Source organism: Ascaphus truei, chromosome 13 (assembly GCF_040206685.1).
Source record: "Ascaphus truei isolate aAscTru1 chromosome 13, aAscTru1.hap1, whole genome shotgun sequence".
Classification (NCBI taxonomy): Eukaryota; Metazoa; Chordata; class Amphibia; order Anura; family Ascaphidae; genus Ascaphus; species Ascaphus truei.
The window spans coordinates 10,146,055-10,289,675 of NC_134495.1; the positions used below are offsets into that span (position 1 = coordinate 10,146,055).

Here is a 143,621-nt window from a genome sequence, read left to right on the forward strand (position 1 = left end):
TATGTATTTGGCTTTTCTACCGAACATCCCGTTTGGTCCACGCGCCAGAGGGCGGCCATCTTTTCCACAGGGACAGGACATGTCTGTGTCGGTCACTGCAGGATCTTATGCTTCGGTCACTATTTCTGCGTCACAGTTTCTCCGTATGTCACTGCGGACCCTCGCACACCTTTTGTTGCTGTGTCCCCTGCAGACACGCAGGCCCTCGCACACCTATGTCACTGTCCCCCCTGCAGACACGCAGGCCCTCGCACACCTATGTCACTGTCCCCCCTGCAGACACGCAGGCCCTCGCACACCTATGTCACTGTCCCCCCTGCAGACACGCAGGCCCTCGCACACCTATGTCACTGTCCCCCCTGCAGACACGCAGGCCCTCGCACACCTGTCACTGTCCCCCCTGCAGACTCGCAGGCCCTCGCACACCTATGTCACTGTCCCCCCTGCAGACACGCAGGCCCTCGCACACCTATGTCACTGTCTCCCCTGCAGACACTCGGGACCTCGCTCACCCGGTGACGGTGTGACCTCTGTTCGGGTGCAGGAAATCTCCAGCAGTTTGGGCAGCATGAACGAACAGAAGATCCACTTTACAGGTGATGCCAATACCTGAACACACCAGGCACTGAATGCCACCCGGCACCAAGTCATGCTGTGGTGGCTGAGTGATCAGAGGGGAAACCTTGATGCCATCTTGTTCTCTCCCTGCAGGGTCTACCGACCGACAGGAGCCCTGTGAGGAGAGCTTGGCCTGCTCCCCGGAGCCCAGTGAGTGGAATTGTGTGTGTGTGTGTGTGTGGGGTGTGTGTGTGGTGGGTCCGCAGTGTGATGTGACCGTGTGCATGAGTGACACGTTTATACCGGGACTGCAGGACCTGCCCCCGTGTCCCACCAGGCTGCACTCTTTAACCCCCGCAGCGCTGGAGGGAAGCAGTGCACGCTTTCTCTGGCCGCTCCAGCACTGAAGGAGTTAAGCTATATTGCTACACTCGAGTTTAGGAAGCGGGTACACCGGGGCGTGGGGAGAAAGTATCACGTTTATTTAAACATAACATTTTGTTCTTCATTGAGAGAGGCTCCCGAGTGAGACGAAACTCTGATCCATAGCACTTAGATTGTAAGCTCTCCGGGGCAGGGATTTCCTTTCCCATAGTCTGACTTTGCTGCTCTTATTGTATTACAACTCCCTGTACTGTCTGTGTAAAGCGCTGAGTCCCTGTACTGTCTGTGTAAGGCGCTGAGTCCCTGTACTGTCTGTGTAAGGCGCTGAGTCCCTGTACTGTCTGTGTAAGGCGCTGAGTCCCTGTACTGTCTGTGTAAGGCGCCGAGTCCCTGTACTGTCTGTGTAAGGCGCTGAGTCCCTGTACTGTCTGTGTAAGGCGCTGAGTCCCTGTACTGTCTGTGTAAGGCGCTGAGTCCCTGTACTGTCTGTGTAAGGCGCTGAGTCCCTGTACTGTCTGTGTAAGGCGCCGAGTCCCTGTACTGTCTGTGTAAGGCGCTGAGTCCCTGTACTGTCTGTGTAAGGCGCTGAGTCCCTGTACTGTCTGTGTAAGGCGCTGAGTCCCTGTACTGTCTGTGTAAAGCGCTGAGTCCCTGTACTGTCTGTGTAAAGCGCTGAGTCCCTGTACTGTCTGTGTAAGGCGCTGAGTCCCTGTACTGTCTGTGTAAGGCGCTGAGTCCCTGTACTGTCTGTGTAAGGCGCTGAGTCCCTGTACTGTCTGTGTAAGGCGCTGAGTCCCTGTACTGTCTGTGTAAGGCGCTGAGTCCCTGTACTGTCTGTGTAAAGCGCTGAGTCCCTGTACTGTCTGTGTAAGGCGCTGAGTCCCTGTACTGTCTGTGTAAGGCGCTGAGTCCCTGTACTGTCTGTGTAAGGCGCTGAGTCCCTGTACTGTCTGTGTAAGGCGCTGAGTCCCCTGTACTGTCTGTGTAAGGCGCTGAGTCCCTGTACTGTCTGTGTAAGGCGCTGAGTCCCTGTACTGTCTGTGTAAGGCGCGGAGTCCCTGTACTGTCTGTGTAAAGCGCTGAGTCCCTGTACTGTCTGTGTAAAGCGCTGAGTCCCTGTACTGTCTGTGTAAAGCGCTGAGTCCCCTATCCATGCTCTATAAGTAAAGGCAGACACGCAATGATTTACTTCTCCCAGACCTGGTGTGCCAGCCACTTATTATATATAGTTCCTATTACCCCGATATAGTTCCTATTACCCCGATATAGTTCCTATTACCCCGATATAGTTCCGTGTATCTATATCCATCCACCACACACACTCACCCTCAGGAATCAAATTATCAGCACCGGACAAAATAATAAATATATATCAAGGTGTTTGTTGACTCAGAAAATACACGGCTACCCGACGTTTCGTTCCCCGGAGGAACTTTCTTCAGGGAACGCATGAAACGTCGAGTAACCGTGTGCTTTGAGTGAATAAACATCTATTATTATTTTTTATATATATATTTTTTTACTTTGATTTCTGATGTTTTCATTTTTGCTATAGTACATTTGTTACTGAATATCTAGCTCTCTGTCTCTCTGTCTCTCTGTCTCTCTGTCTCTCTGTCTCTCTGTCTCTCTGTCTCTCTGTCTCTCTGTCTCTCTGTCTCTCTGTCTCTCTGTCTCTCTGTCTCTCTGTCTCTCTGTCTCTCTGTCTCTCTGTCTCTCTGTTTAAATCACATTTTAGTTGTAGATAAAATGTAATAAGAGAATCGCCGCAGTGTGTGAGACTGTGACCCCTTATGCAGGAATGTTTTCTCTGGGCGACACTCTGACCTTTCTTTGTGGGGGGTATATTTGGGGTTTGAGTTGGTGACACCGCCTCCCCAGCTCTGTGTAACACACATACAGCCTCTTGCTGTGTGTATACACAGTATCACTTTAGAACAGGGGGGGCCAACGCCAGCCCTCAAGGGCCACCAACAAGGCCAGGTATTGGCCGAAGACTGAGCCACCTGTGCTGAAGCAGGGGTATCCTGAAAACCTGACCTGTTGGTGGCCCTTGAGGACTGGGAGACATTGTATTAATGGAAGTTTCTCCCAGTTCCCATGTTTCTTCCCTGCTGTGTGGCCCCTTCTCTCCTCTCGGCCTCCCCTCTCCGCCCTCTCTGCTTACCTCCCCCCTCCGTCCAGCGCACCTTCTTCAATGAGCAGAATATTTCATGTGGGTAATGCCGGGTTATTCTGTGATTGCATGTGACCTTCCAATCTATGCTGTTGATCAGAAGTAGTCAAACTCCCAGTGCATGATGGGACTGGAGGCTTCCTGAGCATGGCAATGTTAACCTGCTCTCTCTCTCTCTCTCTCTCTCTCTCTCTCTCCTTCTCTCCTCACCCCTTGTTTCTCTCTCCCCCCCCCCCCCCTCTCTCTCTCTCTCTCCCTACACGCACCTCCCCTCGCTCTCTGGCACGGATCTCTCCTCTCCCCCTCCTCCCCCCCTCTCTCCGCGCGGTCTCGGGGCAGTTTTGATGCTGTCTGCTCCCCCCGTAGTGCCTGGCTTCTGCTGCACGGTGGGGGTGGACTGGAAGTCGCTCACCACCCCGGCCTGCCTGCCCCTCACCACAGACTACTTCCCAGACAGGCAGAGCCTGCAGAATGATTACACGGAGGGTTGCTACGACCTGCTGCCCGAGGCTGAGCTGGACAGGTGGGAGAGGAGAGGGGCATCTGTGAGGGGGGAAAGATTCTCTGCCTGCAGGATGGGAGGGGGGCGCGCGCAGTGCCTCTGGAGGGGCACTGTGTGGGGGTTCAGGGTCCCAAATGTGAGAGTAAGTGGCATTTCACAGCTTCAGCCAAATAGCATGTGCTGGTTTCTTGCGGTGTCATTTTGGGGTGGGGTCTGCCAGGGCGCAGTCTCGTGGTGGGGAGCGTATGAAGGTGGGGGGGGGGGGGGGGGCCTCGTTGTGTGAGGGAAGAGTGTTGTGAGCAAGATCTCAACATTTGAGGTTGTGCTCCTGTCCGTGGGCGGAGTCTTACGCTCTGGCCCCTCCCCCACAGGCGCGACGAGGAAGCCGGGCAGATGACGGCTCAGCAGGTGTTTGAGGAGTTTATCTGTCAGCGCCTCATGCAGGGGTATCAGATCATAGTGCACCCCAAACCCAAATCTGCCGCCCCGCCCCCACTCAGCAGCAGCCCCCTCTACAGGCGAGGTAAGGACACTCCTGTAGATGGAGGTCAGTTTACCCGTCACCCCTGTATCTCTGGTTTGGGGGTGCCTCCTGGTACCCCAGGACTCCGTTTCCCATCCCTTACCCTTTTGGTTCTGTCACTCTCAGGGTTGGTATCACGGAACCGGCCCGAGGAGGAGAACCAGTACTGGCTGAGCATGGGCCGGACCTTCCACAAGGTGACCTGCAAGGACAAGATCATCACCGTTACCAGATACCTACCCAAGTAAGGGCGCCGCCTCGAGGATGCCGACCAGGGGGGGGGCGCTAGTACACTGATCAGGGGAGGGGTAGGCTGGCACCACAAAACACCTGTGGTAGAAGGGACACCGGTCCCGCTGGGGCATCTCGGGCTATAGATAGATCATGGTGTGTGTGATTAAGGTTTTCTTCCTCTTCCACCCCCAAATCTCTCTCCCATCTCTCCCCCCCCCCTCTTTTCTCTCCCGTCCGTCCCCTATCTCTCTCCCGTCCCCCTCTCTCACCCCCTTAATTCTGTCTCCCCCCCCCCCTAATTTCTCTCCAAGGTACCCATATGAATCGGCTCAGATCAGCTACATGTACAGCCTGTGCCCCTCACACTCGGCGTGCGACTTTGTGCCCAGCTGGGTGGAGTTCTCCCACGAGCGGTTGGAGGATTACAAGTGGAACTACCTGGATCAGTACATCTGTTCTGCGGGCTCTGAGGACTTCAGGTGAGGGACGCGCGCGCGCACAGTGACACACCATGCGACTGACACACCGTGCGACTGACAAAGCGTGTAACCTGCAACGGCACACGCAGAGCATCACACGTAGCAAATTCACGACATCCCGGGGGCTGACCTCCCACCAAGTCTGACCTGCTGTGACCTCTGACCCCGCAGCCTGATCGAGTCCCTGAAGTTCTGGCGCACGCGCTTCCTCCTGCTCCCTTCCTGCGTTGGGCCCACCAAGCGCATCATGGAGGGGGAGCAGCGCTGTGATCTGTACGGGGACCGCCCCCGGTCCGAGCAGGAAGAGGGGCAGCTGTTGGACGGCTTCATCCGATTCGTGGAGGGGCTGAACCGCATTCGTCGGCGTCACCGATCTGACCGCATGATCCGGGTACCTGCGGCCATCTTTTAAGTGCCTTGTTGCCCTGACGTGATCCCGCATTGTATTGTAACGCTGATCTTTCCGCCCCCCTAGAAAGGAGCAGCTATGAAGGGTTTGCAGCTGCCCGCCCACCCACCAGAGCCCCCTGGGCCTCCAATCGGGAAGAAAGGGACCTCGGCGCTGTCTGCGCTGCTGGAGATGGAAGCCAATCAGAAGTAAGACTCCCCCCTCCCCATCTCTGATCTCACTACCCGAACTGTGGTGTACAGAATGGGGGGGTCTCTGTGAGTGACCAGTACCATCGCCCTGTGTTTTCAGGAGCTTGGGGGAGCAGCAAGCGCTGATGCATGCTGGGAAAGGTTCCTCTCAGGCCACAGACTCTGCGGTCACCCCCACGTATGTGGACAGCCCCCGTAAGGTAGGAGGGGAGCTTGCCTAGCACCTCCGGGGCTTCGCATAGGGATGGGGGAGGAGGGAGGGGTCCTCTCTGCCCCAGCTTGGTGATTTTCTGGTCAAACTTATTTCCTGGCACTGTGTGTATCCTGTGGCCCCTCCTGCCTGTCTGCCTGTGTCTCTGTGTGGCTGTCTCTCCGCTCGCCGGTGTCTCCGTGTGGCTGTCTGCCTGTCTCTCCGTGTGCCTGCCTGTCTCTCCGTGTGCCTGCCTGTCTCTCCGTGTGCCTGCCTCTCCGTGTGCCTGCCTGTCTCTCCGTGTGCCTGCCTGTCTCTCCGTGTGCCTGTCTGCCTGTCTCTCTCTCCGTGTGCCTGTCTGCCTGTCTCTCTCTCCGTGTGCCTGTCTGCCTGTCTCTCTCTCCGTGTGGCTGTCTGCCTGTCTCTCTCTCCGTGTGGCTGTCTGCCTGTCTCTCTCTCCGTGTGGCTGTCTGCCTGTCTCTCTCTCCGTGTGGCTGTCTGCCTGTCTCTCTCTCCGTGTGGCTGTCTGCCTGTCTCTCTCTCCGTGTGGCTGTCTGCCTGTCTCTCTCTCCGTGTGGCTGTCTGCCTGTCTCTCTCTCCGTGTGGCTGTCTGCCTGTCTCTCTCTCCGTGTGGCTGTCTGCCTGTCTCTCTCTCCGTGTGGCTGTCTGCCTGTCTCTCTCTCCGTGTGGCTGTCTGCCTGTCTCTCCGCTCGCCTGTGTCTCCGTGTGGCTGTCTGCCTGCCTCTGTGTGCCTGTCTCTCCGTGCGCCTGCCTGTGTCTCTGTGGCTGTCTGCCTGTCTCTCCGTGCGCCTGTGTCTCTGTGTGGCTGTCTGCCTGTCTCTCCGTGCGCCTGTGTCTCTGTGGCTGTCTGCCTGTCTCTCCGTGCGCCTGTGTGGCTGTCTGCCTGTCTCTCCGTGCGCCTGTGTCTCCGTGTGGCTGCCTGCCTGTGTCTCCGTGTGGCTGCCTGCCTCCGTGCGTGTGGCTGTCTGCCTGTCTCTGTGCGCCTGTCTCTCCGTGCGCCTGCCTGTATCTCCGTGTGGCTGCCTGTCTCTCCGTGTGGCTGCCTGTCTCTCCGTGTGCCTGCCTGCCTGTCTCTCCGTGTGCCTGCCTGTCTCTCCGCTCGCCTGCCTGTCTCTCCGTGTGCCTGCCTGTCTCTCTGTGTGCCTGCCTGTCTCTCCGCTCGCCTGTGTCTCCGTGTGGCTGTCTGCCTGCCTCTGTGCGCCTGTCTCTCCGCTCGCCTGTGTCTCCGTGTGGCTGTCTGCCTGTCTCTCCGCTCGCCTGTGTCTCTGTGTGGCTGTCTGCCTGTCTCTGCGCTCGCCTGTGTCTCCGTGTGGCTGCCTGCCTCCGTGCGTGTGGCTGTCTGCCTGTCTCTGTGCGCCTGTCTCTCCGTGCGCCTGCCTGTGTCTCCGTGTGGCTGTCTGCCTGTCTCTGTGCGCCTGTCTCTCCGTGCGCCTGCCTGTGTCTCTGTGTGGCTGTCTGCCTGTCTCTCCGTGCGCCTGCCTGTCTCTCCGTGTGGCTGTCTGCCTGTCTCTGTGCGCCTGTCTCTCCGTGCGCTTGCCTGTGTCTCCGTGTGGCTGTCTGCCTGTCTCTGTGCGCCTGTCTCTCCGTGCGCCTGCCTGTGTCTCTGTGTGGCTGTCTGCCTGTCTCTCCGTGCGCCTGCCTGTCTCTCCGTGTGGCTGTCTGCCTGTCTCTCCGCACACCTGCCTGTCTCTCCGTGTGGCTGTCTGCCTGTCTCTGTGCGCCTGTCTCTCTGTGCGCCTGCCTGTGTCTCCGTGTGGCTGTCTGCCTGTCTCTGTGCGCCTGTCTCTCCGTGCGCCTGCCTGTGTCTCCGTGTGGCTGTCTGCCTGTCTCTCTGTGCGCCTGTCTCTCTGTGCGCCTGTCTCTCTGTGCGCCTGTCTCTCTGTGCGCCTGTCTCTCTGTGCGCCTGTCTCTCTGTGCGCCTGTCTCTCTGTGCGCCTGTCTCTCTGTGCGCCTGTCTCTCTGTGCGCCTGTCTCTCTGTGCGCCTGTCTCTCTGTGCGCCTGTCTCTCTGTGCGCCTGTCTCTCTGTGCGCCTGTCTCTCTGTGCGCCTGTCTCTCTGTGCGCCTGTCTCTCTGTGCGCCTGTCTCTCTGTGCGCCTGTCTCTCTGTGCGCCTGTCTCTCTGTGCGCCTGTCTCTCTGTGCGCCTGTCTCTCTGTGCGCCTGTCTCTCTGTGCGCCTGTCTGCCTGTCTCTCTGTGCGCCTGTCTGCCTGTCTCTCTGTGCGCCTGTCTGCCTGTCTCTCTGTGCGCCTGTCTGCCTGTCTCTCTGTGCGCCTGTCTGCCTGTCTCTCTGTGCGCCTGTCTGCCTGTCTCTCTGTGCGCCTGTCTGCCTGTCTCTCTGTGCGCCTGTCTGCCTGTCTCTCTGTGCGCCTGTCTGCCTGTCTCTCTGTGCGCCTGTCTGCCTGTCTCTGTGCGCCTGTCTGCCTGTCTCTGTGCGCCTGTCTGCCTGTCTCTGTGCGCCTGTCTGCCTGTCTCTGTGCGGCTGTCTGCCTGTCTCTGTGCGGCTGTCTGCCTGTCTCTGTGCGCCTGTCTGCCTGTCTCTGTGCGCCTGTCTGCCTGTCTCTGTGCGCCTGTCTGCCTGTCTCTGTGCGCCTGTCTGCCTGTCTCTGTGCGCCTGTCTGCCTGTCTCTGTGCGCCTGTCTGCCTGTCTCTGTGCGCCTGTCTGCCTGTCTCTGTGCGCCTGTCTGCCTGTCTCTGTGCGCCTGTCTGCCTGTCTCTGTGCGCCTGTCTGCCTGTCTCTGTGCGCCTGTCTGCCTGTCTCTGTGCGCCTGTCTGCCTGTCTCTGTGCGCCTGTCTGCCTGTCTCTGTGCGCCTGTCTGCCTGTCTCTGTGCGCCTGTCTGCCTGTCTCTGTGCGCCTGTCTGCCTGTCTCTGTGCGCCTGTCTGCCTGTCTCTGTGCGCCTGTCTCTCTGCGCGCCTGCCTGTGTCTCCGTGTGGCTTTCTGCCTGTCTCTGTGCGCCTGTCTCTCCGTGCGCCTGCCTGTGTCTCCGTGTGGCTGTCTGCCTGTCTCTCTGTGCGCCTGTCTGTGTCTCTCTTCATGCTCCTGTCTGCACTATCGCTTCCCTCTCAGGACGGGGCCTTCTTTATGGAATTTGTCCGAAGCCCCCGCACCGCTCCCTCCTTCACCCCGCAGGTCAGTGTGTGTGTGTGGCTGTGGCTGTGTGTGTGTGTGTAAGCTCTGTGTGTGTAAACTGTGTGTGTAAACTGTGTGTGTAAACTGTGTGTGTGTGTGTGTGTAAACTGTGTGTGTGTAAGCTGTGTGTGTGTGTGTAAGCTGTGTGTGTGTAAGCTGTGTGTGTGTGTAAGCTGTGTGTGTGTAAGCTGTGTGTGTGTGTGTGTGTGTGTGTGTGTAAACTGTGTGTGTGTGTGTGTAAACTGTGTGTGTGTGTGTGTAAACTGTGTGTGTGTGTGTGTGTAAACTGTGTGTGTGTGTGTGTGTGTGTGTGTAAACTGTGTGTAAGCTGTGTGGGTGTGTGTGTGTGTGTGTGTGTGTGTGTGTGCTTCATGTCCCAATGTGTCCTGATCACGGCTCTTTTCCCCCTTGCCGCAGATCTCTATTGATCAGGGAGTTCCCCCTCTCGCCGATGGGAGCAGCGCTCTGCCCAACAATGCCCCACCTGAGAGACCCCTGAGCCAGGTGGGAGGTACAGCGGAGCAGGGGCCACCCGCCACGGAGCCCAGGTACCAGAAGGGCGAGTGGGGAGAGACGGGCTAATGCTCTTGGTGAGCAGAGGGAGTGGTATGGGGGCACTTTTCTAACGCTCTCACCCCTTAGTGTCCCGCAGGTATTGGGGGGTCCGAGCACACTCACCTCCTCCGCCAGCATGAGCGAGATTCTGGAAGCCATGAAACACCCAACGTATGTGACATGGAGAGTGGGGGGAGTGTGCTGTGTCAGTGTAATGCTGTCTGTGTGCGTCACTTTATGTATCCACATGTCTGTGTGCCTGCCTCATGTTGTGCTGTGTGTGTGTCACAATTGGCTTTCTGTGCATCACTGTGTATCACTGTGTCATGTTGTGCTGTGTCTGTATCACTGTCATGTTCTGTGTGTGCTGTGTGTCTGTGTGCAGGACATTTATCCCGCGCGTGTGTGTGTTGTGCTGTCTATCAGTGTCATGATCTGTGTGGTGTCATTTTGTGCTGTATCAATGTATCACTGTGTGTGTCTGTGCTGGACGGTATCCCGTTGTTGTGCTGAATGTGGGGTGTTGTGCTGTCTGTAGATCAGTGTGTGTGTCTGTGTGCAGGACCGGTATCCCGCTGCTGTGTGTGTGTGTGTGTGTGTGTGTGTGTGTGTGTGTGTGTGTGTGTGTGTGTGTGTGGGGTGTTGTGCTGTCTGTGGATCACTGTGTGTGTGTGTGCTGGACCGGTATCCTGTTGTTGTGCTGTCTGTGTGTGGGGGGGGTGTTGTGCTGTCTTTGGATCACTGTGTGTGTGTCTGTGTGCTGGACCATTATCCTGTTGTTGTGCTGTGTGTGTGTGTGGGGTGTTGTGCTGTCTTTGGATCACTATGTGTCTATGTGCAGGACCGGTATCCCGCTGTGTGTGTGTGTGTTGTTGTGCTGTCTGTATCACTGTGTGTGTGTTGTCTGTGTATCACTGTGTGTCTGTGTGCAGGACCGTTATCCCGCTGCTGTGTGTGTGTGTGTGGTGTTGTGCTGTCTGTATCACTGTGTGTGTGTTGTGTGTGTATATCACGGTGTGTCTGTGTGCAGGACTGGTATCCCGCTGCTGTGTGTGTGTGTGTGTGTGTGTGTGTGGTGTGCTGTCTGTATCACTGTGTGTGTGTGTTGTCTGTGTGCAGGACTGGTATCCCGCTGCTGTCGGAGCAGAAAGGCCTTCCTGCGTGCTGCTTTATCAGTGCTGAGGTTGTGCACTGGTTGTTGAATAACACAGACTGGGTGCAGAGTCAGACCATAGCCATGGACATAATGCAGGTGAGAGGCGGAGCACTTCTCTCTCATTCCCTCACATGTTTCTCTCTCCCTTTCTCTCCTATCTCAGTCTCTTGGCTCACCCAGTCTGCCCGGATTACTGATCAAAAGCCACAAACCTCCATTTATGTATATCTTAACTTTAGGAAAGCGATTCCCTCTCCTTTCTCCTCTTCTTCCTTTCTTCTCCTTCTCTCCCCCTCCCTTTTTTCTCTCCTCTCTCGTCTCTCGCCTCTCTCCTCTCTCTTGTCTCTCGTGTGTCTCTCTCTCTCCTCTCTCGTGTCTCGCTCTCTCCTCTCTCTCCTCTCTCTCTCCTCTCTCCTCTCTCGTGTCTCTCTCTCTCCTCTCTTGTGTCTCTCTCTCCTCTCTCGTGTCTCGTGTCTCTCTCTGTCTCTGTCACTCTCTCTCTCTCTCTCTCTCTCTCTCTCGTGTCTCTTCTCTCTCTCCTCTCTCTCTCCTTCCTCTCTCTCCTTCCTCTCTCTCCTTCCTCTCTCTCCTTCCTCTCTCTCTCTCTCCTTCCTCTCTCTCTCTCTCTCCTTCCTCTCTCTCTCTCTCTCCTTCCTCTCTCTCTCGCTTTCCTCTCTCTCTCGCCTTCCTCTCTCTCTCGCCTTCCCCTCTCTCTCTCCTGCCTCTCTCTCTCTCCTGCCTCTCTCTCTCTCCTGCCTCTCTCTCTCTCCTGCCTCTCTCTCTCTCCTGCCTCTCTCTCTCGCCTTCCTCTCTCTCTCGCCTTCCTCTCTCTCTCGCCTTCCTCTCTCTCTCGCCTTCCTCTCTCTCTCGCCTTCCTCTCTCTCTCGCCTTCCTCTCTCTCTCGCCTTCCTCTCTCTCTCGCCTTCCCCTCTCTCTCGCCTTCCCCTCTCTCTCGCCTTCCCCTCTCTCTCGCCTTCCCCTCTCTCTCGCCTTCCCCTCTCTCTCGCCTTCCCCCCTCTCTCTCCTGCCTCTCTCTCCTCTCTCCCCTCTCGTGTCGTGCCTCTCGCTCTCGCCTCTCTCTCCTCTCTCCCCTCTCGTGTCGTGCCTCTCGCTCTCGCCTCTCTCTCCTCTCTCTCCTCTCTCCCCTCTCGTGTCGTGCCTCTCTCTCTCCCCTCTCTCCCCTCTCGTGTCGTGCCTCTCTCTCTCGCCTCTCTCTCCTCTCTCCCCTCTCGTGTCGTGCCTCTCTCTCCTCTCTCGTGCCGCTCTCTCCCCTCTCGTGTCGTGCCTCTCTCCTCTCTCGTGCCTCTCTCCTCTCTTGTGTCGCGCCTCTCTCTCCTCTCTCCTCTCTCGTGCCTCTCTCTCTCTGTCTGTCTCTGTGTCTCTTCTCTATAACGTGTGCACCCTCTCTGTGCACCACAGAAGTTGCTGGATGACCAGTACATCTCGCACGCATCAGGAGAGACTCTCAGAACATTCATCTACGGCTTCTACTTGTACCGGATCGTTCCTGAGAAGGAGTCGGAGCGAGGTGAGGGGGGGACGTGCCTGGAGACGGGGGCTGCGTGGGGGGGGGGGAAGCAGACTTGAAGTGTTGTCCACATTAACTCCTTGCCTCCCACTTGCCCCGGCAGCGACGAGCCTGGCCCAGCCCGGCCTGGCCTGGCACTCCTCCTCCATGGAGGATTTCACGGCCTTCCAGCGGAAGTGGTTTGAGGTGGCCCTGGTGGAGGAAGAGCTCCTGCATTCGGAGATCCCTCCGTTCCTCCTGCCCTGGCTGCCCAGCCGACCCGCCTCTTACGCAAGTAGGCACAGCTCGTTCAGCCGCAGCTTCGGAGGAAGGAGCCAGGCCGCCGCGCTGCTAGGTAGCTGCCCGCAGGGGGCAGGGGAGCTGACGGGGGGTGACAGTCCCAAGAGAATGATCTCCCATGGACCAGCCGTGGCCTGACTATCACGTGGCATGGACCAAAACTCTGTGTCACGGTGCTGACAAATTACCCCAATTCCACCCCAGACACAACACTCACTGGGAAAGAAGCAGGGTTACATGGTTACATGGTTACATGGTTACATGGTTACATAGTACATGAGGTTGAAAAAAGACTTCCGTCCATCAAATTCAACCTATAAACCTAGTGTGTGTGTGTGTGTGTGTGTGTGTGTGTGTGTGTGTGTGTGTGTGTGTGTGTGTGTGTGTGTGTGTGTGTGTGTGTGTGTGTGTGTGTGTGTGTGTGTGTGTGTGTGTGTGTGTGTGTGTGTGTGTGTGTGTGTGTGTGTGTGTGTGTGTGTGTGTGTGTGTGTGTGTGTGTGTGTGTGTGTGTGTCGTTCCATTGTAAATGCAGCAACTATGATATAACGCTTATTAATGAATAAACACTTCTATACAGCGCTGGCGAGCAGTCACTGAAATCCCACAAACCCCTCACTGGGTCAGGAGGAGACGGTGTGATTCTGAGTTCAAGGAACAAACGGCCTCCGCTGGGACCTCTCTCCCGGGAGGGGGAGGGGTGCCGGCGCGAGTCTCCGAAACCTCCGCTGGGACCTCTCTCCCGGGAGGGGGAGGGGTGCCGGCGCGAGTCTCCGAAACCTCCGCTGGGACCTCTCTCCCGGGAGGGGTGCCGGCGCGAGTCTCCCAAACCTCCGCTGGGACCTCTCTCCCGGGAGGGGGCCGGGGGGCGGCGCGAGTCTCCCAAACCTCCGCTGGGACCTCTCTCCCGGGAGGGGGGGCGGCGCGAGTCTCCCAAACCTCCGCTGGGACCTCTCTCCCGGGAGGGGGGGCGCCGCGAGTCTCCCAAACCTCCGCTGGGACCTCTCTCCCGGGAGGGGGGCCGCGCGAGTCTCCCAAACCTCCGCTGGGACCTCTCTCCCAGGAGGGGGGCGGCGCGAGTCTCCCAAACCTCCGCTGGGACCTCTCTCCCGGGAGGGGGCCGGGGGGCGGCGCGAGTCTCCCAAACCTCCGCTGGGACCTCTCTCCCGGGAGGGGGGCCGCGCGAGTCTCCCAAACCTCCGCTGGGACCTCTCTCCCGGGAGGGGGGCCGCGCGAGTCTCCCAAACCTCCGCTGGGACCTCTCTCCCAGGAGGGGGCGGGGGGCCGCCGCGAGTCTCCGAAACCTCCGCTGGGACCTCTCTCCCGGGAGGGGGAGGGGTGCCAGCGCGAGTCTCCGAAACCTCCGCTGGGACCTCTCTCCCGGGAGGGGGCGGGGGTCGGCGCGAGTCTCCCAAACCTCCGCTGGGACCTCTCTCCCGGGAGGGGGGCCGCCGCGAGTCTCCCAAACCTCCGCTGGGACCTCTCTCCCGGGAGGGGGGCGGGGGCCGCGCGGGATTTCTAGTCTAAATGATCCGCTTATATGTTTAATGGGATCACTGGTTTCACGCTTGCTCTGACACGGCATTTAATTTGTGTTTATATACCAAGTCTCATACATGTGCATGCACTCCTTACATACATGTGCATGCACTCCTTACATACATGTGCATGCACTCCTTACATACATGTGCATGCACTCCTTACATACATGTGCATGCACTCCTTACATACATGTGCATGCACTCCTTACATACATGTGCATGCACTCCTTACATACATGTGCATGCACTCCTTACATACATGTGCATGCACTCCTTACATACATGTGTGTACGTGTGATCCAATAAAAGGCCTAAATTAGAGATTTTTTTAACGCTTAACTTGCCAGAGATTGCAAGAAGACACATTTATATACAGTGCTCTGCAGGGTGCTTGTGCGCCTCTGATACTGAAGGGGTTAACGGAATCTTACATTCTGAACCTGTCACATGATGAGACAGCAGGCGTTACAGGGGTGAATGCTTTCACTGCTGTATCTCCAGCCTAGTTTTACCAAGTCTTAATAGCGTTTTTTTTCTGTTACATTGAGGCACTGAGACCCTCAGGAGTTGGGTTACCACCGGGTCACACCCAAGAGAGTCGTGTTACTCTGCCTTGTTAACCATCTCAATCTGCTGACCGCAAGCATTCAGGCTGAAGTCTGACATCACTGCGTCCATGTGACATCATTGGTTCTCCTCTTGGCTCTGATTGGCTGTAATCCCTCTTTAACAGCTCCTCCCCTGCCCTGCTGACTGTCCTGCATGCGATGCCCCCCCTCCAGAGCCCCGGAACAAGCTCTGTTACATCCCGCCCCCCCTCCCCCCTCCAATCTCCCAGCATCTCCCCCGGGTGTCTCTTGGTCATATTGCATGGATATCTCTCTTTGATTTGGGTCACTGGGCTGTCTCATTGATTTCATCCCCTGGGTGTCTCTCCCCTGTGATGTCTCTGTGTTTAACCTCATTGACAGCATGCTGAGATCTTATGTGGGCTTCTCTCTCGCGCTCTCTTTCTCTCTCCCCCCCCCCCCCCCTCTCTCTTTCGTGTTTGGAGCTGTCTCTCTGGAGCCTTTTTACCACTCTATCATTTTCTCTGACTTCAGACCTGTCTCTTCCTCTCTTTGAGCTCTCTATTCGAGCAGTGCGCTCTCTACCTGTGATCGTTCTCTCTCTGCGCTGTCTCCTCTCCGCCTGCCTGAGCTGTCCCGTGTTCTCTCCTCTCCCTGCAGCTGCTAAGGTCCCGGAGCAGAGGACGGTCACCCTGGATGTGGACATTAATAACCGCACTGACCGGCTGGAGTGGTGCAGCTGCTACTATCACGGGAACTTCTCTCTGACGGCCGCCTTCGAGGTCAAACTGCACTGGATGGCAGTGACCGCGGCTGTGCTGTTTGAGATGGTTTGGAAGCTCCCCGTCTGCCTCCTTTACATCCTCTCTTCTTTGTGTGCTCTCTCCTTTTTTTTTACCTGTAAGAGTCGCTCTCCCCCTCTGTGTGTATCTCATTCCCGCTCTCCCCCTCTGTGTGTGTGTGTCTCATTCCCGCTCTCCCCCTCTGTGTGTGTGTGTGTGTGTGTGTGTGTGTGTGTGTGTGTGTCTCATTCCCGCTCTCCCCCTCTGTGTGTGTCTCATTCCCACTCTCCCCCTCTGTGTGTGTCTCATTCCCACTCTCTCCCTCTGTGTGTCTCATTCCCACTCTCCCCCTCTGTGTGTCTCATTCCCACTCTCCCCCTCTGTGTGTCTCATTCCCGCTCTCCCCGTGTGTCTCATTCCCGCTCTCCCCCTTAGTGTCTCATTCCCGCTCTCCCCCTCAGTGTCTCATTCCCGCTCTCCCCCTCAGTGTCTCATTCCCGCTCTCCCCCTTAGTGTCTCATTCCCGCTCTCCCCCTCTGTGTCTCATTCCCGCTCTCCCCCTCTGTGTCTCATTCCCGCTCTCCCCCTCTGTGTCTCATTCCCGCTCTCCCCTTCTGTGTGTGTCTCATTCCCGCTCTCCCCTTCTGTGTGTCTCATTCCCGCTCTCCCCCTCTGTGTGTCTCATTCCCGCTCTCCCCTTCTGTGTGTGTCTCATTCCCGCTCTCCCCCTCTGTGTCTCATTCCCGCTCTCCCCCTCTGTGTCTCATTCCCGCTCTCCCCTTCTGTGTGTGTCTCATTCCCGCTCTCCCCTTCTGTGTGTCTCATTCCCGCTCTCCCCTTCTGTGTGTCTCATTCCCGCTCTCCCCTTCTGTGTGTGTCTCATTCCCGCTCTCCCCCTCAGTGTCTCATTCCCGCTCTCCCCCTCAGTGTCTCATTCCCGCTCTCCCCTTCTGTGTGTCTCATTCCCGCTCTCCCCTTCTGTGTGTCTCATTCCCGCTCTCCCCTTCTGTGTGTGTCTCATTCCCGCTCTCCCCTTCTGTGTGTCTCATTCCCGCTCTCCCCCTCAGTGTCTCATTCCCGCTCTCCCCCTCAGTGTCTCATTCCCGCTCTCCCCCTCAGTGTCTCATTCCCGCTCTCCCCTTCTGTGTCTCAATCCCGCTCTCCCCCTCTGTGTGTGTGTGTCTCATTCCCGCTCTCCCCCTCTGTGTGTCTCATTCCCGCTCTCCCCCTCTGTGTGTGTGTGTGTCTCATTCCCGCTCTCCCCCTCTGTGTCCCATTCCCGCTCTCCCCTTCTGTGTCTCATTCCCGCTCTCCCCCTCTGTGTGTGTCTCATTCCCGCTCTCCCCCTCTGTGTGTGTGTGTGTCTCATTCCCGCTCTCCCCCTCTGTGTGTCCCATTCCCGCTCTCCCCTTCTGTGTCTCATTCCCGCTCTCCCCCTCTGTGTGTGTCTCATTCCCGCTCTCCCCCTCTGTGTGTGTGTGTGTCTCATTCCCGCTCTCCCCCTCTGTGTGTGTCTCATTCCCGCTCTCCCCCTCTGTGTGTGTGTCTCATTCCCGCTCTCCCCCTCTGTGTGTGTGTGTGTGTGTGTGTGTGTGTGTGTGTGTGTGTGTGTGTGTGTGTCTCATTCCCGCTCTCCCCCTCTGTGTGTGTCTCATTCCCGCTCTCCCCCTCTGTGTGTGTCTCATTCCCGCTCTCCCCCTCTGTGTGTGTGTGTGTGTCTCATTCCCGCTCTCCCCTGCAGGTCCAGGGTTGGCACAGGAAAGCGACCTCTTGCGGGTTCCTGCTGGTGCCTGTTCTCGAGGGCCCCTTCGCCCTGCCCAGTTACCTGTACGGAGACCCCCTGCGTGCTCAGCTCTTTATCCCGCTCAACGTCAGCTGCCTGCTAAAGGCTGAGAGTGACCATCTCTTCGAGGGTATGAGGGGCACCTCTCTGTTAGCAGCGGGCAGTGCCAAGGGACAGGGCTGTCTGTTGGGTTGTCGGTGCCAAGACAAGCTTATAGGGCACGAAGGGGTGGTTCCAGGCTAAAGGTCCATACAAGTGTAATGTTTCCCCCTTGGGTTAGAGAGGAGGGGCAGATATTCTGTGGCATTTATTTTACTCCTCAGACCTTCTTGTGTTTCAGGATTTGAACCGGAGACTTATTGGGATCGCATGCACCTATTACAGGAAGTGATCGCGTACAGGTAGCAATGTCCCCCAGACACACCCCTCCCCCCCGACACACCCCTCCCCCCAGACACACCCCTCCCCACAGACACACCCCTCCCCCAAATGTTTGTCACGGGAGACGCGCTTAATAACACATTTATATTTCGTGGATCCTGATTGAGCAGAACAGGTTGAGCAAAATAAACTGAGATTTATTCCCTTGATAGGCAAACACACGACAACTGCAGAATAAACTTAATAATTACACTCACGGGTAGAGAAACAGAGGATAATGTCCAGAAAGGTGCCCAGCACCAGAAGATTGTTCTTTAAAAACTAGTCCATTTGCAAATTGCCAAATAAATAGCCAGTCCAATCCTTCTGTGAATGTGCAAAGTCCTTTCTGGTTCTCTGGGATTTGCTGGAATCCCCAGGGCTAACGAAATCCTGAAGCAGGGCAAGTTTCCTTGTTGCGATGTTTTTAACCCCTTGCGTTCTGGAATCGTAGCCGCTGTACTCGGGTCTTATCCGCTTGAAGAAATCAGGTAACAGCAACAGCAACAACACAGGAATAACACAGGAATGAGGGGTACAGGCCTTTTTAAGGACAAGGGCCTGTGAAGTGTTACATTAGCCTCATCCCATTGGCAAGGAATTATCTTCCTCCTATCAGAACCTGCCAGGTCACATGGGCAAGTCCTACAGCCAGCTCAGGTATCTCTGAGCATGCTCAGTAAGCAGCTTGGTAGCACTGCTAAGTAAAAAGGGGCCACTCATTTCTGGGGACGCAATGTCTGGAGTTTGGTCCCGAGGTGTGAAATATCCAGGAGGAGTAACAGGATCTGTTACTCAGAAACATCCTGATTTAAGTGACACTTTACGAATCTGGGATTTTTCATCCCAACAGGGGGCTCCTGTATGCATAACATTTGTTCCTTACTGCCTTACAAAGGCAGGCAGACAAAAAAAAATAGCATCCTGCCTGTACATTTTAAAACAGCAACAGAAAGGCACTTCACTGCAGGTAGAGATTAGCCTGCAAAATGGGGACAGCCATGCATATAGAATTAACCCCTTCATCCCCAACGCGAAATAGGGGTAACCAGCTGAGCCCACTGCCTTTATTAATGTGCTGATTACCCCTATTTTCACCACAGTTTAGTAATACAGTCTCCAACAACTCCTCCAACTTCTGGGGACGTCCCTCCATGTCCTCTGACTCCCTTTGCTGAGACCCCTCCTGATCCCCCCCCTCTCCCCCTGCAGGTTTGGATTTGTTCAGGATAAATATTCCGCATCTGCTTTCAACTTCCCATCTGAGAATAAGCCGCAGTATATACATGTGACAGGTGAGCAGAGTGATATACAGTAATATACAGTAAGCTACGTCGCACCACTCTCTCCCTCTTCTCCTGCACCACCTCCTCCTCCCACCAATTGTTTCTCTCCCCTCCCTCACACCTCCTCCCTCCCTTCTCTCTCCTAGGCACTGTGTTTTTACAGCTTCCCTACTCCAAGCGCAAATACGCCTCAGGGCAGCAGAGACGCCGCCGCAATTCCACCAGCTCGTCCAATCAGAACCTGTTTGGGGATGAGCGGATCGGTTATAACTGGGCCTACAACACCATGCTGACCAAGACCTGGCGCTCCAGCGGCACCGGAGATGAGCGCTTTGCTGACCGTCTGCTCAAGGACTTTACCGACTTCTGTGACAACCGTGACAACCGGCTCAGCGCCTTCTGGACCGGCTGCCATGACAAGATGAACATGAGCGCCCCCTGAGTGTGCCGTCCTACCTTTCGTGTGACCCAGAATGTGCCCCCCCCGTACCCTCTCTGTGGAGCGTCCGGAGTGTGCCTGGTGGTTGGACACTTGCTGCTGAGCGGACCGTGACTTGTGCCTGCTGACCTCCTCACCTCGCTGTACACAGGACTCTGCAGGATCACGGCTCCCTGGGCTCGTGCTTACACTCTGCACTGGGCCTAAGGGGGTCTGATCCTGATACCTCACCCTGTGCCCCTGTTGGAAGGGGGGAGGGGGGGAGATGCAGAAAGCCAAGACGGCCATCAATATATGAACAGTGAGGATGTGGGCAGTTTGTCCCTGTTATGAGCGGTCAGATTTGGGGGGGCTGTTATAGTGGACATGCTGGGCCTGATCTTGGAGCTGTACTCGCTTTGAGATGGCTGGGGAAATATATATACAGAGGGATCAGTGCAGATCCCAAGCTCATTACCTTCATTACAAAGTCTTGACCGCTGCCTCCAATTAACCCGTTGTGCTGATTGAATGTCACTGGTCTGAGGAAGGGCACATACAGCCTCACAACCTGTAACATCAGCCAATAAAGACATCATTTGTAACATTTGTGTCCTAATTAAGTACAAGTGGGTGCTCTCCCGAAGAGCTTGCAATCTGTAACACCAGAAATATGCCTGTGAACGCTGTCTACCTCTAGTATAATTAGCCCCATCCCTCCTGCACTCTGCCCTCCTACCCACTCTCCCTTCCCCTTCCAAATCCTCCTCTTCCCCCCCCCCCCCTCACTCCAACACCCTGCTCTCCTGCCTCCTGCACCCCCTTCTCCTGTACATTGCTTCTCCCCACCCAGCACCTTGCTCTTCTACCCCTTCCTATTCCTTGTTCTCCCCTTCTACTCCCTCCTGCACCTTGCTTCTCCCTCTCCTGCAACCTCTCATCCTGCACCCTGTTCTCCTAAGAGTGGAGAGATAGAGACCCTAATTGCCGCACCGTTTATGTAAGTAGGCCTGAATGCTAGGAGGTAGTTGGCATGAGGCTGGCATTGGTATCAGCCGAAGTGTGTATATAGCACTGCGACCATTTATGTCCTGCTCCGAACCTGGGTATAAATACGGTAAAATACAGACGAGTCTAATATTGCTAGAGAAATCGATCATTCCAGATCGGGTGAAATGGTGTATGAAAATAATGAAGATATCAATTTTTATTCATTCAAGATTTTAAAAAAATCACTATAGAACTACAAACACTTAAGTGTGAAAGTTAATATACAAAATGAGTGTTCCTGTAATATAGTGAGTGAAAACACCCGCTCCCTAAATATGGCAGTCAACATTTGTAATCAATCACACTGGGTGGTATAAAAAAAAAGTCCATTAACCACTCAAATTTACTAATTAGTCCAGTGTTTTTCAACAGGGGTTCCCCGGGTACCCCTGAAAGGGTTCCCTGCAATTTTCAGGCCATTTGAAAATGGTACCAAATACACAAGAATTTACAATAATCTGTGCTATTAGAGTGGGTTGGGGTTCCTTACAATGCATCTGATCTCAGACGCGCTATTAGAAAGGGTCGGGGTTCCTTACAATGCATCTGATCTCAGGCGCGCTATTAGAGGGGGTTGGGGTTCTGCAGAATTTCCCATTATAAAGAAATACAAGTAACACATAATGGGAATAAGTGCTTCAGACAAAAGTAACATATAGGAAAAGGAGTCCCTGCTCCGAGGAGCTTACAATCTAATTGGTAGGTAGGAAGAACGTACAGAGACAGTAGGAGGGCGTTCTGGTAAGTGCGTCTGCAAGTGACCAAAGTTTATGTATCATGTACTGCTGCGGCACAGTTTATTCGAGCATTTGCCCGTTCTGTGCCGCAGCAGTAGCCTGGCGCGCGCCCGAGTGTGACGGGCGCACGCCGAAGCAGCGGAAGAGCGCCCTCCGATCGGGGCGCTCTCCCTACCGCTGCCGGGTCCGCCGGGTCCCCCGGAACCCCCTGCCGCTGTCCCGCGATCGCGGGACACCAGGGCTCCCTCGGGGAGCCCCTGGACACGCGTGCAGGGGGCGCACGCTCCCGATGACGCGTGACCGCGCGAGGGGCGGCCACTAGCAAGCCGGGAGATTTCCCGGCTTGCGGTACCGACCACACTTCAATAAAGTGTGTCGGTAGTGTATAGTATCAGCCACTGAGCTACTCATGCTTTATTAAGCAGGTGGGTCTGAAAGGTGGATAGAGAGGGTGCTAGTCGGGTACCGAGGGGAAGGCCGTTCCAGAGGTCTGGGGCAGTCAGTGAGAAAGGTTTAAGGCGGGAGATGGCTTTAGATACAAAGGGGGTAGAGAGAAGACATCCTTGAGCAGAACGCAAGAGTCGTGATGGTGCATAACGAGAAATTAGGGCTGAGATATAAGGAGGGGCAGAAGAGTGCAAAGCTTTAAAGTGAGGAGGAGAATTTAGTGAGATGCGGGATTTGATAGGGAGCCAGAGCACGGAAAGAGCGGGTAGGGTGTCCGATTAAAATTCCTCTAATAATACCTGTAGTAACATAGGAGGGAACGGGAGTAGGGGTGCGATACCTTTTATTGGACCAATAAGTAGTAGATATGTTACAAGCTTTCCCACCTCTCAGTATCCTTCATCGGGTATGTCAGAAACACAGAATGTTATATACAGTGTGGTACTCTGTACCTGGATATCTGGGTATTAATATTATATACAGTGTGTACGTACACTGTACCTGTGTACCTGGATATCTGGGTATTAATATTACATACAGTGTGGTACACGGTACCTGGATATCTGGGTATTAATATTATATACAGTGTGGTACACTGCACCTGGATATCTGGGTATTAATATTACATACTGTGTGTACGTACACAGCACCTGGATATCTGGGTATTAATATTACATACAGTGTGGTACACTGTACCTGGATATCTGGGTATTAATATTACATATAGTGTGGTACACTGCACCTGGATATCTGGGTATTAATATTATATACAGTGTGGTACACTGCACCTGGATATCTGGGTATTAATATATACAGTGTGGTACATTGTACCTGGATATCTGGGTATTAATATTACATATAGTGTGGTACACTGCACCTGGATATCTGGGTATTAATATTATATACAGTGTGGTACATTGTACCTGGATATCTGGGTATTAATATTACATACAGTGTGGTACACTGCACCTGGGTATCTGGGTATTAATATTACATACAGTGTGGTACCTGGATATCTGGGTATTAATATTACATACAGTGTGGTACACTGCACCTGGATATCTGGGTATTAATATTACATACAGTGTGGTACACTGCACCTGGACATCTGGGTATTAATATTACATACAGTGTGGTACCTGGATATCTGGGTATTAATATTATATACAGTGTGGTACACGGCACCTGGATATCTGGGTATTAATATTACATACAGTGTGGTACCTGGGTATCTGGGTATTAATATTACATACAGTGTGGTACCTGGATATCTGGGTATTAATATTATATACAGTGTGGTACACGGCACCTGGATATCTGGGTATTAATATTACATACAGTGTGGTACACTGTACCTGGGTATCTGGGTATTAATATTACATACTGTGTGTACGTACACTGCACCTGGATATCTGGGTATTAATATTACATACAGTGTGGTACACGGTACCTGGATATCTGGGTATTAATATTACATACAGTGTGGTACACTGCACCTGGATATCTGGGTATTAATATTACATACAGTGTGTACGTACACGGCACCTGGATATCTGGGTATTAATATTACATACAGTGTGGTACACGGTACATGGATATCTGGGTATTAATATTACATACAGTGTGGTACACTGCACCTGGATATCTGGGTATTAATATTATATACAGGGTGTACGTACACGGCACCTGGATATCTGGGTATTAATATTATATACAGTGTGGTACACTGCACCTGGATATCTGGGTATTAATATTATATACAGTGTGGTACACTGCACCTGGATATCTGGATATTAATATTACATACAGTGTGTACGTACACGGTACCTGGATATCTGGGTATTAATATTATATACAGTGTGGTACACTGCACCTGGATATCTGGGTATTAATATTATATACAGTGTGGTACACTGCACCTGGATATCTGGATATTAATATTACATACAGTGTGTAGGTACACGGTACCTGGATATCTGGGTACAATGGACGTTGAGAGGAAGTTGCAAAGCTTGTAATCGGTAGTGGATTTCTTATTAGGCCTCGGGCGGCACAAAAGTCCCCCCAAATATACTTTTGCCGTGCTATCGGGCCTGATGGGAAGTCATTTTATCTGTTGCGGCTGGATCCTTACCTGCCGCCCCCTCCTCCTTCTGAACTGCTGCCTCAAATGACGGCCGCGGATGTCACGGCGACGTCAAATGATGTCATGACGTCCGCGGCGTCATTTGACGCTGCAGTTCAGGAGGAGGGGGACAGCAGGTAAGGTGGCGGCCGCAACGGCTCTGCTTAGCGGGGGCGGATGCTTGTAATATGTCATCTACTTGTTGGGCCAATAAAAGGTATCATACCAACTCCATCTCCCTCTCTTGTTAATACATGGAAGGATCAACACGGCTCCCCACCCGTCTTTGCACTAATAATGCTGGTGGCTATCATTACTAAAGCTTCATTTGCAGCAGGTAAGGGACTTTGGGGGGGTTCTCAGAGAGCTGCCAGTGGCACTACGCAAAGTAGCAGCCTGTCTGCTAGACTAGCCGAGGGAGGGGAAGAGAGAAGCCCTGACGTGGTCAGCCAAGAGTTCCGACGCGCGTTTCTAGTGACGTCACACTTTCTCAAGGAACATTGTGTATGTACAGCACCCCCTCCCGCAACATAGTGGAGGTGCAGCTGTGGTTTCTCCACACTACCTCTGCTGCTTAGTGACTGTGTGTTGATACACGCTACTCCTCTCCTGTACTAATCAATGGTTCCCAGTGTAAGAGGAGCAGCAGAGGATTCACCAGCATGCGATCTGCAGCTACGCAGAGTGGGGAGAGGCTTCTACCCCCGGCTGCAATGTTCCTTCTGCCTGTGATAGATTATATATGTAACGGATTTTCTGGCCTAGCCTGACCCACCCAATCTCACATTGGCCCCTGTGGTCTAACCAGTCCCCATTACAGTGTAGTGTCTGGTGGTGCACCTGTTGGCAACAGGACTCCTGAGTCTCCCGCATGATGTTGTGTGGGGATTGCCAACCCAGACAGGCAGCTGAGGTAGTGTGCATGAGTCCTACCTATATCCAGTGCAGCGCCTCCACCTCATCAGGATCCCAGCGTCCGCTTGTGGATGGTCCTGGTGAGGAACTCCTCTGTGGTGCACTCCTCTGTGTAATCACTCCACACTTACACACGAGGGTATGATTTAACAAGATCATCTTTATTGACTTGCGGCGGGCCAGCTGCCCCTCACAGCGGTTGTACTCAGCCGCCCATGTTCACCGCACTTCCCTTTGAAAGGTGTCTTTTCCCAAATTGGTGGATTCCCTATCTCCCCTTAGAGAGATATTCCCTGTGCCAGGTCCCTGGTCACAGTCTCATGAGCTGCATTCTCCCAAGTCTGTACTCAGAATTGCTCCTTCTACAACCAACCAACTGAACTCTTCTCATAACCTCTGAACCTCTCTACAACTACTAACTTTTGAGCAGTGCTGTGCCTTATGTATCCTCTGGGGGCTGGCACAACTCTGACATCACTAATCATGGATTCAGAGCATGTGACCACTCCCATCCATACATAGGGCACCTCACCAGGGTGTGAGGGCAAACCTCCATAATTACTGCTGGCATGCCCATAACTTACCAGGCCTTACTGTCAGCAGGAGAGATGACTGTAATCCATTTTACAGCTTGGTTACATTCACCCCCTGTGAATCCCACCGTCCCCGGCTGGGACCTAAATTTGAAGTACCTTTCTTCAGGAAGCACTGTAAAATGAATGACATACATAATTAGTCACAACATTGACAGATACATCCTAACGTAGATGTATAACAACCAAGATTACTCCCTGATGGAGTATCCATTAGTGGTACTACCATACCCTCTTAAGGTGGCCTACGCACAGCATGGTCCACTGGGTTTAGAGCAGCAATGCTGTAACACTCTGGGTGACATACTGGACACCCACAAACAGCCCATAACTCTGGCCTGGATGCTAGCTGACTTAGAGGATCATGCCCATACACTTCCTTAAGGCACTCCCTGGAAATGTAAGACCTCTTTTCTTGATTACACCACTTCTCATCAAACACTTCAGGATCCTAATCCTCTAGAGAGCAATCAGTATTCCAATCTTCTATGGAACTATCAGAATCCCAATTTTCTTCCCCCTCATCAGTACTATATCCCCTATCCTCATCAGTGGAACCCATCTCAAACTCAATTTCTCCCTCCCTTGGATGGTGGAAATAAAGTAACAGCTTTTGGCGATCCCTGGCAATTCTTGCCGACACTGGAGGTACATAGGGTGTTCCCCGGGCAATAGGCACAACACGAGCAACTTTACCCAAATCCCCAGACATCCCACTGGTATGAGTGTGCATACCATAACGATTGACTTCCCCGTTAGCCACAGGCTTGATTACAGTAGGGGTCACCCCAGGAGACTTCACATAGGTTAACACTTCCCTCCCTGATCCCTCATCGGAGGTAAAGCAATCACCCCAGTCCAGGTTCTCCCCAGTCCGTTCATCAGCGCTGCCCCGTGACTCCCCAGACAACCCTTGGCTCGATCGGGACCCCGAGGGAGACGTGACAGGGGCCGGGGCTTTAACTATGGCCGGGGGTTGGGCATAGGGAAATACTGCCGGCATACGCGGGGCTACGACCCGCAACTGTTCGCTACCTTGCCCGGTACCATCGGACTGGCACTCCGGTTCACTCCTGTCCTTGTTCCATCCGGTTCCGCTGTGCCCACCGGAAATTATGTCATGGATCTCGCGGGACTCGCCGCCATCTTGCGTTGGGCTCCCAACCGGAACCTCTTCCTCCAGAACGACATCCGCCGCCGGAAGTGATGGTTCTGCTCTCCGCTCCGCTCGGGCCTGGGCTAGGCCTTCCTCCGCCGTTGCCACCACCGGCGCCTGTGTAGGGTAAGGATGTGTCTCACCACTCCGTCGGCTCGGGATGGTTCCTCCTCCGCTGTTCCGCTGCCAGTCACCACGGCTACGGAACTCCGCCTCTCAGGTTGTTTCTGCACCGGCGACACGAGACTCCGCTCCGCCGCGACACAGGTAAGTGCCGGTTCTTTTCCAGCACCGCTGTAGTGGTCCGCCGGTAGGCGCATCACCACCGTCGTTAGGGTCACTTATTCCTCTTTCGAGGAGCCGAACTCCGACTCGGGGAGTGGCACTCCCGCAGGGGACCGACGGTGAGGTTCCGGGTTCTCACCGCGGTCGCAGGCCCCTTTCTCCCTAGGTTCCGTTGCAATCATTAGCAGCGATCCCCATTCTCCGGGATCAACTGGTTCGGTGCAGGCCGCACGCGGGGCTTCAGCCGTCAGCATGGCTGTGTCCGCTCCCGCCTCCTCGGTCTGCCCTGGTACGAAGGGCTGCATGGCCCCTAGGTAGTGGATGCCACATTGGGGACACCTTGCCGTGGTGCTAGCTTCTCCGCCGGGTAACCTGCACTGCGTGCACAGGCACCGCAATGTCTCTTTGTCCCCAGCCTTGACTACCAGGAAGCCTCCTGGCAATGAATAGGGATATACCCCAATGTCCATCTCGCTCTTTGTAGTGCTGGTTACGGGAGACACTTTGCACAGTGGTCTCTCCTGTTCACCAGCTCCTCGCAACTGTGGAACAGGAAGCTCACATCCAGCTCCCCCCTCAGACAACTCGGGTCTTGCCTGGCAGAGATAGAGACCCCTCCCCCTGGTGAATATTTGGGGAGGGTCCCACAGATTCACGTTATGGCCCATAATTGGCTCTGAGCCTGTCACAGTCCTGGAGGGCACGGCCACAGCTTTCGCGCCACTACCCCCCACAGGGTGGGGTTCTCTCTTTGGTGCCAATCCTGGCCAACTGTCTGCAACTTTTGCATTTGCAGCATTTTCTGCACTCGGCCCACGCGGTCTCCCAGGGAAGCGGGAACTGCCATTTTGGATCGCTCTGCAATCCATATTAGCAGCAGTTGTAACTTGAGTAGTAATCACCGCCTGGCAATCAGATACTTCCTCAGCATTCTCACACGTAATCGCAATGTCCTCACAGCTATCCTCCAGGGTTGCACCCCGGGAATTTAGGCAGGACAAGAAAGACGCGGCTACAGCTTTAGCACCACTCCACAGCAGGCTCGTGAAAGTCATTTCCGTAGCATGCTCTTCGCCCGCACACACGCCATGTGCGCTCTCTCCATTACCCTCCGTCCACCATCTTGGACCTTCCGCACCGTGCGGATCCTCCATTCTTGCGGTCGCCATTCTTTCACTGTACTTAGAATTATTGTACATGGAGCTCCTCTCTGCGGGGCAGCTACCACACCGGTACAATAAAGATTACCTTGATGCACCACCTTGTGTACCTAATGTAGGCTGGACTCGTGTTGCACTAACTCAGGCTAGGCTCACACGCTCAGTGTCTGCTGTATCTTCTTCCTCCCAGTCTGTGCTCCCTTCGGTAAGTGGTCTGGAATGGGCTAGAGTACTCTGGCTCTTCCATGCAGTACTGGGGCGTCTACCTACTGTTGGCTAGCCTAGCGCAGACCCTCTCCAGAATTCTTGACCACGTTAACAGGCTATCCCTTTAGGCATCCTACAAACTAGCACTGCCTCAAGGTGACTAGGATAGCTATAGCCCGGCTCCAAACCCCCAACTCCTTTCAGGCCCCTAGGTCGTCCCTGCGAACTGACAAACTCCATCAGCCCCCTAACTACCCCTAGGTCCGTCCCAACACAGCACAAAGTGGCAGCAGACACTCTCCGTTTCCTAGTGTGCCTAGCAAAAGCCTGTCCTGTTGACAGGTCTCTCAGCAGCGCCTCCAAATGTAACGGATTTTCTGGCCTAGCCTGACCCACCCAATCTCACATTGGCCCCTGTGGTCTAACCAGTCCCCATTACAGTGTAGTGTCTGGTGGTGCACCTGTTGGCAACAGGACTCCTGAGTCTCCCGCATGATGTTGTGTGGGGATTGCCAACCCAGACAGGCAGCTGAGGTAGTGTGCATGAGTCCTACCTATATCCAGTGCAGCGCCTCCACCTCATCAGGATCCCAGCGTCCGCTTGTGGATGGTCCTGGTGAGGAACTCCTCTGTGGTGCACTCCTCTGTGTAATCACTCCACACTTACACACGAGTTTATGATTTAACAAGATCACCTTTATTGACTTGCGGCGGGCCAGCTGCCCCTCACAGCGGTTGTACTCAGCCGCCCATGTTCACCGCACTTCCCTTTGAAAGGTGTCTTTTCCCAAATTGGTGGATTCCCTATCTCCCCTTAGAGAGATATTCCCTGTGCCAGGTCCCTGGTCACAGTCTCATGAGCTGCATTCTCCCAAGTCTGTACTCAGAATTGCTCCTTCTACAACCAACCAACTGAACTCTTCTCATAACCTCTGAACCACTCTACAACTACTAACTTTTGAGCAGTGCTGTGCCTTATGTATCCTCTGGGGGCTGGCACAACTCTGACATCACTAACCATGGATTCAGAGCATGTGACCACTCCAATCCATACATAGGGCACCTCACCAGGGTGTGAGGGCAAACCTCCATAATTACTGCTGGCATGCCCATAACTTACCAGGCCTTACTGTCTGCAGGAGAGATGACTGTAATCCATTTAACAGCATGGCTACATTTATATATATATATATACGAACGAGCAGGGAGCACAGTGGTAGGGGGCTGCGCCGACCGATGGGGCAACCTGGTCACCGGAGTCCCGCGGCGGAGGAAGGGACCGGCGCCGCCATCTTGTGCAGGGTTGCGCATGCACAACTATGACCCACACATGTGCAGTACCAGGGAAGGAGCGGCATCCATTACAGCTAGGCGCTGCAAGTAGCATGAGCATCTTGGGAGACAGGGACATGTGATGTCCCACAGCCAATAGGGCTGCAGCAATCCCCTGCGTCCACATATAATTTTTGTGCAGTTGCAACCACGCCAGTTGGAGCTGGGACAGGGCAAGGCGTGTGTGTGCAGGTGTCTGTGGCACCTGCACTAGGCCAGACACCTCCTTAGGCCCCGACACCCCTTTCAGCTTGTGGTTGCTACGGAGACAGGCCCATGAGATAGGGACGCTGCCCCTGTAGCCCAAGTGATAGCGATTTCGCCAGGACGGGACTTAGGTGATCTGGGACCAGATCACCCATCTACCATCAGAGACATTGCATATGGTGGTACAATGCACGCGGGACCCACCCCACGTAGAGGCGGAGGCTTCGCGGATAACGTCACCGGATCTGTGGATCCCATCTTGCGGCATCGGCGCACCCAGGTGTGGAATCACCCGGCAGGTACCTTACCTGATCAAGTGGGGACATCTGGGTGTTCGGGTGCCCGAGGGCCCCTCAGTACCTTGGGGACTGTGTTTCCAGGTGAGGGAAAGAGTGTTGGAGGATACGGTCATGCGTGATCAGGTGGTGGTATTATATATATATATATATATATATATATATATATATATATATATATATATATATATATATATATACTAGCTGATATACCCGGCGTTGCCCGCGATGTAATGTTCTGCCTCCCCCATCCTCCCTCTCAACTCCCTTCCCCCCCTCTTCACAGCTGTTCAGGCTTCCCCCCCTTCTCTCCTGACTCCCTCTCTCCGCCACCCTCTCTCTCCTGACTCCCTCTCCCCCCTCTCTCCTGACTAACTCCCCCCCCCTCTCTCCTGACTGAATACCACCCCCCGCCTGTCCACTGTGCGCCGCCATCTTACCGGGGGCATCTGCAGGAGGAAGGGGGTCCTTCCGGAGGCTGCCTGCCCACTGCCTGTCCCCCCGCCGGGGAGGGAAGTGAGCGTTGGTGGCTGGGGCAGGAGGGCCGCGCCGCGCTTCCCCTCCGTCCGGGAGCCGGTGGGGGGAGGGAGAGGGAGAGAGGGAGAGAGAGTTGGGTGACGTCATAGAGCCGGGTGACGTCATAGAGCCACCAATCTGATTGGCCAGAGGCTGAGGACCAATCAGATTCACCGCAGCTAGTACCAACCTTTCGATTTTATATATTAAGATATGTCTCTGTGTAGTAAAACTGTTATATTTACCTAACGTGTGTTTTATTGCACGGGGTTCCTGTACGGGGTTATCTTACATAGTAGGATCCCCTACAGATGGAGGCGCTACCGATTGTCAAATCAGGTACACCGCAGGCTCCCAGCAGCGGAGGCTCCGGCCTCCTGTGGGCCGCAGGTAAAGCACCACACACACTGTAGCCACCACATCTCCCAGGGGATGGGGGAAAGTGCGCTACCTAGATATATAGATATAATATATACACATTAGGATGTGCTGCCCGCCCTGCCCTATTCTCTGTGCATTGCAGCTCTTCCTGCACCGCCTCCCCTCCCTCCTCTCTGCTGTGCACTGCAGCACTCACACTGCGCATGCGCCAGACCGCGTCTAGAAATAGCTCATGACGTCACCTAGAAATAGCTGCAAAGGCTCCGCCCCCCGGACCCCGCCCCCCTCAGTGCGCACGCGCGTCCCGGCTGCAGCGGCGCGAGGAGCAGAAACCAGCGAGCTGCACCGCGCGCTGTCCCTGCACCCCGCGCGCCCCGTGCTGCCCCTGTCCCGCGCGCACCGTGCTGCCCCTGTCCCGCGCGCACCGTCCCTGTGCCGCCCCTGTCCCGCGCGCACCGTGTGCTGTCCCTGCCCCGCCCGGTGAGAACATGTCGGACCGGGAGCAGCTGCTGCAGAGAGCCCGCCTGGCGGAACAGGCGGAGAGATACGAAGACATGGCGGCGGCTATGAGAGCGGTGAGTATATATACAGGGGGGGACAAGCACAGTGCTGAGTATATATACAGGGGGGGACAAGCACAGCGCTGAGTATATATACAGGGGGGGACACGCACAGCGCTGAGTATATATACAGGGGGGACACGCACAGCGCTGAGTATATATACAGGTGGGGACAAGCACAGCGCTGAGTATATATACAGGGGGGACAAGCACAGCGCTGAGTATATATAGGGGGGGACAAGCACAGCGCTGAGTATATATACGGGGGGGGACAAGCACAGCGCTGAGTGTATATATACAGGGGGGGACAAGCACAGCGCTGAGTATATATGCAGGGGGACAAGCACAGCGCTGAGTATATATACCGGGGGGGGGACAAGCACAGCGCTGAGTATATATACAGGGTTGGGGACAAGCACAGCGCTGAGTATATATACAAGGGGTGACACGCGCGCACACAGCGCTGAGTATATATACAGGGGGTGACACGCGCGCACACAGCGCTGAGTATATATACAGGGTTGGGGACAAGCACAGCGCTGAGTATATATACAGGGGGTGACGCGCGCACACAGCGCTGAGTATATATATACAGGGGGGGACAAGCACAGCGCTGAGTATATATACAGGGTTGGAGACAAGCACAGCGCTGAGTGTATATATACAGGGGGTGACACGCGCGCACACAGCGCAGAGTATATATACAGGGGAGGACAAGCACAGCGCTGAGTATATATACAGGGGGAGGGGACAAGCACAGCACTGAGTATATATACAGGGGGGGACAAGCACAGCGCTGAGTATATATATACAGGGGGGGGACAAGCACAGCGCTGAGTATATATACCAGGGGGTGACGCGCACACAGTGCTGAGTATATATACCACGGGGTGACGCGCACACAGTGCTGAGTATATATACCACGGGGTGACGCGCGCACACAGCGCTGAGTATATATACCAGGGGGTGACGCGCACACAGTGCTGAGTATATATACCACGGGGTGACGCGCACACAGTGCTGAGTATATATACCACGGGGTGACGCGCGCACACAGCGCTGAGTATATATACCAGGGGGTGACGCGCACACAGCGCTGAGTATATATACCGGGGGGACACACACGCACACAGCGCTGAGTATATATACCAGGGCGTGACACGCACACAGCGCTGAGTATATATATCAGGGGGTGACGTGCACACAGAGCTGAGTATATATACCAGGGGGGGACTCTCACACAGCGCTGAGTATATATACCGGGGGGGGGGGGGGACACGCACACAGAACTGAGTATATATACCAGGGGGGGACTCTCACAGCGCTGAGTATATATACCGGGGGGGAAGCGCACACAGCGCTGAGTATATATACCAGGGGGTGACGCGCACACAGCGCTGAGTGTATATACCGGGGGGGGACGCGCACACAGCGCTGAGTATATATACCAGGGGGGTGACGCGCACACAGCGCTGAGTGTATATACCAGGGGGGGACGCGCACACAGCGCTGAGTATATATACCAGGGGGGGACGCGCACACAGCGCTGAGTATATATACCAGGGGGTGACACGCACACAGCACTGAGTATATATACCAGGGGGTGACGCGCACACAGCGCTGAGTATATATATCGGGGGACACACACACAGCGCTGAGTATATATACCAGGGGGTGACGCGCACACAGCGCTGAGTATATATACCGGGGGGAAGCGCACACAGCGCTGAGTATATATACCAGGGGGGTGACGCGCACACAGTCCTGAGTGTATATAACAGGGGGGGACGCGCACACAGCGCTGAGTATATATACACCAGGGGGTGACACGCACACAGCGCTGAGTATATATACCAGGGCGTGACGCGCACACAGCGCTGAGTATATATACCGGGCGGAAGCGCACACAGCGCTGAGTATATATACCGGGGGGAAGCGCAGACAGCGCTGAGTATATATACCAGGGGGGGACGCGCACACAGCGCTGAGTATATATACCAGGGGGGGACGCGCGCACACAGCGCTGAGTATATATACCAGGGGACACACACACAGCTCTGAGTATATATACATGGGGGGGGACGCGCACACAGCGCTGAGTATATATACATGGGGGGACGCGCACACAGCGCTGAGTATATATACCGGGGGGGACGCGCACACAGTGCTGAGTATATATACCGGGGGAATGCGCACACAGCGCTGAGTATATATACCGGGGGTGACGCGCACACAGCTCTGAGTATATATACCGGGGGGGGGGGGGAAGCGCACACAGCGCTGAGTATATATACCGGTGGGTGACGCGCACACAGCGCTGAGTATATATACCGGTGGGTGACGCGCACACAGCGCTGAGTATATATATCAGGGGGTGACGTGCACACAGAGCTGAGTATATATACCAGGGGGGGACTCTCACACAGCGCTGAGTATATATACCGGGGGGGGACGGGGACACGCACACAGCGCTGAGTATATATACCAGGGGGGGACTCTCACACAGCGCTGAGTATATATACCGGGGGGGAAGCGCACACAGCGCTGAGTATATATACCAGGGGGTGACGCGCACACAGCGCTGAGTGTATATACCGGGGGGTGACGCGCACACAGCGCTGAGTATATATACCAGGGGGGTGACGCGCACACAGCGCTGAGTGTATATACCAGGGGGGGACGCGCACACAGCGCTGAGTATATATACCAGGGGGTGACACGCACACAGCGCTGAGTATATATACCAGGGGGTGACGCGCACACAGCGCTGAGTATATATATCGGGGGGGACACACACAGCGCTGAGTATATATACCAGGGGGTGACGCGCACACAGCGCTGAGTGTATATACCAGGGGGTGACGCGCACACAGCGCTGAGTATATATACCGGGGGGGACACACACAGCGCTGAGTATATATACCAGGGGGTGACGCGCACACAGAGCTGAGTATATATACCGGGCGGAAGCGCACACAGCGCTGAGTATATATACCGGGGGGAAGCGCAGACAGCGCTGAGTATATATACCAGGGGGGGACGCACACACAGCGCTGAGTATATATACCAGGGGGGGACGCGCGCACACAGCGCTGAGTATATATACCAGGGGACACACACACAGCTCTGAGTATATATACATGGGGGGGACGCGCACACAGCGCTGAGTATATATACATGGGGGGACGCGCACACAGCGCTGAGTATATATACCGGGGGGGACGCGCACACAGTGCTGAGTATATATACCGGGGGGATGCGCACACAGCGCTGAGTATATATACCGGGGGTGACGCGCACACAGCTCTGAGTATATATACCGGGGGGGGGGGGGGAAGCGCACACAGCGCTGAGTATATATACCGGTGGGTGACGCGCGCACACAGCGCTGAGTGTATATATACCGGTGGGTGACGCGCACACAGCGCTGAGTATATATACCAGGGGGTGATGCGCACACAGCGCTGAGTATATATACCAGGGGGTGACGCGCACACAGCGCTGAGTATATATACCGGGGGGTGACGCGCACACAGCGCTGAGTATATATACCAGGGGTTGACGCGCACACAGCGCTGAGTATATATACCAGGGGGTGATGCGCACACAGCGCGGAGTATATATACATGGGGGGGACTGAAACATGCACACAGCTTTGAGTATATATACCGGGGGGGGGGGGAAGAGACACATGGCACACAGCGCCACGTATATACCATGTGGGGGGCACGTACATAGTGCCGCGTATATGCCCGAGGGGATGACACGCGGCGTAGCGAATATACTGGAGGGGGGCGACACGCACACAGTGCTGAGTATAAGCCGAGGGGGGGGGGGGTGCTAGAGACACGCATACAGCGCTGTGTATATACTGGGGGGGGGGGAGGGCACACACACACACACATCACTGCATATATACGGGGGGCGATGTGTGCGCGGCGCTGCGCCTATACCGGGGGGTGGCACGGCGCTGCGTTTATACCTTAGGGCGATGACACACACAGCGCCCTGCGTAGCCTGATGGCGGGGGATGACGCACACAGCGGCCTGCGTAGCCTAATGGCGGGGGATGGCGCACACAGCGGCCTGCGTAGCCTGATGGCGGGGGGATGACGCACACAGCGGCCTGCGTAGCCTGATGGCGGGGGATGGCGCACACAGCGGCCTGCGTAGCCTGATGGAGGGGGATGACGCACACAGCGGCCTGCGTAGCCTGATGGCGGGGGATGGCGCACACAGCGGCCTGCGTAGCCTGATGGCGGGGGATGGCGCACACAGCGGCCTGCGTAGCCTGATGGCGGGGGGATGGCGCACACAGCGGCCTGCGTAGCCTGATGGCGGCGGATGGTGCACACAGCGGCCTGCGTAGCCTGATGGCGGGGGATGACGCACACAGCGGCCTGCGTAGCCTGATGGCGGGGGATGACGCACACAGCGGCCTGCGTAGCCTGATGGCGGGGGATGATGCATACAGCGGCCTGCGTAGCCTGATGGCGGGGGATGATGCATACAGCGGCCTGCGTAGCCTGATGGCGGGGGATGATGCACACAGCGGCCTGCGTAGCCTGATGGCGGGGGATGACGCACACAGCGGCCTGCGTAGCCTGATGGCGGGGGATGACGCACACAGCGGCCTGCGTAGCCTGATGGCGGGGGATGATGCATACAGCGGCCTGCGTAGCCTGATGGCGGGGGGATGACGCACACAGCGGCCTGCGTAGCCTGATGGCGGGGGGATGACGCACACAGCGGCCTGCGTAGCCTGATGGCGGGGGATGGCGCACACAGCGGCCTGCGTAGCCTGATGGCGGGGGATGACGCACACAGCGGCCTGCGTAGCCTGATGGCGGGGGATGATGCACACAGCGGCCTGCGTAGCCTGATGGCGGGGGGATGACGCTCATAGCGGCCTGCGTAGCCTGATGGCGGGGGGATGACGCACACAGCGGCCTGCGTAGCCTGATGGCGGGGGATGACGCACACAGCGGCCTGCGTAGCCTGATGGCGGGGGATGACGCACACAGCGGCCTGCGTAGCCTGATGGCGGGGGATGGCGCACACAGCGGCCTGCGTAGCCTGATGGCGGGGGATGACGCACACAGCGGCCTGCGTAGCCTGATGGCGGGGGATGGCGCACACAGCGGCCTGCGTAGCCTGATGGCGGGGGATGATGCACACAGCGGCCTGCGTAGCCTGATGGCGGGGGATGACGCACACAGCGGCCTGCGTAGCCTGATGGCGGGGGATGACGCACACAGCGGCCTGCGTAGCCTGATGGCGGGGGATGACGCTCATAGCGGCCTGCGTAGCCTGATGGCGGGGGGATGACGCACACAGCGGCCTGCGTAGCCTGATGGCGGGGGATGACGCACACAGCGGCCTGCGTAGCCTGATGGCGGGGGATGGCGCACACAGCGGCCTGCGTAGCCTGATGGCGGGGGATGATGCACACAGCGGCCTGCGTAGCCTGATGGCGGGGGATGACGCACACAGCGGCCTGCGTAGCCTGATGGCGGGGGATGACGCACACAGCGGCCTGCGTAGCCTGATGGCGGGGGATGACGCTCATAGCGGCCTGCGTAGCCTGATGGCGGGGGGATGACGCACACAGCGGCCTGCGTAGCCTGATGGCGGGGGATGACGCACACAGCGGCCTGCGTAGCCTGATGGCGGGGGGATGACGCACACAGCGGCCTGCGTAGCCTGATGGCGGGGGATGATGCACACAGCGGCCTGCGTAGCCTGATGGCGGGGGATGACGCACACAGCGGCCTGCGTAGCCTGATGGCGGGGGATGACGCACACAGCGGCCTGCGTAGCCTGATGGCGGGGGATGACGCACACAGCGGCCTGCGTAGCCTGATGGCGGCGGATGGTGCACACAGCGGCCTGCGTAGCCTGATGGCGGCGGATGGTGCACACAGCGGCCTGCGTAGCCTGATGGCGGGGGATGACGCACACAGCGGCCTGCGTAGCCTGATGGCGGGGGATGACGCACACAGCGGCCTGCGTAGCCTGATGGCGGGGGGATGACGCACACAGCGGCCTGCGTAGCCTGATGGCGGGGGGATGATGCACACACAGCGGCCTGCGTAGCCTGATGGCGGGGGATGACGCACACAGCGGCCTGCGTAGCCTGATGGCGGGGGATGGCGCACACAGCGGCCTGCGTAGCCTGATGGCGGGGGATGGCGCACACAGCGGCCTGTGTAGCCTGATGGCGGGGGATGATGCATTCAGCGGCCTGCGTAGCCTGATGGCGGGGGATGGCGCACACAGCGGCCTGCGTAGCCTGATGGCGGGGGATGATGCATTCAGCGGCCTGCGTAGCCTGATGGCGGGGGATGACGCACACAGCGGCCTGCGTAGCCTGATGGCGGGGGATGACGCACACAGCGGCCTGCGTAGCCTGATGGCGGGGGATGGCGCACACAGCGGCCTGCGTAGCCTGATGGCGGGGGGATGACGCACACAGCGGCCTGCGTAGCCTGATGGCGGGGGATGATGCACACACAGCGGCCTGCGCAGCCTGATGGCGGGGGATGATGCACACAGCGGCCTGCGTAGCCTGATGGCGGGGGATGACGCACACAGCGGCCTGCGTAGCCTGATGGCGGGGGATGGCGCACACAGCGGCCTGCGTAGCCTGATGGCGGGGGATGATGCATTCAGCGGCCTGCGTAGCCTGATGGCGGGGGATGATGCACACAGCGGCCTGCGTAGCCTGATGGCGGGGGATGATGCACACAGCGGCCTGCGTAGCCTGATGGCGGGGGATGACGCACACAGCGGCCTGCGTAGCCTGATGGCGGGGGATGATGCACACAGCGGCCTGCGTAGCCTGATGGCGGGGGATGACGCACACAGCGGCCTGCGTAGCCTGATGGCGGGGGATGATGCACACAGCGGCCTGCGTAGCCTGATGGCGGGGGATGACGCACACAGCGGCCTGCGTAGCCTGATGGCGGGGGATGACGCACACAGCGGCCTGCGTAGCCTGATGGCGGGGGATGACGCACACAGCGGCCTGCGTAGCCTGATGGCGGGGGATGAAGCACACAGCGGCCTGTGTAGCCTGATGGCGGGGGATGGCGCACACAGCGGCCTGTGTAGCCTGATGGCGGGGGGATGACGCTCATAGCGGCCTGCGTAGCCTGATGGCGGGGGATGACGCACACAGCGGCCTGCGTAGCCTGATGGCGGGGGATGACGCACACAGCGGCCTGCGTAGCCTGATGGCGGGGGATGGCGCACACAGCGGCCTGCGTAGCCTGATGGCGGGGGATGGCGCACACAGCGGCCTGCGTAGCCTGATGGCGGGGGATGGCGCACACAGCGGCCTGCGTAGCCTGATGGCGGGGGATGGCGCACACAGCGGCCTGCGTAGCCTGATGGCGGGGGATGACGCACACAGCGGCCTGCGTAGCCTGATGGCGGGGGATGGCGCACACAGCGGCCTGCGTAGCCTGATGGCGGGGGATGGCGCACACAGCGGCCTGCGTAGCCTGATGGCGGGGGATGGCGCACACAGCGGCCTGCGTAGCCTGATGGCGGGGGATGACGCACACAGCGGCCTGCGTAGCCTGATGGCGGGGGATGACGCACACAGCGGCCTGCGTAGCCTGATGGCGGGGGATGATGCACACAGCGGCCTGCGTAGCCTGATGGCGGGGGATGACGCACATAGCGGCCTGCGTAGCCTGATGGCGGGGGATGACGCACACAGCGGCCTGCGTAGCCTGATGGCGGGGGATGATGCACACAGCGGCCTGCGTAGCCTGATGGCGGGGGATGACGCACACAGCGGCCTGCGTAGCCTGATGGCGGGGGATGACGCACACAGCGGCCTGCGTAGCCTGATGGCGGGGGATGACGCACACAGCGGCCTGCGTAGCCTGATGGCGGGGGATGACGCACACAGCGGCCTGCGTAGCCTGATGGCGGGGGATGACGCACATAGCGGCCTGCGTAGCCTGATGGCGGGGGATGACGCACACAGCGGCCTGCGTAGCCTGATGGCGGGGGGATGATGCATTCAGCGGCCTGCGTAGCCTGAAGGCGGGGGATGACGCACACAGCGGCCTGTGTAGCCTGATGGCGGGGGATGACGCACACAGCGGCCTGCGTAGCCTGATGGCGGGGGATGACGCACACAGCGGCCTGCGTAGCCTGATGGCGGGGGGATGATGCATTCAGCGGCCTGCGTAGCCTGATGGCGGGGGGATGACGCACACAGCGGCTTGCGTAGCCTGAAGGCGGGGGATGACGCACACAGCGGCCTGTGTAGCCTGATGGCGGGGGATGACGCACACAGCGGCCTGCGTAGCCTGATGGCGGGGGATGACGCACACAGCGGCCTGCGTAGCCTGATGGCGGGGGATGACGCACACAGCGGCCTGCGTAGCCTGATGGCGGGGGATGACACACACAGCGGCCTGCGTAGCCTGATGGCGGGGGATGACGCACACAGCGGCCTGCGTAGCCTGATGGCGGGGGATGACGCACACAGCGGCCTGCGTAGCCTGATGGCGGGGGATGACGCACACAGCGGCCTGCGTAGCCTGATGGCGGGGGATGACGCACACAGCGGCCTGCGTAGCCTGATGGCGGGGGATGACGCACACAGCGGCCTGCGTAGCCTGATGGCGGGGGATGACGCACACAGCGGCCTGCGTAGCCTGATGGCGGGGGATGACGCACACAGCGGCCTGCGTAGCCTGATGGCGGGGGATGACGCACACAGCGGCCTGCGTAGCCTGATGGCGGGGGATGACGCACACAGCGGCCTGCGTAGCCTGATGGCGGGGGATGACGCACACAGCGGCCTGCGTAGCCTGATGGCGGGGGATGACGCTCATAGCGGCCTGCGTAGCCTGATGGCGGGGGATGACGCACACAGCGGCCTGCGTAGCCTGATGGCGGGGGATGATGCACACAGCGGCCTGCGTAGCCTGATGGCGGGGGATGATGCACACAGCGGCCTGCGTAGCCTGATGGCGGGGGATGACGCACACAGCGGCCTGCGTAGCCTGATGGCGGGGGATGATGCACACAGCGGCCTGCGTAGCCTGATGGCGGGGGATGACGCACACAGCGGCCTGCGTAGCCTGATGGCGGGGGATGGCGCACACAGCGGCCTGCGTAGCCTGATGGCGGGGGATGATGCACACAGCGGCCTGCGTAGCCTGATGGCGGGGGATGACGCACACAGCGGCCTGCGTAGCCTGATGGCGGGGGATGGCGCACACAGCGGCCTGCGTAGCCTGATGGCGGGGGATGACGCACACAGCGGCCTGTGTAGCCTGATGGCGGGGGATGACGCACACAGCGGCCTGCGTAGCCTGATGGCGGGGGATGACGCACACAGCGGCCTGTGTAGCCTGATGGCGGGGGATGACGCACACAGCGGCCTGCGTAGCCTGATGGCGGGGGATGATGCATTCAGCGGCCTGCGTAGCCTGAAGGCGGGGGATGACGCACACAGCGGCCTGTGTAGCCTGATGGCGGGGGATGACGCACACAGCGGCCTGCGTAGCCTGATGGCGGGGGATGACGCACACAGCGGCCTGCGTAGCCTGATGGCGGGGGATGGCGCACACAGCGGCCTGCGTAGCCTGATGGCGGGGGATGACGCACACAGCGGCCTGCGTAGCCTGATGGCGGGGGATGGTGCACACAGCGGCCTGCGTAGCCTGATGGCGGGGGATGACGCACACAGCGGCCTGCGTAGCCTGATGGCGGGGGATGACGCACACAGCGGCCTGCGTAGCCTGATGGCGGGGGGATGACGCACACAGCGGCCTGCGTAGCCTGATGGCGGGGGATGACGCTCATAGCGGCCTGCGTAGCCTGATGGCGGGGGGATGACGCACACAGCGGCCTGCGTAGCCTGATGGCGGGGGATGACGCTCATAGCGGCCTGTGTAGCCTGATGGCGGGGGGATGGCGCACACAGTGGCCTGCGTAGCCTGATCGCGGGGGATGACGCACACAGCGGCCTGCGTAGCCTGATGGCGGGGGATGACGCACACAGCGGCCTGCGTAGCCTGATGGCGGGGGATGACGCACACAGCGGCCTGCGTAGCCTGATGGCGGGGGATGGCGCACACAGCGGCCTGCGTAGCCTGATGGCGGGGGATGACGCACACAGCGGCCTGCGTAGCCTGATGGCGGGGGATGATGCATACAGCGGCCTGCGTAGCCTGATGGCGGGGGATGACGCACACAGCGGCCTGCGTAGCCTGATGGCGGGGGATGACGCACACAGCGGCCTGCGTAGCCTGATGGCGGGGGATGATGCATACAGCGGCCTGCGTAGCCTGATGGCGGGGGATGACGCACACAGCGGCCTGTGTAGCCTGATGGCGGGGGATGGCGCACACAGCGGCCTGCGTAGCCTGATGGCGGGGGATGACGCACATAGCGGCCTGCGTAGCCTGATGGCGGGGGATGACGCACACAGCGGCCTGCGTAGCCTGATGGCGGGGGATGACGCACACAGCGGCCTGTGTAGACTGATGGCGGGGGGATGACGCACATAGCGGCCTGTGTAGCCTGATGGCGGGGGATGGTGCACACAGCGGCCTGCGTAGCCTGATGGCGGGGGGATGACGCACACAGCGGCCTGCGTAGCCTGATGGCGGGGGATGACGCACACAGCGGCCTGCGTAGCCTGATGGCGGGGGGATGACGCACACAGCGGCCTGCGTAGCCTGATGGCGGGGGATGGCGCACACAGCGGCTTGCGTAGCCTGATGGCGGGGGATAACGCACACAGCGGCCTGCGTAGCCTGATGGCGGGGGATGGCGCACACAGCGGTCTGCGTAGCCTGATGGCGGGGGATGGCGCACACAGCGGCCTGCGCAGCCTGATGGCGGGGGGATGACGCACACAGCGGCCTGCGTAGCCTGATGGCGGGGGATGAAGCACACAGCGGCCTGCGTAGCCTGATGGCGGGGGATGATGCACACAGCGGCTTGCGTAGCCTGATGGCGGGGGATGACGCACACAGCGGCCTGCGTAGCCTGATGGCGGGGGATGATGCACACAGCGGCTTGCGTAGCCTGATGGCGGGGGATGATGCACACAGCGGCTTGCGTAGCCTGATGGCGGGGGATGACGCACACAGCGGCCTGCGTAGCCTGATGGCGGGGGATGATGCACACAGCGGCTTGCGTAGCCTGATGGCGGGGGATGACGCACACAGCGGCCTGCGTAGCCTGATGGCGGGGGATGAAGCACACAGCGGCCTGCGTAGCCTGATGGCGGGGGATGATGCACACAGCGGCTTGCGTAGCCTGATGGCGGGGGATGACGCACACAGCGGCTTGCGTAGCCTGATGGCGGGGGATGACGCACACAGCAGACCATGTAAGCTGGGCGGTGGATACACAGTAGCCCGGGGGGTGGGGGGGAGGGCGGATGCTCGGCGAACCGTGTAGCCTGAAGCGGGGATGGACAGCACAGGCGCTGTACGCGGTGGGGGGCGTAGGCTGCGTTGCTTTGTGTGCGCTACGTCTGGCTATGCTTGCTTTTTACTCTTCCCATGTCCGTTATAACGCGAGCGGAAATCTTTATTCCCTGTCTTGTGCAGGTCACGGAGCTTAACGAGCCCCTGTCTAACGAGGACCGGAACCTGCTCTCCGTGGCGTACAAGAACGTGGTGGGGGCGCGGCGCTCCTCGTGGCGTGTCATCAGCAGCATCGAGCAGAAGACCCTGGCTGACGGTAACGAGAAGAAGCTGGAGAAAGTGAAGGCGTACAGGGAGAAGATCGAGGCTGAGCTGGAAGGTGTGTGCAACGAGGTCCTGACTCTGCTCGACAAGTTCCTCATCAAGAACTGCAACGACTTCCAGTACGAGAGCAAAGTCTTCTACCTGAAGATGAAGGGCGATTACTACCGCTACCTGTCCGAGGTGGGCTCCGGGGAGAAGAAGCGCAGCGTGACGGATTCGTCCGAGGCCTCTTACAAGGAGGCCTTAGAGATCAGCAAGGAGCACATGCAGCCCACCCACCCCATCCGCCTGGGCCTGGCCCTCAACTTTTCCGTCTTCTACTACGAGATCCAGAGCACCCCGGAGCAGGCCTGCCTCCTCGCCAAGCAGGCCTTCGATGACGCCATCGCTGAGCTGGACACGCTAAATGAGGATTCCTACAAGGACTCCACCCTAATCATGCAGCTGCTGCGTGACAACCTGACCCTGTGGACAAGTGACCAGCAGGACGAGGAGACAGGAGAAGGCAACAACTGAAAAGAGTCCTGCATCTTGCTGCTGCCTATCTGCTCCCCGTCACCACCTGCCGCCCCCACCCCACCTCTTTCCTACTCCCCTCCATATCCCCGTGCTTATCACTTCCCCGTATCATCGGCACAACCGCACAGACCCCGCTACCTGTCCAGGGAAGACGGCTTCTCCCGGGCATTGCTGGATTGCGTTGACGCGTCGGCCGTTTCTCTGGTTAACCTCGCATTACGCAGGGTTGGGGGGGGGGGGGGGGGAAGCTGCAGTTTCAGAGAGGTGCCTGCACTCCCCTTTCAGTAGGGCGTGTACGGGCTGCAGTGATGGAAAGTGATTCCGTTTTTATTCTGTTCAGAAATGCTGGTTTTAGTTTTCTCTGTGCCGTGCTTCTTGTGCATGTAAAGTTAACCCCGTGAAGGAGGCACCTCTGCAGCCCTGAGACAGGCGGCCGTTCCGTTGGGAGTCTCGCCTGTTGTATTCGCTTCCTATAGACTGTTTTTGAATGTGAGGTTTTGATTTGCCCTTTTTTTAACTTATGACGTGATGATTTTGCTTCCGGTCCGTGCACCTCCGTGGGTTTCAATGCTTGGACGTTTTTCTTCCGCTTTTTATTTTATTTTTATCCGTTCATTTGAGAGGGTCACATGTTTTGGGTTGTAAGCTGTGTGCCTGTCGGTCCAATCCGACTGCACCTTCTCAGTGTGTAATAATCGCCTGTTACGATGGACGCCGATTGAAATGCCAGACACCCCAATTTAAATGTTTTGGAATTACATGGATGAAATAAATGCTGCTTTGAGGATATTATATCTACACTCGGGCTCTTGTCTGTCTTTCATAGAATGCGCTTGGCAGCTGCTCCCCATCCCTTACACAAGGGTGCTCATCTCCAGTCTTCAAGAAACCAGTCAGGTTTTAAGGATATCCCAGCTTCAGCACAGGTGGCTCAATCATTGAGCCACCTGTGCTGAAGTTGGGATATCTTTAAATCCTGACGTGCAGAGGGTCTTGAAGACTGGAGTTGAGCACCTGTGCCTTAGGCCTTGGCCAAGGTACTTGCTTGCTGGCGGAGGCGCGCTTCCGCTCAGCACTGAGCCCCTACAGCCGCAATTAGAGCGGCTTTAGTAGGAGCTCGCCTACGCTTCCGCAAGCGCGCGGAAGCGTAGGTCTTAGGGAAATTTAAAATTTCCCCGCTTGCCGGAGCGCAGGGCCGGTCACGTGAGCGGTTCGCCCAATGAGGGCGAACCAGCTCCGTGACGTCACTGGTCCGCCCCCTTACGGTGCGCAGGGAAAGCACCCGCTTTCCCTGAGCCTCAGCACGCCAGCGGGGAGCCTGGCCGAGGCCTAAAACAGATATGCTGACCTTTGAACTACATCTGGGGGGGCCTCGTTACTGACGGTAGCTCTTTGGTAGAGGTAGGAGCAGGAAGGTGGTGGAACTGGATGAGGAGAGAGGTATGGGGTGGGGGGGAGCAGAATCTTCTGAGCTTTAGGAGCTGAGGTCAGAATATTATAATACTATCAAAACTCCTATCGCCTACACTGATTAGATAATGGGTTTTTCCATCACCGTTATTTACTGAATAATGGATCCGAGCTCTTATTGAATGTTGCAGAAGACTAAGTGCTCATCGCTGGTCACATGAAGAATGGTCTCCGGGGGGCACAGACCAGCTTCCTGGGCTGGAATTGTTTCTCTTTAGGAGACGGAGATTTCGATCTTGAAAAATGAATTAGTGGAACTTTGCAAATGTCTGTACCGATTCATTTAACACCCCTGCTGATCGTTTTACATTAATTCTAACAGAACATGGAGAATCTCGGCTGGATCTTACAGTGCATGGTTACCACTTACAACAGGCCCACGTATTCTGCAGTGCAATATAATGGGGTGTGAAGGCTGTAAAATGGCATCGTTCAATAGCATAGGAAGCATGGAGTCTGAGGAGCTTACAATCTAAAAGGCAGGCAGAGAGGAAAGAAGGTACACGGGGTGATAGGGAGATGACATACAGGCTTGTGCTGGAGATGAGGCTGCTTTATCTTTCCTGCCCTCCCTGCTGGTACCGAAATGATGTGCCCTGCCTGAATAGGCCAGAGAGTATCGCTGCTGCTATGAAAGGGAGGAGATGACTGTCACTGGACCATGAAGTGAAGAACTTTTACGTTTTGACCTCGTGTAACACAGCTTTCTGTGATGGGTGTTCTTATAGAAACCCTCCTGCCGGGGGAGGTGCAAGGGTTCACTCGTACTACCCCAAGCTCCAGATTGACGGCAGAACCCACACAAGGACTTGTCACTGCTTACCCATTCACTTCTCCACTGCCGGTTTCACAAGGGACGTGGTGGAAAGCGGGGCCCTGAGAGAGCCGTCTGAGCGCTGACGCAGAGACCGTGCTGAGACATTCCTCCCTGGAGCCCTCTGTTTAATGTGACCTGAATAATCCAGTGACGGGTGAGATGTGACAATGTGTCACTGACATCCAGACCCCAACAGTCATTGATCTGTTTCCATGGCAACCGTGTGAGATCATAGACGCTTCTGTTTCCATGGTAACAGAACAGGAGCTAGTGATGCTGCAGTGGGGATGCTCCTGGTACCCGCATGTGTTCCTCTTGTACGTGCTCCTGGTTTTGAAGCTGGCAGCAGTTGGTGTGCGTGTTTGACCCCTTCACGGCTAGAGACCAGCGCAGAGCAGCTCCCCATACAGTGCAATGAAAACCAGGACAGAACACTTATGTAGGGGGCTCTTCCATTAAGCAACATTGGCAGCTGCCCAAAACCCTGCAGATGAAGGGACCCCCGGGCACAGGCTTCCCTGTTTCTGGCTGTCTGCCTGCCCCAGGTCTCCAGCAACACATGGCACACCTGGGATACAGCGCAGACCTCTCGCCTCCATGCAACCCGCGACGTATTATACTTCTGTTTCTGACTTGAGGGCAACCCAAGGTTGTCTCATCTTTGTTATACATATTGCAGCCACGGGAGGAATGTGGGGAGCTGTGAGATCCAGGGGAAGCTTCACTCTGCAGCTCAATATTCATTCCCATGCTAAATATTGCCACTGAAAGCTGCAAAACATTGAGGCTACAGGGTCACCCATAAACTATTGAACAGGCCCCCCCAAAACCTAGAGCGTCTCTGAGCGCACCGCAGGAATGTTCTGTCACCCAGAGGTGGAGGGGTTGTGATGTGTGCACAGGTGTCATTATTGTACCTCCCTCTGCTTATTTACCATGAGAGCTTGCAGAGCGAGGACTTCACTCACACTCACAGAAATGTTTCCTGCAATAGATTGTAAGCTCCACGGGACAGGGACCCGTGCCTGCAAAATGTCTCTAAAGCTCTACGTAAAACTAGCAGCGCTATACAAGAACATGCTGTTATTATTATGTGCACGCAATAAGTTGCCCAAACGCTTCCGAACATCAGCAGCTGCCGGGGTGTCGTGGCTCCTCCGAGCTCGCTTCTGCCATGTGCTGCCCTCATCCCACACCTCGCCCGCTGCAGATCCCTTTCCTCCTCTAGGAGGTGCTGTTGCCCCAGCCCTGCGGAGCCTCTGCACATGTTGGAGCTCTGACCTTGAATCCCAGGCAGCTGGTAAAGATTGAAACATTACAACGTCTGAGCCACGAGGTCAAACGTTCTTATAAAAGTACCTTTTTCTTCTCAATTACATAAAATAAACCCTGAATTAAACAGTTGAAAGCCTACTGGAGGGAATAACAAAATATTAAATATAAATAATCTTTAGGGATGCGTCCAATACGATTATTGATTTAAGAACTCATATGTATCTGATACGGGTCTCCAGCTTCTCTATAACATCACTTTATTGTCCTGTACGGAAGGTGTGATAAATACCTGCAGCAGAAGCTGAGGTTAGAAGACACTGTGCTATCTGTAGACATTCTCTATAGGTAAGGTTTGCCTTTCCACCCCAAAGTAAACCAGCGGTTCCCCAATGCCAGGAGTGCCCTGTTTGTGCTCCTAATGTGACCTGTTAGCAGCAGGGATGGCAGTAGCTTTCAGCTGGGTGTGAATGGGTTAAGCAGCAGCTTGGGGATCTGTAGTGAATCATTACGGTGAATTTGACCAATAACTCCTTCCCTAGCAGTGTAATAATTACTTGGGTATAACTGCCAAACTGTTCAACCAGCTGTACTTAACTCACAGTCCAACGCCTCACCCAGTACAGAGTGCAGGACCACACCACTGCAACACTCACCCACACCAGCACTCATACTCACCCACACAAGTATCACGCTCACCCACCCAGCACTCGCACACACGAGCATCACACTGCACACACACAAATATCACTCACCCACCCAGCAGTCATACCCACACAAGTATCACGCTCACCCACCAATGCATCGCACTCACCCACACAAGTATAACACTTTGTTCACATTGCACCTATGCATGCATCATACTGCACTCCCTTTCACAAGTGCATCATGCAACTAATTCTCACGCCAATGCCCAGAACAATGCTTCTGTGTGGCCTACAATGAAGGAACGCCTACAGTCCCAGATACTCACACCCCCTCACTCAGCAAAACTGTCACTTATAAGTAGCCCTCATCATGAGGTGGGTTTATAAGAGTTGCTATATCTCAGGGTTGGGTGTTCTCACTGAAACCCGCAAGGTGTTAGAGCTAAGCCTTATCCCCTCCTCCCAGGAAGCTTTGGGTCCTCTGAGTCTCCTGTGGCTGTGGGGCCTTTCCCCCATCCTGTGATATCTTAATAGGTCAACCCAGATCCACCAGTGTCAGCTCGTTATCTCCCATGTAAGGTCCATGCCCAGGCTGCAGGTTATTGGTGGATGGTCCAGGTTATAGGTCACCGCAAGGTTCCTTAAGTGTTTATCTTTCTGTAAATGTAAACTGTCAGTACCTGGGATACACAGAGTCTGCGTGCAGGTAATGAGTAACCACTCGAGTGCAGGCAGCATAGCCATCTCAGCATTGTCTGCGAGGAAACGAGTCTTCATTCTTCAGCTAATTTTTTTGTTAAAAAGTAAAACAAATACAAACTGTCCAGTTCTGCACAAATGTACAGAGCTGCCACAATGCCTTAAAGGGAGGAGTGGGACATTGTTCGGAAGGTGCTGGTCTCTGAAGTGGGGTGCTTACCTTAAAGATTACGTGTGTGCTCTGAGTGACTGAGCAATCTTATCTCCCCGCTGTGCCTAAGAATAGGAACGCTAGAGAAATAGTATCTTTCTTATTTTTCACTTCTCCCTTTCACAGCACATTTCCTCACGGCAGGGCGATAGGATTCAGACTTCAGGGCTTTTCCTTTCAATCTCAGTCTTCCCATTTTCTTTCTTCGAGAGAAATTAAATAAATAAATTAATCTTTCTAATGACTTTCTCTGTGTTTTTGCCCACGGGAAGGACACATTGTACCATTAAGTGAATGAAGCTGAATGTGCAGTGAATCTGTCCCTGTGATTGGTTGGCTCAGACAGCCAGCAAATTCTATGGGTTGAAAAGGGAGTAGAAATAGCATATTCTGTACAATAGTTATTATGCAATACACTGAGAATGTGTGAGTTTACAGTACACAGGTTACTCAAGTGTGAGTATCTAGGAACATTTATTGGCAGCCATCTTTAATGTGACCCATGGTAATTGCACATTGTGTTAATATTTTACATGAGAGCAGAGCTGCTGGGTTGTGATAATACGCAGTGTTACACACTTCCCCCCTGCACTGCGTTCTGTGGCTTGCACGGCAGATAGTGTTCACAGTCAGGGCCACATCTCAGTAACAACCCCTTACTCTGAAGCACGTCCAGATCGTGCCAGGGAGTAGTGACGGTAGGGGCAGCCTGGCTCAGTATATTCAAGTTTTAGCTTGCTGGTTGCACCTATCTGTCAAGATGACGACCCATGTATTGGGTTACAATGGCCATCTGCCTACAGACAAAATGTCTGCCAGCACTATTAATATGTGTGTGCCATCTGTAGAACCAGTTTATTTAGTGTTTGTGACTTGTGTATTTTTTGTGGGATTCATTGTGTACTGGGCCCTTGATTAGATTAGGAAGACCAGTCCCCAATGAAACCAACTGCCATCTTTTGTCTGGGGCCAGGTGCTGTTCTTCGGAATCAATGGTGAGCTGGGGAAGGGCCGGGCCACCTGCTGGGAGGACATACACTTCACATGGAGGTCTTTCGCTCGGGCAGAGTGGAGCCTATCCCTGCAGGAGGTCTGGAGCTGTTATGAGGAATCGGCGCCTGGGTCCTAGCTCCGTTGGTCCAATCTCATTGGTCAGTTCCAATTTCCCACACTCCCAAGCACGCCCCTACGGGCTGCCCTAGTGTACGGTCACCACCCCCAGCCCTGATTGATCCGTCTCGGGTGAGCCCCCGAGCTCTCATTGGTGTCGCAAAAACAATCTCTGTCCTGACTGGCAGGCACCCAAACGTCTATTTTTCTGGATAGAGGCCGGGGGTCTATGTAAGTCGACACCGATTAGAGCTCCACAGTAATTCTTGGTTGGTCTGGGTGTCCAGAGACCAGTTGGAAATACGAATAGTGACGCGAGAGGCGGTGGTCCCAAGTTACTGGGATATCCTGAGATGGACGGATCGTGGGGGTGTCCTGGATAAGCTCGCTCCAGCAGCGACCAGCAACTAGGAAGATGGGAAACCCATCTTGGTAAATTGTAACACAAGAAAAGGAAGCCTAGTATGTAGCACTCTATCGCTGACTGGTGGATTAATTAAGAATATAAAATAAATTTAATGTCAACCAACGAATGTAAAATAAAGAGTGTTAAAAAAATACAACAATAACTGTGGCTCTGACCGTAGAATGAGCACTATAAGAGTACTCGTAGAATGAGCACTATAAGAGTACTCTTAGAATGAGCACTATAAGAGAACTCACGCTCGAACATAGATGTCTGTGGTGAACTAGAGGTCAGTCATCACACATGGTCCAATGTCAAGATTGGAGAGACCCTTGTAAGGGTGATAATGGGGCAATGTATATATAGCCCCTTACCCTGTATTGATGGGATATAGTTTGATGTACTAATATCCCCCAGCCCAGTACAGTCTGTGTCTATGATAATCCAGTATTCAGTGTATGCTCATCGAGTATGCAATCATGTAGGTGAAGGATAAAGTGTGTCTATAGCTGCACCCCTCTCATGGTGTAATTGTTAGCCACACAGTCCTGGTATATCTAAAGGTGCCATAAAGGGTGATAATACCACAAGGTCGCATACTTCTTCTCGCACCCTCATGACAATTATAGCCATATGGACTACTTCTTTGTATCAAACAGACTAGTTCCGTAGGCATCATATGCTAGGATCCATGATATTTCATGGTCAGACCATGCATCGATTGAACTCAGGTGCTCCCAATTTAGCCTGGACAGGCCTGGAGCGAACTGGAAGCTAAATGAGGCAATTCTAAAAATCCCACAGATCAGCCAATTGATGTAATGAGCTAGAACATTTATTTAGGATAAACGAGGATAGCGCAAACTCAAAGATCATTTTGTGGGAGGCGCACAAGGCCGCTCTTCGAGGCACACATTAGTATTGCGCAGGGCGTAAAAAAAAAAGAGAGACTCAAATTTTAAAACTACAAAAGAAACTGTCGGAAAAGCCCGGAATTTTTACTGGCTGCGGGAGGCACAGGTGGGGCAATGTTTTGCCATGCCCTGACACCTGCCTGCTAGTAGGCAGACATGGTGATCGGGCAACCGGTACCAGAGATCGGGGAGCCCTTTCAGCTGGTGGTGGTGGCTGTTGTATGGCCCCTCGTGATCCCCAGTCGGTGCAGTAAGAGTTATATCCTCACTGTGGTGGATTTTGCCACGAGGTACCTTGAAGCAGTAGCACTCTGTTCCATAAAGCCCCACAAGATAGCAGGTGCGCTGATAGATATCTTTGCTAGGGTAGGTTTCTCTAGCGAGATCCTGACTGATCAAGGAATGCTGTTCATGTCTGAACTACTCCAATGTCTAACTGCGGGGTTAAACAACATCACACTGCCCCCTACCATCCTCAAACAAACAGACTGTGTGAACGGTTCAATGGGACCTTATAACAGATGTGGCACATTTACAGCGCCTCCTGTTTGCCTACAGAGAGGTGCCCTAGGTGTCTACCGGCTTCTCGTTTCTCTATGGACGCCGGGACCATTGGCTGCTTGAATTGTTCCATGAGGGATGGGAGGGGGAGATCACCATGAACGATACCAATTATGTGGTGGCTTTTGAGTGAAGATCAGACAAGTCAGTGGACCTACAGTACCACATTAATATGCTGAAGGCATATGTAGCGAGTGGGCTGGTGGGGAGGACTGTGTGTAGTCTGCCACTGGGACACCCAGTTTGCCAAGCTTTGCCCGATCTCCTTGGGGAAGCCTGAGGGACGATCTGCAGATCAACTGGGCATTGGAGCCCAGCTCACTGCTCCCCAACGGGTACAGGTAAGAGAGTTACTAGGGAGGTATTGGGTCCTGTTTACAGACAAGCCGGGCAGGACCCACTTAGCTGATAATACGGTGACCAGGAGCCCTCCTCAAGAATGCCTACCTGGACTAAGCCAAAGTGAACAGGAGCATAGAGGGAGAGATGGAGATGTTGGCCCTCGAGGTCATGCCCCTAGTCACCAAAGTCCCTGGGCTCGCCGGTAGTCCCCAAGAAGGACGGAACCACAGTTTTGTGTCGACTAAAGCCAGCTCAATGCCCAGACTATGAAAGATGCTTTCCCCATACCCCGCATGAATGAGCTCCTAGATGAGCTCACTGGGACAAGTTATCATCAGTCTATCATGGTTCTTAGCCGCAGATATTGGCAGATCCCATTGACACCAAAGACAAGGGAGAAGTAGTCCTTCATCACTCTGAATGGCTTGTATGAATTCTCGGTAATGAAGAATGCACCAGCCACCTCATAACGCCTGGTCAATCAGTTGTTGGAAAGCATGCAGGGGTATGCTCGGGCATACCTGGACGATCTGGTGGTGTTTAGTAAGACCTGTGATGAGTTAGACCTGCACGTAGCTGTGGTCCTCAACCGGATTAGAGGGGCTGGCCTGACCCTGAAGCCCACTAAGTGTCTGCTTGGCATGGCAGAGATGCAGTATCGGGCCATCGGGTAGAAGGTGGGGGGTCAGTTCAAGCCAGAGGCAGTCAAGGTAGAGGCTAACCCTCCCATTGCAGAAGCAGGTGCTTTTGTTCTTGGAGACGGCCTGGTATTACCAGATATTTGTCCTCAGTACAGTGCTATTGCTAAGCTCCTGGTGGACCTGACCAAGAAAAGGCTCCCCCGGTCTGTGACTTAGTCTCCTGATTGCGAGATTGCATTCCTGGTTCTTAAGGATGCCTTAGTCAACACTTCTATCTTGGCAGTCCCCGACTATGAGAAGTGGTTCCTGGTACAGATGGATGCCTCTACCAATGACATTGGTGCAGTGCTCAGCCAGGTGGGCGAGGATGAAGGTTTATTTCAGCCGCAAGCTCATAGATTGGGAAATCGCATATGCCACTATAGAGAAGAAGTGCTTGGCCATTGTTTGAGCACTAACGAAGTCCTATTTCTATGGGCGATCTTTCCCAGTGGTAACTGATCACAACCCCCTCAGCTGGCTACATCATATATCTGGGGAGAACTGTACATTTTTGCAGTGGACCCTGGCCCTTCAAGAGTATGACTTTACTATTCACTATATGAAGGGCAATGTCAACGGACTCTACCGGCATGATGATCCCACCCCAGGCCAGCCACGGACTCCCATCAATCCAGGAGGCCAGCCCATCGGGACTGCTGCCCTAGGGGTCTCGTCTTGAGGGGGAGAGGTGTAATGGTAGTGCAGCTTGGCTCAGTATATTAAAGGTTACATTCGCTGGTTTCCCCTGTCACGATGGCGATCCAGGTATTGGGTCAGAATGGCCATCTGCCTACAGACAAAATGTCTGCCAGCACTGTTGGTATGTGTGCCACCTGTAGAACCAGTTTATTTATTGTTTGTGACTCGTGTATTTTCTATGTGATTCATTGTGTGCTGGGCCCTTGATTAGATTAGCAAGGCCAGCTCACAATAAAACCAACTGCCATCCTTTGGGGCCAGGTGTTGTGCTCAGGGAACAATGATGAGATGGGGAAGGGTCAGCCCATCTGCTGATGAGAGGACATCCACTTCACAAGTGGAGGTGTTGTTTTTCCCAGGCAGCGTGGAGCCTATCTCTACAGAAGGTAGGGAACTGACAGGAGGAATCAAGGCCTGGAACTTAGTTCCGTCGGTCCATTACCATTAGTTAGGTTCAATTTCCCACACTCCCAAGCATGCCCCTATGGGCTATCCTAGAGTACGGTCACCTCCCTCAGCACTGTTTGGTCCATCTCAGGCAAGCCCAAAAGCTCTGATTGGTGTCACCAAGACAATCTTTGTCCTGATTGGTAAGCACCTGGACTTCCATATTTCTGGGTGGAGGACGGGGGTCTGTGTAATTCAATGCCGATCGGGGCTCCATAGTCATTCATTGTTGGTCTCGGTGTTGAGACCAGTTGGAAATACAAATAGTGACCTATAAGGCTATAATTCCAAATTAGTGGGATATCCTGGGACGGATGGATCTTAGAGGCATTCTGGTTAAGTTCACTCCAGCAGCACCCAGCACCTAGTAAGCTAGGAGTCCCCTCAATCTTGGTAAGTTGTAACCGTGTAAAGCATCTGTGTTGCTACATGTTTGCTCCGGCCGAAACAAACCTAATTTATTTAACCTTGTTCTGTCTGGTGTTTGCGATCCTGGTGTCAATCGTCTGGTCTCCCGTGACAGAGAGTGACACTTGTATCCATAGTACTGGAGAAACCAGTAAACACTGTGGTTTGGTGGCTCATTGAGCCACTACTCTGACAGCCTGTTTGGCAACACCTGAGTGTCGCACCCTTTGCTTTCACTCCTCTGATGCCCCACATTCCTGACACGCAGTGTGCAGATGACACTCTCATACACTCTTATCATGGAATGCCAAAGAGCAGAAGAGATTGGGAAGAGTTCAGACGTCAGATACTTATCTGCCTCCTGAGTTTGGGAAAGTAAAACGGGGCAGGTTACACATTGATGGGAAGGAGAGGGGCGGGGGAAGATCTGTAAGACAGGTTTATAATTTACCTAACCTGTGAGGCACACACCTGAGAGGAAACAGAGGGACCAGTAGGCAGCTTGGCACAGCGGCCTCCAGCGTGAAGTGGGCAGGATGGAGACGACCCCGAGCACCAGCATGACCCCAGGCAAAAACGAAAACTCCATCCCTATCAATAACGCCGCTGATATCTCGGTGATAGTGATATATTTCATTGTGGTCCTGGCTGTGGGGCTATGGGTGAGTAACGGCATTTCTACTTCATGTATTTCCTCAGGGAGAATGTACCCAAGTGAATAAGTGGGAGCATTAACCGCTTCAATGCTGAGAGAGCCTGTAACATGTTGTAGATCTGTGAGTGATACTCAGGAGGCTTTGAGGACTTGGATGAAGCAGGAGAAAAATATACGAAGACATTTAAAAATAGCTGATAAGATTTCATCTCAAAACAAGATTGAGAAGATGCAGAGCATATGGTTGAACTTACGTTTTCTCTGAGTGCAATGCCCCAAGCACCATAGGTATATGGGGATATACCAAATAAGTAAACATGGGAAGGATGCTGGTCCAGAAAGTAATCAGATTGATAATATTTGGAGTCAGGAAGGAATGTATTTTTCCCTTAAGAGATATCAGTAGATGACGTGTCACTGGTTTTTTTATTGCCTTCTTCTGGATCAATATACGGTAAGTACGGATATAGGATAAAGTATCTGTCGTGTAAATTTAGCCTTAGTTGAACTTGATGGACATATGTCTTTTTTCAACCTCGTCTACTATAACTATATAACTATATATAAAGCCGCGGTACTGTGCTCGGATGCAGGCGGGCACAATCCTTTGGGAGTGGAGGAAACCTTTCCAGCTGTTAATGGGGCAGCACGAGATGTAGTTTGTACACAATCCTCCCTCAGATCTCAGCCTCACATACGCTTCAGTCCGGGGTTTCATTACTGAGCTTCTTTTATGTGGTGATGTAGATGAAGATGCCAAGATCTGACACCTCATGCGTGACCTTGGGAATGTCCCTTCACCCCTATGCACCCAGGTTGTCACTGTCACCTCTCTTATGGAGAGGCTGTTCTGTACACATGGAGAAGCGTGCCCACGCAGTGCACAGCTGTAGGAATACACATAGGTAATCTTGGCTGATACAGGTAAGGGGAGAGGTTTCATGCAGTGAATTAAGAGAAGTGAGTTTAACGGATATATCTGGCAATGTGTGGACCCAAGTCAGCCAGAGAAGTCTCTTGTGTGGGTCTAACTGTGTGACTTTGTCTTGTGTCCCAGGCCATGGTGAGGACGAGTCGTGGCACAGTGGGAGGATTCTTCCTGGCAGGACGCAGCATGGTGTGGTGGCCGGTGAGTGGACTATAGAGGAGGCTACCCTGCTAGAGCTACTGGCAGAATATTGCTGTAGAAGCCCTAATGCATGCAGTGTATTGCACAGCACAGGGCTAAGCATCAGTGCGCTGTATCGCTGTCTCCCACAAGATGCTGCCACGCTTCTGTGTAAGAACAGATTGTTTTAATGCCACATTTAAAGGTCTGTATGCAATATTCTGTCTCTGTTGGTTTCTCTGTTCAGACTGTTCATGCAACAGCATGAATTTGTTGGAGGAGAGGGAGGGATACATACTACATAAAGCAGCATGTCTCGGGAGACTGGATACATGGAGTGTTATTGACTGTGGCAGATAATGGAGATATTAGGCCTGGTTTATGGTTTATGATGAGCTCTGTTTGTTACGCTTCATGCAGCAGAGAGACAATCAGTGACTTGGGACCGGATGTGAGAAGAACATTTAGGGGCTGAAAGATACAGTTGTGTGTAATCTACATAAAGACGATATTTGAAGACAAGGAGGCTAATGAGATCACCAAGTGAGAGTGTAAATAGAGAGAGGAGGAGTGGTCCCAGGACAGGGCCCTGAGACACACCAACGGACAGGCCAACAGTAGAAGAGGACGAGCTAGCAATGGAGACACACCTAAGGAGTGGTTAGGAAGATATGAGGAGAACCAGGAGAGGGAATTGTTACGGATACCAATGGAGTAAAGATTTTGCAGGAGTAGAGGGTGACTGATAGTGTCAAACGCAGCAGAGAGGGTCAAGCAAAATTAGAAGGGAGTAGGCTGAGGTCCTCAGAATTGGCGGTGTGTAGATCATTAGCTACTTTGGAGAGGGCATTTTCCGGCTTATCATTATGTTGCTGTATCACTATTTGTCATTCTTGCTGAGCTGCACAAAGTTTGCCCCCAGTAGCGGGCAGTGAGTGAGGGGTCAGGTTTATACCCCTCCTGTGCCCTGAGCTTTGCAGGAACTCCCTTGCAGACTTTCTGGAATTCCCCGTCCTGCAAAAAATCCACTCGGGCATAAAACCCCTCTGTGAGTCAAACTCCTATCCAAATAGTTCTGATGTATTCCTGCGGAGGTCTTACCGACAGTGGCAGAAATGTCAAAACACCGAGCATCAGATGCAATCCTGATGTGAATATGTCAAGGCACCTTCATAATTTACCCCCTACCGACTCCAGGTCTTAATGTGGGCCAGTAGGAGGAGTCAGAAGTTACACGGTGCTTGTATTACAAGGGAATGTATTAAATGTTCAGTTTAAGACCATAATGTTTCTCAATTTATTTTGCAGCAAAAAACAGCCCAAATGTACACACACCCCATACAAACACACTAGACATATATACACACACACTCTACACACGCCCTGCATTCCTTGGGCTCTTTGCTCTCTACGCTGGGTTATGTAAGCTCCTGGAGATGGTGTGTTATTGCGGACACCTTATCCATATGTTGAAAGTCCACACTTTGCTAATGTTCCTGCGCAGGGTTATAGAAGTGGAAATGCGGTTAATGATTGGAGGTGATTGCATTTTTAATACCTGTTATTAAGATTAATAATTTATCTGCTGTGAGACGCAGATCAGGATATAGCTCCATAAACGCGTTACACTCTCCACCAATGAATTCCTTCTCCTGAAGGGGTCAGTGGGTCAGTCTAGTCACAAATACACAACACGGTGACCACAACAATAACAGTGACAACATGTTAGAAGTCTTCCTCCCTCCCACTGACCATCACATGTCAGACCCCTACACTGACATCCTCACCTCTACACTGACCTGCTCATCCCTACACTGACCTCCTCATCCCTACACTGACCTGCTCATCCCTGCACTGACCTCCTCATCCCTGCACTGACCTCCTCATCCCTATACTGACCTGCTCATCCCTACACTGACCTGCTCATCCCTACACTGACCTGCTCATCCCTACACTGACCTGCTCATCCCTACACTGACCTGCTCATCCCTACACTGACCTGCTCATCCCTACACTGACCTCATCATCCCTACACTGACCTCCTCATCCCTACATTGACCTGCTCATCCCTACACTGACCTGCTCATCCCTACACTGACCTCCTCATCCTTACACTGACCTCCTCACCCCTACACTGACCTCCTCACCCCTACACTGACCTCCTCACCCCTACACTGACCTCCTCATCCCTACACTGACCTCCTCATCCCTACACTGACCTCCTCATCCCTACACTGACCTGCTCATCCCTACACTGACCTGCTCATCCCTACACTGCCCCCTCTCACAAATTGCTGACCTGTAGAGACCACTTATATTCACTGCTCACCCCCCTCTCACTTCTGCGGTGGCCCATCCCAGTGGCTTGCTGTCCCTACTCTGTCTGGGAGGAAATGTGAGGGGAGATAAAGATAGAAAAAGAGTATGTTCCGACTAGCGGTGGACAAAATGGCTGCTTAGACGCAGAGCTCCATGGGGGGGTGGGGGAAGATACATTTCTATGATTTATAGAAGACAACGCACCTCAAAACTAAATAATAACATAACAAAAACACCTTGGATGCCCACCAAGAAGAAAAATACCGAGCGTACCCATTTCTTCTGGCGATCAGAGACAAAACTGCAGCGGACGGTTCGAGGGCGCCATCTTTCTCCCCTAGGAACTCGCCAGAATGAGAGAGAGGGAGATTGCAGACGATCAGGCAGAGTTCGCCACAAGGGGCTGGCCCGGGCTGACCAACTTGGCAATGAAGGACGATATGAAGAACATCCTGATGGACATAAAACAAATAATAAGTAACAAATAAAGTGGGTGAGATAAAAAAAAGGCATCGCCTCGCTGGGTGCGAGAGTGGATGAGCTGGAGACGGAGACCGGAAACAATATCGGAAGCCCAGGAATGGCTATCCCATAATGTAAAAGTACTGGAGGTGAGTATGCAGAACATGCTTCTATGGATTGAGGACATGGATAACAGGGGGCGATGCTCCAACATCAGAGTCCGGGGAATACCGGAGACAATCGAGGCAGAGGAGTTGGAAGCCTGATTACAGAAGCTGTTTTCCCATATTACAGGGAATCCCATTGCATACACGTGGAAGATGGACAGGGTGCACAGGGCCCTTAGGCCGAGATCAAGGCCTTCAGAGCCCCCACGAGAGAGGGTAATCAAACGACACCACATATTGTCCCATAGTGCGAGAGCCTTGCTTTAACTGTAGTAGTGCAAATTTAGCGGAAGCCGCACGACTGGGGGTATCAAAGATTATCCGGAATGTTTGCATGAAAGCGACGGAATCATCCAACAAGGGAACCCTTTTCATAAAGAGGTGATGCCCAAGCTAATGCTTCATCCGTGAGGAGCGAGAACAAGTAGGCAACTCGAGAGCGGTGGGTAGAGAAGGATGATGGTGGTGTGTCGAACTGCACCTGGCACTGCAAGCCAAGGGAAGCCCTCCATAGCGAACAGGAGTCAAGATCCGTGGCTCCCTTAGGACCACAGATACTGGTGCAGCGTCATGCGCTACAGGCGGGGGCATAGATGAGGTCACGCTGGGGGTACTAAGGTGGCTGCACAGGGTCTGCAGCGTAGCAGAAATTGAGTCCAGTTTCTGATCCAGCGTTTGTAGACGGGTGGCATGGGTTCCCAGAAGCGGGCCGTGACGGGAAACGGAGTACGCTACCTCTGCGGGGTCCATTGAGTGGTTTGTGCAACATGTAACATTGCTGACTGCAGAACAGGATATGGACCTGCAGGGCAGAGGTAGGGAGTAATACACCGATCTTGGCCTGGGATCAGAGACCTGAGATGCAGGGATAGTCAGGTATGGTTCCGGGGTCGAGGCAGGCAGAAGGCAAAGGGTAGTCAGGTCCAGTTCCGAGGTGAAGGCAGGCGGCATGCAAAGGGTAGTCAGGTCCGGTTCCGAGGTGAAGGCAGGTGGCATGCAAAGGGTAGTCAGGTCCGGTTCCGAGGTGAAGGCAGGCGGCAGGCAAAGGGTAGTCAGGTCTGGTTCCGAGGTCGAGGCAGGCGGCAGGCAAAGGATAGTCAGGTGCAGTTCCAAGGTGGAGGCAGGCGGCAGGCAAAGGATAGTCAGGTGCAGTTCCAAGGTGGAGGCAGGCGGCAGGCAAAGAGTAGTCAGGTCTGGTTCCCGAGGTCGAGGCAGGCGGCAGGCAAAGTGTAGTCTGGTCCGGTTGCGAGGTCGTGATAGGCAGCAGGCAAAACAAAGGCAAGGCAGAGCTCAGACAGTACAAGGAAGCAAGTACTTTGCACGAGCAAAGTCCAAGGGCAACTGCCTGCTATTTAAAGGCCAGAGAGACTTACTTCCTGTCAGGGGAGTAAGGGCAGGATTTTCCAGGAAGCAAGATGTCCGTGGTAGCTTTGTACAAGATGACATTACTTCCTGTCAGCAGTCATCCAGGATGTTTCAGACAGATCACTTATATTTGGTTCCCCAGGCCTGCAGGAAGCAGGGTCTGCTGGAACCAGCTGAGACTCACCCCCAGACAGAAGATTGCCACGAGGGCCAACCAGCGGCTGTAGGGAGCGGGTGTACAAAGAACCGGCATTCCAACCCTGCTGAGGGAACTACCTGTAGACCCCTAGAGGGATTCCCCAGCGACTGGCAGATAAGGACTTTCATATTTCCATTTGAAATTTGCATAGTATTGGTTTATCTGAAAGTAGGCTAGCTACCCAGGTGGATAGCTAGGGACCTGCTGTGTAGTTAGTCTCCCAATGGGAGTAGGGTTTTATTTTTTTGTTTGGTTTTCCTTAAAGGGACAGAGTGCCTATACTTTTGTTGTTATTGTGGAGAATAAATCACTGCCGTTACAGCCTAACCCACTGTTTAGGGCTCTTACTGACCCCACAGTGAGGCCGTCCTGCCACACTAGCTAAACACTGCTGAATATTTATCCAGGCAATATCCCTTAGTCAGCCCTTGCTACTACAAATTCTATTACCAGATAAGATCCTACAGCTCAAAACAGATGTCATATCTGATAAGGAACTGCCCATCCTCCATACAAGTTTATTACCAAATATGGCATGTTTTCTGGAAAAATCTTAGAACTCCTGTTAATCCAACATGATGCTATACACTAGTAGTCGATGGTCACTCAAATCTCACCTGCAGGGCCCCTTCGCTCAGACAACCCAACCCAGCTGCAATCCCATTATAGCTTAAAATACTATCCCAATGTGACTAATCTACAGAATATACCAATTCACCACCAGGAGAATAATATATGTGTGATATAATATGTATAGAAAAGAATTGTTGGAAATCAACATAATATCAAGCGTAGCATCCTGTTTTTATACACTGGATTCAAACCTAATTACAATATAAAAATGTAACTAAACTGGAATTCTTATACCCTGCTTCAGCACAGGTGGCTCAGTCATAATGACTGCACCACCTGTGCTGAAGCAGGGATATCCTGAAAATCTGACCAGTTTGTGAACATTGAGGACTGGAGTTGACCGCCCCTGGGCTACACAGTCGTAATTTGTAATCTGTAAAAGAATGTTAGATGCATATGAAAAAATAACTGTTTATAACAATGAAAAATTAGAAATAAAGAATTGATTAAAAAAAAGATAGAAAAGCTGTTCAGAGGAGGAATGGATGTCAAGGACACTGGTGATGTCATGGCGTGAAAATGACATCATTAATCAGGATTCAGAAAGCTCCTCTGAGCAGGAACTAACACTTTCTATCTGTATCTTGCACATAGACTCTAGCCTAGAACCGCTGACCCCTGCCCAGTCGCAGGCTGACCCTCTGCTTTCCGCCCCCTGCAGATCGGGGCATCTCTGTTTGCCAGTAACATCGGCAGTGTTCACTTTGTGGGTCTTGCGGGATCGGCAGCTGCTGGTGGCATCGTCATCGGGGCCTTCGAATGGAATGTGAGAGATTTCACTCAATACAGATACTCTGCTTGTAACACACACACTGCTCAGTGTATAATACAGATACACAGTGCTGTATATAATACAGGCACACTGCTCTGCCTATAATACAGACACAGACTGCTCTGCGTATAATACAGACACTGCTCTGTCTATAATATAGATACACAGTGATGTGTTATACAGATACACACTGCTCAGTATATAATAGAGATATACACTCTGCTCTGTGTATATGCTGCTCTGTGTATAACACAGATGCACACGCTACTCCTTGTATAACACAGATGCACACACGCTCTGTATATAATACATGCAGAGTGCTGGATCTTTACTGTTGGTCTCAATTGTGGGTGTACAGGAAACGTCAACTTTGTTTTCAGGAATTTTTCTTTATTATTTTCCTGTAGCCTCTAAACTAAAGAGACACAGTAAAGTCTGTGTTGCCATGTCTAGCATTGCACACGGTTAGGTTATGGGAATAAAGAAAAACAATAAAAACTGCACACACTAATTGTGATAAAAAGTTATTTACGTATTATGATAATACAATCCTATAGTGCATATCAAACCAATAAGGAATAATATGATTAAAGTGCACTGAGTGGTTTAAGGGAACACAAAATCGTATTCCATTCAGTAAATAAGTGGTATATATTAAAACTACATACAAAAACCTTTACTCATTTGTAGAGAGTCTGCAGCCTATTAGACTGGATGGCTCGACATCACTCAGGAATCATGCAACAGAGAAAAAAACTAAGTGCACGACTCTCATAGGGTAAATAAGTACATATATTGTGACAATATAAAGTGTAAAAACATGCACATACAAGAAGGTTATTCAAACAAGCAGGGCATGCTTAGGGTAACATGTTACCACTTCTGGATGTAGATGACTTGCTACGTAAGGAGCCCTCTGCATGCACAGCCTCCGGTCCGGTCAGAAGCCTCTCATCTGTTGCAGCAGAAAGTATCCAGTTGTACTTAGTAGCAAAGTCCGTAACACAGTACCCACAGAGAGAGTGTCCGCAATAGAAACAATCGTTCCCTGATGAAGTAGAATAATCTACAAAACGCGTAGGATTGTTTACTATTGCGGACACTCTCTCCCGAAATTATCACCGTGTTTTTGACCCTGTTTGAGCTACCTGCGGGAATGTATAAGAAAAAAAGAAAAAACACAAAAGCGCACCAAGATTGAGATTTGATATGTATTGACAACAAATAAAGATAATAATATGCACTTACATATATAAAAACTTTAATGGTCCAGATCACGATCGTCACTTCTATTGGTAGGGCAACATATGGGATGAAGAGGGGGGGTTAATCTCAGTCCTCAGGAACAAGCCCCGCGCGCTGGGGCTGTATTCAGAGGCTGCGCTGCGTCTCTGCTTCACACGCTTGTCGGCGTGTTGATCTGCGTAGTGCGCATGCGTCAATTTTATTCAACATGTTATTGATATTTTTGTTTGTTTTTATGTCTTTTTTTACCTTGCACATGTTTTTCCTTTTCCTCCTTCTTTTCCCTTTCCCCTTTCCCCCCCCCCTTCTTCTCCACATCCATTTCTTTATATTATATGTTTTATGTTTAACTGTTGTATTTTTATGTGGTAGCACAATGTTTTATTAATACTACTTTTTTACATATATTTTCAAATGTATTTTATATGTGACACTTGTTAAAAGGGCCACCTGTAGGTATCTCTTTATGTATTTCCACTGGTGAGTGGCACTTTTGTCTTTTATTATCTAATTATTACTCAAAGTGCCACCACTGCAATACAGCATCAATATCCTGTTCATTTTAACATTAAGGGGCAGGCTTGGTGAAGTTGAACCATCCCCCTTTTCTATTTAACCAATAGTGGATTGGATGTTCTTTTATTGGTATTAACCAATCATCTATGTGGTATATAAAGGACCCCAAACAGGTGCCCCTGATATCGCCTGAGGAAGAATACTTTTGTATTCGAAACGCGTCGCGAAGGGTGTCGCTGGTCTGTTTATCACATACAGCCAGTCTTCACACAAGTGTTTTTATTGCTATTTTTTATTGCCATTTTCGATCGAAACGGAAAACGGGCGGGCACTTCCGGGACTACTATAGGGGGCCTCATTTGCCGCGCATGCGCACTACGCAGATCAACACGCCGACAAGCGTGTGAAGCAGAGACGCAGCGCAGCCTCTGAATACAGCCCCAGCGCGTGGGGCTTGTTCCTGAGGACTGAGATTACCCCCCCTCTTCATCCCATATGTTGCCCTACCAATAGAAGTGACGATCGTGATCTGGACCATTAAAGTTTTTATATATGTAAGTGCATATTATTATCTTTATTTGTTGTCAATACATATCAAATCTCAATCTTGGTGCGCTTTTGTGTTTTTTCTTTTTTTCTGGGACTTGGTATCGCGGTTGGAGTTTTCCTGCTGGGATCCATATTGGAGGTGGGGGCAGACACCTTCAACACTAAGAGCTGCAAGAGATTAGAGAGGAACCACCATTCCACTATCCTAAAGAGCAAGAGCGCGGACTGGACTCAATTTTCTGCGGGAATGTATACACTTCATTAATTACTCAACCGGCCGTCGCTGATTCTGCGGCGTGTCACAGTGACGTCATTAACCCGGCATACCATTCTGATAGAACGGAGGTCTTTTACTCTTCATCAGGCTCAGCCGGGGGTTAGAGGTGTAGGAGAGTTTGTTCCAGTGTTCCTTCTGTGTAACCCTGTGGGTACTGTGTTACGGACTTTGCTACTAAGTACAACTGGATACTTTCTGCTGCAACAGATGAGAGGCTTCTGACCGGACCGGAGGCTGTGCATGCAGAGGGCTCCTTACGTAGCAAGTCATCTACATCCAGAAGTGGTAACATGTTACCCTAAACACGCCCTGCTTGTTTGAATAACCTTCTTGTACGTGCATGTTTTACGCTTTATATTGTCACAATATATGTACAGGCAGTCCTCGATTATCCAACACAATGCGTTACTCAAAATGGCGTTGGATAGCGAAACGTTGTAAAGCGAAACACGCTTTCCCATAGGAACACTGTTTAAATGAAAGGTTCCGTTCCTGAAGGCATTTTTAATGCTAAAATACACAAAATATTTTACGCAGACAATAACATATGCAGCATACACATAAATTATATAGTGCATATACTGTATTATATATATAATATTACATAATATATAATATTATATAAAAATATAATATATTATATAGTATAATATATATATTATATAAACATAAACAACTTTGCAAAGCGTTGTAAGAGCGTTGGATAAGCCGTTTTGGCGTTGTAAAAATGAACATAGGTATGCATTGCATAGCGTTGGATAAGCCATTCGTTGTAAAACGAAGCGTTGTAAAACGAGGACTGCCTGTACTTATTTACCCTATGGGAGTCGTGCACTTTGTTTTTTTCTCTTTTGCATGGTTAGGTTATGGGCATCAGTATGTCTGACGTGCTCTGTGTTTCAGGCTCTGGTGATGATGGTGGTGCTTGGCTGGATCTTTGTGCCGATCTACATCAAAGCCGGGGTAAGTAAGTGACACCTGTCGTCTCCCAGTTATTCAGGAAACATTTAAATAATAAAGGGACGAGTAAGAAAGTCACCAGCCTCTCCCCAACATCTCCTAACCTTGGAAATGCACACTAGGATCCATTTGTCCATGTCACACACCAGAGCCCTCAGATTGTAAACTCTTTGGGGCAGACGTGTTCTCTTCATATAAATGTGTCACATTTTCCTTACACTGACCTGCCTGGTGCTGTATGAGAATAAAATGATTCTATGGTGCTAAGTGCATTTCTGAGAACTACAGTATATAAGAATAAAGAGTCAGGCATCAATGTTCGTATCAATATACGTGTTGGGTCCATGCGAAATGTCACAGTTACTATCAGTGTATATGTGCATCAGTCTGTGTACATGCATCGGTCTGTGTACATGCATCGGTCTGTGTACATGCATCGGTCTGTGTACATGCATCGGTCTGTGTACATGCATCGGTCTGTGTACATGCATCGGTCTGTGTACATGCATCGGTCTGTGTACATGCATCGGTCTGTGTACATGCATCAGTCTGTGTACATGCATTTTGTGGTATATGGGAGAGTGAACCCCGTGGTGTCCGGTGCTCTGAAAACCCACTGGTTAAACTGGGTGTAAAAATTATTAGAACAGTCTCTGACACATATGATGAAAAGAAAGGGCAACTAAACAGGCATAAAGATCCTATTGTGATTGAGACGGGTGAAAGGCATATATAGCGGGATAACAGACTTAAACCTGGGTGGGGGGCTAGTGCACAGGAGATAGTTGGAGACAAGATGAGAGGCAACCCTAAGCTACCCCTCTCGTGTACTCACGCGGCTATCGCCTGCTGCCCTTACCCGACCCGGTGTCTTCACTGCCCGTGCCTGGCCGGTCTCAGCTCCTCGAGCGCCGCGCTGGTATGTGACATCATCCCCGAGGGCCGACAGCAATGCTGTAGATGTTGATAGCGTGCGTTGCGTTTCAGCGCTCCTGGATGTCCCAAGAAAGGGCGCAGGGGGCGGGTCCAGACGCACTCATCGGAAGGGGAGGGTAGAAGCCAGCTCCCAGCTCTGGATAGTTGCCTGCGTGCTCCACGCAAATGGATAGAGTAAAAAATGTGGTTTGTAGGTGGTCACTGCAACAGGAACTCAGCCAAAGAAATAAATAAAATCATCTTTATTAAACTAGAGTGCTGCACATCACAGAGAACACCTCTGATGCGTTTCGTTCCGTGGTGGAACTTTATCAAAGAGTAAAAGATCTCTCACACTGATATCTTTTATATACAGATCCTCTCCCATGATTGGTCAAAACATAATTGCAAACAAGAGATAGCAATTAGTTAATTATGCTAATGGGTCATGGGAGGACTCAACAGAAACATCAGTGTTTGGATTGGACAAACAACAATAATCATGACATGTGAACAATTCAAAATTAAACATATAAATTAAAAACAAGAGCAAGTGATTGGCAGCATCTATGATATAAATGTATATCATATGTGTAAAAAAAGGGGAGAAAAAAAGGGGAAACATATAGAATTATAACCAAATGGAGAAGTACAAAAGCTATTTACTGAATGTAACATAATTAATACTTTAGTAATATGTTAAACTAAAGATATAAGTGCAACTACATACCATCAGTAATTACAAACCAATATAATTAAAAAGACATATGATTATACAATACTTGAAAGAATTTATACATAACCCTTATAAGAAAGGCAGAGGTTGTGGGTAAATATATAACAGTAATTAACCCTTATGAAGATGTATAAGATGTATCGAGAGACACACTCCCAAGACTCCCCACATAGTTAACCCTGAAGGAAGTGTTTTAACTCCCAATCAAGGTTAATCCCATGGGGATGGAGAGTGTTGAGAGTGTATATCCAATACATCTCTTGTTGATTAAGTATATTTTCCCTGTTCCCACCTCTAGGGTGGCATGGTATATGTTCTATAGCTTTAAAAGAGAAATTGTTGATACTGCCTTCAGAACATGATGTAAAATGTCTAGGCACAGGGTGATTTAAGTCTCTCTTTTTAATCAACCGTACATGCTCAGCAATTCTGGCTTTAAGGGGTCTTAAATAGCACAGCAAACACAAATATACAAAAACAACAAACATCTATCCCTTGTAAGGGCTAACTTACTTCCCTAGTCCCTTTCTGCAGGGCTGGAGGGATAATCCCATTAACAGCCTATTCCCCAAAATCTCAAGAGATACCTTAAAGCAGATGGCCCTTCATGTCAGTCTCTGGTAGGTTCCTGGGTCTCCTGTGTCCAGGAATATAGGTCTCTGGGTGTCTTGATCTCAGTTTCTCAGTCTTTCTGCTCAAGAACTCTTTCCTCTTGTCAGCACCCTTGTGTTCTGAGGAAAATCTCTCTCCTGTTGGAAACAGGAGGCTTTTCTTTACAAACTTAATTGGCCAGGTGGAGTCTAGTTAATTGCCTGCTGCACTTAACCAGATCCCTGCTGGATTTTAGAGGGAGTTTCTTCAACATGGATAAGTCCCTGTTACATACCTCCCCTGTTTGTGGGAAGCTCGGGCTTACCACGGCCGAAGCCCATCCTTCCACTCTCACTCGAGATATCTCTGCGGCTCGAATGAGAGTGGATGGAGGAAGAGAACCCTCAGTCTCACAGAGATTGTAGCTCTTTCTCCAGGTTATTAGTGTCTCCTCCAGAAGGTGCTGGAGATCAGCACTCCTCAGTCGCTCGAGGAGGACTTTTTCCAAGTACAGTCTTTCTACTGACTGCGTGGTCATGAAATTTTCCTTGCGTCAGGCGATCCTCTCTTTGTAGGCAGACTGTATGGCAACAGAAGCAGAGCGTTAACGCAAATAGCTTTCTCTCGCCATCTTTTCCGTGGACTCCAATTTAGCACTAAATGTCCATTCCTTGTAACCCTTTTTCAGGTCTTGCAAATCCTCTGTAAGCTTACTTTTGAATTGTCTGATGTCTGGAATCTATTTCTACTATCCTAGACTCGTGCCATATCATGGTATCACTTAAAGAGTATTCAAAAATAGTGATTTGAGTTTTCAGCTCTTGAAGCTCTCCTTCTGCACTTCTTTTTCCACTCAATGCAGTTGCCAGTTCAGCTTCTTTGGAATCGAGTTGAGATTCCACATCTCCCAGTTGACTCAGAGCAAGGCTTAAATCTGTTTCCTTTCCTCTATTTCTGATCTGTGGCTGCTGGTGCTCCTCCTGGACCTTGTCCAGCTCAAGCTGCAGCCAGGCCCTCTCATTGTCCATGTTGTCCAGCAATTTATGGGAATCGGCCATTTTGGCCTCATAGTGCAGTGTCAGGTTGGCCCCTTGACGAACGGACACCTCTTCACCCTCTTCCTTTTTGGCGAGCTGTATCTTGAGCTCAGCGATCTGCGTCTGCAGAGCTGCAAGTTGCAGTGCGTTTAGCTGACAGCTTTAGCTCTTCCAATTCTAGGCTTTGCTGCAAGTTCAACTCATCAGCGAGAGATCCATGTTTCTTGAGTGCATCCTGCAATTCTCCTCTCAGGGTCTTTATCTCTTCCCTGTGCTTTCTCTGAGCTTGCTTCCATGTCTCCTTCATTATATTGTGGAGCACTGTAAATTTCTTCGCTCGGGTCGCAGCTGCTTGCCTCAGTTTCTGGACCTTCTTGTGCTCCCTCTTGTACAGATTCACCTGGCCTCTAGCAATGCTCTGTTGATGCTCAGAGTAGCCTTCAGTTTCTCATGCTGCTCGGCGGGGACACACTGGGTAATCAGACGTTCCTGCAGCAGTTGTATTTCTTTAGCAGCCCACATATTTTCTTCCTGCAGAGACCGCTGCTTCTCCTTGGCAATCTGTAGGTGCGCACGCAGACCTTGCAGTTGGTTCTGCAAAAGGTGCTCTGCTTGTGCGTGTTGCTCCAATGCTGCAAACTTTTCATCTTCCAATAGTTTCTTTAATTTTTGTAGCTCGTGCAGCTTTTCCTTCTTTTCATTGACGTGGTCTGTCAAATCAGAATTTTCTTCTTTCAGCCATAAATTTTCTCTTTTTGAAGTCTCTGTAATATTCAGGGCCTCCTTGTAGTCCTCCTTCCATTTACGCACTTCTGATTTGAGACTCCCGTTCTCCTGGAGTGAGATTTCTATCTCTAGGTTGAGGGTCTGAAGCTCCTTCTGAGAGACTTTGAGATCCATATTAAGACCGAGGATAGTTTTTTAGATGTCCAGCTCCTCAGTCTGTTAAGTTCCTTTTTAGAGTCTTCCAGTTCTGTGCGGCAACTGCTGATCTCTTGGTGTGAGGCATCCAGTGCTATGCGGAGAGAATGAACCTCCTTCTGGGATATGTCCATCTCTGTCCGGACACTGTTGACCTCCTGGCTTGAGGCATTCAGTTCTATGCTGAGAGTGTGAACCTCATTCTGAGAGACTTCCACCTCTCTATGGCGATTGCAAACCTCTTGCATAGACTAATTTCTTTCAGTGCCTCGTCATACTTCTGTTTCAGGTTAGCAATCATTTTGTCAGATTTGCTCTGTTTCTACACCATGGTAGCATTAGTAGCGTTTCAGTATCTAGCTCAGTCTTGAGATCCGCCAATTCGGCCTTGGATGCCGAGTAAATTGCGAGCACAGTCTTCTGTAGCTCAGCATTAATTTCTCTCTCCGGTTTCACTTCTTCACGGAGCAGATCCCAGTTATTAATTAGCACACACAAACCCAGCAAGCTCAAACGCCCACACCCTTCTAATCTTGACTATATGTAATGTCACATAGAGTGCCACTGGGCTGTGGCAAGTGAATATAACAAACGACAGGGGGTACCCAGTGCTACATCCAAATGACAAAACATACATGGTAATAATTACAAGAAATAATGCTTTGGTACTAATAATAATGCTAATACTAATAATAATAAAATATGTTTTTTTAGTTAGATATTTTGGCCAAAGCATCACAAGCCTGCACACCAAATCGTCAAGGTAAACCATAATAAGTGCAATTCCTACACTACACTGCATCTGTTCCCTATACCTCTGTATGAGGGATAAGAACCATAATAGATTCCTTACCTGCAGCAAAATGAGAAGATCCACCATTAAAAAGGGGGAGGTGACGTGAGCTCTGGGGGAGGTGCTAACTAAAAAAACATATTTTATTATTATTAGTATTAGAATTATTATTAGTACTGAAGCATTATTTCTTAAAATTATTACCATGTATGTTTTGTCATATGGATGTAGCACTGGGCACCCCCTGTCATTTGTCAGATCCCAGTTATGCCTAGCAGCTTGCAGTGCATCTTCAGGTCTGATCAAGGGATCGTCACTCACTGGTTCCGGCTCCGCTTCCCTGGTATGGTTGGTTGACGGTTCCTCACTGTTGGCACCGGACAGACACTTCTTTGGGGTACACGACTTCTGCCTTGGGCCCTCTGGATATTCTGTCATCCGCGGGACGAATTCTCAATTTTCTCTAGGCTGCAGGGCATCTCGGACCCCCTTTTTCTCAGCTGGATCTGCGGACATGTCTGTTCCTTCCACGGTAAGTGAAGAACCGCTTTTCTTTTTCCTTTTTAGCCTCTTTGTTTGGACAACTCCGTCCCATCAGGAATACTGGGGGTTCCTTCTTTATTTGAACTTTCAGCAGTTTCACTGTATCCACCAGGCTTTTCTTGCAGTTGCGTTAGCTGGCGTAGATATTCAGTGCTCTGCTGCTCCCGCTCCTGCCGATCACATGCGTCAACATAGAGAGCGGTCTTTTTGGTACGTACCAAGTTCAGGCACCTTCACCATCCATGGGGTGTGTTGTGGGTGTGACTCTGTTCGGGTTCACCATAAGAGATATCTTTATCCTCATCCGTATCTTTATATGACCGGAAGGGCCACTCTTCCGTGGGGTAGGGTTCATTACAGGAACGCCACATCTTGTCCTCCATTTTGGCGGTATCAGGTGTATTTTGCTTCCTGACCTCGGGAGGCGCTGTTGCAGTGTAGTTTTCCTGCCTACATGTGTAGTCCTTTAATTCTGGTCACTGCTGCACGTGATTCTGTTTTGTTGCTCAGACTGTTGCAGGAACTTATGCTGGCAAAAGCACAAACATTTTCACAGGCAGTCTCCAGGGCCCCTTTAAACTTCAAGGGCCACCTCTCATCCCAACTTCTGACACCATATGTAAGAGATGTGTGCAGAGGTACACAATGGAGACCATTTTTAAGGTGAAATTAAAATAAGGCTTTATTGCCTGTTCCTTTAGATAGCACAGCAAACACAAATATACAAAAACAACAAACACCTATCCCTTGTAAGGGCTAACTTAGTTCCCTAGTCCCTTTCTGCAGGGCTGGAGGGATAATCCCATTAACAGCCTATTCCCCAAAGTCTCAAGAGATACCTTAAAACAGGTAGCCCTTCATGCCGGTCTCTGGTAGGATCCTGGGTCCCCTGTGTCCAGGAATATAGGTCTCTGGGTGTCTTGAACTCAGCATAGCCTTTCTGCTCAAGACCTCTTCCCTCTTGTCAGCACCCTTGTGTGCTGAGGAAAATCTCTCTCTTGTTGGAAACAGGAGGCTTTTCTTTACAGACTTAATTGACCAGCTGCACTTAACCAGATCCCTGCTGGATTTTAGAGAGAGTTTCTTCCACATGGATAAGTCCCTGTTACAGGGACACACTCTAGTCTCGAGTATCAGTATCCCTTTACTATGGGCGGCATTCTTCCTCTATACTTATCAGATCGGGAGGTTACTGAGGACCTGTTGATGTGCGTACACTATCTTCAGGGATCAGTATCCCTTCACTCTGTGCACTGTTTACCTCGTCCATACTTATTGGAGGGGGGCTTCACTAGGGACTCTCAGGTGAACTCCATCCAACTATGCTCCGGAGTCTCTACTCCCCCCTGAGCACTTGCCTTCTTCTCCTCCGTTCAGAGAACAATCTTTGTTCATTACTATGGGCTATCTGTATAGGGCACGTTCCCTAACTGAAAACAATAAAGGTGACAGGATATCCTTACTACACATAACTATACACTTACACCTATATACATAACTTACAGTGAGGCCCTCTCCAACTGCTACTACTGAGGAACCGGATTCTAGAATACTGGGGCACGCTAGAGATATCATCCCATCTCCCTGTAATGACATCACTGGTCACAAGAACTACTGGGGAGGGGCTATTCTTTCTGCAAGACACACTGTATCAAATAATGGGGAAATATGTAACTCTGTATTACCCCACACAGTTAACCCTCTAGGGTCATTACCTTAATCCCTTAACTACTAGAAGTCCCTAGCATCGGGGCTACATATCATTTTGTGTATACAGTATGTGTATCAGTCTGTTTATATGTATCAGTGTGTGTATATGTATCAGTCTGTGTATCAGTGTATATGTATGTATCAGTGTGTGTATATGTATCAGGATGTGTATGTATATCAGTGTGTGAATATGCTAAAGTCTGTGTATGTGCATCACTGTGTGTGTGGGGGGGTGTGTATATAGGTGTCAGGCTGTGTATATGTGTCTGTGTGTGTATATCAGTCTGTGTGTCTGTCAGTGTGTGAATATGTGCCAGTCAGTGAATATGTATCAGTCTGTGTGTATATGTGTCAGTCTGTATGTATATGTGTCAGTCTGTGTATCAGGCCAGTTTGTCAGTGTGTGTCTTTGTATATGTGTCAGGCTTTGTATATGTATCAGTCTGTGTATATATGCCAGGCTTTGTATACATGTATCAGTGTGTGCCTGTGTACTGTATATGTGTCAGTCTTTGTATATATATCAGGCCGGTGTTTTGGTCTCAGGTGGTGACAATGCCGGAATATTTAATGAAACGATTTGGAGGGGATCGGATCCGGATTTATCTGTCTGTTCTGTCTCTGCTGCTCTATGTCTTCACCAAGATCTCAGTAAGTTAGAGTGCTCTCTATAGTCCCCCCCCCATCCCCACTGCCAACACTCTCGCACTGCTCTCTATACAACCCCCCACTGCCACCGCTCTCACACTGCTCTCTATACCCCGCAACCCACTGCCAGCGCTCCCACACTGCTCTCTATACACCCCCCCCCCACTGCCAGTGCTCCCACACGCTCTCTATACCTCCCACTCCCTGCACTCTCACACTACTCTCTATAACCCCCCCCGCTGCCAGCACTCTGCCATTGCTCTCTATAGCCCCGCCTCACTGCCAGCGCTATCACCCTGCTCTCTATAACGCCCCACTCCCAGCACCCCCCCCCCCCCACTCCCAGTGCTTTCGCTGCTCTGTATAAACCCCTCCCAACTCCCAGTGCTCTCATAATGCTCTCTATCCCCCCCACTCCCAGTGCTCTCACATGGCTATCTATACCCCCTACCCCCAGCGCTCTCAAACTGCTATTTATAACCCCCACTCCCAGCACTCACACTGCTCTGTATAACCCTCCCCCCACTCCCAGCACTCTCAAATTGGTCTCTATAATCCTCCCCCACTCCCAGCGCTCTCACACTGCTCTCTATAACCCCCACACTCCTCTCACACTGCTCTCTATAGCCTCCCCCCCACTCCCAGTGCTCTTACACCTCTCTATACCTCCTCCCCCCACTCCCAGCACTCTCACACTGGTCTCAATAACACTCTACTCCTAGCGCTCTCACACTGCTCTCTATAACCTTCCATTCCCAGTGCTCTTGCACTGCTCCCTTCCGCTCCTTGTGCTCTTCCACTGCACCCTACCATCCCCCAGCTCTCTCCCACTGCTCCCTACCGCACCCAGTGCTCTCATCCTGCTTCTTACCGCACCCAGTGCTCTCATCCTGCTCCTTACCATACCCAGTGCTCTCACCCTGCTCCTTACCATACCCAGCGCTCTCACCCTGCTCCTTACCATACCCAGCGCTCTCACCCTGCTCCTTACCGTACCCAGCGCTCTCCCACTGCTTTCTATAACCCTCCCACTCCCAGCGCTCTCACGCTGCTCTCTATAACCCCCACTCCCAGCGCTCTCACCCTGCTCTCTATAACCCTCCCACTTGCAGCACTCTCACACAACTCTATCTAACCCCCTCACTCCCAGCTCTCTCACACGGCTCTCTATAACCTCCCCCACTCCCAGTATTCTCACACTGCTCCCTACGGCAAGCAGTGCTTAGACTGCTCCCAACTGCACCCAGCAGTCTCCCACTGCTCCCAGCACACTCCTGCTGCTCCCAACGGCACCCAGCACTCTCCCACTGCTCCCAACTTCACCCAGCAGTCTCCCAACGGCACCCAGCACTCTCCCATTGCTCCCTATGGCACCCAGCACTCTCCCACTGCTCCCAACGGCACCCAGCACTCTCCCATTTCTCCCTATGGCACCCAGCACTCTCCCACTGCTCCCTACCACACTCGGAGCTCTCCCACTGCTCCCTATCGCACCCAACTCTCTCCCACTGCTCCCTATCGCACCCAACTCTCTCCCACTGCTCCCTACCGCACCCAACTCTCTCCCACTGCTCCCTATCGCACCCAGTGCTCTCCCACTGCTCCCTATCGCACCCAACTCTCTCCCACTGCTCCCTATCGCACCCAACTCTCTCCCACTGCTCCCTACCGCACCCAACTCTCTCCCACTGCTCCCTATCACACCCAACTCTCTCCCACTGCTCCCTATCGCACCCAGTGCTCTCCCATTGCTCCCTACCGCACCCAACTCTCTCCCACTGCTCCCTATCGCACCCAACTCTCTCCCACTGCTCCCTATCACACCCAACTCTCTCCCACTACTCCCTACCGCACCCAACTCTCTCCCACTGCTCCCTATCGCACCCAGTGCTCTCCCACTGCTCCCTACCGCACCCAACTCTCTCCCACTGCTCCCTATCGCACCAAGTGCTCTCCCACTGCTCCCTACCGCACCCAACTCTCTCCCACTGCTCCCTATCGCACCCAGTGCTCTCCCATTGCTCCCTACCGCAACCAACTCTCTCCCACTGCTCCCTATCGCACCCAGTGCTCTCCCACTGATCCCTACTGCACCGGTGCCCTGCCACTGCTCCCTATCGCACCCGGCGCTCTCCCACTGCTCCATATCGCACCCTGCATTCTCCCACTGCTGCTTACTGCACCCTGCACTCTCACACTAGCAATTCCTGTTCTTTTCTTCCAGTCTGACATGTTCTCAGGAGCCATATTTATCCAGCAGGCAATGAGGATCAATATATACATCGCCATTGTTATGCTGCTCCTTATCACAGCTCTGTACACTGTTACAGGTGAGCCAAGTCCATACACAGCACCGTCACTACACGCCACCCACACTGCATGGTACTGTCATTGCATAGCACCCTTACAGCATGTGGGTATGTATGTGCATGGATGGATGTTTGTATGGATGTATATAGGCACATACGTGTATGTGTTGTAATGCACCTTTAACATCTGTGCTGCTAAGCTTTCCTGGCCTCTCCTGGCAGTGAAGGGTTAACCTGTTTTCCTGCCAGCCACTCGTTAGTGGTAATTATAAAGAAGAAAAACATGTTACCAGGAAAAAATCTGTATCCAGGGAGTCCGTGCAAATAAAGTGCACACGCGGTATCACCCTGCGGTAAGGAGCGATAAGGAGGAACAAGACCTGAGCCAAGCAGATATCACACACATTAACCCATCGTAAAATAATACAACCTCACGCAACGCACAAAGGTCACCCTGTGAGTGTCGCTGGCTTCCTGCAGCCCTCCGCTCCCCCATATCCTGGGTCCCCAGCTCTCAAACACTCAGATCGGGGGGAGCTTTCAACACAACCTGGACCTCCAGTCCTCAAGCCCCGGCAACAGGTCAGCTTTTCAGGATATCCCAGCTTCAGCACAGGTGGCTCAATCAGAGGCTCAGTAGAAGACTGGACCACCTGTGCTGAAGCAGGGACTGATTGAGCCACCTGTGCTGAAGCAGGGACATCCTGAAAACCTGACCTCTTGGGGGGAGCTTGAGGACTGGAGTTGAGCACCCCAGATTAGTGTTTTCATTTCACAATATCCATATGATCGAATCTCTGCGGTAACGTCACTTTATCAGCACGCCTGACACGGAGCACCTAATATTACCGCTAAATGTTACGTACGCAATGACAGTATTAATCCATGACAGGGGTCACAAATGGAATCGTAATGTAAATTCCTACATTCCTGTTATTGTAAAAGTGATGCTCCATTTTTCTATAAATAAGACAATACAAATGACACGATAATAAAATTTCTCACAGCTTTACACAGAAAGCTTCTGCCCAGTTATCAGGGTAGACTGGATCTGTTCAGGTGAAATGAAGTGAGCTGGTAACCCCCGTCCTTCCCTCTCTCCCCTCCTGAGCTGAGCATCTTCTCTCTCTGTAGGGGGTCTCGCTGCTGTGATTTACACGGACACTCTGCAGACCATCATCATGCTGGTGGGATCCTTCATCCTCATGGGGTTTGGTGAGTTGAAATGTCTGAAAGAAAGCTCATTAGAGACTGGGTTGATATGAGGGGCGCTCACGGTTACTAACCATTGGCTCCTCTCTGTTATTAGTCACTGATCATACACGGACTGCCGGCTCCTCTGTTACTGGTCACTGGTCTCACACTAACCACCGGTTAATCTCTGTTATTGGTTATCACGGGAGACCAGGACAATGCACCAGGATCAAGGCAGCACAGGACAAAGGCGTTCAATAAAGTGTATTTATTTAGTCCGGAGCCAACAGCACGACAGTCACAGAAAAGAGCTGAGACTCATCAAAACAGTGGTTACTTGGGGAATCCGAGCTAGCTAGGTGCTGGGCAGAGCATACCCAGAAGTACTTCAACGTCCGCAGGGGTTCTGGTCTCTCAAGACCTCAGGGATGCTATTTGGAGAAGCGCAAGTTCAAATCCCCTGCTCAGATCGGCACAAAGCCTCGCTCTGGGGTGTTTCCGGCCCAGCCTCTGAGGACACCGCTTAGTTAGCTTACAAGCTAACTCCAGAGAGAAATGTGGAGGTCAGGTCAGCTACACATTACATAATTTCCCCGTCTCCACTGAAAGGTATGGGAAAAGGGGTAGCAATCAATCAGCTCTGGTCAATAACAGAGCGAGGGTTCGCCTGCGATGGACCAATCTGAGTTGGTGTCGGCGTGGCTAGGACAGCCCGCTGGGGTGGAGAGCAAGGATTTGAAACCAGCCAGTGGGAACAGCACCTACGAGGCTCATACCCAGCAACGGTTGCCATAGCCGGCTGGATATCTTCCGCAGTGATAGGTGCATCAGTGTCTGGGAAGGACAAAGGCTCCGCTCTTTGAGCCAATGCATCCCAGACCCGAGTTCCGTTCATCCCCACTCTGACATTGTCCCCAGCACTGCACCTCGCCCTCCTCTATGAACGAAGCCCTGCTTCTCTGGTGTGCTGGTTGAGGTAAGTGTATTACCAGCCTCGCACATCAAGGAACGACAGAAATATATGCATCACAACGTTACACAGAATAAAGATTTACAAATACATAGCCCCATACAGTTTTGGGACATGAGCATCAATAAAGTGGATACCTCTGCTGAAACCTGGGAATCCGTCCAGGCGGATAGGGGCAATGGATGGGCTTAACCTTAACAGGAGCTGCATTGCCCTTACCATCACACTGGTCTCACGCTGACCACTGGCTCATCTATGTTACTGGTCTTGCACTGACCATGAGCTCCTCTCAGTTACTGGTCACTTGTCTCACACTGACTGCCGGCTCCTTTCTCTCTTTCTCAGCGTTTTCTAAAGTTGGAGGATACGAGGCCTTTATGGAAAAATATATGAAAGCCATTCCCACAGTGGTCAGCTACACAATTAATAACAATACCGAAACCATCACGATTGATGAGAAATGTTACACCCCGCGAGCTGACGCATTCCACCTCTTCCGGGACCCCATCACCGGGGACATGCCGTGGCCAGGACTCATCTTTGGTCTGAGCATCCTGGCTCTATGGTACTGGTGCACGGATCAGGTACAGATGGGACAGTCCAAAAACCGTTTAAACACTGTCTGGACTGTTCCTATTCATAAGCTAATGAGCATTTACATTCTCGATGAACGAAGAATAAAAACATGTACAGATAATGCCAAAATAATTAAAAAACTATAAACGAAGCATCCAGTGGTCTCAGACCAGACAACTTCAGCTTTATAACCCTTAAGGGTAAGATTTTTTTTTTAAATTAATTACGTATATAAAGTTTATTTTTTTTCTTATCAAACCAACTCTGCATTTTATTTAAAGAAAATTAAATGGTATTCATTTTGTAGTATTCCTGCTGTAATGAAAGAAACAATAATGAGATTATTAGGGAGTTGCAAAGTGTAGCAGACCCCACCTGTTATCTCTTCTGTGTGCTGGCTCTGGCACTGAGCTAAAGCTGCTGTAAAAGTGCAGTGTAGCCACCATTGGCCCAGCGCCTTGGCTCTGTGTTGGCCCAGCATTGGTTAAGTGTTAGCTCAGCATCACCTACACTCAGTGGAATGATGCAGGAGATACAAGTCTCATCCTCTGGTGCTTCGTTCTTACAGGTGATTGTGCAGCGATGTCTCTCAGCCAAGAACATGTCACATGTGAAGGCCGGATGTATCCTGTGTGGGTACCTTAAGCTGCTGCCCATGTTTCTCATGGTGTTCCCGGGAATGATCAGTCGCATCCTGTACACAGGTAAAAGGAGCTCCCAGTCCCGGAGACATTGGGCTGATTATGAGACGTTCCTGGACGTGACCACCATCTTCTTATTCTCTTGCCAGAGGAGATAGCTTGTGTGGTCCCCAGTGAATGTAAAAGATACTGTTATACTGAAGTTGGATGCACTAATATAGCGTACCCAAAAATGGTGATCGACCTGATGCCGGATGGTGAGCAACTTTTACCTGTTACTAAATCTGCTAACCAGTTTGCTGGGGGGAATCAAGAATAAAAATGATGAAGGGAGTTGTGCTTAGCTCACATTAACTGCTACATTGTGCTGAAGATATTGAGATGCTGTAGGTCAGAATTTGGGTATTCCTGCTGAAATCAGCCACAAAATTCACATAGGATGGGAAGCACATAATGGGACTGAAGTGAAATCCATTTGCATCCCCAAAGATAAATGTTCAAACTGTTACCAGTTTAGAGACATTACGGGGATGTTACAAAATGGGCGCATCAGACTTTACAGAAATGGTAAAAAACTGCGCATCTGATTAATAATTTTTCCAAGTAATGAGACATGACATGGGTTGTAGGGAATAGATCAGTAGAATAGAATCAGTAGAATAGATCCTGTAACTCGAGCTCCTTCATTCTCACTGTGTGGTCCTTCTTCAGGTCTCCGTGGTCTGATGCTCTCAGTCATGTTGGCCTCTCTTATGAGCTCGCTGACCTCCATCTTTAACAGTGCCAGCACCCTGTTTACCATGGACATTTACACCAGGGTCCGGAAGCAGGCGTCCGAGAAGGAGCTGATGATAGCAGGGAGGTGAGTGTCACTAATCTTATCCCCTGGCACTGAGCTGTTTGTGCACAATCACTGACCTCCTGCAATCTAATAGGTTCATGCTGAGTGAGGCTGACTGCTGGTTCAGGTTAGATGCTTCATTACTTTGATAGCTGTTCATTAAGGACCATCAATGTTTCACTAACGGATTAGTGCTGATTGGCTCTTGAAAAGGCATTATTATTGTCATGTGTTTTTGCTACTGGTAAAGCTGTGAGGAGAATATTTACTGTAACTCGTTGCATGTGATTGATTTTAGTCACATTTGTTTTTCTTGTTGAATATGTATTTCCTTTATTGCTCGCCATTTGTCCATCCTCCACCTCCTTCTACTCCTCATTGCAGGGTCTTCATTCTCTTCCTGATTGGAGTCAGCATTGCTTGGGTTCCCATCCTGCAGTCAGCAAATAGTGGGCAGCTGTTTGATTACGCGCAGTCCATCACCAGTTACCTGGGACCACCGATTGCTGCCGTCTTCTTCCTCGCTATCTTCATCAAGAGAGTGAATGAGCAGGTGAATTCCCTGTGGGAGAGGAGAGGTTTCCAGGGAGTGAGAAAAAAATATATATATTCTATTGTGTCTTTGACCTACTAGATACCCAAAAAGGTAAAAGGGTATCCAAGCAAGCAGACAGAGGGACCTAAACATGTAATTACAACCCGTTGCCTGTGCTTGGAGTGCCAGAGAATAATACAATCCTCTCCTATATACAGAGGGGATCACTTACATCTAATGTAATGGATAGTAAATTAGGTAATTGTTAATGTCACAATAATGCGAATAAAATATTCAGCATTTTAATACTATAGTACACAAAGGGTTAAAGTCAACTGGAATTCAAATGACATTTTAAAAGTGTCTGTTCTTCTTTTGGGTCATAGAGGCTATCAGAATTGGAATCTGGACAATATGAATGGGCCAACTTTATTGGGTAATAAAACCATAAAAGACCAATATGTTTATATTATGGATGTCTGGTGACAGTACCCAAAACTACCAGAGGCCCTGGGTGTCATCTTCAAAGGGGGCCATACATTCCTGAATTCCCCCCTCCTTTTTGAGTAGCAGAGAAGTTGACAAAAGGGTCACTATTCATTCTCAGGTCTTTCCTAAAAATAAAACATACAGAACACCTACCAGCTCATATTGAACCCCCAAAATAACCACAACATATATATAAGCATATAAGTTTCACAGAAGAGTGCTACTGAGCATAGCAATATATATATTTAAAACCAGAGACATAACATAAAACACAAAGCTCAGTGCACATCCAAAAAAACCTTATACACAGTACAGTGCCTAAATATACATGTATAAATAACTAATAAATAAAATGGTCTTTTAGTTTAACATTTTGGCCAAATTGTTGTAAGCCCTTGAGCCAACTGCACGGCAGACCACGTTTCAAGGGTCCCTAACACTAATATAGATTCTTAATAACCTGTGCATTGCCAGGAAGAATGATTTATAATAAATCTGTCAAAATTAGTTGCAAAAGTTCTAAGTCTGATTGAAGCTTTTATTAACCTATACATTACCAGGAAAAGCACTCTGTAATAGATTTGTCACAATCACACTGTAAGCAAGCAAGTTCCCCTGAGAGTGGGAGATGCCATGGAGTGAGCTTTTAACCATTTAAATGTGGGAGGGAGTGAGCTTCAATTAGGTAGGAGGTTGCCACCCTCCAATCAGCTAAGACTAGCTGAACAAGAATTATAAAACATACAGAACACCTACAAGCTCATATTGAACCCCCAAAATAACCACAACATATATATAAGCATATAAGTTTCACAGAGGAGTGCTGCTGAGCATGGCAATATATATATATTTAAAACCAGAGACATAACATAAAACACAGACAAAGCTCAGTGCACATCCAGAAAAACTTACGTATACTGTACGTATACACGGTACAGTGCCTAAATATACATGTATAAATAACTAATAAATAAAATGGTCTTTTAGTTTAACATTTTGGCCAAATTGTTGTAAGCCCTTGAGCCAACTGCACGGCAGACCACGTTTCAAGGGTCCCTAACTTTTGCAACTAATTTTGACAGATTTATTATAAATCATTCTTGCTGGCAATGCACAGGTTATTAAGAATCTATATTAGTGTTAGGGACCCTTGAAACGTGGTCTGCCAGTGTGCTGGGGGGGGGCATGGGATACCGGTGTGCTGATGTGGTGGTGCTGGGTATAGTGTACGTGTGTGTGTATACACGTGTGTGTATGTGTGTGTATACACGTGTGTGTATATACGTGTGTATACACGTGTGTGTGTATACACGTGTATGTAGACATGTGCGTGTGTAGACATGTGCGTGTGTAGACATGTTTATGTGTGTGTCTACGTGTGTGTGTGTGTGTCTACGTGTGTGTATGTATACGTGTGTGTGTGTACACACACACACGTATACACACAATGACGCTCCCCGCCATTCCCAGCCCCCATCAACACCATCAGCACCCACACATCAGCACCTTCGCACCTCCCCCATCGGCACACCCACATCCGCACCCCCACATCAGCACAAAACCCTCCCAAATCAGCACACCGATACAATCACCATCAGTACAGCCACAGCAGCAGTACCACCGCACACCGCCATGGGCCGCGTGGACCACTCCCCACCCAAATGCCACCCCCACACCACAAACATCCCGGGCAACGCCAGGGCTCTCAGCTAGTACATGTATATTTAGGCACTGTACCGTGTATAAGATTTTCTGGATGTGCACTGAGCTTTGTCTGTGCTTTATGTTATGTCTCTGGTTTTAAACTTTCCTAAAAATAAACATATCTTGGATCTGATATGATTCACAAGAGTCATGAATACAGCTTTGTGACATGTGAAATCAGGCGGACTAAACAATATCAAACATGCCACGATTTTGAGTCTGCAACGGTCATATATTTTTTTGCCCCTCAAAAGTTAGGAGTAGCCCTGCCAACACTGATTTCTATGCATCCGGAGAACTCACCCGAACACAATGATGTGGGTCACATTGTTCTAGGAGGTACAGAAAGAAAGTTATGGGTTATTTTTATACTCTGAGATATTTTGTTTAAAACTAATTCATTTCAGTATCCAAATAGACCTAAGGTTTTCGGACAGGAGACTAGAGAGACAAGGCTTCACCTCAGTCAGCCCTGGTGTAAGATGTTCTACTACTTCTTCAACTTCAATGGGTTTAAGAACCGCAGTTTCCTGAGGTCCAGATGTCGAACCAATGCAAGTGAATACTGTTCGAGGACCAATTAATTCTGAAGAAATAAGTCAGCGTCGCTCTGAAGATTTATGTTTGCATTGTGGCAACCCTTTGGTTCTGCGCCCCCCTGCCTGCTGTCCCCAACTGTTCGCGCCCTCCCCCCCCATACCTTTTTTCCAGTGTCAAATGACCCCGCGGTATTTGATGCCACGTTGCCATGGAGACGGGCGTCAAATGATGCAGCGGGGTCATGTGACATCACGTCATATGACCCGTGGTGTCATTTGATGCCGTGTTTCCATGGCGGGGTCACGTAACGTGAGTTACAGAGGCCTCAGGTGCTCCTCTGGCATTTCATTTAAATGCTTTGGGGAAGAGCGCGGGGGCTCTGTAACCCCCACAAAAAAATCTCACACCCCCAAGTTTGCGCACCCCTGATCTATCCAACTGCCTTAATAAACCTAGGAGGTCCTCGTCCACTGAAGGCCCACAAAGACAGAATACAGTGAATATGGTTCACTCTGACCAGCTACATTCTCTGTCTTAACCTGTATTCTTCACCACTCAAGAGGATATTAAAGTACCTATCAGGCATCCTCACGTTCTCTTGACTATTATTCTTAAGGAAGGTACTCGCCACATCTCTACCACTGCTATGATTAACTAAGGTGCAGGGGGAAGTTTCATGGACCTCGAATTTGCCAAAAATAACTTACTTCCGTCCAGACCCTCTCCTGTGAAGATGTTTCCAGTTATGCCGTGTATATCTTGGCTCATGGTTCATAACCCCCAAATTGATTTGAAAACCAGGACTCTTACTTTTCCTTCAGAACATTGTGAACTCTGTTGCCTTCTTTCAGACAGCTCACCTGATAACAATATATGGCATTTCTTCCACCACTTCAGGTACGCTACCACCACAAGATCAAGAATTTCAGGACATGTGTGACAAAAGAAATGCAGATAAGATTCCTCCACACCGACCATATGACTATCCAGTTGAATTATTGCTAGGTGCTGCCATTCCATTTGGGAGAATGTATTTCTTTCCTGAGCCTAAGTTAAAAGTTCAGCGAGAATACTTACAAGAGAACCTCTCAATAGGCTTCATCCGACCCTCTACTTCTCCTGCTGGGGCAGCTCTCTTCATCACTGGGAAAAAAAGACGGTTCTCAAGCCCTTGCATTGACTTCCGGGAGGTGAACAATATCGCCATTAAAAACAGATAACCGCTACTTTTGATCTCAGAACTTCTGGAGAGGTTAAGATCTGCCAAGATCTTTACAAAGCATGACTTCCAGGGAGTTTACAATCAAATTCGTATCCGACTGGGGGATGAGTTGAAAACTGCCTTCCAAACCCGCTATGGACACTATAAATACTTGGTCATGCCTTTCGTCCTCTGCAACGCTCCTGCCTCTTTTCAGCACTTTATCAATGATGCTCCTTGGGACCTCAGTTTAGTCCTAGAACAGCTTGCTTCACCCGCTTTTGAACCAGTTCATGAGCTTTGCTCGGTTGCTTTTTTAACAGCAATTACCACAGTGCGAAGAGTTGTGAGAATATTTACTATAACTAGTTGTATGTGATTAATTTTAGTCACATTGATGTTTTTCTTGTTGAATATGTAATTATTCTTGGTGGCGGCAGCGAATTGAGGTGTAGTGTGACTGTTTAGGGGGAGATTCTCCTCATTTTAGGGACCCTGCGGAGAGATAAGTGAGTCAGCTGGATAGTTATATGTATTAACCCTTGTACCATACACAAGCACAAGTCATATACGCACACCTGCCATTTGTGATAGTTAGTATAACTTTGAACTCAGTCCATGGTTTAAACAGTACATGGTATAAACAGTATTTATGCTAATCAAGTTAATTAACCATGAGCACACAGGAACTTTATTAAATGCACTTGCATTGTGAGTGTTCATATCTGTCCTCTGCTTCCCCTCCATCTCACACCTGGAAAATCCATCCTCCTCCCCTCCCAGCTTGGGATGGGTGTTTATGATAAAGCAGACGGCCCTTGTAACAGGACGGAGAAAACTGGCAAGAAGAGCGTTGTCATTGCGTCTATTTTAAACCCTCTTTTAGTGATCTCCTTTCACAGCCTATGTACAGCTTTCCTCCTCTGTTTACAATTAGGGGTGTAGCAAACTGGAACTTGTACTGAGGTTCATCTAGTGGTGAACTGTACCATTAACTTCTCTGCAAATGGTTTTACTATATAGATCTGGACACTGTTTTCCCTCTCTGAGGCAATAAACAGTTCACAATGACAAGCAGGTTTCGTTTGGCTAATTCTCCATCTTCAGGCTTGCTGTGTTGGTGGAGAGCACTGTGTTATTTTTATTTGTATGGCGCCAACATATTCCACAGCGCAGTACAATGTGGGAGGGAGGACAACACCATTGTATGATCAAAGTGTACATGTATGTTAAGACAAACTACGACAGTCGGAAGGAGGTCTGAGGTTTTGATGACCGCCCATAACTCATCTCTCTTCTTCCTTACACAGGGAGCATTCTGGGGGTTAATAATTGGGCTTCTTATCGGCCTCTCTCGGATGATCACAGAATTTGCCTATGGGACCGGGAGCTGCGTGAAGCCCAGTAACTGCCCGAAGATAATCTGCGGGGTGCACTACCTGTATTTCGCTATCATCCTGTTTACAGTGAGCTGCATCATTGTTGTGGCAGTGTCGTTTATGACCAAACCCATCCCTGATAAGCACGTGAGTGACAGAGGACAGTTATTGGGACGTGGGCACATGGGTATAATCACATTGGGGACACTCTTTATATCTATATTAATGTGACATTATGTGCACAGACATTTGGAGATTGCTGGGAAGTTGAGGTGCGTCCGGATTGTAAGCTTGCTGAGGGGCGATTATCCATGAAAGGGGTGTCCTACTAATGGATGATTTTATTACATGCTTAAAGAAGAGGCTTTTGTGTTCCGGAGAATACATGCACAACAACTATGAAAATCTTTTAGGTTGGCCCAATAAAATATTTCAGAACCTTCAAAACAGAAATTCTAGCGTCTTCCCGGATCTGTCTAAGAAACAGAATTCACTTAGGGTAAACATGTTCACATTGAGGATGGAGAATCTTTGGGAATGTATATGCCATCTCCTTGAGACAGGCTAGTTGACCTCCGACATGTTGGATGCTTTTTTACGACTCGTATTACATTTTGATAACCTCTGAAGTGCCCAATTCCCTGCTTTTCTCTCTCGAATCTTTGGAAAGGACAGACTTCTGTACCCAGATGCTCCTTCCATGTTCCTGCTTCAACATCCCTCTTCGTAATACTGAAATGGGACACATGCTAGGGAAAGAGTTCATAGCTAGACAGTTCCCAGTCATGATGTGCATTTCTCTTTGCTCCGCTCGATTCATATCAATAAGTGCCCTCAAAATTGGTCGGTCTGATAACCGGCATGCAGGACAATGAGTCACCAACCTGTTAGGTTCAGGGTCCATCTGTCCAATAACAGGCAGTCATCTCCTTCCTAACATCAGCTTCCCTTCTAAGAGTTTTATTAACCCCTTACATTACTGTCATGTTAGTGTCTAATCAGGGAACATGCAGAATTGTTACACTGTGACACAAATAAAAATATCTCAATCACAAATTCAAATAATGAAACCATATGGCTCAGTATTCCAGTCTTTGCCTTACTGACCCAAGTAAAGCGCTGACGTTTTCTCTATTTTCTGATGCATTTTATGGATTAACATTACTTGCAAAATAAAATGTAACAGTTTTTCATTTAATAATCAGTTGTTGAGATACAAGAGCTTCCAGATCACAGAGTCTGCGTTGTCCTTCTTCTGGCCTCTCTCCATAGGTCCAGTAGGTGTTGCTAGAGGGCCCTGGGAGATGAGAAGCTCTGAGCCGCCGGTGTTCAGCTTTGTATCTCTGACAATGGGCATCAACTACAACAACAGATCCCAGATATCTCACTGATATCACTTAGATACCACACAGATATTACACAAGAGTGTGACATACTAAAATCTTTTACTCTGACTCTCCTCTTGTGACAGCTTCACCGTCTGTGCTGGGCCCTGAGAAATAGCACAGAGGAACGAGAGGATCTGGTCACATATGACTGGACAAATGAAGGGGAGTCAGAAGACGAGTCTCTGTATGAAGGTCAGTATTTAGGCACAAACACAAAAGGACAATGTTCAAAGGCGATAATAATGTTGGTGATATCATAGAGCAGGCCTGCACAACATACGCCCCGCGGGCGGACACCCTGTGCGGCCCGCGACGGCTCCCTCCACCCCCCCCCCCACTTCACCCCTCCTTCCTGGTAGGAAAGTCAGGAGCGCGCTCCAGTAGTGTGTGAGTGCGCTCCCCCCCCTCTCCTGCTCTAGCAGTGTAGCGCGACCCGGAACTTCTGGGGTCTGCTGCTAGAGCGCACATCCCTCGCTCTTCTCCCTGCCACCATTTCTTGCCTCCGCTGCCGCCACCACCTCTGCTGCTGCCGCCGCCATCAGGTAACATGGGGGGGGGGGTAGTTCATCCATGAGGGGTAGTTCATCCATGAGGGGTTTTAGGGGCTGCTGAAATGGGTTGGGGGGCTGCTGAAATGGGCTGGGGGGGAGAGAGATGTGAGATGCAGGGGGGGAGAGAGATGTGAGGTGCAGGGGGGGGTGAGAGATGTAAGGTGCAGCGGGGGAGAGAGATGTGAGGTGCAGGGGGGGAGAGATGTGAGGTGCAGTGGGGGGAGAGAGATGTGAGGTGCGGGGGGGAGAGAGATGTGAGGTGCAGTGGGGGGGAGAGAGATGTGAGGTGCAGGGGGGGAGAGAGATGTGAGGTGCAGGGGGGGAGAGAGATGTGAGGTGCAGGGGGGGAGAGAGATGTGAGGTGCAGGGGGGGAGAGAGATGTGAGGTGCAGGGGGGGAGAGAGATGTGAGGTGCAGGGGGGGAGAGAGATGTGAGGTGCAGGGGGGTGGGATGTGTGTGGTGTGCAGGGGGGTATTATGTGTATAGGTGAGGGGGAGAGATGGGGTATGAGAGATCGATGGGGAGTCTCGCAAAGGTTGATGAGGGTTTTTGGGGGAGATATGAGGATGATGATGAAGGGTGCTGGAGTATACATGAGGATGATGATGATGATGATGATGAAGGGTGCCGGGGTAGATATATGAGGATGATGATGATGATGATTTTACCCGTGCGGCCCAAAACATTTTTCCTTGGAGCAGTTTGGCCATTCTCACTGTACAAGTTGTGCAGGCCTGTCATAGAGTGACTTTACCAGAATCAGTTGAACCTCAAGAGGCACGGAATACCCTGTATGTGTAGTAGACAGAAGGGTGAAAGTTAATAGCACCACGGGGAGACGGGTTGTAGAGTGCAGGGTATGGGAAGGTTAATCGGTTTAAAGCAAGATGTCCTATGTACACCTCATAAAAGTCTGCTGAAGTCACTTGTAGAAAGGTTAGTGTATGCATGGAAGAGCGGGTGGATAAAAAATGCTTTGGGCAGAAACGGGATTTCTGAGTGGTTAAGATAATGGGAATAAATGGTGTACAGTGTGAGGTTTTACAGTAAGGACAATGGACACACGGGCGGGTGAAGAAGTCCTTATCTGCCTCCAACATCTTTGCTACTTTGTTTGCTACAGAGGAAAAGAAGCAGAGCTGCTGGAGGAAATCCTACAACTGGTTCTGCGGCTTCGATGACAAGAAAGCTCCCAAACTGAGTGAGGAAGAGAAGAAGGCCCTGGAGAAAACGATGACAGACACGTCCGAACGGCCGCTCTGGAGGAACGTGGTCAACATCAATGGCATCATCCTATTGGCTGTGGCCGTGTTCTGTCATGCCTACTTCGCATAGAGGTGTTCTTGACCACGCATAATAACACTAGCTCACCGTGCTCTGTTCTCCCACCTCCAAATCAGATCAGAAATTCATGAGAGGTGTAGAGACGGGATGTGCCATAATGATGTGTACGTGAAAACCACTTATCCCTTATCTCACTTATCTCTTGTAAAAGGGAAAAATTACAAATGTGAGAAGCAAAAGTGATTTATACCAGAAAATGCGTATTGTAGGGGAAGTGCAACATGAATGGATTCTGCGGGTAACTACCCTACTGGCAATGCATCTCATGCACATTCTACACCATGCCCAGGCAGACAATGCCATCTGGTGCATGCAGGTAATGGACCACATCCATGCAGTGCTGCATGCTGGCGCAATGTCTCACACCTCGGTGCAGAATATATGGCCAACAAGGACTGATCTCCGCAGATGTCAGCCTGTTTATAGACGAGCAGACGCATCTTGTGAGCATTGGAGTTGTATTGGGTCCCCCTGGAACGAATGGATCCTGTCTTGTGACAAATTCTATTTCTTTTATGGAAGACAATAAAATCCTCATATTTTTATTAAAAGGAAAATGTATTTTCTTGTTTCCGAGCGGAGTTCTTGCGGTTCTGTGATAAGAGAGGCGCAGAGTAGAGAGGGGAGGGAGTTGTGTGGGGGAGATGTTAAGTTATGGGTCTACTGATAATCAGAGGTTTCCTATAGCAAGACTATTCCCTAAACCTCTCTACAGAATATAAGTTTGAGGTCTCATTTTTCTGCTTAAAATATGAAAATGTTTTATCCAAAATGGTATTGTTATTAGTGACCGTGTATAATGTATTTTTATATATGCGAAGTATGATTGTCAAATATGTCGGGAATGTTGCACCATTCTTTCCCCCCCTTCTTACCCACCTCCTCTCCTCTTTATTTCTGTACCCTCCCCCCCCCCCAACAACTATTGGAAACTAATAAAAAACATAAGTGAAAAAAAATAATATATATATGAAAATGTGCTTTCAGTAGCCCCCCTAGGAAAGAAGCGACCAACCTTTCCCTACAACACTTTGTTCCACATTTTCTCTCCTCTATACTGCGGTTCCTTTTCCTCCTAGGCTCTCATAATAATAATAATTTTATTTCACATAGCGCGTTTCTCCCAATGGGACACAAAGCGCGTCACAATTACAGTATAGCGCGTGGTACGCTGCGCACAGGATTATTACAGACACAGTACCTTATAATTCTGATATGATACCTCCGTCCCTTCGGACTTTAAGAATCTAAATGCCTGCATCTTCTTTTCCTTTTCCTCCCCTACCTGTTTATTTAGCTACATTGGTTTAGACTTATTTCTTTTATATTTATACACTGAGAAGTGTGCTGATATAATGAGCTTGTTCTCTCAAATTCCACATGTTGCCTTACACAATCAAAATACAGAAACAATATAACGGAAAGGGAGATGCTGATACAATACAGGGATACCAGCGCCGTCCAAAAAACAACACCACAGGGAGGAGGTATCTGTCCCAAACAGCTTACAATCTAAATAACTCTGAAAATTTAATGTAATATCCCCACAGCAGTTTATATGAAATCCCATGATATATTTGCAACTCTGTAATTTTGGTTGCCTCCAGTGTCCTGTCTGTAACAGCGAATGTACACGTGACACATTCACACAGTGGCAGAATATTAAGATTAAAAAAGGATCACTTGTAGGACAACACATGTTTATATGATCAGGTGCCCATGTGGGTTACTGTACTAACCCTTGGAGAAAGCCAATAGCGAAACGTGCGTCACCTACGTCACGTACTCTCCGATAGCACAGCTGACAGAGGGCTGCACGTTACACTGCAAGCATCTGCGACTGCTCAACAAGCAAACGCCGGCAATACTCCGGTGCCTCAACCTAATAAAGGTCAAGCTCAGCCGTAGTGATGGGGCTACCCAACCTCCCCCCTCCTCTAGAGCTTAGGGTTATGTACGTAGGGAAGGTACTATCCACACTGGGTCGTTTTCTGGCATCTGCTGCCTACACTGATGTTACGTACTCACAGGTGATTGTGGCTGCACGCCACTTGATGCACTACACCCTGTGAAACTGCACCGCACAGAGGTAAACTGCGTTTTCCCGGTATATATCCCCCAGGCAGTCTCAAACAGGACCTCCACTACCTACGAGGCATGTGTCTCATCAGTGAAGCGCACGCCTATTGCTGTTCTAGTAACGGACATTTACACTACCTATCAATTAGTGATATATGCAAAACCGAATATAAGCTCAAGGAAAACACAATAAACTATAACAAATGAATAGCAATAAAAACGGAGCAAACATCGGGTTAAGGGAGGATGTAATCAAGCCCTGTAGCAATATGAATAAACAGGAGGATAGGAGGAGACACATATAGAGAGGAAAATGAAGTAAAACAAAGAGAACACTCATAAGAGGACTGCTTATGGTTCTCAGTGAATGTCCAGCGCTTGTGTCTTAACCCTGTGTCTCCGGTATGCCCGGTGTGGAGTACTCAATTACTCACAAGGTTTCACCGTCCTGCTCCTCCAGCTGACAGGGCACTTGTCAGCTATTACAGAGATCCTCCATGACCCCCGGACCCATCTTCTTCAATCATGCGCAGCAGCACCTATCAAAATTAGTCCATTAATCAGAACACGGCAGCCAGCCACGGGGACCGGGGGGGGGGGGGGGAAGGAACACCTCCCCCCCGGGCAGACAGCCACAGGAGGGGGACACACCGCGCGAGCAGGAGGAGCAGCAACATACACCCACCCATTACTTACCCGTGCAGGTTTGAAGTCCTGGCAAGTCCATCCTGCGTCACGACTGGGTCAGTACACGTGGACAGAACGCCGGGTATATAAGCTAGAATATATAAATATATATGAGATAGATAGATAGAAGTGTTATCAAGAAAGGCATGGATCCTAGTGTACTAGTTTCACATTGTGTGGATCATGGGCATCTAATTTCTGCCCTTAGGGCCATTGGCACTGAACATATACACACACAAGGGGTTTCCTTGATAGAGAGACTGCGCCCCTAAGAAGAGAGGCATATTGGATATATGAGCTGCGCAGTAATGGCGGAGGTTTGGATGGACGTGTAAGTTGCTTCATTGAACGGAGATAACATTGCTTTATACTTGTGTTGTCGGCTGCCGGTTTTTCCCTGCCGCGGATCCGCTCCGGATTAAAGGCTGGTGTTATTGGTTATTAACATGCCAATGGATGAAGGTTTTCTATTATTGTTTGTTACTTTTCTCAGAAATAGAATGATAGGACTGAGCATTTCTGTGACTGATCTCCTACTCAGCAGCTCTGTGCTACACTGTGTCAGTGGCTGTAATTACCACCTGTGATTTAATCTGTGTGACTGATACTATAGATACTATGTATATTAGTGTAACCCCCCAGTTCTATATTATTTATACCGCTCTTTGACCTTTTATAATATCAGCCCCTTAGAGGTGATATATTCCTGCTATATATGGTTTGTATACATTGTTAATGTGACTGTTTTTGCGTCACGGTGTCTGTTTGCACTTGGCGGGTGTTGTTTTTACCTTCCTCCCTCAGCTTTACCATGACGGCACGAGGTAAACCGTTTGGTCGGGGCTCTTGTTGTCAAGGTGATGGCGTGGTGACGCCACCGCGTTACGTGGTTTGTGGGCAGCGTTCTGTCGTCATCTCGGGGGGCGGAACTAAGCGGCTGGTGGGCGGGGCTACATGGATGGCAACGGTGGGTTGACGTTGTTTGGGTGGTTAGGGTGTATAATCTGTCACGGAGCTCTGACGCAGATACCTCCGTGTAATGTGACCGGTGAGGGGTGAGAACGTGTCACCGACATCCAACAGTCATTGGTCTGTTTCCATAGCAACCGCGGGAGATCATAGAAGCTTCTGTTTCCATGGTAACAGAACAGGAGCTAGTGATGCTGCAGTGGGGATGCTCCTGGTACCCGCATGTGTTCCTCTTGTACGTGCTCCTGGTTTTGAAGCTGCTGGCAGCAGTTGGTATGCGTGTTTGACCCCTTCACTGCCAGAAAGCAGCAATGCAAGACAGAACTGTTACTGAGGAGGCTCTTCAATTAACCCAGGGGTGCTCAAGCCCCCACCCCACCCCCCCTCAAACAGGACAGGTTTCCAGGATAGCCCTGCTTCAGCACAGGTGGCTCATTCAGAGGCTCAGTCAAATACTCTGATTGAGCCACCTGTGCTGAAGCAAGGAGTTATTGAGCCACCTGTGCTGAAGCAGGGATAGCCTGAAAACCTGACCTGTTGGGGGTGGGGGGCTTGAGGACTGGAGTTGAGCACCCCTGCATTAAGCAACATGAAGTCATGTTTGATGTAGCATTGGGGCTTTCTGTCTTTTGTAGCATGCAGTATCCCCTTTGTTTTTTTATAATTACAACACACACATCACAACCCCTCCCACCTCTGGGTGACAGAACATTCCTGCGGTGAGCTCAGACGCTCTAGGTTTTGGGGGGGGGGCTGTTCAATAGTTTATGGGTGACCCTGTAGCCTCAATGTTTTGCAGCTTTCAGTGGCAATATTTAGCATGGGAATGAATATTGAGCAGCAGAGTGAAGCTTCCCCTGGATCTCACAGCTCCCCACATTCCTCCCGTGGCTGCAATATGTATAACAAAGATGAGACAACCTTGGGTTACCCTCAAGTCAGAAACAGAAGTATAACACATCGCGGGTTGCATGGAGGAGAGAGCTCTGCGCTGTATCCAAGGTGTGCCATGTGTTGCTGGAGACCTGGGGCAGGCAGACAGCCAGAAACAGGGAAGCCTGTGCCCGGGGGTCCCTCAGCTGGTCCCCAGAATTTCACAATATAATTATAGGTTACAAACCACTGCCCTAAAGGTTCAAAAATAACAGCTAGTACCGTATACCCTCCACAACAGCACTGGTTGTGATGTGTGCACAGGTGTTATTATTGTACCTCCCTCTGCTTATTTACCATGAGAGAGCTCGCAGAGCGAGGACTTCGCTCACACTCACAGAAATGTTTCCTGCAATGTGCACGCAATAAGTTGCCCAAACGCTTCCGAACAGCAGCAGCTGCTGCCGGGGTGTCGTGGCTCCTCCGAGCTCGCTTCTGCCATGTGCTGCCCTCATCCCACACCTCGCCCGCTGCGGATCGCTTTCCTCCTCTAGGAGGTGCTGTTGCCCCAGATCTGCGGAGCCTCTGCACATGTTGGAGCTCTGACCTTGAATCCCAGGCAGCTGGTAAAGATTGAAACATTACAACGTCTGAGCCACGAGGTCAAACGTTCTTATAAAAGTACCTTTTTCTTCTCAATTACATAAAATAAACCCTAAATTAAACAGTTGAAAGCCTACTGGAGGGAATAACAAAATACTCAGTTTCTCAGGCAGATGACCCCCTGGCCCGATCTCTGCCCCCCCCCCAGCCACTCTCCCTTTGTTCTCTGCACCTCTCTGCCCCTTCCAGTCCCAGCCACTTCTCTGGACATGCGACTGCACAAAAGGTTTCTCAGCCCCACATGACCAGAGACCCTGGCTATGCTTTACTGTATATTGTGCACAATCACATGATTATACTTGGGTACAGTTATAACACACAGGAATAATGAATTACCGTTATAGGGTTAGCAAGGGGCACATAACAACGGGGTAGCTCCGGGGCCTGGTGGCCAGATGAACCCCAAGAAAGGACGGGCAAGGACGGGTTTAACCTTTATAATGCTGGTCCCTGGGCCGCTTTCCGTCACATAAATAATCTTATGGGTTGTGTACAATTCGATTGATTTAAGGACTCACATATGTATCTGATACGGGTCTCCAGCTTCTCTATAACATCACTTTATTGTCCTGTACGGAAGGTGTGATAAATACCTGCAGCAGAAGCTGAGGTTAGAAGACACTGTGCCATCTGTAGACATTCTCTATAGGTAAGGTTTGCCTTTCCAACCCAAACGAAACCAGTGGTTCCCCAATGCCAGGAGTGCCCTGTTTGTGACCCTTAATCTGACCTGTTAGCAGCAGGGATGGCAGTAGCTTTCAGCTGGGTGTGAATGGGTTAAGCAGCAGCTTGGGGATCTGTAGTGAATCATTACGGTGAATTCGACAAATAACTCCTTCCCCAGCAGTGTAATAATTACTTGGATATAACTGCCAAACTGTTCAACCACCTGTACTTAACTCACAGTCCAACGCCTCACCCAGTACGGAGTGCAGGACCACACCACTGCAACACTCACCCACACCAGCACTCACACACACAAGCATCACACTGCACTCACACAAATATCATTCACCCACACAAAAGTATCACACTGCACCCACACGCAAACATCACACTGCACTCAAACTCATCCACACAAGCCTGACAATGCACTCACCCACACAAGCATTGTACTATATTCACCCACGCAAACATCACGCTGCACTCAGCAAAACCATCACTCATAAGTAACTCCTCTCCTAACACCTGCAGTCCTACATACTCAGACCCCCTCACTCAGCAAAACCGTCACTCATAAGTAACTCCTCTCCTAACACCTGCAGTCCCACATACTCACACCCCCTCACCCAGCAAAACCATCACTCATAAGTAACTCCTCTCCTAACACCTGCAGTCCTACATACTCACACCCCCTCACTCAGCAAAACCGTCACTCATAAGTAACTCCTCTCCTAACACCTGCAGTCCCACATACTCACACCCCCTCACTCAGCAAAACCGTCACTCATAAGTAACTCCTCTCCTAATGCCTACAGTCCTACATACTCACACCCCCTCAGCAAAACCATCACTCATAAGTAACTCCTCTCCTAACACCTGCAGTCCTACATACTCACACCCCCTCACTCAGCAAAACCGTCACTCATAAGTAACTCCTCTCCTAACGCCTACAGTCCTACATACTCACACCCCCTCAGCAAAACCATCACTCATAAGTAACTCCTCTCCTAACACCTGCAGTCCTGCATACTCACACCCCCTCACTCAGCAAAACCATCACTCATAAGTAACTCCTATCCTAACACCTACAGTCCCAGATACTCACACCCCCTCACTCAGCAAAACCGTCACTCATAAGTAACTCCTCTCCTAACACCTACAGTCCCAGATACTCACACCCCCTCAATCAGCAAAACTGTCACTCTTAAGTAGCCCTCATCATGAGGTGGGTTTATAAGAGTTGCTATATCTCAGGGTTGGGTGTTCTCACTGAAACCCGCAAGGTGTTAGAGCCTTATCCCCTCCTCCCAGGAAGATTTGGGTCCTCTGAGTCTCCTGTGGCTGTGGGGCCTTTCCCCCATCCTGTGATATCTTACTAGGTAAACACAGATCCACCAGTGTCAGCTCGTTATCTCCCATGTAAGGTCCGTGCCCAGGCTGCAGGTTATTGGTGGATGGTCCAGGTTATAGGTCACCGCAAGGTTCCTTAACTGTTTATATTTCAGTAAACTGTCAGTACCCTTCTAACCCCAAGCCCTGGCTAAATTCCCATACGTGCATGCTGCGTTCCTCCACTCATTCCTCTGAACGCCTCTGGAGGAAATCTCACACTCTCGCAAACTTCCTTCACTGCTATGCTATCCTGTTTCAACTCTGCCCTCTCTCAGGCTAAACAAACCTACTTTTCTTCACTAAACACTCACAAGTCTAACCCACGCCAACTCTTCTCTGTCTTTGACTCCTTACTCAGACCACCCTCAGCTGCCTCTTCTTCTTCCTCCATCTCACCTCAGGACTTTGCTGACTATTTTAAGGAAAAGGTGGAATCCATACAGTACGTCAGAACATCCCCTCTGTTTCCTCCTCCCATCCCACACCGCGTCCTAACTCTCCTCCTGCCTTCCTTGACTCTTTTTCCGCTATCTCAGAGGAGGATGAGTCACTGCTGATCTCCTTTTCTCCCTCTACCACTTGCCCTCTTGACCCCGTTCCCTCCCATCTCCTAAAACCTCTTGCTCCTACTATAATCTCTACTCTCACACACATTTTTAACTCCTCCCTCTACTCTGGTACCTTTCCTTCCTCCTTCAAACATGCAACAGTTATACCATTACTCAAAAACAGCAAGCGTGACCCTACCTGTCTTTCTAACTATCGACCCGTCTCCCTCCTGCCTCTAAACTCCTTGAACGTCTTGTATTCTCTCGCTTGCTCTACTTCCTCAACACCTATTCTCTCCTAGACCCTCTACAATCTGGCTTCCGCACTGCTCACTCCACTGAAACAGCCCTCAATAAAATAACTAATGACCTCCATGCTGCCAAAGGCAGAGGTCATTACACTCTGCTCATATTACTCGACCTCTCTGTAGCATTTGACACCGTGAACCACACTCTTCTCCTTCACATTCTCCATACTCTTGGTATTTGTAACAAAGCTCTATCCTGGATCTCCTCTTACCTCTCCTATCATACTGTCGCTAGCGGCGACGGGTGATGTCACCCGTCGCGTCGCCCGTCTCGGGCACTATATACGCGGCCTTACATCTCAGCTCTAATTTCTCACTATGCACCATCCCGACTCTTGTGTTCTGCTCAAGGATGTCTTCGCTCTACCCCATTTGTATCTAAAGCCCTCTCCCACCTTAAACCTTTGTCACTGACTGCCCCACACCTCTGGAATGCCCCTCCCCTCAATACCTGACTAGCACCCTCTCTATCCACCTTTAAGACCCACCTTAAGACACACTTGGTTAAAAAAGCATATGAATAGCACTGTGGCTGATACTATACACGATACATAAAGCTTGGCCCCCTGCAGACGCACTTACCAGAACGCCCTCCTACTGTCTCTGTACGTTCTTCCTACCTACCAATTAGATTGTAAGCTCTTCGGAGCAGGGACTCCTCTTCCTAAATGTTACTTTTATGTCTGAAGCACTTATTCCCATGATCTGTTATATACATTATTTGTTATTTATATGATTGTCACGTGAATTACTACTGTGAAGCGCTATGTACATTAATGGCGCTATATAAATAAAGACATACACACATACATACAGTACCTGGGATACACAGAGCCTGCGTGCAGGTAATGAGTAACCACTCGAGTGCAGGCAGCATAGCCCTCTCAGCATTGTCTGCGAGGAAACGAGTCTTCATTCTTCAGCTGTTTTTTTGTTAAAAAGTAAAACAAATACAAACTGTTCAGTTCTGCACAAATGTACAGAGCTGCCACAATGCCTTAAAGGGGGAAGTGGGACATTGTTCGGAAGGTGCTGGTCTCTGAAGTGGGATGCTTACCTTAAAGATTACGTGTGTGCTCTCTGAGTGACTGAGCAATCTTATCTCCCCGCTGTGCCTAAGAATAGGAACGCTAGAGAAATAGTATCTTTCTTATTTCTCACTTTTCCCTTTCACGGCACATTTCCTCACAGCAGGGCGATAGGATTCAGACTTCAGTTTTCCCATTTTCTTTCTTCGAGAGAAGTTTCATTCATTGATTTATTTATCTTTCTAATGACTTTCTCTGTGTTTTTGCCCACTGGAAGGACACATTGTACCACTAAGTGAATGAAGCTGTTTATTTGGGACAGAATTCCCTATAAACATGTCAGGGGTGCAGCCCTATTGTGATACATTGTTACATATGTATCTCATACGTACTGACCTTGCCCAATGCAGACACACCATAACCAAGGGAGATACCAACCCGCGCTCCAACAAGCAGCCCACGCCATCTCCTTGATGGGCAGAGAAGGCTGCTACACTCAGGCAATAGTATTTTGTTATTCATTCATCTTGTTGACATCCATATAGTATTATATCAAGTAATCATTCAGTCCTATAATATACATTTGCTACAGACAAGCGCCCTTGTTTTTGTGTTTCTTCTTGTACACCATAACACCCTCCTTATATCTCTGTAAGTTCTCCCCACTTACAACTTAGATTGTAAGCTCTTTGGGGCAGGATTTCCTTTTCCTAATGTTGCTTTTATAAACGTTCCCACAATCAGTACAGTAAGGTCAGTAAATATAACCCCTTGATGGTCAGAGAAGGGGGGATGGTGAGAGAGAGGGGGGGGGGGGGAGAATGACAGAGATAGTGAGGGGGAATGTTACAGGGGAGAGTGAATGAGAGAGGGAGTGGGGAGGGAGAGAGAAGGGGTGAGTGACGGAGAGAGGGGGGTACGAGAATGACGGAGAGAGAGGGGAGAATGTATGAATGTCAGAAAAAAATCTATTAGGTATAACATTAACATTTTCAGTTAGATAGAAAAAAAATCTGAAAGTTAATTATTTATTGATTTAATTTATCAAATGTTTTACCAGGAAGTAGTACATTGAGAGTTACCTCTCGTTTTCAAGTATGTCCTGGGCATAGAGTTATGATGAAAAATACATAGTTACATTAAGTGAGCTGGATTATACATTATATTCAAGTAAGTATATACACAGTAAGAGATAATATATGTTATAGGTGTAACAGTTATAGACCAGATTAAAATGTGAGACAACTTTAGATTTGAAAGAATTTAGACTGGTGCTGGCTGTGAGTCTCCGGTAGGTTGTTCCAATTTTGGGGTGCACAGTGAGAGAAGGAGGAGCGGCTGGATCCTTTGTTGAACCTTGAGACCATGAACAGTCTTTTGGAGTCAGATCTCAGATGATAAGTGCTGCGTGTGGTAGGGGTGAGGAGCGTGTTCAGATAGACGGGTAGCTTGCCAAGAAAATATTTGAAGGCAAGACAGGAAAGGTGAACTTTCCGGCTAGAATCAAGTGATGACCAGTCTAGTTCTTTGAGCATTTCGCAGGGATGTGTGTTGTTTTTGCATTGGAGGACAAAACTGCATATTGAATTGTAGAGGGTATCAAGTTTGCTAAGGTGGGTTTGGATTGCCGAGCAATATACTATGTCTCCATAGTTGATCAATGGCATTAGCATCTGAAGTGTGATACGCTTTCTGACCAGCAGACTTAGGGAGGATTTGTTCCTATCAAGTACACCTAGATTGGCATAGGTTTTGGATGTCAGGGAATCAATGTGCAACCCAAATGTTAAATGGGAGTCAAACCATATGTCCAAATATTTAAAACTAGTAATAGGGTCTAGGACGGTATTAGCGTTGGCTCTGATCTGGAGCTCAGTCATTGGAAGCTTTACAAATGTAGCCTTGGTCCCAAATACCATTGTTACAGTCTTGTCAGTGTTTAAAAACAGTTTGTTTTGGGAAATCCAATTTTCAAGTCTCAAAAAGTCAGATTGAAGTATGTGTTCAAGGTCGGAGAGGTTAGGGCTGCGTGCATATACGATTGTGTTATCCGCATACATGTGTATTGAAGTTCCCAAGCTGTATGTTAATCATTGATGACCACTGGGAAGAGTAGGGCCCCCGGAACAGAGCCTTGCAGGATACCGTAGGTGATATCCAAGGGGTTGGAGTTAGAGCCTGAGGTAGACACATGTTGGGATCTACCGGATATGTAGATGGTGTGTAGTGATAGGGGTGGGGGGCGCTAGCTGAAAGTTCGCCTAGGGTGCCAAATACCCTTGCCCCAGCTCTGTTGACGTTGCTACTGGGATAATAGTGATACCAACAAGAGAGAAAGCATCCCAAGAATGAATAAAGATACGTAAAGGTATATATACATATTGTGCAGACATTGTCATTCAGTCCTTGGGAAAGTCAATGATCAGCTGTGAATCAGTTGTGACCGACGGCTCAGGTCACATCCAGCCACCTGGGTTATTGCAGTGAATCTGTCCCGGTCATTGGTTGGCTCAGGCAGCCAGCAAATTGTTTGGGGTGAAAAGGGAGTAGAAATAGCATATTCTGTACAATAGTTATTATGCAATACACTGAGAATGTGTGAGTGTACAGTACACAGGTTACTCAAGTGTGGGTGTCTAGGAAAACGTGTTGGCAGCCATCTTTAATGTGACCCATGGTAATTGCACATTGTGTTAATGTTTTACATGAGAGCAGAGCTGCTGGGTTGTGATAACACGCAGTGTTACACACTTCCCACCTGCACTGCGTTCTGTGGCTTACACGGCAGATAGTGTTCACAGTCAGGGCCACATCTCAGTAACAACCCCTTACTCTGAAGCACGTCCAGACCGTGCCAGGGATTAGTGGCGGTAGTATCCATAGTAAATGAGAAACCAGCAAACATTGTAGTCATTGTCTTGTTGAGCCACTTCTATGCCAGCCTGCTTGGCAACACCTGAGTGTCGCACCCTTTGCTTTCACTCCTCTGATGCCCCACATTCCTGACACGCAGTGTGCAGATGACACTCTCATACACTCTTATCATGGGATGCCAAAGAGCAGAAGAGATTGGGAAGAGTTCAGACGTCGGACACTTATCTGCCTCCTGAGTTTGGGAAAGTAAAACGGGGCAGGTTACACATTGATGGGAAGGAGAGGGGCGGGGGAAGATCTGTGAGACAGGTTTATAATTTACCTAACCTGTGAGGCACACACCTGAGAGGAAACAGAGGGACCAGTAGGCAGCTTGGCACAGCGGCCTCCAGCGTGAAGTGGGCAGGATGGACACGACCCCGAGCACCACCATGACCCCAGGCAAAAACGAAAACTTCATCCCTATCAACAACGCCGCTGATATCTCGGTGATAGTGATATATTTCATTGTGGTCCTGGCTGTGGGGCTATGGGTGAGTAACGGCATTTCTACTTCATGTATTTCCTCAGGGAGAATGTACCCAAGTGAATAAGTGGGAGCATTAACCGCTTCAATGCTGAGAGAGCCTGTAACATGTTGTAGATCTGTGAGTGATACGCAGGAGGCTTTGAGGACTTGGATGAAGCAGGAGAAAAATATACGAAGACATTTAAAAATAGCCGATAAGATTTCATCTCAAAACAAGATTGAGAAGATGCAGAGCATATGGTTGAACTTACGTTTTCTCTGAGTGCAGTGCCCCAAGCACCATAGGTATATGGGGATATACCAAATAAGTAAACATGGGAAGGATGCTGGTCCAGAAAGTAATCAGATTGCCAATATTTGGAGTCAGGAAGGAATGTATTTTTCCCTTAAGAGATATCAGTAGATGATGTGTCACTGGTTTTTTTGTTTGCCTTCTTCTGGATCAATATACGGTAAGTACGGAAATAGGATAAAGTATCTGTTGTGTAAATTTAGCCTTAGTTGAACTTGCTGGACATATGTCTTTTTTTCAACCTCGTCTACTATCACTATATAACTATATATAAAGCCGCGGTACTGTGCTCGGATGCAGGCGGGCACAATCCTTTGGGAGTGGAGGAAACCTTTCCAGCTGTTAATGGGGCAGCACGAGATGTAGTTTGTACACAATCCTCCCTCAGATCTCAGCCTCACATACGCTTCAGTCCGGTGTTTCATTACTGAGCTTCTTTTATGTGGTGATGTAGATGAAGATCTTGGGAATGTCCCTTCACCCCTATGCACCCAGGTTGTCACTGTCACCTCTCTTATGGGGAGGCTGTTCTGTACACATGGAGAAGCGTGCCCACGCAGTGCACAGCTGTAGGAATACACATAGGTAATCTTGGCTGATACAGGTAAGTGGAGAGGTTTCATGCAGTGAATTAAGAGAAGTGAGTTTAACGGATTTATCTGGCAATGTGTGGACCCAAGTCAGCCAGAGAAGTCTCTTGTGTGGGTCTAACTGTGTGACCTTGTCTTGTGTCCCAGGCCATGGTGAGGACGAGTCGTGGCACAGTGGGAGGATTCTTCCTGGCTGGACGCAGCATGGTGTGGTGGCCGGTGAGTGGACAATAGGGGAGGTTAATCCTGCTAGAGGGACCTATAGAAGATTGCACGGCACAGGGCTTAAGACCAGTGCTCTGCATCACTCTCTGCCACGACCAGATTGTCTTAGTGCCACATTTATAGGTCTGTATGCAATATTCTGCTTCTGCTGGTCTCTCTGTTCAGACTGTTCCTCTGTATATCTGGCTGTGCCTCAGAGCTTGTGTATTGTCACGTAGCATGCATCCGTTAACAAGCTGCCACAACATTACAACCTTAACAATAAGCCACTGAAACACATAGCTGACCAGCAAATTCCTGAGAGCCTTATAGCGTTATGCCCCATGTTTACTAAGTAGTGCTATTAAACCATTTTCAGCTCTGGAAGACAACCTGGCAGTCAGTTTCAGTGAATGTGCGGTGTCTTCTGGCACAGGAATCTTTCCTATGGCATAGCACCGCTTAGTAAATAGGGACCTGTGTGTTTAGGAATCCCAAGGACGTGTCCGTAACACCAGCTCATAGTTCTCTATGAGGGTAATATGAGGAAGAACTGTATGGCACGGGCACACTGCCAGGCTGCCTGGGGTGTGTGGCAGAGGCATACCATGCCCCTACCTTCCAAGCCAGAAAGAAACCCAAAAGCCCATCATGTAATGTCCCCGGTAAGAGGCTCTTCCCTTCTCTGGGATTGGAAGAGATTTTGTGGTTTCGTGGCCAGTCCACGTCACCAACATTCTATGCACAAGACCCAGAAAATCCAGTTATGTCTCAGCCACAGCTACAGTGACAAAGCCAGCAGCGGGGAGGCGGTGGGAACATCTCTCTGCTCTGGGTGCAGCTAGAGGTTTGTTTTGGACAATTCACAATGAAGGGTAGTTTGCCAAGGTTCTTTCTCAATCCCTGATGTTTAATGATTTATCCTTTAAATGATTGTATGACACAGGCTTTGTATTTTTAACGTGCCGCCAGCGTACACAGCGATTTACAGAATTAGCAAGACAGTCCGGGAGATAATATACACAAGTGCATTAAACAGGAGGTTTAATAATGGAGATTGGGGCGTCACTGCCCTACAGAGCTTACAATCTAAATAGAATAACGGGAGACCTACAGAATACAATAGTAGCAAGTGCAGTATAGAGGGGGTAAGTAAGTGCATTAGGAGTGTTAGGAGGAGCCTCAGCGACAAACTAACCAAATGGCTCGCCGAGGTCCACAGGTAGGAAGCCAAAAATGAGAGAGGTTTCAGACGTGATGGAAAGATAAAGGCACAGAGAGGGGACAGAGCCAGGGTTTAAGAGGGGTAGGAGAATGTGTCTGGGAGGAGAAGGGGAGAATGTTATAGTTAATGCAGAGTTTGACGGAAGCCATTGAAGGGAATTCAGGAGGAGAGCGGCAGAGACGGACCGAGGCGAGAGAACTCCCGTAGAAGCAGATTAATAGATTGTATGGAAGTGGGAGGCAGGGAGGCCGGGAGGCCAGAGAGGAGAAGGCTGCAATAGTCACATTGGGAGATTATGACGGCATGCACGAGAGTTTGGGTTGTTGAGCGGCAGGGGAATGTGCGGATTTTGGCAATGTCGCAGAAAAAAAATGGCAAGATTTAGCAACAGCATGAGTTTGTTGGAGGAGAGGGAGGGATACATACTACATAAAGCAGCACGTCTCGGGAGACTGGATACATGGAGTGTTATTGACTGTGGCAGATAATGGAGATATTAGGCCTGGTTTATGGTTTATGATGAGCTCTGTTTGTTACGCTTCATGCAGCAGAGAGACAATCAGTGACTTGGGACCGGATGTGAGAAGAACGTTTAGGGGCTGAAAGATACAGTTTTGTGTCATCTACATAAAGACGATATTTGAAGACAAGGAGGCTAATGAGATCACCAAGTGAGAGTGTAAATAGAGAGAGGAGGAGTGGTCCCAGGACAGAGCCCTGAGACACACCAATGGACAGGCCAACAGTAGAAGAGGACGAGCTAGCAATGGAGACACACCTAAGGAGTGGTTAGGAAGATATGAGGAGAACCAGGAGAGGGAATTGTTACGGATACCAATGGAGTAAAGATTTTGCAGGAGTAGAGGGTGACTGATAGTGTCAAACGCAGCAGAGAGGGTCAAGCAAAATTAGAAGGGAGTAGGCTGAGGTCCTCAGAATTGGCGGTGTGTAGATCATTAGCTACTTTGGAGAGGGCATTTTCCGGCTTATCATTATGTTGCTGTATCACTATTTGTCATTCTTGCTGAGCTGCACATAGTTTGCCCCCAGTAGTGGGCAGTGAGTGAGGGGTCAGGTTTATACCCCTCCTGTGCCCTGAGCTTTGCAGGAACTCCCTTGCAGACTTTCTGGAATTCCCCGTCCTGAAAAAAATCCACTCGGGCATAAAACCCCTCTGTGAGTCAAACTCCTATCCAAATAGTTCTGATGTATTCCTGCGGAGGTCTTACCGACAGTGGCAGAAATGTCAAAACACCGAGCATCAGGTGCAATCCTGGGGTGAATATGTCAAGGCACCTCCATAATTGAAATGTTCAGTCGTATTAGCTGCCTGTGAGTAGGGCTACTGGCTCTGCATTTCTTTAACCCAGGCTGTGCTGAACATGCTGTATAATAAGGAAGGAATAACCTTATAGGGGATCCATGTTAAAATGGACAAGAAGCAAAAAATGACAGTGTGCTCATTTGCATGTCATTACCCAGAATCCCTGGCTGCAGTGGAAGCATTGTGTGCTAAGAGATAATGGGGAAAGACAAGGTTGCCGACCTGTCTGAGACATGCAAATATACCCATAATTGGTGTTTTTATTTGCAGTTTAAGGTCATGTTTCTCATTTTATTGTGCAGTAAAAAACTGCCCCAACCCAACACATGCTGCACACACACACACGCACACACGCACACACGCACACACGCACACACGCACACACGCACACACGCACACACGCACACACTGCACACACTGCACACACACACACACACACACACTGCACACACTGCACACACACACTCTTTCCTCTCTGGGTTATGTAAGCTCCTGGAGATGGTGTGTTATATCGGACACCTTATCCATATGTTGAAAGTCCACACTTGTTCCTGCGCAGGGTTATAGAGGTGGAAATGTGGTTAATGATTGGAGGTGATTGTATTCTTAATACCTGTTATTAAGATTAATAATTTATCTGCTGTGAGACGCAGATCAGGATATAGCTCCCTAAACGCGTTACACTCTCCACCAATGAATTTCTTCTCCTGAAGGGGTCAGTGGGTCAGTCTAGTCATAAATACACAACACGGTGACCACAACAATAACAGAGACAGCATTTTAGAAGTCTTCTTCCTCCCTCACACTGACCATCACATGTCAGACCCCTACACTGACCTCCTCACCCCTACACTGACCTCCTCACCCCTACACTGACCTCCTCATCCCTACACTGACCTCCTCATCCCTGCACTGACCTGCTCATCCTTACACTGACCTCCTCATCTCTGCACTGACCTCCTCACCCCTGCACTGACCTCCTCATCCCTACACTGACCTCCTCATCCCTGCACTGACCTCCTCATCCCTGCACTGACCTCCTCATCCCTGCACTGACCTCCTCATCCCTGCACTGACCTCCTCATCCCTGCACTGACCTCCTCATCCCTACACTGACCTCCTCATCTCTACACTGACCTACACTGACCTCATCCCTGCACTGACCTCCTCATCCCTAAACTGACCTCCTCACACCTGCACTTACCTCCTCATCCCTAAACTGACCTCCTCACCCCTGCACTGACCTGCTCATCCCTACACTGACCTACACTGACCTCCTCATCCCTGCACTGACCTCCTCGTCCCTACACTGACCTCCTCACCCCTGCACTTACCTCCTCATCCCTAAACTGACCTCCTCACCCCTGCACTGACCTGCTCATCCCTACACTGACCTCCTCATCCCTGTACTGACCTCCTCATCCCTGCACTGACCTCCTCACCCCTGCACTGACCTGCTCATCCCTACAATGACCTTCTCACCCCTGCACTGACCTCCTCATCCCTGCACTGACCTCCTCATCCCTGCACTGACCTCCTCACCCCTGCACTGACCTTCTCATCCCTGCACTGACCTTCTCATCCCTGCACTGACCTCCTCACCCATGCACTGACCTCCTCAACCCTGCACTGACCTCCTCACCCCTGCACTGACCTCCTCACCCCTGCACTGACCTCCTCATCCCTGCACTGACCTCCTCATCCCTGCAATGACCTCCTCATCCCTGCACTGACCTCCTCATCCCTGCACTGACCTGCTCATCCGTGCACAGACCTGCTCATCCCTGCACTGACCTGCTCATCCCTGCACTGACCTCCTCATCCCTGCACTGGCCTCCTCATCCCTGCACTGACCTCCTCATCCCTGCACTGACCTCCTCATCCCTGCACTGACCTCCTCATCCCTGCACTGACCTCCTCATCCCTGCACTGACTTCCTCATCCCTGCACTTACCTCCTCATCCCTGTACTGACCTCCTCATCCTTACACTGACCTGCTCATCCTTACACTGACCTGCTCATCCCTACACTGACCTGCTCATCCCTGCACTGACCTCCTCACCCCTGCACTGACCTCCTCATCCATACACTGACCTCCTCATCCATACACTGACCTCCTCATCCCTGCACTGACCTCCTCATCCCTGCACTGACCTGCTCATCCCTGCACTGACCTGCTCATCCCTGCACTGACCTCCTCATCCCTGCACTGACCTGCTCATCCCTGCACTGACCTCCTCATCCCTGCACTGATCTCCTCATCCCTGCACTGACCTGCTCATCCCTGCACTTACCTGCTCATCCCTGCACTGACCTGCTCATCCCTACACTGACCTGCTCATCCCTGCACTGACCTGCTCATCCCTGCACTGACCTGCTCATCCCTGCACTGACCACCTCATCCCTGCACTGATCTCCTCATCCCTGCACTGACCTCCTCATCCCTACACTGACCTCCCCACCCCAGCACTGACCTCCTCTCACTAGTGTAGAGAGTATTTCTATTCACTGCTCACCCCCCCCCTCACTTGTGCTCACTATCCCTCCTGTGTCTGTGACAAATGTGAGGGGAGATAAAGAATTGATTAAAAAATAGATAGAAAAGATGCACAGAGGAAGAATGGATGTGAAGGACACTGGTGATGTCATGGCTCGAAGATGACATCATTAATCAGGATTCAGAAAGCTCCTCTTAGCAGGAACCAACTCTTTCCACCTGTACCTGACCCCTGACATTTTTGACCCCTCACCATACTAACCCTCTGCTTTCCGCCCCCTGCAGATCGGGGCATCTCTGTTTGCCAGTAACATCGGCAGTGGTCACTTTGTGGGTCTTGCAGGAACGGCAGCTGCTGGCGGCATCGTCATCGGGGGCTTCGAATGGAATGTGAGAGGTTTCACTCAATACAGATACTCTGCTTGTAACACACACACTGCTCAGTGTATAATACAGATACACAGTGCTGTATATAATACAGGCACACTGCTCTGCCTATAATACAGACAAAGACTGCTCTGCGTATAATACAGACACACTGCTCTGTATATAATACAGACACGGACTGCTCTGCGTATAATACAGACACACTGCTCTGTATATAATATAGATACACTGCTCTGTATATATTACAGACACATACTGCTCTGTGTATAATACAGATATACGCTGCTCTGTATATAATATAGATACACAGTGGTGTAATACATATAATTATATTTGTATAATATAGATACACAGCACTTTATATAATACAGACACCCTGCTCTGTCTATAATACAGACACCCTGCTCAGTGTATAATACAGATACACTGCTCTGTCTATAATACAGACATACTGCTCTGTGTATAATACAGACACACTGCTCTGTGTATCATATACATACACACTGCTCTGTCTATAATACAAACACATTGCTCTGTGTATAATATAGATACACAGTGCTCTGCATACAATACAGATATACGCTGCTCTGTATATACTGTAATATAGATAGACAGTGGTGTAATACAGACACACTGTTCTGTGTATAATACAGACACACACTGCTCTGCGTATGACACAGATACCCACTCTGAGCCCCCGCCCCTTCCAGTCTGAGCTCCTCACCCTCTCCCACTCTGAGCCCCCGCCCCTTCCAGTCTGAGCCCCCGCCCCTTCCAGTCTGAGCCCCCGCCCCTTCCAGTCTGAGCTCCTCACCCTCTCCCACTCTGAGCCCCCGCCCCTTCCAGTCTGAGCCCCCGCCCCTTCCAGTCTGAGCCCCCGCCCCTTCCAGTCTGAGCCCCCGCCCCTTCCAGTCTGAGCTCCTCACCCTCTCCCACTCTGAGCCCCCACCCCTTCCAGTCTGAGCCACCGCCCCTTCCAGTCTGAGCCCCCGCCCCTTCCACTCTGAGCCCCCGCCCCTTCCAGTCTGAGCCCCCGCCCCTTCCAGTCTGAGCTCCTCACCCTCTCCCACTCTGAGCCCCCGCCCCTTCCAGTCTGAGCCCCGGCCCCTTCCAGTCTGAACTCCTCACCCTCTCCCAGTCTGAGCCCCTAACCACTCCCACTCTGAGCCCCCGCCCCTTCCAATCTGAACTCCTCACCCTCTCCCAGTCTGAGCCCTCTACCCCTTCTGAGACCTTTACCCCTCCCACTCTGAGTCCCTCCCACACTGAACACCCCCACCCCTCCTACTTTGAGCCCCCCACCCCTCCCACTCTGAGCCCCCCACCCCTCCCACTCTGAGCCCCTCACCCCTCCCACCCTGAGCCCCTCACCCCTCCCACCCCTCACCCCTCACTCCTCCCAGTCTGAGCTCCTCCCCCTCCCAGTCCGAGCTCCTGACCCCACCCACTGAGCTCCCCACCCCTCCCACTCTGAGCTGCTCACCCCTCCCACTCTGAGCCCCTCAACCCTCCCACGCTGAGCCCCCACCCCTCCCACTCTGAGCCCCTCATCCTTCCTACTTTGAGCCCCCATCCCCTCTGTAGGCGGACACTCACAGAGGTATGCAAGGGAGACTGGTTATGGTGAAATTAAACAAGTTTTTTATTGCGTCTGTTTCCTTAACATCAGGAAACCATCCAAACAAGGGGTAAACAAAGCTTCCATTCACTTGGGAGTATTTCTAGTGAAAACTACGCAGTCCACAACTCCCTTTAGATAAGCATGTCTCCCAGCCCCCAAACATATATCATGAAATGAGCAGATATAAAAAGTCTTATCAAGTAAAGTCTTATATGTTCCTTGTAGTTGGAGGGAAAGTCTTCTCTGTTCCTGGGTTGCTACCTTTTCCTCAGGTTTTGTCAGCATTCAGGTTTAGAAGTTTCCCCTGTGTCTTGCAAGCAGCTCTGCTACAGTATTTCTTCTGGCAGACTCAAGACATCTGTCCTCGTGTTCAGTCTCACAAGTTGTGAGACTTCAGACACAATCTTCCTTTCTGTTTCAAGGGCAGGCTTTTCTAAGCAACCTAATCAGGCAGGTGGTGTTTGTTAATTGACTACCAGCAGTTAACCACCACACTGCTGGATTAAAGGCATATTTCCTGAACAGGGATAACTCCCCTGTTACATACCTCCCCTGCTTGTGGGAAGCTCGGGCTTGCCACGGCCAAAGCCCATCCTTCCACTCTCATTCTAGATATCTCTGTGACTTGAATGAGAGTGGATGGAGGAAGAGAACCCTCAGTCCCGCTGGGATCGGAGCCCTTTCTCCAGTTCATTCGTGTCTCCCCCCGAAGTCGCTCGAGGAGGACTTTTTCTAAGTATAGTCTTTTTGCTACGTGTGCCGTCATGAGATTTCCCTCGCGTCGGGTGCTCGTTTTATTGCCGGTAGACTGTATGTCAGCAGTTGCAGAGCGTTTAAAAACAGCCCTTTGAGTTTTCCGCTCTTGAAGCTGTCTCTCTGCACTTTTCCCACTTAATGGAGTTGCTAGTTCAGCCTCTTTGGGATTAAGTTGGAAATCCATATCCACTTCATGAGAATGTCCCATCTTTTCAGCTTCATCAGCTAAGGATTCTTCTGGTTTTAATTCAGCACGTGTACCTTCTTTTGTTGCCTGTTGAGTGGCTGAAGGTTTTGCTAGTGCTCGTTTAGGTGGTTCAAATTTTGCAACCTTGTTTTTCAGACGAGCAGTATTCCCAGCTCTCACTGCACCCTTGTCTCCATGGGATTTTGTGGCTGTGAGATACTGACGCTTAGTCAGGGTCAATACTTGTCCTTGTAGAACTTTCATCTCAGAGATCCATGTTTTTTGAGTGCGTCTTGCAAGTCTCTTCTCAGGGAATGTATCTGTACACTTTGTTTTTTCTGAGCTTGCTTCCACATTTTCACTGCATTGTGAAGCACTATGAATTTCTTTGCTGGGGCCACAGTTACTTGTTTCAGTTTCTGGACCTTCTTGTGCTCCCTTTTGTGCCGAGTCACCTGGGTTCTAAGCTTGGCCTTTAGCGATGCTTTGGTGATGCTCAGGGTAGCCTTCAGTTTCTCATGCTGCTTTGCGGGGACATACTGGGTAATCAGACGTTCCTGCAGCACTTGTATTTCTTTAACAGCCTGCATATTGTCTTCCTGCAGAGTTCGCTGCTTCTCCTCAGACATCTGGAGGTGCGAACGCAGACCTTGCAGTTGGTTCTGCAGTCGGTGCTCTGCTTCAAACTTCTCACATTCCAACAGTCTATTTATTTCCTTAAGCTCGTGCAGCTTTTCATTCTTTTCCTTGACTTTGTCTGTCAAATGAAAATTTTCTTCTTCCAGTTTTAAGTTTTCTCTTTTTAATCTTAAATTTTCTCCTTTTTCAGTCTCTGTACTATTCAGGGCCTCCTTGCAGTCCTCCTTCCATTTACGCACATCTGCTTTGAGAATGACAGTCTCCTGGCGTGAGACTTCCTTCTCTAGGTTGAGGGTCTGAAGCTCCTTCTGAGAGACTTTGAGATCTGTATTAAGATTGACAATCGTTTCTTTAGAAATGTCCAGCTCCTCAGTGAGACTGTGTAGTTCCTTTCTGGAAACTTCCAGGTCTCTGCGGCAGCTGTTGGTCTCATGATGTGAGGCATCCAGTGCTCTGCGGAGTGTCTGAACCTCTTTATGAGATACGTCCACCTCTGTCCGGACATTGTTGACCTCCTGTTGTGAGGCATTCAGCTCTACGCGAAGAGTGTGAACCTCTTGCTGAAAGACTGTGATCTGCTTTAGTGCCTCCTCATACTTCCGCTTCAGCTTAGTCATCATTTTATCAGATTGGCTTTGCTTTTCATCCATGGCGGAAATAGTAGTGTTTGCAGTATCTAGCTCAGTCTTGAGATCGTCTAATTCTGTTCCAGATTCAGAGTACATTGCGAGCACCGTCTTCTGTAACTCAGCATTATCTTCTCTCTCAAGTTTCATTTGTTCCCGAAGTAGATCACAGTCACGCCTGGCAATTTTCAGGGCGTCTTCAGGGCTGGTCAAGGGATCGACACTCACTGGTTCCGGCTCCGCTTTCCTGGGATGATTGGTTGAGGGTTCCTCACTGTTGGCACCGGACAGACACTTCTTTGGGGTACACGACTTCTGCCTTGGGCCCTCTGGATATTCGGTTATCCCCTGGACGAATTCTCAATTTTCTCTAGGCTGCAGGGCATCTTGGTCCCCCTTTTTCTCCACAGGATCTGCGGACATGTCTGTTCTTTCCACGGTAAGTGAAGAACCGCTTTTCTTTTTCTTTTTTCGCCTTTTTGTTTTGGATGACACCATCCCTTCAGGGATACTGGGGTCTCCATCTTCATTTGAAATTTTAGCAGCGTCACTGGATCCACCCGGCTTTTCTTGCAACTGTAATAGCTGACGGAAATATTCAGTGATCCACTGCTCCCGCTCTTTCTCCTGCTGATCATATTCGTCATCATAGGGAGCGGTCTTTTCGGTTCGTGTCGAGTTCAGGCACCCCCACCATTCTTGGGGTGTTTTGTGGGTGTGACTCGGTACGGGTTCCCCGTAAGAGATGTCTTCCTCTTTATTGGACTGGAAGGGCCACTCTTCCGTGGGGTAGGGTTCATTACAGGAACGCTGCATCTTGTCCTCCATTTTGAGGCTATCAGGTGTAATTTTCTTCCTGACCTCAAGAGGTGCTATTATGTTGGCACTGTATTTGCTAGAACCCCCAATTGTGGTAGTCCTACAGGTGGGCATATTTTGCTTGTAGAGGTCTTAGCTCTCACAGGCATCTCTGTAGACTTTTTCTTTCTTGGGTAAGTTTTACAATATCAGCAGTACTGTGGACGCATTTTCTCTCATCAGGTATATAGGATGTGCAGTTGCTAGGTAAAAACGTCTATTTGCTTTACACCATTTACTTGCTAGGTATAATCTCTCATTAGGTATGCTGGATGTGCTGTTGCTAGGTAAAAACTTCTGCTTGCTTTACACCATTTACTTGCTAGGTGCAATCTCTCTGCTTCAGCCAAATAATGTGGTTTTCTGCTTGAGTTCAGTCTTGCATCAATTTTCACACTTTTCTGCATATACTCCATTCACAACTGGTAGTCCTATGCGGTGTGGTAGCCTGTACTTGCAGAATCAGTACCGCTCGTATGTCACCATCTGTATTCACTGCTTCAGCAAAACATTTGAAAACAACAAACGCCTATCCCTTTTAAGGGCTAACTCACTTCTTGAACCCTGACTATGGCTGGAAGGCAAACCCCCTATTTCAATGACCAAATTACACTTTATTGTGATAGGCAAATAAGGTTTACCTGCTTCAGCAGTCTCTCTCTCTCCTCTTGGGATTGGGGAAAAGAGTCCATCTGTGGTTTTGTAAGTTTCAGTGCATTGTAGATTTCCTGCATGGGTGTGTATCACTTTAACTCTGTCTCTGCTGCATGAGATCTTTGGTCAGGCTGTTTGTAGGCAAAAAGCACAAAAAATTTTCACAGACAATCTCCGGGTCCCTTCTAACTTCAAAGACCATATGTAGGCGGACGCTCACAGAGGTATGCAAGGGAGACTGGTTATGGTGAAATTAAACAAGGCTTTTATTGCGCCTGTTTCCTTAACATCAGGAAACCATCCAAACAAGGGGTAAACAAAGCTTCCATTCACTTGGGAGTATTTCTAGTGAAAACTATGCAGTCCACAACTCCCTTTAGATAAGCATGTCTCCCAGCCCCCAAACATATATCATGAAATGAGCAGATATAAAAAGTCTTATCAAGTAAAGTCTTATCTGTTCCTTGTAGTTGGAGGGAAAGTCTTCTCTGTTCCTGGGTTGCTACCTTTTCCTCAGATTTTGTCAGCATTCAGGTTTAGAAGTTTCCCCTGTGTCTTGCAAGCAGCTCTGCTACAGTATTTCTTCTGACAGACTCAAGACATCTGTCCCCGTGTTCAGTCTCACAAGTTGTGAGACTTCAGACACAATCTTCCTTTCTGTTTCAAGGGCAGGCTTTTCTAAGCAACCTAATCAGCCAGGTGGTGTTTGTTAATTGACTACCAGCAGTTAACCACCACACTGCTGGATTAAAGGCATATTTCCTGAACAGGGATAACTCCCCTGTTACACCCTCCCACTGAGCTCCCCACCCCTCCCACTCTGAGCATTGGGTGTCTGGTGCTTGATGGGCAATGATCCCTGAGATATGTCAGTGCTGTGTTACACTGTGCACACAATGTATATGTGTTATTACAAATACTATGTACCACCCAAAATAACACAATTATTTCCATCTACAGACTAAAGCAAATCACTGGTGTGAAAGAATTATGGACAGGGGGACTATACAGAACAAAGAGGGTCTGGGGTTACTGGTCATCCATTTTGTCTCTTCTTTATTAGGAAGCTGGACATTTTTCTCACATATCTTTCTCCAATTCTATGGAAAAGAAGTGACACTTTCACTCAAGAAATGAGAGACAGAAAGAAGAGAGACGGAGTGGAGACAGACAGAGCAGAAACACATAGGCAGAGAGAGGAGATGCACAGGTAGACGCACAGGCAGAGAGATGAGACGCACAGGCAGAGAGAGGAGACGCACAGGCAGAGAGAGGCGACGCACAGGCAGAGAGAGGCAACGCATAGGCAGAGAGAGGAGACGCACAGGTAGAGAGAGGAGACGCACAGGCAGAGAGAGGAGACACACAGGCAGAGAGAGGAGACGCACAGGTAGAAGCACAGGCAGAGAGAGGCGACGCACAGGCAGAGAGAGGAGACGCACAGGCAGAGAGAGGAGATGCACAGGCAGAGAGAGGAGACGCACAGGCAGAGAGAGGAGACGCACAGGTAGACGCACAGGCAGAGAGAGGCGACGCACAGGCAGAGAGAGGCGACGCACAGGCAGAGAGAGGCGACGCACAGGTAAAGAGAGGAGACACACAGGCAGAGAGAGGCGACGCACAGGCAGAGAGAGGCGACGCAGAGCGAGAGAGAGGAGACGCACAGGCAGAGAGAGGCGATGCACAGGCAGAGAGAGGAGACGCACAGGCAGAGAGAGGAGACGCACAGGTAGACGCACAGGCAGAGAGAGGAGACGCACAGGCAGAGAGAGGAGACGCACAGGCAGAGAGAGGATACGCACAGGTAGACGCACAGGCAGAGAGAGGCGACGCACAGGCAGAGAGAGGCGACGCACAGGCAGAGAGAGGTGACGCACAGGTAGAGAGAGGAAACACACAGGCAGAGAGAGGCGACGCACAGGTAGAGAGAGGCGATGCAGAGGGAGAGAGAGGAGACGCACAGGCAGAGAGAGGAGAAGCACAGGCAGAGAGAGGAGATGCACAGGCAGAGAGAGGCGACGCAGAGGGAGAGAGAGGAGACGCACAGGCAGAGAGAGGAGACGCACAGGCAGAGAGAGGAGATGCACAGGCAGAGAGAGAGGAGACACACAGACAGAGAGAAGAGACGCACAGGTAGAGAGAGGAAACACACAGGCAGAGAGAGGTGACGCACAGGCAGAGAGAGGCGACGCAGAGGGAGAGAGAGGAGACGCACAGGCAGAGAGAGGAGACGCACAGGCAGAGAGAGAGGAGACACACAGACAGAGAGAAGAGACGCACAGGCAGAGAGAGGAGACACACAGACAGAGAGAAGAGACGCACAGGCAGAGAGAGGAGACGCACAGGCAGAGAGAGGAGACGCACAGGCAGAGAGAGGAGACGCACAGGCAGAGAGAGGAGACGCACAGGCAGAGAGAGGAGACGCACAGGCAGAGAGAGGAGACGCACAGGCAGAGAGAGGAGACGCACAGGCAGAGAGAGGAGATGCACAGGCAGAGAGAGGAGACGCACAGGCAGAGAGAGGAGATGCACAGGCAGAGAGAGAAAGTGACTTCTTCAGAGATCGTCCTTTGAATGGTTGGGTTGTTTGTGGGCAATGTAGGAGGGCACAGAGGGCTTGTGGAGTTGTGTTGCCATGTTTAGCACGGCACATGGTTAGGTTATGGGCATCAGTATGTCTGACGTGCTCTGCTTTTCAGGCTCTGGTGATGGTCGTGGTTCTTGGATGGATCTTTGTGCCGATCTACGTCAAAGCCGGGGTAAGTAAATGACACCTGTCGTCTCCCAGTTATTCAGGAAACATTTAAATAATAAAGGGACGAGTAAGAAAGTCACCAGCCTCTCCCTTTGTCCATGTCACACACCAGAGCCCTCAGATTGTAAACTCTTTGGGGCAGACGTGTTCTCTTCATATAAATGTGTCACATTTTCCTGACACTGACCTGCCTGGTGCTGTATGAGAATAAAATGATTCTATGGTGCTAAGTGCATTTCTGAGAACTACAGTATATAAGAATAAAGAGGCAGGCATCAATGTTAGTATCAATATACGTGTTGGGTCCATGCGAAATGTCACAGTTACTATCAGTGTATATGTGCATCAGTCTGTGTACATGCATCAGTCTGTGTCTGTGGATCTGTCTGTGTACGAATATCAGTGTGTGTATGTGAATCAGTGTGTGTATGTGTCAATGTGTGTATCTGTGTCAGGCTTTCCTCCGCAATATCACAAAGATACGCCCTTTCCTCTGTTACTCGTCTGCTAAAACTCTGACTCAGGACCTCATTCTCTCCCGTCTCGATTACTGTAACCTCCTGCTGTCCGGCCTTCCTGCCTCTCACCTGTCACCCCTACAATCTATCCTAAACGCTGCTGCCAGAATCACTCTACTCTTTCCTAAATCTGTCTCCGCGTCTCCCCTCCTGAAATCCCTCTCCTGGCTTCCGATCAAATCCCTCATCTCACACTCAATTCTCCTCCTCACTTTTAAAGCTTTACACTCCTCTGCCCCTCCTTACATCTCAGCCCTAATTTCTCGCTATGCACCATCCCGACTCTTGCGGTCTTCTCAAGGATGTCTTCTTTCTACCCCCGTTGTATCTAAAGCCCTCTCCCGCCTTAAACCTTTCTCACTGACTGCCCCACACCTCTGGAATGCCCTTCCCCTCAGTACCCGACTAGCACCCTCTCTATCCACCTTTAAGACCCACCTTAAGACACATTTGCTTAAAGAAGCATATGAATAGTACTGTGGATAATCTTGGCACATGATACATAAAGCTTGGCCCCCTGCAGACGCACTTACTAGAATTCCCTCCTACTGTCTCTATACGTTCTCCTACCTACCAATTAGATTGTAAGCTCCTCGGGGCAGGGACTCCTCTTCCTTAATGTTACTCTTATGTCTGAAGCGCTTATTCCCATGACCTGTTATTTATATGATATGTATTACTACTGTGAAGCGCTATGTATATTTATGGCGCTATATAAATAAAGACATACAATACAATATATATATCAGGCCGGTGTTTTGGTCTCAGGTGGTGACAATGCCGGAATATTTAAGGAAACGATTTGGAGGGGATCGGATCCGGATTTATCTGTCTGTTCTGTCTCTGCTGCTCTATGTCTTCACCAAGATCTCAGTAAGTTACACTGCTCTCTATAGTTCCCCCCATCCCCACTGCCAACACTCTCGCACTGCTCTCTATAGTTCCCCCCCCCCATCCCCACTGCCAACACTCTCGCACTGCTCTCTATAGTTCCCCCCCCCATCCCCACTGCCAACACTCTCGCACTGCTCTCTATACATCCCCCCACTGCCACCGCTCCCACACAGCATTCTATACCCCGCAACCCACTGCCAGCGCTCTCACACTGCTCTCTATACAACTCCCCCACTGCCAGCGCTCTGACACTGCTCTCTATACAACTCCCCCAATCTCAGCGCACTCACACTGCTCTCTATAGTTCCCCGCCCCATCCCCACTGCCAGCGCTCCCACACTGCGCTCTATACAACCCCGCCACTCAGCGCTCTCAGACTGCTCTCTATACCCCCTACTCCCAGTGCTCTCGCACTGCTCTCTATAACCCCCCCACTGCCAACACTCTCATACTACTCTCTATACACCCCCCCACTGCCAGTGCTCCCACATTGCGCTCTATACAACCCCCCACTGCCAGTGCTCTCACAATGCTCTCTATAACCCCCCCCCCCACTGCCAGCACACTCACACTACTCTCTATAGAGCCCCCCCACTGCCAGCACTCTCACACTACTCTCTATAGACTGCCTCCCACTGCTGGCGCTCTCACACTGCTCTCAATACCCCCCACCCACAGCACTCTCACACTTCTCCCTACAACAACCTGCGCTCTAACACTTCTCCCTACAGCACCCAGCACTCTCACACTGCTCCTTACAGCACCCAGCACTATCACACTACTCCCTACTGCACCCTGCGCTCACACTGCCCCTCACAGCACTCTGTGCTCTCACACTGCTCCTCACAGCACTCTGCGCTCTCACACTGATCCTCACAGCACCCTGCGCTCTCACACTGCTCCTCAAAGCACCCAGCGCTCTCACACTGCCCCTCACAGCACCCTGCACTCTCACACTGCTCCTCACAGCACCCTGCGCTCTCACACTGCTCCTCACAGCACTCTGTGCTCTCACACTACCCCTCACAGCACCCAGCGCTCTCGCACTGCTCCTCACAGCACCCTGCGCTCTCACACTGCTCCTCACAGCACCCTGCGCTCTCACACTGCTCCTCACAGCACCCAGCACTCTCACACTGATCCTCACAGCACCCTGCGCTCTCACACTACTCCTCACAGCACCCTGCGCTCTCACACTGACCCTCACAGCACCCTGCGCTCTCACACTGCTCCTCACAGCACCCTGCGCTCTCACACTGCTCCTCACAGCACCCTGCGCTCTCAAAATGCTCCTCACAGCACCCTGCGCTCTCACACTACTCCTCACAGCACCCTGCGCTCTCACACTACTCCTCAACGCACCCTGCGCTCTCACACTGCTCCTCACAGCACCCTGTGCTCTCACAATGCTCCTCACAGCACCCTGCGCTCTCACACTGCTCCTCACAGCACCCTGCGCTCTCACACTGCTCCTCACAGCACTCTGTGCTCTCACACTGCCCCTCACAGCACCCTGCGCACTCACACTGCTCCTCACAGCACCCTGCGCTCTCACACTGCTCCTCACAGCACCCTGCACTCTCACACTGCTCCTCACAGCACCCTGCGCTCTCACACTGATCCTCACAGCACCCTGCGCTCTCACAATGCTCCTCACAGCACTCTGCACTCTCACACTGCTCCTCACAGCACCCTGCGCTCTCACACTGCCCCTCACAGCACCCTGCGCTCTCACACTGCTCCTCACAGCACCCTGCGCTCTCACACTGCCCCTCACAGCACCCTGCGCTCTCACACTTCCCCTCACAGCACCCTGCACTCTCACACTGCCCCTCACAGCACCCTGCGCTCTCACACTGCCCCTCACAGCACCCTGCGCTCTCACACTGCCCCTCACAGCACCCAGCACTAGCAATTCCTGTTCTTTTCTTCCAGGCTGACATGTTTTCAGGAGCCATATTTATCCAGCAGGCAATGAAGATCAATATATACATCGCCATTGTTATGCTGCTCCTTATCACAGCTCTGTACACTGTTACAGGTGAGCCCAGTTCTGCACAGCACGGCACCATCACTACATGTACTGTCCCTGCACAGCGCCCTTACTGCGTGTGTATGCATGGGTGTTTGTATGTATGTGCACATGTATGTGTCTTAATGTACGTACAGCTTTATTTATATAGCACCCACAGTGTACTCAGAGCTTTACAAAAGAGACAAAAAACAGTACAGGGAGTTATAATACAATAAGTGCAACAAAATCAGGCAATAGGAAAGGAAATCCCTGCCCCGAATCAGCAGAGATAGAGTAGGATCAGCAGGGGAATTGCCATGGGATTTTGCTTCATGTAGATCATTGGCGACTTTAACAAGCACAGTGTCATAATGCACCTTTAACATCTGTGCTGCTAAGCTTTCCTGGCAGTGAAGGGTTAACCTGTTTTCCTGCCAGCCACCCGTTAGTGGTAATTATAAAGAAGAAAAACATGTTACCAGGAAAAAAAATCTGTATCCAGGGAGTCCGTGCAAATAAAGTGCACACGCGGCATCACCCTGCGGTAAGGAGCGATAAGGAGGAACAAGACCTGAGCCAAGCAGATATCACACACATTAACCCATCGTAAAATAATACAACCTCACGCACGCACAAAGGTCACCCTGTGAGTGTCGCTGGCTTCCTGCAGCGCTCCGCTCCCCCATATCCTGGGTCCCCAGCTCTCAAACACTGAGATCGGGGGGAGCTTTCAACACAACCTGGACCTCCAGTCCTCAAGCCCCCGCAACAGGTCAGCTTTTCAGGATATCCAAGCTTCAGCACAGGTGGCTCAATCAGAGGCTCAGTAGAAGACTGGACCACCTGTGCTGAAGCATGGACTGATTCAGCCACCTGTGCTGAAGCAGGGACATCCTGAAAACCTGACCTCTTGGGGGGAGCTTGAGGACTGGAGTTGAGCCGCCCAGACTAGTGTTTTCATTTCACAATATCCATATGATCGAATGTCTGCGGTAACGTCACTTTATCAGCACGCCTGACACGGAGCACCTAATATTACCGCTAAATGTTACGTACGCAATGACAGTATTAATCCATGACAGGGGTCACAAATGGAATCGTAATGTAAATTCCTACGTTCCTGTTTTTGTAAACGTGATGTTCCATTTTTCTATCAATAGGACAATACAAATGACACGATAATTGTCGCAAATAGCGAACGAATTTTCGGACTATTATAACAAATTATATAACCTAAATTTTCCCAAAAATAAATCATCAGATGCAGAGGCTATCTATACATATTTGGAAGCGTGTAAACTTCCGACACTTTCGGAAAGTAACCTCTCAGACCTAAATAAAGAAATCTCTCTAGAAGAATTGATAGATGCAATTGCCCAATTAAAACCCAACAAAACGCCAGGCCCAGATGGATTCTCCAATCAATACTACAAAAAATTTAAGGTGGTCCTGGCCCCGTATCTACTCGATATGTTTAATGCCTTTCTGGAAGGAACAGTCATCCCACCATCTATGTCTAAAGCTAATTTAGCAATCATACCAAAGGAGGGGAGAGACCCACTACAGTGTGGTAACTATCGCCCCATAGCCCTCCTTAATTCGGATCTAAAACTGTTCAGCAAAATTCTGGCAAATAGACTGACCCCCATACTCCCAAGCCTGATACATATAGATCAAGTCGGGTTTATTTCCGGCAGACAGGCCTCAGACAATACTAGAAAAATTATAGATATAATCGACCATGTACATCTCTCATCCACAAAGGCCATCCTGTTGAGCTTGGATGCGGAAAAAGCATTCGACAGGATTAGGTGGGACTTCCTAGACCAAACCCTACTTAAATATGGATTTCAGGGCCCATATCTAGAAGGTGTAAGAGCCCTATACAGATCTCCCACGGCTATAGTGAAACTCCCAGGAGGAGACTCAAACCCTATAAACATAAAGAATGGTACTCGACAGGGATGTCCCTTGTCTCCGCTTCTGTTTGCTCTCTCTATTGAACCCTTGGCAGCAACAATTAGAGACGAAAAAAACATAAATGGAATTGTAATAGGAGAGACAAACTACAAAATATCCCTATTTGCCGACGACATTATCCTAACTCTCGCCAACCCCTTGATTTCACTCCCGAACTTACATTCACAACTAGATAAATTTAGCAAAATATCGGGATATAAAATCAACATGGATAAGTCGGAAGCATTGAACCTAACCCTATCGGATTCTGAAGTCAAATTATTACACGCAAATTTTAAATATAAGTGGAACTCCACAAAGATCAAATACTTAGGAATCCAAATAACAAGGGAGTATAATACGCTATACAAACATAACTATCCACCATTATTTGAGAGGCTAAAAAATGACCTCCAGAGCTGGAACGAATACCAGATATCTTGGTTAGGAAGAATAGCCACGATCAAAATGAATATCCTACCAAGGCTCCTGTATTATTTCCAGACTCTTCCTATAGATATTCCAATGCTGGAGCTTAAAAACATACAAAACAGAATTTTCCAATTTATCTGGCAAAATAAAAGACCCAGGGTAGCTAGATCTATTATGCTAGCCCCAAAAGATTGCGGAGGCTTGGCAGTCCCGGATATCATTAAATACTATTTGGCGGCCCAACTCAAACAAGCAATAATTTGGAACAATGATCCAGCCACCAGTTGCTGGGTGGGACTTGAGTCTACCTATACAAGACCTCTCTCTCTCCCGGCTGCTATGTGGACCGAGAGGGGAGGAGAGACCTTCTTGGAAACATTAAAACTGGGAGCAATGAAATGTACATGGCGGATATGGTCTAGAAATAAAAATAAATATGGTCTGACAGCCAGTCCAACACTACTAACCCCTATATTCTATAACCCTGAATTCTCCCCAGGCTGGCTCCCACAGAGACTCAATAAATTTAAGACGTTAAAGCTGATGGTAGCTGACGACTTTGTAGATAACGGTAAAATTCTACCACTCCAGGCGCTGGAGAAGAAACACAAAATCATAAATATACCAGTGTTTGGTTACCTCCAAATTAAGCATTACCTGCAATCAGTCTCCAAAGATTCGGCATTCAAAGATTTAACAAATTTTGAAAGACTGTGTAGGAAAGGATATTACTGTAAAGGGCTGATTTCTGAGATATATCTGGGCCTGGCGCGATCAGCGGGTTGTTCCCAACATAGCTATATGATCAAATGGGCAGAAGATTTGAATACAGAGATCGATAGAGAAGACTGGGAGGACATTTGGGAGGTAGCTGCAAAAACGTCAATCTGTACCACTATCAAAGAGAATATTTATAAAATTCTATTTCATTGGTACCTAACCCCGAGCAGGCTGGCTAAGATCTTCCCCGGGTCCCGGGATTTGTGCTGGAGGGGATGCGGGCAAAAAGGAGATATGGTTCATATTTGGTGGAGTTGCCCAAAAATTCAGGTATTCTGGGTCATGATACAAAGATTGATCAGAGAGTACTTGGGGGTGGAGGTTGAGGTGGAACCACTGACCATGGTGCTGGCCAAACCAATAGATGAATTAGGAACGGCAGAAAGTAAGATGATCACTCATGTAATGACAGCTGCCCGCTGTGTTATTGCGGCTGCCTGGAAAAAGGTGAATGCGCCTTCTAGGCAGACTGTCTTACGGAGACTAAGGGAAATAAAGATGATGGAGCTCCTCACAGCACAGTTGAACCAGAAAACTGACAAATTTCACAAAATTTGGGAAATATGGCCAGGAAACTAGGGACCCCATATAAATAAATACAGAAATACCAGACAAATGGGCTCGTCCTACCCCCCCCCCCTTCCACCCCTCCCACCCTTCTTTTTCTTCTTTTCTACGTTCTTCTCTTTCCTTTGTTAAGCTCATGAGAGACGCGTGTTATATCAATTATTTTATTTCAGATGACGAACTGTTAATGCTCTTTGTTGTATGGACAAGTGACACTGTTAAAACATCATATGTATTCCAAGACTATATATTTGTTATGTCTCTCTAAAACAATAAAAATAAATTGAAACAAAAAAAAACAAATGACACGATAATAACATTTCTCACAGCTTTACACGGAAAGCTTCTGCCCACGGTTATCAGGGTAGACTGGATCTGTTCAGGTGAAAGGAAGTGAGCAGGTGACCCCCGTCCTTCCCTCTCTCCCCTCCTGAGCTGAGCATCTTCTCTCTCTGTAGGGGGTCTCGCTGCTGTGATTTACACGGACACTCTGCAGACCATCATCATGCTGGTGGGATCCTTCATCCTCATGGGGTTTGGTGAGTTGAAATGTCTGAACTAAAGCTCATTAGAGACTGGGATGACATGAGGAGCGCTCACGTTCACTGGTCTCACATTGACTGCTGGCTCCTCTCTGTTACTAGTCACTGGTCTCCAACTGACCTCCGGCTCCTGGTTATTACTAGTCACTGGTCATACACTGACCGCCGGCTCCTCTGTTACCGATTACCGGTCTCGCACTGACCACCAGCTTCTCTCTATTACTTTTCAATGGTCATACACTGACCACCGGCTCATCTGTTACTGGTTACTGGTCTCGCACTGACCACCAGCTTTTCTCTAGTATTTGTCACTGGTCATACACTGACCGCTGGCTCCACTGTTTACTGGTCACACATTGACCACCAGCTCATCTGTACTGGTCACTGGTCTTACACTGACCATTGGCTCCTCTGTTACTGATTACTGGTCTTATATTGACCATCATATCATCTGTTACTGGTCACTGGTCTCACACTGAACACTGGCTCCTCTGTTACTGGTCACTGGTTTCACACTGACCACCAGCTTCTCCCTATTACTGGTTAGTGGTCTTACACTGACCACCGGCTCCTGTCTGTTACTAGGCACTGGTCACGCATTGAGCACCAGCTCCTCTTTGTTACTGGTCTCTGGTCTTACACTGACCACCGACTCCTCTCAGTTACTGGTTACAGGTCATACACTGACTGCCAGCTCAGGTTACTAGTCACTTCTCACACTGACCACCGGCTCCTCTCAGTTACTGGTTACAGGTCATACACTGACTGCCAGCTCAGGTTACTAGTCACTTGTCTCACACTGACTGCCGGCTCCTTTCTCTCTTCCTCAGCGTTTTCTAAAGTTGGAGGATACGAGGCCTTTATGGAAAAATATATGAAAGCCATTCCCACTGTGGTCAGCTACACAATTAATAACAATACCGAAACCATCACGATTGATGAGAAATGTTACACTCCGCGAGCTGACGCATTCCACATCTTCCGGGACCCCATCACCGGGGACATGCCGTGGCCAGGACTCATCTTTGGTCTGACCATCCTGGCTCTATGGTACTGGTGCACGGATCAGGTACAGATGGAACATTCCAAAAAACACTTTCAGCACTAACTGGACTGTTCCTATTCATAAGCTAATGAGCATTTACATTCTCGATGAACGAAGAATAAAAATATGTACAGATAATGCCAAAATAATTAAATAACTATAAAAAAATGTTTTATTATTATTAATTATGTAAATACAGTTGATTTTTTTCATATTAAATTAAGTCTACATTTTATTTGAAGAAAATTAAATGGTATTCATTTTGTAGTATTCCTGCTGTAATGAAAGAAACAATAATGAGATTATTAGGGAGTTGCAAAGTGTAGCAGACCACACCTGTCATCTCTGTGTAGCCACCATTGGCCCAGCGCCTTGGCTCTGTGTTGGCCCAGCATTGGTTAAGCGTTAGCTCAGCATCACCTACACTCAGTGGAATGATGCAGGAGATACAAGTCTCATCCTCTGGTGCTTCGTTCTTACAGGTGATTGTGCAGCGATGTCTCTCAGCCAAGAACATGTCACATGTGAAGGCCGGATGTATCCTGTGTGGGTATCTTAAGCTGCTGCCCATGTTTCTCATGGTGTTCCCGGGAATGATCAGTCGCATCCTGTACACAGGTAAAAGGAGCTCCCAGTCCCGGAGACATTGGGCTGATTATGAGACGTTCCTGGAGGTGACCACCATCTTCTTATTCTCTTGCCAGAGGAGATAGCTTGTGTGGTCCCCAGTGAATGTAAAAGATACTGCGATACTACAGTTGGATGCACTAATATCGCGTACCCAAAAATGGTGATCGACCTGATGCCGGATGGTGAGAAACTTTTACCTGTTACTAAATCTGCTAACCAGTTTGCTGGGGGGGAATCAAGAATAAAAATGACGAAGGGCGTCCAGCTTAGGTCACTGCAACTGCCACATTGTGCTGAAGATATTGAGATAGGTCATAATTTTGGTATTCCTACTGAAATCAGCCACAAGATTCACATAGGAAAGGAGGCACCTAATGGAAATTCACATAACGGAAATTCACAGGACTGAAATGGAATCAGTTTGCATCTCCAAAGATAAATGGTCAAAGTGTTATCTGTACCAGTTATTTAGAGACTTTACAGGAATGGTAATACACTGCGCATCTGATGAATCATTTTTCCAAGTAATGAGACATGATATGGTTTGTAGGGTATAGATCACTGGTAATTATTTGAGTACTATGATTTCCTATGTTATTCCCCAAAGTTAGTTTATATAGGAACTCAACCTTGAAAGCTTCCTCATGAAATGAGACAATGTATCATTACGACCGGCACAACTCTGCAGCTGTGGTTTCTGCCTCTCAAACACTGAGGGGTTAAATATCAGATGTGAGTGGTACAGGCAGAGATAGGTCTGGTGTGAACATTGGGGTGTTCCTGTAACTCACGCTCCTTCTTTCTCACGGTGTGGTCCTTCTTCAGGTCTCCGTGGTCTGATGCTCTCAGTCATGTTGGCCTCTCTTATGAGCTCGCTGACCTCCATCTTTAACAGTGCCAGCACCCTGTTTACCATGGACATTTACACCAGGGTCCGGAAGCAGGCGTCTGAGAAGGAGCTGATGATAGCAGGGAGGTGAGTGTCACTAATCTTATCCCCTGGCACTGAGATGTTTGTGCACAATCACTGACCTCCTGCAATCTAATAGGTTCATGCTGAGTGAGGCTGACTGCTGGTTCAGGTTAGATGCTTCATTACTTTGATAGCTGTTCATTAAGGACCATCAATGTTTCACTAACGGATTAGTGCTGATTGGCTCTTGAAAAGGCATTATTATTGTCATTTGTTTTTGCTACTGGTAAAGCTGTGAGGAGAATATTTACTGTAACTCGTTGCATGTGATTGATTTTAGTCACATTTATGTTTTTCTTGTTGAATATGTATTTCCTTTATTGCTCGCCATTTGTCCATCCTCCTCCTCCTCCTCCTCCTCCTCATTGCAGGGTCTTCATTCTCTTCCTGATTGGAGTCAGCATTGCTTGGGTTCCCATCCTGCAGTCAGCACAGAGTGGGCAGCTGTTTGATTACATGCAGTCCATCACCAGTTTCCTAGGACCACCGATTGGTGCCGTCTTCTTCCTCGCTATCTTCATCAAGAGAGTGAATGAGCAGGTGAATTCGCTGTGGGAGAGGAGAGGTTTCCAGGGAGTGAGAAAAAAATATATTATCTATTGTGTCTTTGACCTACCAGATACCCCAACAGGTAAAAGGGTATCCAAGCAAGCAGGCAGTGTATTCTGGATCCAGGCTCACTTGTACTGTAGCAGGCGAGAAGATCCATGTAGAATAAACTCACCCCCTTTTTAAAGCACACAAAGTCCTTCTATATTCTTCAACTTTATTGGGAGGGGTTAACAGAAATATAAAAATACTTGCATGTAGTTTGTGGTAGGAAATGTCTCTTGTGAGGAGAAGTATCCTATTTGAAAGGTAGTGGCTTTTTTTTTATCAGGGGAAGGTAAAAAGGAATCGCTTTCTAAGGGAGCACTGGAAGATGTGTCTACTCACCTTGTCTGCCGTTGGGTAAGGGAGAGTACACCTTTCTTTCCAGACAGGAACAAGCTAAGGGGCATAACAATATACAGAGAAGGGCAGGGGGAGAGGGCTAAACCAATCTCAAACTATGAGCATTGGGAGGTTGCCAGGGCAACTGACTAGTGGCATGTGGAAAAGGTGATATGTAACAACTAGGTTGCAATTTACACAGCAGCACTTACTGCTTGAATAGGGAAAACGTGAAACTTTCCCTGGGGAGAGCTGGCAGCCTGAGAGCAGAAAAAGTACACAGAAAATAAACGATCCCCCAGGACACTCCCCATCTGGTATCGGTAGATACCACTATATCTAACATAATGTGGAACATATAAAATGCAATAACAATGTAACAAGTCCATGTTCACATAACAATGTGGTGCCGGCCAGTACAGTTCTAAGAATTCTCCAGCACTTTCTGTGTTAACCTGTGCTACTGCTATAACTCCTGATGTAAAGTCAGGCTTCCTTCCCTCTGACTCTCCTGTAGTCTGTGTTATGCCTATCACCAATGCTAAAACCCCTGTTTTAAAATGTGTCTTCTCTGATATGTCTGTAATGCCTGCAGCTTCGTTAATTGATTCTAAGACCCTTGCCACAAAGTCTCCCATAGAGCCTGATGTCGCCACTATGGACCCTCTGACTCCCACTTCAGAGGCAAGCTTAACTTTCTCTGATTCTGTCGAAGTACCTAGTCTGGCCCTTGATGTTTCACAAATTCCCACTTCAGAGACAAGCGCAATGTCCTCTGATTCTATTGAAGTACCTAGCCTGGCCCTGGCTGTTTCACAAATTCCCACTTCAGAGACAAGCGCAGCATTCTCTGATCCCATAGAAGCGTCTAGTCTGGTCCCTGTTGTTTCTCAAATACTCACTTCAGAGACCAGTATACCTTCCCCGGACCTCTGTGCTGTACCTAATATGACCACTGCTGCTTCTCAGACATCCAGTTTAGGAACGAACATACTCTTCACTGGCTATTCTGCAGCTCCTATAGTAATCAAGAATGACTTTAATTCCCTCACTGCAAAGAATAGTTTTTCTCTTAGTCCCCCCACAACTCCTCGTGTAGCCTTAGAGCCTGGGATTCCCACTCAGACAATACTGTCTCTCACTGAGTCTTCCACAGTGTTTGAGGTATCCGCTACAGACTGCATGGCTGCTACTACGAACTCAGGGTTATCTCTCTTGGAACCTACTGTAGTACCTGTTCCTCCTACAGATTCAAAGTACCCAATATTCAAAACGGAGTTATACGTCCCTGATTCTTCCACAATTTTTGGGGTACCCACTACTGTCTGCTCTTCCTCTGCCGCAAACTCAAGGTTACTTCCCAGGGAGGTTTCTGTAGTACCGAATGTATCTGCTGATTCAAAGGACCCTGTATTTAAAACGGATTTTTTTCTGCACTGATTCCTCTACAGTATTGCATGAAGCCATTGAATCTGGGACTTCCACTCCTAAGTTAAGTTCGTGTTTTCCTGATTCTCCTTCAGTGGTGGAAGTAGCCAGTTCTAATTCCAAGACTTTTGTTTCTAAGTCAGTTTTTCCGCTCACCCAGCCTCCTGCGGTACTGGATAAGATCTGTATTGATCCAAGCTCTCTCACTTTACAAGCAGCTTCAATACCCGCGGGTTTCTGTGTGGTGCCTGATGTGTTCCCTCTGGACTCCTTGTTGTCTTGCCCCATTGAACTTCCTTGTCTTGCCTGAGGTGCCTGTCCCTGCTTCTAGTGCTCCCACTGTGGGCACAGGCATGCTTCTCTCTGCTCGTTCTTTGGTGCCTACTGCATCCTCTGCGGATGCCCAGACTTTGGACCTGATGCTCTCTAAACCTCATATGCCCAGGGATGCTGGCCTCCTATTAATTGCCAGTACCACGGCAGAGAACTACATAAACACTACTACCGTCACACTCGACTTGTTTGGGATAACGGGCCTTGACTGAATCAAAAGAACTGTATTTGTATCTTTCAGTGAACCCTCCCGCCCTCTACCCTCGCTAACCACTGTCCAGATTTCCTTTGGAGTAATAGCTTCTCACAAATTTCTACGTGCCTATTTGAGCAATATCATTACTCTTCCAGGTTGTTCCTCTACCACAACCGACCAAAAATCACTCTGTCTTGTCTTGTACTCTGGGACTAGTGCTGAGTACCGAGCACCTGACTTGTGGCCCTCGGACGTCCCTGTTCTGGATCTTCCGGTTCTTGCACAGCTCTGGATTTCCAAATCGTTTTGTGATGCTTTCTGCGCGTCAAGAATTGCAGTACCTTCGTTTTCGTGTCCTAAATTTGTACTCGCCAATGGACTGCTGGATTATGGGCCTAATTCCTGCCTAAGACACTTCAGAAACAATGCTATGTCACCCAGATCTCTGATGGATCCTTCTCGTCCAGAGGCCTCGCCCCGAGGGGGCGGGGGGGGGTTCTGTAAGGAATCCGTTCCTGGGTTTGACTGGAGCTCACTCCTGCGGAGTTGGTGAGCTCTCAGACAGCCCTCCCCTTGGATCTGCAAGCACTATCACCTGTGATTGCAATCACTGCAGCTCTGTCTCTCTGTCCTGGCATTGGAGGAATTCCCACACACCCCTGTCTTGCGATTGGCTATCTGCCCTTCTTATACTGGGGTCTCCCTTTCCCTCAATGCTGAGCATAAACCAAGATTCACTTGGATGTAACTGTGTTTGCCACAAACACTCCTGCCTTAGCCTTGGCTTGTTCCTGAGACCTGCTGCATTCACCCCAGGCAGAGGTCTGCTTCCTGGTTCCTGTACTGAAGCGCTGGATCCCCAGTGCTAGCCTTGCCTTGTTCCTGAGACCTGCTGCATTCACCCCTAGCAGAGGTCTGCTTCCTGGTTCCTGTACTGAAGCGCTGGATCCCCAGTGCCAGTCTTGCCTTGTTCCTGTGACCTGCTGCATTCGCCTCAGGCAGAGACCTTAATCATGGGCCGCTCCTCGCGCAGAGACCATTCCCGCGCTTCAGCTGCTACGCTGAAGCACTTCACACCAGCCTACCAGTTGCCGAACCCCAGCCTGGATATCAACTAATCTGACGTCTCCAACTCTGACCACGGCTTTCCATGGATTACCCTGCTTTCCCCAACCCTGAACCGCTACGATTGACTACGAACTGCGCAATCCAGAACCGGCTTCGTGGTCTAAGGTCGGTGTATTCACATCCCCACCTCAGCCCTGCGGTCTGGTCCCGGTTTGTGGCGAGCACGTCCGTTACAATACTACAACTTGCCTCCCAGCCGTATGGCTGTAGTATGCAGCTTGCCTCCCAGCAGTATGGCTGTAGTATGCAGCTTGCCTCCCAGCAGTATGGCTGTAGTATGCAGCTTGCCTCCCAGCAGTATGGCTGTAGTATGCAGCTTGCCTCCCAGCAGTATGGCTGTAGTATGCAGCTTGCCTCCCAGCAGTATGGCTGTAGTATGCAGCTTGCCTCCCAGCAGTATGGCTGTAGTATGCAGCTTGCCTCCCAGCAGTATGGCTGTAGTATGCAGCTTGCCTCCCAGCAGTATGGCTGTAGTATGCAGCTTGCCTCCCAGCAGTATGGCTGTAGTATGCAGCTTGCCTCCCAGCAGTATGGCTGTAGTATGCAGCTTTCCTCCCAGCAGTATGGCTGTAGTATGCAGCTTGCCTCCCAGCAGTATGGCTGTAGTATGCAGCTTGCCTCCCAGCAGTATGGCTGTAGTATGCAGCTTGCCTCCCAGCAGTATGGCTGTAGTATGCAGCTTGCCTCCCAGCGTTATGGCTGTAGTATGCAGCTTGCCTCCCAGCAGTATGGCTGTAGTATGCAGCTTGCCTCCCAGCAGTATGGCTGTAGTATGCAGCTTGCCTCCCAGCAGTATGGCTGTAGTATGCAGCTTGCCTCCCAGCAGTATGGCTGTAGTATGCAGCTTGCCTCCCAGCAGTATGGCTGTAGTATGCAGCTTGCCTCCCAGCAGTATGGCTGTAGTATGCAGCTTGCCTCCCAGCAGTATGGCTGTAGTATGCAGCTTGCCTCCCAGCAGTATGGCTGTAGTATGCAGCTTGCCTCCCAGCAGTATGGCTGTAGTATGCAGCTTGCCTCCCAGCAGTATGGCTGTAGAAGCTGAAGCCTTCTGTGCTGAATCCCTAAGCAGAAGGTGTCCTTTTTACTATTCTGGATCCAGGCTCACTTGTAGCAGGTGAGAAGATCCATGTAGAATAAACTCACCCCCTTTTTCAAGCACACAAATCACTTCTATTTTCTTCAACTTTATTGAGAGGGGTTAACAGAAATATAAAAATACTTGCATGTAGTTTGTGGTAGGAAATGTCTCTTGTGAGGAGAAGTATCCTATTTGAAAGGTAGTGCCTTTTTCATCCGGGGAAGGTAAAAGGGAATCCCTTTCTAAGGGAGCAGTGGAAGATGTGTCTACTCACCTTGTCTGCTGTTGGGCAATGGAGAGCCCACTTTTCCCCCCAGACAGGAACAAGCCATGGGGCATAACAATATACAGAGAAGGGCAGGGGGAGAGGGCTAAACCAATCTAAAACTATGAGCATTGGGAGGTTGCCAAGGCAACAGACTGGTGGCTTGTGGAAAAGGTGATATGTGACAACTATGTTGCAATTTACACAGCAGCACTGAAAACATTCACCGTTCCCTGGGGAGAGCTGGCAGCCCGAGAGCAGAAAAAGTACACATAAAATAAACTATCCTGTTCCAGGACACAGAGGGACCTAAACATGTCATTACAACCCTTTGCTTGTGCTTTGAGTGCCAGAGAATAATACCTTCCTCTCTCCTATAGACAGAGGGGATCACTTACATCTAATGTAATGGATAGTAAATTAGGTGATTGTTAGTATAATTTTGAACTAAGTCCATGGTTTAAACAGAAATGCTGCGAATAAGTGCACTTGCATTGCATCCTCCCAGCTTGGGATGGGTGTTTATGATAAAGCAGACGGCCCTTGTAACAGGACGGAGAAAACTGGCAAGGAGAAGAGCGTTGTCATTGCGTCTATTTTAAAGCCTCTTTTAGTCATCTCCTTTCACGGCCTATGTACAGCTTTCCTCCTCTGTTTTCAGTTAGGGGTGTAGTAAACTGGAAATTGTACTGAGGTTCATCTAGAGGCGAACCGTACCATTAACTTCTCTGCAAAGGGTTTTACTTGAAGAGATACGGGACCTGCATCCCTCTCAAGTAGGATTTTCAGGGCGATGTTCTCTACAAGTCCCGTCACCCATATATAAATCTGGACATTGTTCATCTCTCTGAGACTACGAACAATTCCTAATGATTAGCAGGTTCCGTTTTGCTAATGCTCCATCTTCAGGCTTGTTGTGTTGGTGGAGAGCACTGTGTTACTGTTATGTTTTATTAGTGTAATGTAATCCCTCTTTATTTTACTATACCTCAGTCCATGGAGGTGGGGGCCTGAGTCCATACAATGTTAGTAACACTGTTAGTGTGGGGGCCAGCAAAAAGGAGACACCACAGCAGGATATGTATAACGGTTTTATGAACACAAGGAACAGGTATAACATACAGATTATCAATACCCACGTGATCCTTGTGATTAGGATCACTACATAATATACACAACACAATTGCTAACCTCCCAGCATAACCCAGCGCTGCGCATGCGTGTGTGTGTTAAAGTCACTGTCCCCAGCCTCCTCGGTGATCAGGCAGGGTTATGTGACACTAGTGTTTCGTTGGAGCTCTTTGATCAGAATGTCAGTTGCAGATCTGTACTTCACAAATATAATTGTAAGTGGTTCCCTTTCCTCTGACTGCAGGGACACCCCCTTTTTTCAGTTGTCTGTCTCCTGTACTGCTCCCCTGTGCTGACCGCTCACTCTCTGATCCACTCTCCTGTTCTGCTTCTCTCTGTGCTGACAGCTCAGGACACAGCCTTAGGCTGGGATTATGGTGCCGGCGTCGCTGCGTGCACGCGCTCGCACGGCAAGCACTCTGCTGTATTTTCTTATGGGAGCTACCCCCGTGCCTGCATACCCGCATGCGGAGAGGCGCGTTGACGCGGCAGCGTTTTGAAAATACAACAAATGTATTTTCAGACGGCTGCCGCGTGACATCAGCGCACGTGAGCTGGTTCAGCCAATGAGGGCGAACCAGCTTCGTGACGCGCCCGCCACTCCCCCTCCACCCATCTGCAATCTCCTGCAGTCAAGTTCACAAATCGCTTGGGCTGCAGGAGAGCGCGCGGTGGCGTGCTCATTCTCACGCGGCCGCGCAGGACCATAATCTCCCAGCCTTAACTCTTTCAGCTCCATGCAGCTCTGATCCCAAAATGGCTGCCCCCAGCACTTAAGGTTCACTCCTTCTCATAGTCCCTCCTCCTTCTCCAGCCCTGTTACTGGCTTCAAAATAGTCACATCCCTGGAGTTTAACCTGCGAGACGGCAGCATCCTGTGTTGTTTGTACACACAGGGGTTTACATTTGTATGGCACCAACATATTTTGCAGCGCAGTACAATGTGGGAGGGAGGACAACACCATTGTATGATCAAAGTGTACATGTATGTTAAGACAAGCTACGACAGTCGGAAAGAGGTCTGAGGTTTTGATGACCGCCCATAACTCATCTCTCTTCTTTCTTACACAGGGAGCTTTCTGGGGGTTAATAATTGGGCTTCTTATCGGCCTCTCTCGGATGATCACAGAATTTGCCTATGGGACCGGGAGCTGCGTGAAGCCCAGTAACTGCCCGAAGATAATCTGCGGGGTGCACTACCTGTATTTCGCTATCATCCTGTTTACTGTGAGCTGCATCATTGTTCTGGCTGTGTCGTTTATGACCAAACCCATCCCTGATAAGCACGTGAGTGACAGAGGACAGTTATTGGGACGTGGGCACATGGGTATAATCACATTGGGGACACTCTTTATATCTATATTAATGTGACATTATGTGCACAGACATTTGGAGATTGCTGGGAAGTTGAGGTGCATCCGGATTGTAAGCTTGCTGAGGGGCGATTATCCATGAAAGGGGTGTCCTACTAATGGATGATTTTATTACATGCTTAAAGAAGAGGCTTTTGTGGTCCGGAGAATACATGCACAACAACTATGAAAATCTTTTAGGTTGGCCCAATAAAATATTTCAGAACCTTCAAAACAGAAATTCTAGCGTCTTCCCGGATCTGTATAAGAAACAGAATTCACTTAGGGTAAACATGTTCACATTGAGGATGGAGAATCTTTGGAAAGGATAAACTTATGTCTCCAGATGCTCCTCCATGTTCCTGAGGGGGAGATCCCAATGAACATAGTGGCGATGTTTCGGGTGCTGATGGGCTCCCGTATCCGGGCAGAGTACACGTACGCTAAGTCCACTGGGTTGGTTCCAGAATTTGCCTCTCAGTGGGCGCCAGGTGTGGTGCTCTGCTCAGTAATCCCCCACATATGGATTTCTTTATATTAACCCTCCATTTGTAGTGCACTTTATTTTCTTTTACAGTGCACTTGCTATTAGTTTATTTTGATATTTATTATCTGATTGGCCGGTGGAAAACTAGAACAAAATAGACTTGCTTCAACATCCCTCTTCATAATACTGAAATGGGACACGTGCTAGGGAAAGAGTTCATAGCTGGACAGTTCCCAGTCATGCTGTGCAGTTCTCTTTAAATCCTCCTTGTGCTCCGCTCGATTCATATCAATAAGTGTCCTCAAAATTGGTCGGTCTGATAACCGGCATGCAGGACAATGAGTCACCAACCTGTTAGGTTCAGGGTCCATCTGTCCAATAACAGGCAGTCATCTCTTTCCTAACATCAGCTTCCCTTCTAAGAGTTTTATTAACCCCTTACATTACTGTCATGTTAGTGTCTAATCAGGGAACATACTGAATTGTTACAATGTGATAAAAAATATCTCAATCACAAATTCAAATAATGAAACCATATGGCTCAGTATTCCAGTCTTTGCCTCACTGACCCAAGAAAAGGGCTGACGTTTTCATTTAATAATCAGTTGTTGAGATACAAGAGCCTCCAGATCACAGAGTCTGCGTTGTCCTTCTTCTGGCCTCTCTCCATAGGTCCAGTAGGTGTTGCTAGAGGGCCCTGGGAGATGAGAAGCTCTGAGCCGCCGGTGTTCAGCTTTGTATCTCTGACAATGGGCATCAACTACAACAACAGATCCCAGATATCTCACTGATATCACTTAGATACCACACAGATATTACACAAGAGTGTGACATACTAAAATCTTTTACTCTGACTCTCCTCTTGTGACAGCTTCACCGTCTGTGCTGGGCCCTGAGAAATAGCACAGAGGAACGAGAGGATCTGGATGCATATGACTGGTCAAATGAAGGGGAGTCAGAGTCAGAAGAGGAGTCTATGTATAAAGGTTAGTATTTAGGCACAAACACAAAAGGACAATGTCCAAAGGCGATAATAATGTTGTGATATCATAGAGTGACTTTACCAGAATCAGATGAACCTCAAGAGGCACGGAATACCCTGTATGTGTAGGAGACCGAAGGGTGAAAGTTAATAGCACGGGGAGACGGGTTGTAGAGTGCAGGGTATGGGAAGGTTAATCTGTTTAAAGCAAGATGTCTCATGTACACCTCCTAAAAGTCTGTTGAAGTCTCTTGTAGAAAGAAGAGCGGGTGGATAAAAAATGCTTTGGGCACAAACAGAATTTCTGACCGGTTAAGATAATGGGAATAAATGGTGTACAGTGTGAGGTTTTATGTTAAGAACAATGGACACACGGGCGGGTGAAGAAGTCCTTATCTGCCTTTACTACTGTACTTTGTTTGCTACAGAGGAAAAGAAGCAGAGCTGCTGGAGGAAATCCTACAACTGGTTCTGCGGCTTCGATGACAAGAAAGCTCCCAAACTGAGTGAGGAAGAGAAGAAGGCCCTGGAGAAAACGATGACAGACACGTCCGAACCGCGGCTCTGGAGGAACGTGGTCAACATCAATGGCATCATCCTATTGGCTGTGGCCGTGTTCTGTCATGCCTACTTCGCATAGAGGGTTTCTTGACCACACATAATAACACTAGCTCACCGTGCTCTGTTCTCCCACCTCCAAATCAGATCAGAAATTCATGAGAGGTGTAGAGACGGGATGTGCCATAATGATGTGTACGTGAAAACCACTTATCTCTTGTAAAAGGGAAAAATTACAAATGTGAGAAGCAAAAGTGATTTATACCAGAAAATGCGTATTGTAGGGGAAGTGCAACGTGAGTGGATTCCGTGGGTAACTACCCTACTGGCAATGCATCTCATGCACATTCTACACCATGCCCAGGCAGACAATGCCATCTGGTGCATGCAGGTAATGGACCACATCCATGCAGTGCTGCATGCTGGCGCAATGTCTCACTTACACCCCGGTGCAGAATATATGGCCAACAAGGACTGATCTCCGCGGATGTCAGCCTGTTTATAGACGAGCAGACGCATCTTGTGAGCATTGGAGTTGTATTGGGTCCCCTTGGAACGAATGGATCCTGTCTTGTGTCAAATTCTATTTCTTTTATGGTATACAATAAAATCCTCATATTTTTATTAAAAGGAAAATGTATTTTCTTGTTTCCGAGCGGAGTTCTTGCGGTTCTGTGATAAGAGAGAGAGGTGCAGAGTAGAGAGGGGAGGGAGTTGTGTGGGGGAGATGTTAAGTTATGGGTCTACTGATAATCAGAGGTTTCCTATAGCAAGATATGTGTCCAAGTCTGACATCTTTAACAGACTACCCCCTAAACATCTCTACAGTATACAGGCATACCCCGCATTAACGTACGCAATGGGACCGGAGCATGTATGTAAAGCGAAAATGTACTTAAAGTGAAGCACTACCCTTTATCCACTTATCGATGCATGTACTGTACGGCAATCATCATATACGTGCATAACTGATGAAATAACACATTTGTAACAGGCTCTATAGTCTCCCCGCTTGCGCACAGCTTCGGTACAGGTAGGGAGCCGGTGTTGCTGTTCAGGACGTGCTGACAAGCGCATGCGCAAAGTGCCGTTTGTCTATTGGGCAATATGTCCTTACTCGCGAGTGTACTTAAAGTGAGTGTCCTTAAACCAGGGTATGCCTGTATACGTTTGAGGTCTCATTTTACTGCTTAAAATATGAAAATGTGCTTTCAGTAGCCCCCCTAGGAAAGAAGCGACTAACCTCTCCATACAACACTTTTGGTCGTGTCCACATTTTCTCTGCTCTATACTGCTGTTCCTTTTCCTCCTATGCTCTCATAATAATAATAATAATAACTTTATTTCATATACAGTAGCGCGTTTCTCCCAATGGGACACAAAGCGCGTCACAATTACAGTATAGCACGCGGTACGCAGCGCACAGGATTATTACAGTCACAGCACCTGCCCTGTAGAGCTTACAATCTATGTTCTTGGTGCCACAGGCACAGGGAGATAACGTGACGTGCCCAAGGTCACAAGGAGCCGACACCGGGAACCGAACCAGGTTCCCTGCTTCAAACTCAACGTCGTGGCTTACAGGGTCAGTGTCTTTACTCCCTGAGACGCTCTTCCTCCCCTTTTGGTTTGTTTCGGCCTCGATGTTCCCCCTCGTATTGTGATTCTTCAGTCTGATGTACGCACTAAAACGTAACTTCCCTTAATGTTCTGCTTTATCTCAATCTCAGAGAACATTTCTGGGTCCCATAAGAAGTGGGCACCATTGTTACATTTCTCTGAGCTGCTTTCTGCCCTGGTCAGCGTATCATTGCAATCACCATCGCTTCCTTACCGTGATGCGTTCCCAAGGAAGTCAGGTAGCATTATGGACCTTGCGATATGTATCACTGTGATGTTTTTCAGGCCTTCGGACCTACTGTTCAAATGCAGCGAGCCCTCTCCCTGATTGAGAGACCAGCAATAATTTGTTTTACCTTCATTTATAAAACATTTAAAAATAGGCAGAGAATGTGTTGTGTCGTTGAGTGCTTTTACCTCTTTACCCCTCCAATATACATTGCTAAGTCAGATAGGTGGCTGTTGCAGGGACAACGCAATGACACGTGGGTGTTCTGAGTTGGCTGACTTATTCAGCCATAAAACATGGAACATAAATGAATGAACACACAATCCCGCGAAGCTGTAACCCCAGAACCCACCACATCATCTATATACTTGTGTCCAAAGGAGCGCAACTGAGCATGGCCAAATGTATACAACAAAAGACAGAAATACCCAATGCTACATCCAATGTGACAAAATACAGGGAACATATATAACACCGCTTTTCTTCAGCATATATAACCAACGTAAAGATCAGTCCTGAGCAGGGCTGTGCCATTTCCAGCAAGGGCGATTCAAGTCCAACATAGAAACATATAGCAAGGATCAGTGACCACATTTAACATGCCTTTTGGCAAGCTGTTCTCCCGCCAGAGTTTCAGGGTGTACTTCCCTGATTCAGACAGGAACCAGGAACAAGTGAAGGGTCTGGGTTTTCCTAGCCCCTTAACGAGGAGGCTGGTTAATTAACCCAGCCTGTTCAAAGCTCGGATCATTTAAAACCAGAGACGAACATGAAACACAGACAGAGCTCAATGCACATCCAGCGAAACTTTATACACTGTACAGTGCCTAAATATACATGTATAGATATCTATTAAATAAAATGGTCTTTTAGTTTAACATTTTGGCCAAAGTGTTGCAAGCCCCTGAGCCACTACATGGCAGACCACATCTCAAGGGTCCCTACACTAATATAATTTCTTATTAACCTGTGCATTACCAGGAAGAATGATTTATAATAAATCTGTCAAAATTTGACAGATGGTAATGTATAGGTTAATAAAAGCTTCAATCAGACTTGTTGAAACAAAGGGGTTAACCGGCGCCAAAGAGGGTAAATACCAGTCCTGTTGTGACAGTCCAAATACAGTCCTTGGGATGATGAATGGTGATGATTCTCACCTCAGCAGTGCATATGTGAAAAAAGAGAAAGAGAAAGAAAAATAATAGTGCAGTAAATCAACACAGGGGGGGGGGGGGTGATCACAGATATTGACAAAAAACAACAAACAAGACATACAAACATATAACACTAGCACGGCCTAAATATTAATAAAAAGCATATTTATTGATGTAGAAATGTGCATAAACCGCATCCGGAGGGGTAAAATTGCAACCCTACTCACAAAATGCTGGAAAGGTACAGGCAGATCTGCTGTATGCAGCTGGGCTCTCAAGATGGCGACCGGAGCACTTGTGCTGGCGTCCACACGTGGCTAGGAAGCCAGGCAGATGACTCAGATGACGAGGCCTCTGGGCGGACGTGACGTCACCCCCGTTGTGTATTCTCCACCGGCTCACAGGACTCCAGTCCTCCAGTCCTCATCAACAGCCGCAATATCGCCGTACCTCGGTTCAAAACACTAGTTGGAGACTGCAGAGTTTCTCCTTTGGAACTGCAGACTTCACCACACTGAAACACTCTAAAACTTGAAACTTCCCAGTTCAATCAGACTTAGAACTTTGCAACTAATTTTGACAGATTTATTATAAATCATTCTTCCTGGTAATGCACAGGTTATTAAGAATCTATATTAGTGTTAGGGACCCTTGAGATGTGGTCTGCCGTGCAGTTGGCTCAGGGGCTTACAACAATTTGGCCAAAATGTTAAACTAAAAGACCATTTTATTTAATAGATATCTATACATGTATATTTAGGCACTGTACCGTGTATAAAGTTTCGCTGGATGTGCATTGAGCTCTGTCTGTGTTTCATGTTCGTCTCTGGTTTTAAATGTATATTGCCATGCTCAGCAGCATTCCTCTGTGACACCTATATGCTTATATATATGTTGTGGTTATTTTGGGGGTTCAATATGAGCTTGTGGGTGTTCTGTATGTTTTACAAAGCTGGGATCAACCAGGTCACTGCTGGACTGCAGACATATACATAGAACCTGTACTTATACATAGGACCTGTACCTATACATAGAACCTGTACTTATACATAGAACCTGTACTTATACATAAAACCTGTACCTATACATAGAACCTGTACTTATACATAGGACCTGTACTTATACATAGGACCTGTACATATACATAGAACCTGTACTTATACATAGGACCTGTACCTATACATAGGACCTGTACATATACATAGAACCTGTACTTATACATAGGACCTGTACTTATACATAGGACCTGTACCTATACATAGAACCTGTACTTATACATAGAACCTGTACTTATACATAGGACCTGTACTTATACATAGGACCTGTACCTATACTGGTCTCCCAGGCATACTGAATTCACCCTGTCACCAGTGTCAGATTTGCCGTTAGGCCCATGCCCAGGGCGGCAGAGTTTCCCTGCATGCTGACGACCCAGTCCTCAGGCTGCCCCCTACCCCGAGCCTGGTTTGGAGGAGACGGCTGAATGGGCGGGGCCTACAATCAAGTGCACAGCGCGGGAACAATGTTTCAGTTCTCTCTGAACCGCAATGTGCAGCTGCTGCCTGTGTGAGGGAGCAGGAGGCAGGGAGCAGGGAGCAAGCTGCCTGTGTGAGGGAGCAGGAGGCAGGGAGCAGGGAGCAAGCTGCCTGTGTGACCTGTGTGAGGGAGCAGGAGGCAGGGAGCAGGGAGCAAGCTGCTTGTGTGAGGGAGCAGGAGGCAGGGAGCAGGGAGCAAGCTGCCTGTGTGACCTGTGTGAGGGAGCAGGAGGCAGGGAGCAGGGAGCAAGCTGCCTGTGTGAGGGAGCAGGAGGCAGGGAGCAGGGAGCAAGCTGCCTGTGTGACCTGTGTGAGGGAGCAGGAGGCAGGGAGCAGGGAGCAAGCTGCCTGTGTGAGGGAGCAGGAGGCAGGGAGCAGGGAGCAAGCTGCCTGTGTGAGGGAGCAGGAGGCAGGGAGCAGGGAGCAAGCTGCCTGTGTGAGGGAGCAGGAGGCAGGGAGCAGGGAGCAAGCTGCCTGTGTGAGGGAGCAGGAGGCAGGGAGCAGGGAGCAAGCTGCCTGTGTGAGGGAGCAGGGAGCAGGGAGCAAGCTGCCTGTGTGACCTGTGTGAGGAGGGAGCAGGGAGCAGGGAGCAAGCTGCCTGTGTGACCTGTGTGAGGAGGGAGCAGGGAACAAGCTGCCTGTGTGACCTGTGTGAGGAGGGAGCAGGGAGCAGGGAGCAAGCTGCCTGTGTGACCTGTGTGAGGAGGGAGCAGGGAGCAAGCTGCCTGTGTGACCTGTGTGAGGAGGGAGCAGGGAGACGAGAGCAAGCTGCCTGTGTGACCTGTGTGAGGAGGGAGCAGGGAGCAAGCTGCCTGTGTGACCTGTGTGAGGAGGGAGCAGGGAGAAGAGAGCAAGCTGCCTGTGTGACCTGTGTGAGGAGGGAGCAGGGAGAAGAGAGCAAGCTGCCTGTGTGACCTGTGTGAGGAGGGAGCAGGGAGACGAGAGCAAGCTGCCTGTGTGACCTGTGTGAGGAGGGAGCAGGGAGCAAGCTACCTGTGTGACCTGTGTGAGGAGGGAGCAGGGAGACGAGAGCAAGCTGCCTGTGTGAGGAGGGAGCAGGGAGACAAGAGCAAGCTGCCTGTGTGACCTGTGTGAGGAGGGAGCAGGGAGAAGAGAGCAAGCTGCCTGTGTGACCTGTGTGAGGAGGGAGCAGAGAGAAGAGAGCAAGCTGCCTGTGTGACCTGTGTGAGGAGGGAGCAGGGAGAAGAGAGCAAGCTGCCTGTGTGACCTGTGTGAGGAAGGAGCAGAGAGAAGAGAGCAAGCTGCCTGTGTGACCTGTGTGAGGAGGGGGCAGGGAGAAGAGAGCAAGCTGCCTGTGTGACCTGTGTGAGGAGGGGGCAGGGAGAAGAGAGCAAGCTACCTGTGTGACCTGTGTGAGGAGGGAGCAGGGAGAAGAGAGCAAGCTGCCTGTGTGACCTGTGTGAGGAGGGAGCAGGGAGAAAAGAGCAAGCTGCCTGTGTGACCTGTGTGAGGAGGGAGCAGGGGGCAGGGAGCAAGATGCCTGTGTGACCTGTGTGAGGAGGGAGCAGGGAGCAAGCTGCCTGTGTGACCTGTGTGAGGAGGGAGCAGAGAGAAGAGAGCAAGCTGCCTGTGTGACCTGTGGGAGGGGGGTAGCAGGGAGAAGAGAGCAAGCTGCCTGTGTGACCTGTGTGAGGAGGGAGCAGGCAGAAGAGAGCAAGCTGCCTGTGTGACCTGTGTGAGGAGGGAGCAGGGAGAAAAGAGCAAGCTACCCGTGTGAGGAGGGAGCAGGGAGAAGAGAGCAAGCTGCCTGTGTGACCTGTGTGAGGAGGGAGCAGGGAGAAGAGAGCAGGCTGCCTGTGTGAGGAGGGAGCAGGGAGAAGAGAGCAAGCTGCCTGTGTGACCTGTGTGAGGAGGGAGCAGGGAGAAGAGAGCAAGCTGCCTGTGTGACCTGTGTGAGGAGGGAGCAGGGAGAAGAGAGCAAGCTACCTGTGTGAGGAGGGAGCAGGGAGAAGAGAGCAAGCTGCCTGTGTGACCTGTGTGAGGAGGGAGCAGGGAGAAGAGAGCAAGCTGCCTGTGTGACCTGTGTGAGGAGGGAGCAGGGAGAAGGGAGCAAGCTGCCTGTGTGACCTGTGTGAGGAATGGAGCAGGGAGAAGAGAGCAAGCTGCCTGTGTGACCTGTGTGAGGAGGGAGCAGGGAGAAGAGAGCAAGCTGCCTGTATGAGGAAGAAGCAGGGAGCAAGCTGCCTGTGTGAGGAGGGAGCAGGGAGAAGAGAGCAAGCTGCCTGTGTGACCTGTGTGAGGAGGGAGCAGGGAGAAGGGAGCAAGCTGCCTGTGTGACCTGTGTGAGGAGGGAGCAGGGAGAAGAGAGCAAGCTACCTGTGTGAGGAGGGAGCAGGGAGAAGAGAGCAAGCTGCCTGTGTGACCTGTGTGAGGAGGGAGCAGGGAGACGGGAGCAAGCTGCCTGTGTGACCTGTGTGAGGAGGGAGCAGGGAGAAGAGAGCAAGCTGCCTGTGTGAGGAGGGAGCAGGGAGCAAGCTGTCTGTGTGAGGAGGGGGCAGAGAGAAAAGAGCAAGCTGCCTGTGTGACCTGTGTGAGGAGGGAGCAGGGAGAAGAGAGCAAGCTGCCTGTGTGACCTGTGTGAGGAGGGAGCAGAGAGAAAAGAGCAAGCTGCCTGTGTGACCTGTGTGAGGAGGGAGCAGGGAGCAAGCTGCCTGTGTGACCTGTGTGAGGAGGGAGCAGGGAGCAAGCTGCCTGTGTGACCTGTGTGAGGAGGGAGCAGGGAGAAGAGAGCAAGCTACCTGTGTGACTTGTGTGAGGAGGGAGCAGGGAGAAGAGAGCAAGCTGCCTGTGTGACCTGTGTGAGGA

General features: G+C 50.4%; 4 protein-coding genes and 1 long non-coding RNA gene across 16 annotated transcripts; 4 read left to right on the plus strand and 1 right to left on the minus strand.

The window, feature by feature from the left end:
• Positions 1 to 463: 463 nt before the first annotated feature.
• Positions 464 to 19,715, plus strand: DEPDC5 (DEP domain containing 5, GATOR1 subcomplex subunit). Its single transcript, XM_075568439.1, has 20 exons — positions 464 to 596; positions 712 to 768; positions 3,485 to 3,641; positions 3,992 to 4,143; positions 4,270 to 4,387; positions 4,689 to 4,856; positions 5,028 to 5,247; positions 5,332 to 5,453; positions 5,557 to 5,656; positions 8,734 to 8,796; positions 9,214 to 9,344; positions 9,439 to 9,522; positions 10,471 to 10,603; positions 11,927 to 12,035; positions 12,139 to 12,369; positions 15,082 to 15,251; positions 16,945 to 17,116; positions 17,327 to 17,387; positions 18,619 to 18,701; positions 18,839 to 19,715. Exons 1-20 carry the CDS (start codon positions 569 to 571, stop codon positions 19,132 to 19,134), a joined length of 2,655 nt encoding a protein of 884 aa, XP_075424554.1. The 5' UTR covers positions 464 to 568; the 3' UTR covers positions 19,135 to 19,715.
• Positions 19,716 to 30,804: 11,089 nt separating this feature from the next.
• YWHAH (tyrosine 3-monooxygenase/tryptophan 5-monooxygenase activation protein eta) lies at positions 30,805 to 44,131 on the plus strand. The gene is made up of 2 exons (XM_075568442.1): positions 30,805 to 31,092; positions 42,672 to 44,131. The coding sequence occupies exons 1-2, from the start codon at positions 31,006 to 31,008 to the stop codon at positions 43,326 to 43,328; spliced, it is 744 nt and encodes a 247-aa protein (XP_075424557.1). The 5' UTR covers positions 30,805 to 31,005; the 3' UTR covers positions 43,329 to 44,131.
• A 2,829-nt stretch (positions 44,132 to 46,960) lies between these two features.
• On the minus strand, positions 46,961 to 92,515 carry LOC142464833 (uncharacterized). 12 transcript variants are annotated; one of them, XR_012787728.1, is made up of 7 exons: positions 92,359 to 92,515; positions 91,577 to 91,658; positions 91,315 to 91,419; positions 84,015 to 84,633; positions 78,563 to 80,231; positions 77,831 to 77,962; positions 76,171 to 76,676 (listed from the first exon to the last, which is right to left on the minus strand). It is a non-coding gene; the product is annotated as an uncharacterized LOC142464833 (long non-coding RNA). The 12 variants fall into 12 exon arrangements; XR_012787734.1 differs by lacking the exons at positions 78,563 to 80,231; positions 84,015 to 84,633 and adding an exon at positions 88,126 to 88,246 and having other exon boundaries at positions 76,194 to 76,676; XR_012787730.1 differs by lacking the exons at positions 76,171 to 76,676; positions 77,831 to 77,962; positions 78,563 to 80,231 and adding an exon at positions 46,964 to 48,650.
• LOC142464831 (sodium/glucose cotransporter 1-like) lies at positions 54,414 to 89,363 on the plus strand. Its single transcript, XM_075568440.1, has 15 exons — positions 54,414 to 54,679; positions 55,730 to 55,801; positions 61,587 to 61,691; positions 65,188 to 65,247; positions 73,037 to 73,141; positions 75,363 to 75,468; positions 76,582 to 76,662; positions 77,957 to 78,195; positions 78,756 to 78,891; positions 78,978 to 79,085; positions 79,540 to 79,690; positions 80,054 to 80,222; positions 85,449 to 85,664; positions 86,989 to 87,097; positions 88,581 to 89,363. Exons 1-15 carry the CDS (start codon positions 54,554 to 54,556, stop codon positions 88,790 to 88,792), a joined length of 1,995 nt encoding a protein of 664 aa, XP_075424555.1. The 5' UTR covers positions 54,414 to 54,553; the 3' UTR covers positions 88,793 to 89,363.
• An 8,686-nt stretch (positions 92,516 to 101,201) lies between the features above and the next one.
• Positions 101,202 to 136,895, plus strand: LOC142464834 (sodium/glucose cotransporter 1-like). Its single transcript, XM_075568443.1, has 15 exons — positions 101,202 to 101,418; positions 102,444 to 102,515; positions 107,832 to 107,936; positions 115,974 to 116,033; positions 117,316 to 117,420; positions 119,377 to 119,482; positions 123,652 to 123,732; positions 124,566 to 124,804; positions 125,263 to 125,398; positions 125,485 to 125,592; positions 126,236 to 126,386; positions 126,755 to 126,923; positions 133,947 to 134,162; positions 135,586 to 135,700; positions 136,125 to 136,895. The coding sequence occupies exons 1-15, from the start codon at positions 101,293 to 101,295 to the stop codon at positions 136,334 to 136,336; spliced, it is 2,001 nt and encodes a 666-aa protein (XP_075424558.1). The 5' UTR covers positions 101,202 to 101,292; the 3' UTR covers positions 136,337 to 136,895.
• The last annotated feature ends 6,726 nt before the right edge of the window (positions 136,896 to 143,621 follow it).

Bases quoted from the DNA above. Each gene is read 5' to 3' on its own strand.
- YWHAH (XM_075568442.1), top strand. From the start codon at position 31,006: ATGTCGGACCGGGAGCAGCTGCTGCAGAGAGCCCGCCTGGCGGAACAG. The intron at 31,093-42,671 runs GTGAGTATATAT...TGTCTTGTGCAG, and splicing joins TGGCGGCGGCTATGAGAGCG to GTCACGGAGCTTAACGAGCC.
- DEPDC5 (XM_075568439.1), top strand. From the start codon at position 569: ATGAACGAACAGAAGATCCACTTTACAG. The intron at 597-711 runs GTGATGCCAATA...CTCTCCCTGCAG, and splicing joins ACAGAAGATCCACTTTACAG to GGTCTACCGACCGACAGGAG. The intron at 5,454-5,556 runs GTAAGACTCCCC...CTGTGTTTTCAG, and splicing joins GAGATGGAAGCCAATCAGAA to GAGCTTGGGGGAGCAGCAAG.
- LOC142464834 (XM_075568443.1), top strand. From the start codon at position 101,293: ATGGACACGACCCCGAGCACCACCATGACCCCAGGCAAAAACGAAAAC. The intron at 124,805-125,262 runs GTACAGATGGAA...TCGTTCTTACAG, and splicing joins GGTACTGGTGCACGGATCAG to GTGATTGTGCAGCGATGTCT. The intron at 135,701-136,124 runs GTTAGTATTTAG...TGTTTGCTACAG, and splicing joins AGAGGAGTCTATGTATAAAG to AGGAAAAGAAGCAGAGCTGC.
- LOC142464831 (XM_075568440.1), top strand. From the start codon at position 54,554: ATGGAGACGACCCCGAGCACCAGCATGACCCCAGGCAAAAACGAAAAC. The intron at 54,680-55,729 runs GTGAGTAACGGC...CTTGTGTCCCAG, and splicing joins TCCTGGCTGTGGGGCTATGG to GCCATGGTGAGGACGAGTCG. The intron at 65,248-73,036 runs GTAAGTAAGTGA...TTTTGGTCTCAG, and splicing joins CGATCTACATCAAAGCCGGG to GTGGTGACAATGCCGGAATA.